The sequence below is a fragment of the Pseudophryne corroboree genome, chromosome 1, assembly GCF_028390025.1.
Source record: "Pseudophryne corroboree isolate aPseCor3 chromosome 1, aPseCor3.hap2, whole genome shotgun sequence".
NCBI classification, from domain to species: Eukaryota; Metazoa; Chordata; class Amphibia; order Anura; family Myobatrachidae; genus Pseudophryne; species Pseudophryne corroboree.
In genome coordinates, this window is record NC_086444.1 from 849,625,195 (window position 1) to 849,769,373 (window position 144,179).

A 144,179-nucleotide genomic window follows, 5' to 3' on the forward strand; every position below is an offset into this window, starting at 1 on the left:
GCGATGACGTCATCGCGCACCGCACAGCAAAGGTCCTCTCCAGGAAGGGAAATTAGACGCGTAGCATCTGATTTCCCTTCACAGCGGGCAGCCCACGAAGGGAAACTAGACGCGTAGCGTCTAGTTTCCCTTCACAACGAACAGCGGGCCGCGGCAGCAGGGGGCACCACAGCAGCAGCGGATCTTGCCATGGTGCGGCGCCCTCCGGGCAAAAGTCCTGCTTGCCCGTGGCAAGATCCGCTACTGATGACATCACACGCAGCTGCTCCGAGGAAAAAGATGGCGGCAGTGCACCTGCATATGCAGCCATGCTGTGTATGCAGGGGACATCCCCCAAATTCCAGTTCAGCGATGTGACTGTATTTAGATTGCAATGCGGGGCGGCCCCCAGCATGCGAACGCAAGCTGATACTGAATCAGGTCCTTAGCCTCGTGCTTTAGGCTGGGTACACACTGGAGCGATGTGCACCAGGACCAAATGGCAGCTGACGTATCATTATCGCGGTACACATTAGAATGATGTAATGAAAGATGGAACTATTACTACTAAGTTTCTTATATAGTGCAGCAAAATCTGTAGCACTTTACAAATGGATACAACAGTGATAGAACAAAGCTGGTAATAAAAGACCATCAGAGCTTGCAATCCCTCATTCGGTCCTTCATTACCTTGCACTGAGCCACATGTGATATCGCCCTGTTGGCCGTGCAGCATGGGTGACTGGACGATATTGCATGTAACTGCGGGAGAGAACAGATTGAACGTACACACTGTACGATCCAGCAGGAAACGACATAGCAGGCCTAGCTTTAGAAGGAATAATGTATCCACAATTGTAAATTAAAATGGGTATTAGAAGTCACCTGCAGTGTTTTTATATGGTTTATGAAGTATCTACTGTCTTGCCTTCCTACTCTACAACCTCTCCTCCTGATCTTGTACCCTCACAAATCAGAGCTCTGTGTCTTGTGCTCATTCCAACCTTAACTAAAGTCTATAATCTCTCCACTGGTATTTCCATCATTATTCAGATATGCAGTGATTACTCCTATTGTGAGAAAAAATGCAGTTCTTACCCTACCTCTCTCAAATTACTGACCCATCCCATGTCCCTCCAAGCTGCTTGAGAGACTCGCCTACAGTACATTTGCCTCACACACTCTCTTGACTCGCACAGATTAATTGGACCCACTTCAGTAAGGCTTTCATTCCCAACACTCCACAGAGACAGCACTGACTAAGGTGGTGAATGATTTGCTCACTGCAAAGTCTAAAGGTCATTTCTCATTGTTTATTCTCCTGGATCTATTTGCTGCATTTGACACTGCTGAGCACTCTCTGCTCAAACAATCAATATAATCACTAGGTCGGGATGTAGTTATGTGACCGTCAGTCAGGAGACTGCCGGTCACATTGCCGACTGCTACATTCCGCCCCCCCTCTATATTCCGACAGTTGGCATGCTGACTAGCAGGGACTTTTCCCACTTGTGGGTGTCCACGACACTGATAGAATGGGAATAGAACTGAGCCCGCAGCGCAGCGAGCCAGAAAGGGGATTTTTGTGCTCGCCACCCCCTATTCTGCTGCCGGGATCCTGCAGTCTGTATGCTGACTGCCAGGATCCAAGCGGCGGTAACGCATACCCAACCCCCTAGGTCTTTGTGTTGCAGACTTATCCTGGTTCTCCTCCTGACAAATTGCTTGCGTTCCTTTATCTGTATCCACCGCCTCTTCACTTCCAGTTCGAGTATCGCAAGGCTGAGTTCTGCTTTTCTAGATCTATACCAAGGTCCCTTGGCAAACTAATCAACTCTTCCAGTTTTCAGTATATGAGGATGAACTCAAATAGATAGATATGCTCAAGCTCCTCACACCTGTGACTATATGCAGGTGTTGCTGGACTGACGCAATTAGCGTGTCCATACACGAGCATGTGTAAAGAGTTGCACCCGCGATCCATATGAAATGCATTATGTGATTGCAGGTGTGACTATTTGCACCTGGGCGTGTGTAGTCGCTGCGATGCATGTGCACATGAGAATTCATTCCGGCAATGACGACAACAGGCACATCTGTACCAATCCTGTCCAGAATACAATCCTTGTTGGCACGTTAGTGAATGTCTTTCTGCCATTTTGGCTTGCTTGTCATCTCCATCTAAATCTCAATCTTTCAAACACAGAGTTAATATTTTAACCGGCCAATAGTAGTTACTGACCTGATACAGCTATTTCTGTTGGTAAAACAACATCCCATAAGCTGGGTACACACCTATACAATAGTGTCGCCCCTGTTTTCCGGGAGTGGCAAGGCCAACGTCTACGTTTGAAGACACAGATTTCTTGGCCTCGCAAGGCCCCCTGTTTGTCAGACACACTAGTAGCACCTGCAATCCAATTCAAGCAGGCTCTGGAGTGTGTTTATTTAGCTGGCTATATACCTTAAAGGGCTGCACATTAGACTCGAAAACAATGCAATGTAATCAGCGACGGGACCCGGGGGGAGTGGGGGCCATGCTGCCGAATGGCGATGTTGCCCCGTGGACCTGCATGCAGGCCCGACGGAGGATGTGCTGATGACGCGCGGGAGCGCGCATTGTCAGTGACATACTGTAGCGCACACATACTGGACAATATCGTGAACGATGTGTCCATATCGGGCACGTAGTACACATTATTGTGTAGTGTGTACGCACCTTAAGATTTTCTATCCAACCAACCAATTTGCTGGTTGGAGCAGAAATCTGGTAATGGATGAAGGCAAATCAACAATTTGTTCCCTAACACTGGAAAACAAACAAAAATTGTCTGTCAGATGGGTTAAATCTGTTAGGTTTAACCAATTTGTCTCAATGAACGTATCTGTCCATTTACTGGTGTTTGGAAGCAAACGGTCGTTTGTCATCTGCTTTTATCTATTACCAGATTTTTGTTCCCAACAGCAAATTGGTTGGTTGGAGAGAAAATCCTAAGGTGTGCTATATTCTTTTAAACTGCTGTGTGTTTGTGCCGCTGCTCTGTCGCTTAGTGTAGATAGCCAGCTTGCTGCAGCGTTTGACCAATATTGGTGAAAACAATATTGTGACCTGTGAGGTGGTCAAAATGAACTGGAATTAATGTTACTGATGTTAATACTACTATAGGAACTAAAACAGGTCCAAGTTACATGATTTTAGCTGTTTTTATAAATTTTTAAAGAAATCCAGATCCAAACACTTGAGGATCTAAGCACTTCTGTAAGTTATATAGCGCATGCATATTCCCCAATGCTTTACTGAGAATATTTGACCATTCACATCGGTGTGAGCCCCGTTTTCTTGGCGCGCTAAAGCCAGTGGCTACATCCTCAGAGACCGCTTCACTGGTTTCAGCAGCATGAATTTCCTGGCCATCCTGAGTAACCTGAGGTTACTCAGATGAACGATGTTCACACAAATGATCTGAAGCTGTATCTTCAGACGCACAATGGATCATAGAAACCAGCATTGGGAGACTACTATACAGACACCATCTGCTGACTTTACATATCTTAGCACAGCAGCTATGTTGATGTGCTATCTGCCTCCAAATCAGGCCAGTTGTTCCTAAAGTTTAGTCACCATGGCAATCCATCTAAGGTGAAATAAAAATAATTTTATTAATATAGTGCTCTTTGTCCGACAGGACTCAAGGCGCTTTACAGACATAAAAAACAATGCACATAATACAGAAGATTTAAGTAATACAGCTATAGACAAGCCAAACAGAAATAAAAAGAAAACCTCCAGCACAGTAAGCATAATGCAGGATTGGTGCAGGCATTTTGGGTAACAACTTCCAAGGGTTGTGTATTCCACCCTCACAGGTACCAGATGAGGCAGCCATCTTGGGCGCACTGCACAGGATTAGCCTGGGTGGAATAGTCTAACAAAATGGGGAGATTGTAACGTCTTAACGCTCAGAGTAGGTTCCAACAAAACCACCAGGTCCATGTATTTTTCATCCCATCTACATTTTGGGTGCACTACGAAGGTTACATTGTGGGAGATAAGCCATACAAGGGCCCAATGCGTAAATGGGAAAACTGACACTTGTGTAGTAGTATGATATACCCTGTATGGAAAGATACACATGAACATCCAGTCTGAGGAGGTACCATCTGAGACCACCATCTGCGGTGCACTATGTAGGTCACACTGGCAGGGTGTGCAAACAGTGAAGGCACACATTACAGGAATAGCACACAGTGAGGTGGAAGAGAGAAGAAAAAAAAGAAACACGTTAAGAAGACATTTGTAGATAACCAACGGAAGGGGTAAAAATAGGATAACATTATTTTGATAAAACTATGAACGTCCTGGTCTCATGGGAGCAGAACGGGTGGGTGTGAGAATGTGGGGAGAACACTCAAGTCTGATAGAAATGTCCCTGCTGAGCCTGGTTCTGGTGCTCTCCCCCCATAGCTCCCTACTTATGTTGAGGATTAGGCCTGGGTGCAGACCTGATGTTCTCAGCCGGAGGGGTGGTAAGCCTGGTCCTGGAGTTCTCATTGGCATACATGAATGTGTAGGTTTCATTTAATGCACCGCTCCACTAACTGAAGCTAAATAAACTCTGTGTATAGCAGAGCCTGTTATCTTGTCACACAAAAAAGAGAAAATGCAGGTGCACACTCTAAACTAGGGGTGGGCAACAGGCGGCCCGCGGGCCGGATGTGGCCCGCGGACCGATCCTGCCTGGCCCGCTGTGCCCCACCAGAGTGCAATGACAAGCGGCCCGACAGGCCGCTTGTCATTGCACTGCTCTCAGACGCGGCGCCGCTGAGGAAATCCCGGTCACGTCACAGAGTCAGCTGACCGGGATTTCCTCTGTTAGCTGGGCGGCACGGGGAGCGGGCGCTGCAGTGACCAGGAGCGGCGGCCTGTGAAGAGGAGATTAAGCGGTGGCCAGTGAGGAGAAGCGGCGGGCAGCGAGCCGGAGCAGGAGAGGTCACATCAGTGGTGACTCCGGCCAGCAGCAGCGCGGATCTTCGGACAGCGGGGATCGTTTGCCACGGTGACAAACAGGTAAACCCCCTGTCCAGCCAACCCCTGGATCAGTGCTTAAGCTGCCATATAGGTTTAGGGGTGGGGAGGGAGGGGGATTAAAAACTGCAATATGGGTTTAGGGGAGGGGAGGAAAGGGGGGTAGGGACTGTCTGCCTTAATGTGTAAAAAGGGGATGCTGTCTGCCGTAATGTGTAAAAAAGGGGGACGATGTCTGCCGTAATGTGTAAAAAGAGCACACTGTCTGCCGTAATGTGTAAAAAGGGGACGCTGTCTGCCGTAATGTGTAAAAAGAGGGACGCTGTCTGCCGTAATGTGTAAAAAAGGGCACGCTGTCTGCCGTAATGTGTAAAAAGAGGGACGCTGTCTGCCGTAATGTGTAAAAAAGGGCACGCTGTCTGCCGTAATGTGTAAAAAGAGGGACGCTGTCTGCCGTAATGTGTAAAAAAGGGGGACGCTGTCTGCCGTAATGTGTAAAAAAGGGGGACGATGTCTGCCGTAATGTGTAAAAAGAGCACACTGTCTGCCGTAATGTGTAAAAAGGGGACGCTGTCTGCCGTAATGTGTAAAAAGAGGGACGCTGTCTGCCGTAATGTGTAAAAAAGGGCACGCTGTCTGCCGTAATGTGTAAAAAGAGGGACGCTGTCTGCCGTAATGTGTAAAAAGAGGGACGCTGTGTGCCGTAATGTGTAAAAAAAAGGGCACGCTGTCTGCCGTAATGTGTAAAAAGAGGGACGCTGTCTACCGTAATGTGTAAAAAGAGGGACGCTGTCTGCCGTATTGTGTAAAAAAGGGCACGCTGTCTGCCGTAATGTGTAAAAAGGGGACTCTTTTTGAGTATTTTGTGTGTGGCCCTCGAATATTCGCTGGAAGTGTTAAGCGGCCCCCCAGCTGAAATAATTGCCCACCCCTGCTCTAAACACTTGAAACCTTTTGTAATCAGAACAATCATAATAAACTCTGCAATTTAACATGGAGTAAAATTGAGGTTCTTAGAATAATTTATTGCCAAAAAATATGGGCCCACCTACCACGGTCAGGTGATCTCATCAGTTGAGTTGCTTGCATTCCTAAAGTTCAAGACCAGAACACAAAACTCCCCAGGCCAGCATATCCCAGCCGCAGTACAAGTCTTAAAAGGTGTTAAATTAATAAGAAGTAGCAGTTTATGTACTAAAAGTGTTACATAGGTGAGAGGTAGCAATTAAAGTGTTAAACTGCTTCCTAACTATGTGACACTTTTTAAGTGCTAAAAAGTATTACATTAAGTGTTACAATAAAACAGTGCTCTAACTAGACATTTTAGTGCTGTGTGCAAGAAACAGCATCGCCCCCCCCCCCCTTCATATTTAAAATAGGGCGCGCGTGAAAAATTTAGGGCCTTGGCTTCATGGGGAAGGGGCATGGCCACAAAATAATACTGGTTCATATTACGCTGCACAGTTGTCTCCGTTATTCATAATAACCTGCACAGAAATGCTGCTTACACATATTATACCAGGTAGAGCCCCTTTTACACATTATGCCAGGTAGAGTCCCATATCACACATTATGGCAGGCAGAGTCCTCTTTAACATATTACGGCAGGCAGAGCTCTCTTTTACACATTATGGCAGGCAGAGCTCTCTTTTACACATTACGGCAGACAGAGCTCCCTTTTACACATTATGGTAGGTAGAGTCCCCTTTTACACATTGCGGCAAGTAGAGCTCCCTTTTACACAGTACAGCATGCAGAGTCCTTTTTTACTCATTGTAGCAGGCAGAGCCCCCTTTTACACACTATGAAAGGTAGAGCCCCCTGCCAATACACTACATTAGGTGACAACAGCAGCTATATGTATACTTAAACTGTATATCATTGGTGGCAGAGGCGGAACTACCGCCAGTGCAACCAGTGCGTTGCACTGGGGCCCGCCACTGTCCAGGGGCCCAAAGCATGTAATGAGTCAAACTGACTCATTACATGCCGCTGCGGGCAACCGCCGCCCGCAGCACACAGGAGAGGAGCGCAGCCGCTGCCACGGGGGAGAAGGAGGAGTAGGGAGATGGAGAAGGGAGCCGCAGCAGCGCTGTGTTATTGGTTGAGACACTGCTGCTGCTGTCCCTCTGCTTCACCTTAGGCTGTCTTCTAACGCTGTGAAGCACATCCCAGCATTCACAGCGGCGTAGAACAGCCTACGGTGAAGGACTGGGACAGCAGCAGTGCCTCCACCAATAACACAGCGCTGCTGTGGCTCCCTCATCCACCTCCCTCCTCCTCCTCCTCTCCTGCCCTGGAATCGGGATCTCTGCCAGAAGCTGCACCGAGGAGCCTGAGCCAGCGGAGACTGACTGACTTTCTTTCTTTCTTTCTTTCAAGGGCACGCTGTCTACCTTAATGTGTAAAAAGGGCACGCTGTCTGCCTTAATGTGTAAAAAGGGCACGCTCTCTGCCTTAATGTGTAAAAAGGGCATGCTGTCTGCCTTAATGTGTAAAAAGGGCACACTGTCTGCCTTAATGTGTAAAAAGGGCACGCTGTCTGCCTTAATGTGTAAAAAGGGCACTCTGTCTGCTTAATATGTAAAAAGGGCACTCTGTCCGCCGTAAGGTGTAAAAGGGTCTCTACCTGTTGTAGTGGTGCTACTGTGCAGCGTAATTTGAATAATGGAGACTACTGTGCACCGTTATATGAATTGGTATTATTTTGTGGCCACACCCCTTCCACACGAAGCCATGCCACTATGTATTTTAGCATGCCCCTGTTTTGCATGCAGGAGTGGGGCTCCGATGCCGTTTCTTGCACACAGTGCTAATATGTGTAGTTACGGCAATGTTGCTAGGCATCCATTTCTCTGGCCCTGAGCAGGTCCCCCTCACCAGATCCTCTCCAGGGGTGAGGGGGTGGACTTGGATGGGATATGGGGGGCCCAAAACATTTTGGCGCACCTGGGCCCACCGCTCACCAGTTCCACCACTGATCGGTAGCATATCATTTCTGTGTGATTGCAGAAAGGGAGGGGGGTGATCAAAGGGAGGGGGATCATTATGGGGATACTGAAAGTGCTGCTGTTCTGGGAAGGGGAGGAATGATCGTGGGTGGTGCATGTGTGCATATAGAGACAGTCACTTGCACTGCTAAAGTCTGTTTTGTCTTCCTCTGTCCTGACTACTCCCGAGTACCACACTCACACTTCTCCACTCCAATCCATGCCTTACATCGGTCACCGCCATTGGCCGGAGATCTGTCTGAGAGGCAGAACTTTGGGTTGCATGATGGGAGCCGGGCACCATGCTAGTGACATGTGGGCACCTGGCAATTAAAAGTCCTGGCAGCTTCAGCGGCAGGATTATTTATGGGCAGGAGGAGGCTGACTTGGTGACGGGCAGGAGGGCGGTTTTGATACATTATAAATAACATTTAATAATTATTATTATTATCATTTATTTATATGGCGCCACAAGGGTTCCGCAGCGCCCAATTACAGAGTACATATGCACATAATCAAAACAGTGACTTACAGTTGAAATCAATTTTGGACAAGTACAGGGTAACTAAGCATAACTACACCAGTAAATGACAGAGATAAGTTCCAGGTGGCCCAAAAACTGTGATTTGGGCAGTTGAGAATTATTAAAGTAAGAAAAGGGTGAGCACATGAGGGAAGAGGGCCCTACTCGTGGGAGCTTACATTCTACATGCCTACGTCAGACAGCGCACGATGCGCCCTCAGCTGAAGTGCGCTGTGTGCAAGGCACACTTTTCGCACACATGTAGTTACGGCCCTGCAATTTAAGCTGCCCCTAAGCAGTCCAGGAGGGACCACATCCCAAAACCCTTTCCTAATACTGACATTTCATTCAATTTATCCAAGACTTACCCTTCATAATGCCAATTTCAATATATTTAATGTCATTATCAAAAAGTATATTTTTTGCCCAGAAATTATGCTAAGAACCTCAATGTTACCCAATGTTAAATTGCAGTTTATTATAATTGTTCTGATTATCAAAGTTCTTAGTGTTAAGAGTGTACAGTCCAGCCCACATCTCCCATATTATATATTATGTACGTGTGTGAACACTTGAAGGTGGAAACTCCTTTAGCTTGGACTAGCACCCCTCCCACCTGCCCTTGGGTGTTTTTAATTAGTATAGGGTCCTTGTATTTCCAGACTATATATTGGAATAGTCATGATATAAATGTCCTGTATTAATGTATATACTATGTCAATATTAAGAATGGGTTTCGAGCCCCCTGTGATGTTTTGGCCGGGCTGCTTCAAGGCATCATAATTGTAACACTTAATCTAACACTTTTTAGCACCTCAATAACTAACTCCCCTATGTAACACTTTTAGCACTGAGCTGCTACTTCTTATTAATGTAATACCTTTTAACACTTAAACTGCTTGCTAGTGTGATTCCTTGGTGCGGCTTGGTTGTGCTGGCCCGGTGGGCCCCATGCTGTAGATTTAAACCTTAGGTATGTTAGGGACTCACCTGATGAGGTCACCTGGCCATGGTAGGTGGCCCCTATATTTTTTTTGCCAAAAATGATGCTAAGAACCTCTATTTTACTCCATTTTAAATTGCAAAGTTTATTTATGATTGTTGTGTGGCACTACAAGTCTCATCATATTAGCTCCTCTTATTATGTTTAGATTTAGGGTGTGCAGTCCAGCACTCCCATTATTATCTTGTTAGCACTAAATGTATGAAGAAAGACCTAAATAGGCTAATTAATAAATGCTCAATATTTATTTAGATTTATGGCGCTCGATTCAATTCAGTGCGAATTGAACAGCATCGGAAAGGAGCTCCCTGAGCTATTCAATTCAGTGCGCTGTTATGGTGAACCTTAAGCATGATGTTTAGTCGCAAGGTCCGGCATTCTCCATCTTAAGTGCAGGCATTGATGCTCTTTCTGGCACGCTAAGGGCAGAAAACAGCATTGCGCCATTCGTTTGTTGGATTTCCTCAACTCCGGCATAACATTGCACTGAATTGAATAGCTCCATGAGCTCCTTCCCGGCGCTGTTCAATTCGTGCTGAATTGAATCAAGCCCAATGACAATATCAAATTGATATATTACATTTTTATTTTATTTTGCTTAAATTTCATCCTAATGTGGTAAATACTGCTGCACTTCCTGTGACAACTGATCCAGGATCTTCATCGTGCCAAAATAGTTTCCAGATTTATTTGTGTCGTCTCCTCACTGGCAATAAGTAGTGACCAGTTACTAGGAGAGGGAGAAACATATGCAGCAAAACAAATAAAAGGCAGTTAAACCTAAACTAAATTAAATTTCTAATGAAATGTAGTAAGTGTGGAATTCCCGTTCTGTGTTGGCCCAAACATAAACAAAAAAACAACTTATCAGGGGCTTGATACATACTGCTTATAATATGCATCATATACACTTCTATATAGCAGAGAGAGACTGCAGGCGGTAGCAAAACTGTCATCTGAATCCCCTGGGTGTGATTTAGTGTCTAAGAAGCAGTGTCCATAGTTTCTTGGCCATGTAGTCATGGCACAGCATTTCGATAAATTAATTCCTACTGCTCTGCTAAACAAATCTGGTGCGGGAGTGCGGGGGACGGGGTCAGGAGGTGCTGTGGGTGGTGTGCGTGGGATGGAGGTAGGTATCTCCTATACATTACCCCAGATCTGTGACTCATTTGCTAACGCTGGGCGGAGTCACAACACTGGGCGGAGTCAAGTCACAGATGTGGCCTAATATATAGGAGAATACATAGGAAAATAGGAGAATGAATAGAACTGCCCCCCGCAATTGGACTCATGGTGGAAGTCAGCCTTGTGATTGGCCAGCCGTGCTGCTAGCTGTGCAGTGATTGGGTCCCCACTCTCTCAGGCGGACGCTGGCAGTCACTGCGCTGGCGGACATGTAATTGGTGCCCCAGGCCATGTAGAGCTGGGAGAGGATGTTACTCATTTCGCTCAGGATCACACAGAAGGACAGGAGCGGTGTGGTCTGCGTGGTACAGACCATCCTCGGCTCCCTTTATATAGCGGGGACTGGGTGAGGAGTCCGTGGACCGGGAGGGGCTCAGTGTCAGGGGACAGTGCACATGGGCACCTTACCGGACTCTCCATCTCCTCTCAGCGCAGTGACCGGCGACGTCCGCCTAAGAGAGCAGGGACCCAGCGGGAGACAATGATTGCGCTGCTAGCAGCACGGGCGGCCAATCACAGGGCCATCTTCCACCATGAGTCCAATGGCTGGCGGCGAGGGGGGCGGTGCTTGTACTGAGCCTTACCCTGCTGCAGCCGCTGCAGGGTAAGGCTCAGATTCAGAGTGAGGACAGCACAGAGGACACAAGCTCCAGTATTGCAGCTAATAAAAGATAAAAGCTGTTTATAACAAGTCCAAACGGTTCTGGAAATTAGCCAATAGAAAGCTGGAATTTTCTACACTGGTCCCTACTAATTATAGGATTTAAAAGTGGGATAAACTATATGGGATTGGTCCCATGTATTCTCTCATTAAGACATCGCTCTTACATATAAAAAACACCCCTTAGGAAGTCTGTTAGATGAAACGCGTTGAGTGAATTAACATTTGTGGGTTGGACGGGCTGTCATAGGAGCTCCTCCCCGGCTGGGGTAGACAGCAGTGCCATTGAGATCTTATCCCACGAATGTTAAATTTAATGTAAGAGTCATTCATTTAAAAATAAGAAGATTTTATCAACAATAAATATCATGGAAGTTTTAAAATAACGAGTGATGTTGTTATCTGGGTGAATCTGGTGAAAGGGTATTTTGCAGAAATATCCATCTTCTCGTGATCAAAGCTAAAATTGAAGGACTGTCCTAGAGAGAAAGAACAGCTAAAGAGACATAACTACACGATAAGAGCGCTCTCCATACAACCATTTACAATATATATATATATATATATATATAAAGAATGATCAAACGTTTGCGCTGTCCACTGTCATCATATATAGGTGCTTCTTACAGTCCGTGCCTTCCGGTATAGATTATGTAAAAAAGTTATGAACCAGATGAGGGGGCTGGATATAGTTCCTTCGCATGGGACACGGAGCAATGAAGAACGAAGGTGGGGTTTGAGAGTCAATGGAAAGTATTTATTATGTACAGGGCTGAGGTAGAGAACCGAGGCTGGAGCACGATGGTTAAAGACGTGGCTGGAGGCGAAGAACTGTTAACTGTGATTTGAAACACGAGACTGTAGATGATGAACTGTGGAACTGTGGATGGTGGTTGAAGACGTGGCTGGAGACAAGGACTGTGGACTGTGGTTTGGAAAACGAGGCTGAAGGTAATCTGTAGGCTATGGTCGGTGGTACAAAGGCGTGGCTGGTGAAAGAGATCTGTGGAGTGTGGCTTGAAAGACGAGGCAGAAGATCCGGGGCCGACTGTGCCCAAAGAGCACTGGCTCCCTGTCCTAAACCAGCCCCCTTTTATAGGGAGAGCTTCCCCTGGACTGGCTGGAAGAAGCAGGAAACAGGAACTATGTTTAAAACTTGGTCTTCAACATTGCGGCGCCCAGTAATGCAGACCTTTTTAAAAGCAACATTGCTCACTGCCCCTGGTCTCCTAGCAACGGCTCAGCAAGAGCGACCCGCTGTAGCAGGGTCCTGCCGCCATGAGCGGACCCCCTCACCGCCGCTACTGCTGCCCACGGATCCGGCGCAGCAGCCCACCTCCGCCGCTGCCCGCACAACGCCAAGGAAGCCAGCCCCGCGGCCCCAGCGTACCGGTAAGACTCCGGACACTGACAGTACTTTCCCCCCCTTTGTGGGTGGACTCCGGACACCTATGTGGTTTAGTTGGAAACTTGGCATGAAATGTCCGAAGAAGTCTTGGAGCATGGACATCCTCTGCATCTACCCAAGATCTATCCTCTGGCCCATACCCCTTCCAATCAACAAGGTACTAGATGCGACCATAACGTCTGCGAGAATCGAGGATCTTGTGAATCTCAAATTCGTCTCCATGTGCTGATTGGATCTTGGGTGATTTAGGCAGAGCGGCTCTGAACCGATTAAGTACCAATGGTTTTAAGAGAGAAATATGAAATGCATTAGGAATTCTTAACTGCGGAGGTAATTTCACTTTGTAAGCCACAGGATTCAACACTTTTTCGATTGGGAAAGGCCCAATAAATCTGGGAGCAAACTTCTTTGTAGGAACCTTTAATCTTAGGTTATGTGTGGAAACCCAAACCCGATCTCCTACCTTAAGGCTTGGTACAGCTTTTAATTTCAGATCTGCATAGGTCTTATATCTCTTGGATGTCTTGAGCAGTCTTATGAATTTGTTTCCAGGCTTCAGTAAATTATCGAAGTCTTGACTCTGCGGCAGGAACCTCAAGCGTAGGCAGAAGTTGGAAGTTGGGAACTCTTGGATGGTAACCATAATTAATGAAGAATGGAGAAGATTTTGTGGCAGAGTGATAAAGATTGTTATGGGCAAATTCTGCGAATGGGAGGAAGTCCAACCAGTCTTCCTGTGAGGAGGACATGAATAAACGCAGGAAAGTCTCCAGATCCTGGTTCACTCTCTCTGTTTGACCATCCGTTTGGGGATGATATCCTGAGGAGAATTTTAATTTCACGCCAAGAGCAGAACATAGGGATCTCCAAAACTTGGCCACAAATTGAGGACCTCTATCAGACTCTATTTCCTGTGGTAGACCATGGAGTCGAAAGATCTCTGCTATAAACAATTTTGCCAACTGGGATGCAGATGGAAGATTAGCCAGAGGAACAAAGTGTGCCATTTTAGAGAATCAGTCAACTATGACCCAAACGGTGTTCCGCCCACCAGACGTAGGTAAATCTGTAATAAAGTCCATAGAAATATGCGTCCACGGTCTTAGTGGTACCGGCAAAGGATGGAGTAACCCGGCTGGTGGACCTTTGGGACTTTTATGCTGGGGACATTTTGGACAGGCAGCTACAAATTCCTGAATGTCAGTCCTGAGATGAGGCCACCAGTAGGAGCGCTGAATGAATTTAAGTGTCTTATGACTGCCCGCATGGCCCATGAAGGAGGAGTAGTGAGCCCATGTAAGAAGTTTCTTGCGAAGATTTGGTGCAACGAAGATCTTCCCTGGAGGAGGAAGTGGAAAAGTATTAGTTGCAGAAAAAGAAGTGGATTCCAGGATAAATTGCTCTTTTGAACGGTCAGAGGGTTCATCTGAACTTAGGGAGCGAGATAATGCATCTGCCTTTTTGTTGAGGGAACCTGGTCGGTAACTGAGTTTAAAATGAAAACGGGTAAAGAAGAGTGCCCATCTTGCTTGGTGTGGGTTCAGACATCGGGCTGACTGTAGATACAGGAGGTTCTTGTGATCCGTGGTCACCGAAATTGGATGCTGAGCTCCCTCCAACAAATACCTCCACTCCTCAAAGGCCAACTTAATTGCCAGTAATTCCTGTTCCGGGAGAATCTTCGCGAGAAGAACGCACAAGGATGGACCTTCTTGTCCTCAAAAAGCTGGGATAATACTGCTCCTACTCCTACAGTAGAGGCATCAACGGCTGAGATCGGGTTGTCGAAGAACGGGAGCAGTCGTGAAGGCCTCCTTTAAAGATGAAAAAGCTTCCAAAGCCTCCGGAGACCACCTGGCAGGATCGGCTCCCTTACTAGTTAATGCGGTTATAGGAGCTATGACAGAAGAATAATTTTGAATGAATCTTTGGTAGAAGTTAGCAAACCCCAGGAAACGTTGAATTCCTTTAAGGGTAGCTGGAAGTGCCCAATCCTGAATCGCCTAGACTTTAGTGGGGTCCATCTGTAACCTCTGCCCTGAAAGAATGTAACCGAGGAATGGAATCGTGGGTACTTCAAAGGTGCACTTCTCTAACTTACAGAATAACTGATTCCTTCGTAAACGAGTTAACACTTCTTTGACTTGTTCCTGATGGGTCTTCAGATCCCTAATAAAAATGAGGATGTCATCCAGATACACTACCAAGCAGTCATAGAGGAGATCTCTGAAGATTTCGTTAACGAACGCTTGAAAGACGTCTGGGTCGTTACATAGGCCAAAAGGCATTACCAGGTATTCGTAATGGCCGTCGCGGGTATTAAATGCCATCTTCCATTCGTCCCCTGGGCGAATACGTATAAGATTGTAGGCCCCTCGTAAGTCCAACAGTAAATACAGTAGCTCCATTAACACGGTCAAACAGTTCTGGAATCAGAGGTAACGGATATCTGTTCTTAACTGTTATGTCATTGAGACCTCTATAGTCAATACAGGGCCGCAACCCCCCATCCTTTTTTTTGACAAAAAAAAACCCCCTGCTCCGGCCAGGGATGTAGAAGACCTGATGAACCCTTTCTCCAAGTTCTCCAGGATATACTCCGACATGGCCTGTGTCTCGGAAAGTGAGAGAGGGTAAATTTGACCTCAGGGAGGAGTCTTACCGGGTACTAGCTCAATGGGACAATCCCAAGTACGATGCTGAGGCAAGGTGTCCGCCCCATGCTTACTGAAAACATCTTGAAAAGCTTGGTACTCCACAGGAAGGCTGGAAGAACAGAGAGGTCTAACTGAAGGTAAACAGTTCTGAAAGCAGTCTTGCCCCCAAGAGAGAACATCCATAGTTTGCCAATCTATGTGGGGATTGTGTCTACGTAACCATGGAAACCCTAGGATTAGTTCATGAGAGGCTATAGGAATTGAGGGAAATACAGAAGACTCTTGTGTGGGTGCACTCTTTATTTATAGTTTTGTTAATATGAAGATATTAAAACATAACTTTTATTTTCTAACTATTCTAAGAAAAAATCCACATTTATATATTCCACCTCAATTAATTCTAAAAGTATATGTTACTACATATGAGTATAATTCAGCCCACCAGTATCTCTGGGGGATGCCATATCTATTGACGTGGCTGATTAATCCAGACAGGTTGGGGTATATGTATATCACAACCAATGTTAAAGTTTGTTAGAAAATTGGAAATGTTCTGGTTAGTCTATATTGGTAGACTTCAGGAGGGATGTAGACACTCTTGCTCTACATCCTGTTCCTATCCAACCAGCACAAGCTCTGCTTGTATTAATGGGACCTCATAGGGTCATTAAACCAAAATGTTGTGAGGAATATAGATCCTTATTAGTATTGAACCAATTCTGATCTATGACATATCAGGACAGACGGTACTTAGGAAAGATGATATAATTCAAAGAAAGAGATGATTGAAGAAAAAGTGGTGATCCTGCTGTTGGCTTAGAGTCGAGAAGGTCACGAATTACAACACCGGGTATTCTCTGGGGGTCACCCTCGCAGATACTGACCCAGCCCACCACCGTTTTGCTTCTAAGATCGGACGAGATCGGGCTCAGTCGGTGGGGTATGGTAGTAATTCCTTGTGCCTGCTATGGCCGACTCACCAATGAGAGTGCACCTAAATTGAGTGGGGGAAAGAAGTGAAAAATGGGGGGGGAGGAGACAGAAAAATGAGGCGGATCTGCTGTCTATGTTAGGCACAGGATAAACCTGTGGATCATGGATGAGAGTCCGCAGAATATAAAGAGAAAAGGGATGGAAGAAGAAGAATGGGGGGGGGGGGGGGGGGAGGAAAGGAGAGAAGAGGGAACTGAGTAGGGATGGTGACAGATATCCACTTGATATAAAACACAGAATGCTGTCAATGAGGTAAGAAATTAGGTATAGGCCAGATTGACTGGCAATGTTAGATATATTCTGTGGTCACTTGGATTGGAATGAGTATATAACTATCAGCTTGGTATCAACTTGTATACTTGTATATACATATCCTAAGAGAGAACAGAACTTTTACTATTCATAACTTGCAGCACGACTGAAAATTTAGTTAAGAAGGATAGCTGTGTGGTATTCTGTCTAAATCCCTCAATAGACCTGATTAGGTCTAGGTGTTTATACAAAGCTGCAGATATATTAAGGCATAATATAGAGATGTCAAGGTGATTACTAATCAGGATATTTTAGAGAGTACTCCTGTTGGCAGTATAGAATGTAAGTGGGTGAACAGACCCCTGCAGATACTAATTAATTAGGTACAATTACCATTCTTACTTCTCTCCTCTGTTTAGGAACCAGCATACAAATAACAGTGATAATATAACAATTTTCGTGCTGGGAAAAAAAAAAATGGGCAATTGGAGAGAGAAAGAGAGGGTGAGGAATATCTGACAAAGCAAAAGAGGGGATAATAAGAATCTCTTTCAAAATATCATTCAAGATATCACAATCATAGTCCAGATCCCTGGGCTGCCCTAAATAGGGTTATGACAAAAATATATATATACTGCATTGCTGTGTTGGTATAGAGAATCTCATAAAAGTAGATACAAAAGTGTACCGGTCCCTGCCCAGGTCCCTGGGTCAGTCAATAGGTAATAGGATGCAAGATATATTCCTCAGGTCCTTAATACATGTAGAAGTTTTTCATGCTGGAATGCTGAGATAGGTCAAGCTGGAACTGGAAATAGGTCCTGCTGGAGCTGGAAAACGCGTTTCACCCGTCCTGCGGGCTTGTTCACTTCCAATGCTACTGGTATGGTGTATAGATTGAGGTTTAAATACCTATGTAGGTAGTTATTGGCCAATAGCTGCATTGTACTTAATTAGCTTATAATAAACATCTGACCTCCGCTGTGTTCAGCGGAAGTGATGTGTTTGAACAGGTTGCTAGGCAACCTATATTATGTGTCTTAACATCAGGACAAAAAAACACATAAAGAAGGGGAGGGAATGTAAATGATCTCTTGGTTAAAGGCCTAGTTTGTACAGTGAATTGATATATGGAACATGTGGGAACGTGTCGGAATGCTGCCAGTGATCTCACACGTATGAGAAAATTGACATCGGTTGCCAGGCATTTTTACTCCTGTCACACAGATTTCCAAAAAGACCTTAGAGTCTTCGGTTTGGAAAGAGTCCAGTTGGGCATTAGAGGAGGGGATCTGACCAAAGAACTGTTAAAGAAAGAAACTGAGTGGATATTTAAACTGAATACTTATAAACCAATGGGCCTCAATGAGAGCATAAATTCTAGTGCTTTTCTCTAAGCATGATCCGACCTTAAATGGTCCGAACCTTTAGCTCAATGCCTATATTTGACACTCTATTCTTCATGTCATCTAACCGTTCTCCCCTCCCCTCTCACAGTATCAGATATGTGTACTCACCAGACCATACCCATTTACCTGTCATAAGTTATCCACATTAGTACCCATCTCTCCCCCTTCCCTACAAACCCCCCCCCATCCCCCCCCCCCCCCCCCTTCCCTCTCTGCAATACGTCCCATGCAGCATAATTACTCACCTCACCCAGGTTCCATTCACCACACACCGATTATGGACTCTTTAATGTCATGTCCTCTAGGTATATTCACTATGCCCACATCTAGTAAGTAATGGATATGGCACATAATTCCATACCTACCCATCAAATTGCTATCACCAAATTACACGTTCACCACCTTTCCCAGTCAATAACCCAATATTCCCCCTATCCTAATAATTATTCTTACACTCGCCTTCACATTCACGGTGGGTCACCACCTTATTCATCACCCCTCCCCCTTCCTTATAACAATATCACTTCCTAATCACATAGTACATACTTCATTTCACTCCCAATAGCATATCCTCATACTATGCCATCTAGACACAACATAAGATTTCGCACTCATACCCATATAGTTAGATTTTATTTTATTTTATATATATATATAATCAATTTTTTTAATTATCTTCACTCAACCCCCAGTCCTAATTTGGTCTTTTACCTTCATCCTTTTATTTTTATAAAAACTTTTAATTCTACACTCATTTTATTTATAATATTTAAGGTTAATTCATATCTATATCTTCATTATCTAATTATAATATTTCACTTTCACTGTGACTTTACTTCAATTTATATCAATTTTCTTCTTACAGCTACTGTTAATCAGCTTAGTTCTCATACTTACTATCACCTAGGTTCACTCTTCAATAACCAATACTTCAAGCCCTCCCCTTTCCCCCTGTTCTCTCTAAATTCCTACCCATGATGGGTTAATTAAAAAACAGGTTACTGTACCATCTCACTGATTAGACATGGTCCAATCAGTAGAAATTTCTAGAGGCGGGACTCAGTAAGCACCTAACCTTAAAAGCAAAATAAGAGCCCCGTCCAAAATAAACCTGGATCTACTTCAGTTTGTCCCAACAAATAACTCCCCAGCAGGCAGCTATATCAGTCGGTCTGTGGGAGCTCTAATGCAGTTCCACCCGCTGGCCGGGGCACGCTCGGTTGCCGGGCGACGGGACGCTCTAATCCCGACGTCCATTTCGATCTCCGAAGAGAGGTGACGTCACCAATGACAACTGAGGGCGGCTCGTATCCTGGCAACGCGACGCTGGGGCCGACCGCCGGTTGTGACATACCACATCGGGGCTCCGATCACATTAGTGTCTCAAAGGAGCAAGAGGTTTCTCTGCTGCCCCAATATATCAATTCACTGTACAAACGAGGCCTTTAACCAAGAGATCATTTACATTCCCTCCCCTTCTTTATGTGTTTTTTTGTCCTGATGTTAAGACACATAATATAGGTTGCCTAGCAACCTGTTCAAACACATCACTTCCGCTGAACACAGCGGAGGTCAGATGTTTATTATAAGCTAATTAAGTACAATGCAGCTATTGGCCAATAACTACCTACATAGGTATTTAAACCTCAGTCTATAACACCATACCAGTAGCATTGGAAGTGAACAAGCCCGCAGGACGGGTGAAACGCGTTTTCAAGCTCCAGCAGGACCTATTTCCAGTTCCAGCTTGACCCTATCTCAGCATTCCAGCATGAAAAACTTCTACATGTATTAAGGACCTGAGGAATATATCTTGCATCCTATTACCTATTGACTGACCCAGGGACCTGGGCAGGGACCGGTACACTTTTGTATCTACTTTTATGAGATTCTCTATACCAACACAGCAATGCAGTATATATATATTTTTGTCATAACCCTATTTAGGGCAGCCCAGGGATCTGGACTATGATTGTGATATCTTGAATGATATTTTGAAAGAGATTCTTATTATCCCCTCATTTGCTTTGTCAGATATCCCTCACCCTCTCTCCAATTGCCCCATTTTTTTTTTTTTTTTTCAAGCACGAAAATTGTTATATTATCACTGTTATTTGTATGCTGGTTCCTAAACAGAGGAGAGAAGTAAGAATGGTAATTGTACCTAATTAATTAGTATCTGCAGGGGTCTGTTCACCCACTTACGTTCTATACTGCCAACAGGAGTACTCTCTAAAATATCCTGATTAGTAATCACCTTGACATCTCTATATTATGCTTAATATATCTGCAGCTTTGTATAAACACCTAGACCTAATCAGGTCTATTGAGGGATTTAGACAGAATACCACACTGCTATCCTTCTTAACTAAATTTTCAGTCGTGCCTGCAAGTTATGAATAGTAAAAGTTCTGTTCTCTCTTAGGATATGTATATACAAGTATGATATCAGGTACCTAGAGGGTCTGCACACTAACCTGTTCCCTCTATGTGGCAAATACATAGTTTTCTAAATTGAGTGATCGCGGAATATATCCATCAGTTCCAGTTAATTTGGGCCTATGCCTAATTATACATAATTCTGGTTTTGATACCAAGCTGATAGTTATATACTCATTCCAATCCAAGTGACCACAGAATCTATATAACATTGCCAGTCAATCTGGCCTAGTACCTAATTTCTTACCTCATTGACAGCATTCTGTGTTTTATATCAAGTGGATATCTGTCACCCATCCCTACTCAGTTCCCTCTTCTCTCCTTTCCCTCCCCCCCCCCCCCCATTCTTCTTCTTCCATCCCTTTTCTCTTTAATATTCTGCGGACTCTCATCCATGATCCACAGGTTTATCCTGTGCCTAACATAGACAGCAGATCCGCCTCATTTTTCTGTCTCCCCCCCCCCCCCCCATTTTTCACTTCTTTCCCCCCACTCAATTTAGGTGCACTCTCATTGGTGAGTCGGCCATAGCAGGCACAAGGAATTACTACCATACCCCACCGACTGAGCCCGATCTCGTCCGATCTTAGAAGCAAAACGGTGGTGGGCTGGGTCAGTATCTGCGAGGGTGACCCCCAGAGAATACCCGGTGTTGTAATTCGTGACCTTCTCGACTCTAAGCCAACAGCAGGATCACCACTTTTTCTTCAATCATCTCTTTCTCTGATTATATCATCTTTCCTAAGTACCGTCTGTCCTGATATGTCATAGATCAGAATTGGTTCAATACTAATAAGGATCTATATTCCTCACAACATTTGGTTTAATGACCCTATGAGGTCCCATTAATACAAGCAGAGCTTGTGCTGGTTGATAGGAACAGGATGTAGAGCAAGAGTGTCTACATCCCTCCTGAAGTCTACCAATATAGACTAACCAGAACATTTCCAATTTTCTAACAAACTTTAACATTGGTTGTGATATACATATACCCCAACCTGTCTGGATTAATCAGCCACGTCAATAGATATGGCATCCCCCAGAGATACTGGTGGGCTGAATTATACTCATATGTAGTAACATATACTTTTAGAATTAATTGAGGTGGAATATATAAATGTGGATTTTTTCTTAGAATAGTTAGAAAATAAAAGTTATGTTTTAATATCTTCATATTAACAAAACTATAAATAAAGAGTGCACCCACACAAGAGTCTTCTGTATTTCCCTCTCTTCCTAGTTTGTTTTTGACTCTGGGTGCACCACCAGACCCTATAATCACAACACGAATTACACGTGCATATTTATACGTTATTCTGGTACTATATTATCTTTAGTATAAACTATCTTTTGGAACCTTTAGAAAACTGTTGCGGAATCACATCTACTTTGTGAGAGGCTTTAGGAATTACAAGGAAAGAGATTTTTTCCGAATGGAGAACTCCGACCTTCATCTTGAGAGGAATAGTACGAGAGGATATAATACCCTCAGGGATATAACTTCCATCCACTGCGGTAACAGAAATGTTACGATCCAAAGGAACCGTTTGTATTCCAGAACGTTTGACCAGAGCTGACGTAATGAAGCTTTCGGCGGCTCCGGAGCCGAGTAGTGCAGGGATGAGAAGAGAAGAAGGGAGCTCCAATTGGGTTAACAGGACAGACTTTCTTGGTGTGTAATTCTGAGAATTCTCCTAGCTTGACCTCTCCAGCACAAACTAGTAACGGGCGTTTCACGGACGTAGAGTGCAAGTTTTAACAAAGTGATCAGATGCACCACAATACAGGCAGAGGTTCCCTTGTCGCCGTCTCTGACGTTCTTCATTGGAGAGGCGGGAGCGATTAATCTTAATGGGTTCTTCCGCAGTTGGTGCTGATGGTGTTGGAAGAACAACTCTAGGCTTAGGGCGATCTGACCGCAACCTCTCCATACAGCGTTCTCTGTACCTCAGGTCTAACTTACTGCATAAAGAAATGAGTTTATCCAACTTATCAGGTACGTCCTGAGTTGCGAGGTCATCTTTGATCTTTTCGGAGAGACCGCTCCAGAAAGCTGCAATGAGAGCCTCCTCGTTCCAGTTCAGTTCTGAGGAAAGGGTGCGAAACTGGATCACGTACTGACTGACCGTACGCGTGCCCTGACGCAGGCGCAGGATCTCCAATGAGGCGGCAGAAGTCCTGCCCGGTTCGTAGAAGATTCTTCGAAAGGTGGCCACGAATTCTGGATAGTTAGATAAGATGGGATCCATCCTCTCCCACAAAGGTGAAGCCCATTCCAACGCTTGCCCGGTAAGTTAAGAAATTATATAGGCTACTTTGGTTCGTGCTGATGGGAAGTTGTCCGACTGTAGTTCGAACTGGATTTCACACTGGTTAAGAAACCCGCGGCATTGTTTTGGATTCCTATCGAATTTACTGGGAGGTCGCAAATGCAACCATGGAAGTGGTACTGGGGGTTCACTACGGCTGGCCGGCGGTCGGGCTCCCGGCGACCAGCATCCCGGCGCCGGGAGCCCGACCGCCGGCTTACCGACAGCTTGGCGAGCGCAAATGAGCCCCTTGCGGGCTCGCTGCGCTCGCCACGCTACGGGCACGGAGGCGCGCTACGCGTGCCACACTATTTTATTCTCCCTCTATGGGGGTCGTGGACCCCCACGAGGGAAAATAATTGTCGGTATTCCGGCTGTCGGGCTCCCGGCGCCGGTATACTGAGCGCCGGGAGCCCGACCGCCGGCAAACAGAAGACCACCCGGTACTGGTACAGGAGGAAGCGGGACCGGAGGTGCTAATGTGGGAGTAGCTGTAGATACTTGAGGGGCCGTCATGACAACACAGAGAGAATCGAGACGTTCGGACATACTCTGCATGAACTGCACGATTTGAGATTGTGTGGCCTCCTGCTTACTTAAGCGAGACCAGATATCTGCAGTTGAATCCCCTCCTTAGGCCTGATCACCCGTCTAATCCATTGGGCCAGTGCTTACTGTCACGTCTAGCAAAGTTTGGGGATCCGGCAGCTGAGATTTGACCGAGGAGGTAGCAGGCTGTGAATGAACCAGATGAGAGGGCTGGATATAGTTCCTTCGCATGGGACACGGAGCAATGAAGAACGTAGGTGGGGTTTGAGAGTCAATGGAAAGTATTTATTATGTACAGGGCTGAGGTAGAGAACCGAGGCTGGAGCACGATGGTTAAAGACGTGGCTGGAGGCGAAGAACTGTGGACTGTGATTTGAAACACGAGATTTTAGATAATAAACTGTGGAACTGTGGATGGTGGTTGAAGACGTGGCTGGAGACAAGGACTGTGGACTGTGGTTTGGAAAACGAGGCTGAAGGTAATCTGCAGGCTATGGTCGGTGGTACAAAGGCGTGGGTGGTGAAAGAGATCTGTGGAGTGTGGCTTGAAAGTCAAGGCAGAAGATCCGGGGCCGACTGTGCCCAGAGTGTCTTACTGGACCGGGTTTTCCAGGAGCGCTTCCACAGGCAGTAGCAGGCTAGAAACAGCAGGGCTGCAGCAGCAACAGAGAACCGACCAAGCAGGATCAGGAGGAACCAGAATACAGCAGGAATCCTGGGAGCACAGGCTAAAGCACCTACAACAGGGTTGTAACTCGAAGCACTGGCTCCCTGTCCTAAACCAGCCCCCTTTTATAGGGAGAGCTTCTCCTGGATTGGCTGGAAGAAACAGGAAACGGGAACTATGCCTAAAACTTGGTTTCCAACATGGCGGCGCCCATTAATGCAGACCTATTTGCAAAGCCACATTGCTCACTGCCCCTGGTCTCCTAGCAACGGCTCAGCAAGAGCGACCCGCTGTAGCGCGTCCCGCCGCCACGAGCGGACCCCCTCACCGCCGCTACTGCTGCCGGCGGATCCGGCGCAGCAACCCAACTCCGCCGCTGCCCGCACAACGCCAAGGAAGCCAGCCCCGCGGCCCCAGCGTACCGGTAAGACTCCGGACGCTGACAATAGGTACTTTAACAGTCATAAAGTGAATGGCTCCATTAATACCATTTGTATTCAACAGATGGCAAACATATAAAATGCCTTTGGAATCAACATGCGAACCAGATAGCCCTGGTTAATGGAGGTGGCAGTAATTTGATGCAAAAGTGTTTGAACGGTCCAGCATAGGACCGGGGTCGACCATCGATGGACTGGTATTTACAAAAAATGCTGATTCTACACATGTTGATTCTAAAGGCATTTTTATATGCTTGCCATATGATGAATACAAATGGGATTAATGGAGCCATTCTCGTTATGACTTATAAAGTGCCTATGTGGGTGGTAAAGCTAATAAAACATTTTTTTGTATAATAATTATTTGAGTGCCTTCAACTAACATATGTGTGTGTGTGTATATGTATATATATATATATATATATATATATATATATATATATATATATATATATATATATATATATATATATATATATATATATATATATATATATCTATATCTCTATATCTCTAATATATACATGGGAATGGATGGCCCGACACTCCAATAAAGGAGCAAATGCTACTGGTGCCTCAGTAATTAGTACAACAGGAAGAAAACAGCGGTACAAAAAATAATTACATTGCACTATTTGAACAAGACCAACGGACTGCTGCTGTTTTATTCCTGTTTATATATAAATATATACACATACATACAAACAGAAAATTCAGCACTCACCATAGCAAGCTCACTTATCCTCACAACATCAATAAATAAATGATGGGGATTTAGTTAGTGAATTGGCCAATGCACGGAAGCCTGCAAACCGAAATATGTATACGTACAGTATATACAGGTTGAGTATCCCATATCCATATATTCCGAAATACGGAATATTCCGAAATACGGACTTTTTTGAGTGAGAGTGAGATAGTGAAATCTTTGTTTTTGATGGCTCAGTGTACACAAACTTTGTTTAATACACAAAGTTATTAATAATATTGTATTAAATGACCTTCAGGCTGTGTATACAAGGTGTATATGAAACATAAATGAATTGTGTGTATGTACACACACTTTGTTTAATGCACAAAGTTATAAAAAATATTGGCAAAAATTACCTTCAGGCTATGTGTATAAGGTGTATATGAAACATAAATGCATTCTGTGCTTAGATTTAGGTCCCATCCCCATGAAATCTCATTATGGTATCTAATTATTCCAAAATACAGAAAAATCCGTTATCCAAAATACCTCTGGTCCCAAGCATTTTGGATAAGGGATACTCAACCTGTATGTATGTGTATGTATATATATATATATATATATATATATATATATATATATATATATATATATATATATATATATATATATATATATATATATATATATATAAAACCCAGTACATAATACAGCCAGCCTTTACGTTTTGTGAACTTTGTGCTGGCTTCCTTCCCTCTCCCTCTCCTCCCTCTTCTCCCCTCTCCCTATTTATTCCGTGACCTCCCTCCTGTGTCCCTTCCCACCCACCCCCCTATTTATCCTCCGTTACATATTTACATCCCCATAAATTCTATTTCCTCACCCTCGCTCTTCCTTATTTGTCTGGTCGTGTAGTTAAGTAAGTAAGGGAAATAATGTAGACAGAAATATGGAAGATAGTTCGATATCTTGACGGCTATACATCAACTAAGAATCGAAGAATTAGTCTACTCAATATATTTTTGCTAACTATGGTCATTAGAAATTTGTTAAAACTAATCCCTATAAATGTTTTTGAAATATAAAAGTGGTTATATATGACTATATATGAGATGGGTTCCAAGATATAGTCTGAATAATTTAAGTGAGCTGCTGTGGTTTTGCCGATTAGATAAGATACGGCATAATATTAATAACGCTAGTTGACACATATGGTCGTGTGTTTATATATCGTGTCTTTAGTGAAACAATTGATGTACTATACTTGCTGTTATTAGCTCTATATGTTAGAGAACGCTGTGTAAAAACGGATGTGTATATATTTGTATTTCTTAAGTGTATATTTAATAAATAATCTTTATGGATTAAAATATAAGTAGTAAAAATCACATAATAAATTGCATGTGGAAAGGTGGATCCTGGAGGGATTCAAACCCAGGACTTCACGTGCTGTATACACCTTGCAAACCCTCTAAGCTATCGACGCCGCACTGGATTGTAGAGGGGTTTTCATATACATAGTACTATGTTATAGTCTCCTGGTCAGTCTTTAGCAATTTTTATTTATTTTTAAATACTCTTAAAAATTAAATATTACGGTTATAAGTGACAAGTTATTATCTGTATACCACCAAAGAATCTATCAGTAACTGTTACAATCTATTGTGAATTATTATAAATAGACATTTGTTTGCCTGTTTTAACATTCAAGCTCATGTATTATACAAGCCATGTGAACAGAGCTTGACAACTGAGTGCAATTAAACTAATCAGCTGAATGATTGGCTGGATCTGCTTTAAAATTGAGCTAACAACACAACCACGTTATTCCTCTGACGAAACCGCTTGCCCTACTGGCGGAGAAACGTGTAAGGAGGGCACTTTGTTTGGATCCAACTGCCCATAGTCCATTCATCTCTTTTTGTGACTGCACGGCGGGCCGGTTTTGACTGAGGATACTGCTGAAGCGGTGCCTGGCTAAGGAGGTCCGCTCCCCTTACAACAGAAGCTGAAGCCGTGCAAGCCGCGACAGCCGTGAGTAACCAGTCTCCCATACTGCGGCTGAAATAATTAGGGGTCGTAGCATATCGCTGTGTCTTCAGACAAACCACAGCGCTCTCCCCCGTGTTTGGATACAAGTAATAAGTGGTACCACAGAGACTGCATAAACTGTTACAAAGGGATAGGGGGCAGATGTATTAACCTGGAGAAGGCATAAGGAAGTGATAAACCAGTGATATGTGCAAGGTGATAAAGACACCAGCCAATCCGCTCCAATATGTAAATTAACAGTTAGGATCTGATTGGCTGCTGCCTTTATCACCTTGCACATATCACTGGTTTATCACTTCCTTATGCCTTCTCCAGGTTAATACATCTGCCCCTGTGTGTCCAATGGAGAACTGAGACACAAATTCGTTACAAACAGTCAGCTGGACTGATACACTTAAAATCTTATTAGACGGCTTTTTACTGAGAAAAGGACATAGGCTTGAATTAAATTGCACACTTTTAAAGTATTTTTAAATCGCTTCATGAATGTATTGAAATAAAACTGTTATTAAGTAATTGGACAATATCTTTTTGTTTTAGCACACCTTTATATCCTTTTTTTGTATTTCTGCACAGATAATATACAGTACTACTGTATAGGACTCGGAGAGCTGGCTGCCTCCACATGTTGTGCTCCTTCTTCCTGCAGCCTGCACACCCAGCCAATGACTGAGCCGCAGGCTGCTGCTCCTCAGATTATTGGATAGCTGAGCTATCGCCCAGCTGTTCTTCCCTTTACACAGTCCCTGCGTGCGGCCGCAGTGGATAGCAATTGCTTAGCTGCCCAGCGTGGCCCCGGCTCCCGGGAGCCAGAACCGGGAGCGCAGCGCATTACTGCTGATCGGACCAGAAATCTGATCTATGGTACTGGCGGCGGTGGGGGGCCCTTTTAAAAAAGGGGGCCTGGGGTACATCCGGTTCTGCTCCCCTGCAGTGCACATGGTTTTGCTAACAAATTTGCTACTGTGATCAGTTCTGAATTAGGCCCTCTGACAATTATACTGTAGGTTTGTTTTATTGTGTACTGTGGGACAAATAAATAATGACAAAATATGTATCAAGAAAGTTGCAGACTGTTTATTGATGTAACAAGTCACAGGGATAGTAAAGGAAAATGTATAATGAAAAAGTAAGTTTCTAGCACCATCTAGTGGGTAATGTGGAACTGACAACCTTCCTTATTAATAGCCAAACGGGCATATTTATAAATAGTTTGGTTACTAAAAATAAAATAATGTGACACCCTTTCAACTTTATTTTACCATCACCTAAATGTACTAATGGGCAACTGGAGGAAAATTCGCTAAATACTCCTCCAAGCCGTAAATTTGCATCTTATTTTTTACATTTGCCATACTCGTTTTGGGAAATGTGACCTGCGCAAATTTATGGGGGAAAAAAACTGTTAGATACCAAAGAAAGCCCTGTGATAACGTTATTTTCAGACAGTGCGACTAGGGCTTTCCTCTATATTCCCTATACCTGCCCAACCTTCCCTGCCTGCTAGCAGTGAAGACTGAGCTCCTAGTCCCTGTGATCAGCCATGTGTGTCTGATAGACCACAGGCTGATCACTGTGTAAAAAAACCAAACACCTACCTGCAACAAGGGACCAGTGATCGGTGATCTCCAGTCATCTGTTTCTGTTCCTCTGATCAGCAAAGTGAGCCAAGATTCTGCAAAGTGCTGGTATCTCTGCTCAGGGCCGGATTAACAATGGGGCTAATGGTGCTGCAGCTCCAGGCCCACCCTCCAAAATAGGGCCACGGTATCTGCAAATGTCTATGCTGCTGTAGTGTAAACAGGATTTTTTTTTCCTGCAACTGCAGCGCCCCCTAGGGCCCGCCCCCTCCGGCAGCAACAACACCAGCCTCCTCTCGTCTCCCCCCCCCCCCCCCCCCCCCCCCCCCCCAACGGCAGCGCCGGTCAGAGTCACATGCGGGGGACCTGATAGACAAAGTTTTTTTCATGTTCACGGCCCTGGATTGTAGCTCCGCCCCCTCGCGGCATTAGGCCACGCCCCCTCACAGCATTATGCCCGCAATTTGCTTGCCTGTGGGTGGTGGCATCCAGCTGCTGGCAGGTCCCCAATGGCAGGAACGGAGAAGGAGACATAACTGAAGGAGCTTCATCAGCAGACTTCCCAGCAATAGCCCTGGTGCCAGGACAGGAGCTCTATTCAGCAGTAGTGCAAACGAATTGTAGCTCTGTACTTTCATCCTCATTTACTGCAAGCACAGTGGGCAAGTCAGAACTCTAGTGACCAGGGCCGGATTGGTCATTAGTTCTACCAAGCAGAGGCCCAGTGGGCTGATTGGGGGTGTGGTCCCGCCTATCATCTGTGGCCCCGCCCTCCCACGCATCACTAAATTAATGTACTTTGCCTTGTGCGCTGCGGCCACCGGTCACTAACAGTAGAAGAGGTCCCGTCCTCACACCACCCGGCTGTCAGGAAGAGAAGGAGATCTGCGCGCCAAACTCCGTTGACGTTATTGCGCAGACCTCAGAGGAAGAGACAGTGCGGCCGCGGTGGATCCAGCAGGAGAGGTGAGTATGAGTCTTCTCTAATCTCTCTGACCTCTGCCTGCAAACAAAGTGCTCTTGTGATAGAACAGTTCTATCGGCACCCCCACCCGCGGTGTAATGTGAGTAACAGACGCCGCTGGGTGGTGTAATGTGAATAATGGACGCCTCTGTGCGTTGTAATGTGACGCCGGTGTACGCTGTAATATGAATAATGTGACACCGCTGTACTCTGTAATGTGACGCCGCTGTCCAGTGTAATGTGAGTAACAGACGCTGCTGTGTGTTGTAATGTGAATGACAGTTGCCGCTGTGCGGTGTAATGTGAATAACGCAAGTCGCTGTGCGCTGTAATGTGAGTAACGGAAGTCGCTGTGCGCTGTAATGTGAGTAACGGAAGTCGCTGTGCGCTGTAATGTGAATAACGGAAGTCGCTGTGCGCTGTAATGTGAATAACGGAAGTCGCTGTGCGCTGTAATGTGAGTAACGGAAGTCGCTGTGCGGTGTAATGTGAATAACGTAAGTCGCTGTGTGCTGTAATGTGAGTAACGGAAGTCGCTGTGCTGGGTGATGTGAGTAACGGAAGTCGCTGTGCGCTGTAATGTGAATAACGGAAGTCACTGTGCGCTGTAATGTGAATAACGGAAGTCGCTGTGCGGTGTAATGTGAATAACGGAAGTCGCTGTGCGCTGTAATGTGAGTAACGGAAGTCGCTGTGCGGTGTAATGTGAGTAACGGAAGTCGCTGTGCGCTGTAATGTGAGTAACGGAAGTCGCTGTGCGGTGTAATGTGAGTAACGGAAGTCGCTGTGCGCTGTAATGTGAATAATGGAAGTCGCTGTGCGCTGTAATGTGAGTAACGGAAGTCGCTGTGCGGTGTAATGTGAATAACGGAAGTCGCTGTGCTCTGTAATGTGAGTAACGGAAGTCGCTGTGCTGGGTGATGTGAGTAACGGAAGTCGCTGTGCGCTGTAATGTGAGTAACGGAAGTCGCTGTGCGGTGTAATGTGAGTAACGGAAGTCGCTGTGCGCTGTAATGTGAGTAACGGAAGTCGCTGTGCGGTGTAATGTGAGTAACGGAAGTCGCTGTGCGGTGTAATGTGAATAACGGAAGTCGCTGTAATGTGAGTAACGGAAGTCGCTGTGCTGGGTGATGTGAGTAACGGAAGTCGCTGTGCGCTGTAATGTGAATAACGGAAGTCACAACCTATCTTTGGGCAGTTTCGCCCATTCCTCTTTGCAGCACCTCTCAAGCTCCATCAGGTTGGATGGGAAGCATCGGTGCACAGCCATTTTCAGATCTCTCCAGAGATGTTCAATCGGATTCAAGTCTGGGCTATGGCTGAGCCACTCAAGGACATTCACAGAGTTGTCCTGAAGCCACTCCTTTGATATCTTGGCTGTGTGCTTAGGGTCGTTGTCCTGCTGAAAGATGAACCGTCGCCCCAGTCTGAGGACAAGAGCTCTCTGGAGCATGTTTTCATCAAGGATGTCTCTGTACATTGCTGCATTCATCTTTCCCTCTATCCTGACTAGTCTCCCAGTTCCTGCTGCTGAAAAACATCCCCACAGCATGATGCTGCCACCACCATGCTTCACTGTAGTAATGGTATTGGCAGGGCCGGCTCCAGGCCTACTAGCACCCTGAGAGAGGGAAATTTAAAAGTGCCCCCCCCCCATGCGCGCGCCGAAGGCGCGCGCATTCCTGGAAAAGTGGGCGTGGCCTCCTGAAAACGTGGGCGTGGTCTCGCCCCCCAGCAGTGCCAGCTACACATGACATGCCCTCCAGCAGTGCCAGCTACACGTGACATGACTCCCAGCAGTGCCAGCTACACATGATAGTGTTCACTTTTTAGGGCAGGTTGCTGATCACAGGGAGGGCACATTTTTAAGTTAGGTGGGCAAAATGATGTACATATTGTAATGCTTGTTGTTCCCATTTCCACACGCTAAAGCATGGACAGTGCGCGCCGAAGGCGCGCAGCAAAAATTTAGGGGAGTTACTTCGTGGGGAGTAGTGCAGCTAATACACATTGCACCAGGTAGAACCTCCTATAAGAGCACGTTAGACACATTGCAACAGGTAGAGCACTGAGACACACTGCCCAGCCACAGACGCCTAGCGGGAACACTACATGATATGCCCCCCAGCAGTGCCAGCTACACGTGACATGCCCCCCAGCAGTGCCAGCTACATAAATGGCCACACAGTTCCAGATGGATAAATGCCCCCACAGCGCAGATATGCCCCCACAGTGCCAGATACATTAATGCCCTCACAGTGCAAGATATGCCCCCACAGTGCAAGAAATGCCCCCACAGTGCCAGATACATAAATGCCCCCACAGTGCCAGATACATAAATGCCCCCACAGTGCCAGATATATAAATGCCCCCACAGTGCCAGATATATAAATGCCCCCACGGTGCCAGATATATAAATGCCCCCACGGTGCCTGATACATAAATGCCCCCACGGTGCCTGATACATAAATGCCCCCACGGTGCCTGATACATAAATGCCCCCACGGTGCCTGATACATAAATGCCCCCACGGTGCCTGATACATAAATGCCCCCACGGTGCCTGATACATAAATGCCCCCACGGTGCCTGATACATAAATGCCCCCACGGTGCCTGATACATAAATGCCCCCACGGTGCCTGATACATAAATGCCCCCACGGTGCCTGATACATAAATGCCCCCACAGTGCCTGATACATAAATGCCCCCACAGTGCCTGATACATAAATGCCCCCACAGTGCCTGATACATAAATGCCCCCACAGTGCCAGATACATAAATGCCCCCACAGTGCCAGATACATAAATGCCCCCACAGTGCCTGATACATAAATGCCCCCACAGTGCCTGATACATAAATGCCCCCACAGTGCCAGATACATAAATGCCCCCACAGTGCCAGATACATAAATGCCCCCACGGTGCCAGATATGTCCCCACGGTGCCAGATATGCCCCCCACGGTGCCAGATATGCCCCCCACGGTGCCAGATATGCCCCCCACGGTGCCAGAAATGCCCCCCACGGTGCCAGAAATGCCCCCCACGGTGCCAGAAATGCCCCCCACGGTGCCAGATATGCCCCCACGGAGCCAGATATGCCCCCACAGAGCCAGATATGCCCCCACAGAAGAAATGCCCCCACAGTGCCAGATAAATGCCCCCACAGTGCCAGATAAATGCCCCCACAGTGCAAGATAAATGCCCCCACAGTGCCAGAAATTCCCCCAGTGTGCCAGAAATGCCCCCCACAGTGCCAGAAATGCCCCCCACAGAGCCAGAAATGCCCCCAGTGTGTCAGAAATGCCCCCACAGTGCCAGATAAATGCCCCCACAGTGCGGATCTCCCCCCCTCCTCAAATACCTGCGGCGCTGGGGAGGAGTACTGCTGTCCGCCTGTCCGAGTGCGGGAGTGCTGGCGGCCGGGCGGCCGGGCGGGTGAGAGTGAGCCTGGGTCCGGGTGCGGGCGGGCGGCCACTTGTGTGCGCTATGCGCGTTGCGCGGCGCCGGCGTCTGACGTCAGACACCGGCGCCGCGCAGCGCGCATAGCGCACACACGGGCGGGACGGGCCAATGCTGCACACACAGGGCCGGCTCCAGCATCGAATATGGCGGCGCCAGCGCGCGGCGCCCATTAAGGGTGGCGCCCTGCGCGGCCGCTCTATTCGAACATGCCTAGAGCCGGCCCTGGGTATTGGCCTGGTGATGAGCGGTGCCTAGTTTCCTCCAAGCATGACGCCTGGTATTCACACCAAAGAGTTCAATCTTTGTCTCCTCAGCCCAGAGAATTTTGTTTCTCTTGGTCTGAGCCCTTCAGGAGCATTTTGGCAAACTCCAGGTGGGCTGCCGTGTGCTTTTAACTAAGGAGTGGCTTCTGTCTGGCCACTCTACCATACAGGCCTGATTGGTGGATTGCTGCAGAGATGGTTGTCCTTCTGGAAGGTTCTCCTCTCTCCACAGAGGAATGCTGTGGTCACTTCCCTGACTAGGGCCCTTCTCCCCCAATCGCTCAGTTAGACCGCCGGCCAATTCTAGGAAGAGTCTTGGTGGTTCCAAACCTCTTCAAGTTACGGATGATGGAGGCCACTGTGCTCATTGGGACCTTCAAAGCAGCAGATATTTTTCTGTACCCTTCCCCAGATATGTGCTTCAGACAATCCTATCTCGGAGGTCTACAGACAATTCCTTTGACTTCATGCTTGGTTGTGCTCAGACATGCACTGTCAAGTGTGGGACCTTATATAGACAGGTGTGTGCCTTCAGGGCCGTCTTAACGGCAGTGTAGGCCCCTGGGCACAGCAATGCATTGGGCCCCCTACCCATCCTCCAGCGGTAGGGGTGGGGGGTGCTATCAGCAGCAGCTTTGATGTCCCGTGGGTGGTAGGGGGTGTTCTATCTTCCGCTCAGCATGTAGGACCTGGAGCAGTAATTTCTGCTAATTGCTCCTTTACTGCACAGATGGGGCGGGAGGGAGAACACTAAACTGTAGAAGAGGGCATTGGGCTGAATGAAGGGGCCCCAGTACATGACTTCCGGGGTGGTAGGGGGTGTTTAATACGCAGGGGAGGGGTGGATAGTGGAGTGGGCTTAATATTCTGCATTTTCTGGTGGGAAGGCAGCTTGCTTGACTGCAGATATCTCAAGTTCCTGAAAATATATTTCTCAGTTTTGAATGGGATAAAAAAAACTAGCGAGTCCCACCTTTCAGAAGGTTCTAGGGACTTGGGGATCAGAGGTCAGGAGCCAGATCAATCCTCCAATGAATATATAAAACTGTATACCAGGCGCGTGGAGCTGGAGCAGGGACCAGCTTCTGGAAGGCTGATATCTCTGGTTCTGGGCACAGTAGAGACAAGCTGCCAGTGTCCAGCAAAAGGGGAGAGTCCCAGCTTTTGGATTATACCCTCAGAAAAACTCTAAGTCAGACAGAACCTGAGATATCTGGCTGGGAAGAGCAATTAACAGGCTTGGATGGGGACCACTGCTTTCACGTTGGATATCTCCGGTTCCCCAGGGCCGATTTTCAAAAATCTGGTACCCCTGGAAGGAGGGGACCCTCAGCTATCAGCCTAGGGCCTTTATACTCCTGGGGCCCTTGGGCAAGAGCCCATTGAGCCCATACGAAAAGACGGCCCTGTGTGCCTTTCCAAATCATGTCCAATCAACTGAATTTACCACAGGTGGACTCCAATTAAGCTGTAGGATCATTGGAAACAGGATGCACCTGAGCTCAATTTTGAGGCAAAGGCTGTGAATACTTATGTACATGTGATTTAATCGTTTTTTATTTTTAATAAATTTGCAAAAATCTCTGAAAAAAACTTTTTTCACATTATCATTATGGGGTATTGTGTGTAGAATTTTTAGGGAAAAAATTTATTTATTCCAGTTTGGAATAAGGCTTTAACATAAGAAAATGTGGAAAAAGTGAAGCGCTTTGAATACTTTCCAGATGCACTGTATACCTGTGGATGTATCTATTGACATTCAGGTGTGTGTATATGTGATATCAGACCCTGTGTTGGTGTAGTGCCATAACTGTATCTTCCAGACGACGAGTAGATTCGACAGCTCTAAAGCCTTCCCCGATACGGAAGTCTGTGGCAGAAGGATGAACACCCCAAGAGAGCCCCACAGATAGACAGCAGACAAAAGCATGGTGACAATGATTTATTGTTGCAAGTTTTCGCGGGTCACCACTACTGAGATTGGGCTACTAAGAACCAAATATAATGTGTGACAACACTATCTGTAAATTAACTTGTAACCGCAAGCATAAATCTGTAACGTTTCAATTAAGATGCATGAATAACTTTGGTAATCAACTACATTAGCCACAAATAATGCTGTAGTACCACTTAACATTTACTCAAACCAAGGTGCAGTATCTAAATGAGCTTGCCTAAACCATGTAATCACTAGCGTGTCCACAAGATGGCGCTAGATTGGATATGTTCAGTTTATGCTGATGACAAAATATTCCAGCTATATCAATGTCCTACAGGGGATGCTGTAGAGTGAGTTTGCACTGTGCACAGTATTTGTAATCCAGTGGGTGGTGCTGTGGAGCAGCTACTTGTAATGTATAGCACAAGTTTCCAATAGAGGGCGCTGTGGAGCATACACAGTCACTATATACAGTAGCAGAGCACTTTACTTATAATGGTGCATTGGTACAGCAATATTAGGTAAGGGGAAATCCACAGGGAAGTGGCGTACAGGGTCCCAATAGCTGGTTGCAGCTGCACTAATCAGTCTGATTCTCCCTGATAGTCTTTGAACAGGTTCAGTAATGCTAGGGGTTAAAACTAGTTCTCCCCACAGGACTGGTGTGCTGCCGGGCATAAAGTAAGACAATCTGGCACTGCCCCAACCAACTCTCTGGGGTCCCGCTGCCCTTGTGCCCAGCATCCAGTGAAACAATGCTGACTGTCCTAAGTGCAACTGGCTGGGCAGTTTTCCTAAGTGAGCTCTGCCTTCGCTTAGTACTGACCGGGTATAAACTTGTGGTATTAGAGGGGAGGATGGTACCTGCATCAGTTGCCGACTCCTGCCGGTCACCTCTTCTGATGACACCTGCCACGGCTTCTCTGGTGGGCCGGCCACCCCTGTCCCTGGAAGCAGTGGCCTCCATCTCCACTGCGCTTGCACCAGCAGCGTCTCTCCCCTCCGGGCACATACGGGACTTCCGTCCTCCTCTCTGTGCCCAGTCTCTCTTAGTGCAGCATGCCTCCGGACTTCTGCACATGACTCCTCACACACACACCGGGTCCCGCTTCTTGCCACTCTGCTCTCCTTCCTGCTTCTCCCCACACTCTACTACGGCCAATCAGAACGCTCCCAGCTTCCCGCTCTGCCAGGGAAACCTATGGACTGCCCTGGGTCCTAATGCACCACAGCTCTTCTCCCTCTTTTGGCCGTTGCTAGGCAGCCAGGTAAGGGACTTAACCCTTATAGTGCCTCTTTTAATCAGTCATTCATGCAGTGCTGGCTGCCATTTTAGGGATGTAGTGGTATGCAGCAGGGGTACCCCAAACGTAGGTATCACATGTTCCCCTTGTGGAATTATGCGTGTCCTCATGCATTTTCTTGTAAAGTGACTCAGCAGTCCTGAATAACAGTCTTTTGATGACAACTTTCAACAATTAAAGGTAATCAAATTAGACATGAACATATCTACATTTGGCACATTATACATTCTACTCTCGGTAGAGCAAGGGCAGAACGCCATTAGTGCTGCGTTCTGACCTCCTGACACCAATTACATTAGATTCGTTTTCAGAAGCAGAGACATCTGAAGAAAAGTATTGTCTGTCACCGGTGAGTTCGTCTTCCAATGACTCTGGAGCTGTGCTCTGGGCAATGGGGCAGGGGATGGCACTTCCCATAAACATCAACAACTTAATGGGGTCATCAAGTGGTATACCTCCCTTGGGCTCCCATCGCTCCGCCACAGGACCCCCATCCCTCTGCGGTACAGGTTCTTCAACGATGTACATGGGAGTTACTTTATATCACAGCGTGCGATCTGCAAAGAGCATGTTTGCACCTTTGTCGCATCTCATGGATCTTTGTATAGCCTGCTGTATCCTGAAGGTGAATTCTTCTCCTGTTATGGTTGTGTACTTGATATCCATTACAGGCTTCACTTCAGTGGAACGGGTCTCTGCCTTCTCAGCTGCCTTTTGGGTCTCTGCCATGGTCTTAGGTTCCGGCGGTGGCATAGCTGGTTCTGGGCTTTTGGATTCCAAGGGCTCCACTATCTTTGTCACAGCCATGTGGACCACTGCTTCAGTGTCCCTTTTCTGGTCAGTCGCACCGGCATCTGTTTGCTTGAGATTTGCTGCACTGTAATCCGCATCTTGCCTTCTTGGGATGTACTCCCGCTTTGGTTGAGGAAAAAGCTGAGGCTTAAGCACATTTTGAAGGCACTGCTGCACTGTCTCACTCTGACCCTTCACAACTGGTCTCTCGCTTGTTTCCAGCAGTTCCCTTTGCTTTGGGATTTCAGGTTCTGGTGGTCGGGGCATCTGGTCAGGTTGAGGATTGGTGTTAGGCCTAGCAGTCTCACTATTACCGTCTCTTGGTTCCTCTCTGCTTCCGCTGTGCTGGTAGTCCTGCTGGTAGTAGAGTGAAGGCTTTCCATACCGCAGACAGCGCCAATACCGGTTACGCTCTCTGGCCTGTCTGTTGCCTTGCACTGGAACGCCATTAGTGCCTGTGACCTTGATGGTCTTACCGCCCCTTTTTCCATTGGTCAATTCAAATTCGACCCATTCCCCACTTCCTAGGCTTCGGAAGTACTTTTTCTGATGGGTTTTCTGAATGCCTGTATAGTGAACATATATGGCTCTCTTAGTGTCTGTTCTCTTTATGAAGTCGTAACCACACATTGCACTTAACCATAATACTTGGCCTGTCATCTTTCTTGCTCTGGCTCTTTGATCATACCCACCAGATGGTACACCCATCACTCTGACTTGACTTTGCAACACCAGTCTTGGCTCTGCCTCTCTGGGTCATTCTTCCCATGGTAGATCTAATCTCTCCACTCTTTCAGATGTCTGTTGACAGGGGCGGATCCAGAAGAAAATGATAGGGGGGGGCACCATGGAAGGGGCAAGTACATTTGCGTGCGGCTTCGGGGCATGTGAAGTGGCGCTTCTTATACAATGCCCACAGTTGTAGCGCTCATTATGCAATGTCCACTGTACTGGTAGTGCCCCTTATACAGACCCCATAGTAGTGGTGCCCCTTATGCAATGCCCGTATTGACCCCAGTAGTAATGTTGCCTGTAGTAATGCCCCCAGTCATTTAGCGCCCTAGTAGTTATGCCCCCAGTGGTAATGCCCCTGCAGTTATGACCCCAATAGTTTACCCCCCTCTTTAGTTTAACCTCCCAGTGGTAATGCCCACAGTAGTTTGCCTGCTTGTAGTTTAGCCACCAGTAGTAATGCCCCCCTGTAGTTTGCCCCATTGTAGTGTAAATACCAAATTGTTTCCTTACAAATATTTAAAATGCCCACTCTAATATATATTGTAGACGCCTGCACATCTTATTACCATCTGCCATGAATGTGCGCTATACATCGCAAAACACTGCATCCCATAAAAGAAAACAATACACCCACACATTATCTGAGTTCCAAAGCTCATTGATGTATATATTTGTTATTAAAAGTATATGTATTCAATATATCACAATGTACAGTATACATATAGTTACATGATTACAATTTATACAGTAAGCAGTTAATACATACAGTTACAGGCCAGCGATACAATTACCATATCTTTCTCATATAAATTCGTCCCTCCATATCACTCTCTCTCTCTCTCTCTCTCTCTCTCTCTCTCTCTCTCTCTCTCTCTCTCTCTCTCTCTCTCTCTCTCTCTCTCTCTCTCTCTCTCTCTGTAAAATCATGCAGGAACTGGTCTAGAAGCACCTTCATCATCGTCTGGGACAAAACAGCAACTGGCAACTGTGTGTCTCTGTAATGTGTTATCTAGTTTGGGGGAGGGAACTTTCTCATTCATGATGAGTCACTAGTCTGTTCGTATGCTAAACAGGTTCAGCTTTGAAGACATCAAAAGGGGCTGGCCTGAGCTTCCTATCCACCACCTGTTTCTGTAAATGTCTATTGTCCTAATAAAAATGACTTTAGCTTTCATACATTTAATCATAACTATTTGTTGCAATGTCCTACAACTTAATAACAAGTATCAAATGAATGTACACATTAATCTGCTTGCTTTAATACCAAATATGACAGGTGTATCTTGCTTCGTTCCAATAATACACATACATGACATTCCTCCACGATATAATTTTAAATCATTATGATGTCTGGCGCTTGATATTATTATAATTATGTACTGTATGAAATAAGTGTCGAATCCATCTCTGTGGCATGTCCGTGTAAATGCATGTATTACCATATATTGCTGTGCTCGCTGCGTGTTATTTGCAAGTATAGCGACTTATATGTGTGGAGTCTGTATGTTCTTTCTATGTAATTTTTTTTGACTTCGACAGTCCACCCTTGGGCAGTAAACAATAACTGCCATCAATTATTAACATAAGAAAAAAAAATATTTCAGACAATCGGTGACCTAGACACAAGTATGTATTCATTTCGCAAATCAGACACTTGACTATATTTGGGGAAGACAGGGAGGAGGACAAGACATCCTCTAAATGCACTCGGCGGTCACGGGACCACTGGTTGGGTGCGGGACAACATTCAACCTATAGAGTATGCTGGGACAGTGCTTTGGCCTATAATGTCTGATTTGCGACGAACATTTCACACATACATGTACCTATGTCTTTGTACACTGATGTTTGGATTCGATTGAGGTTCTGCTGGGTAGATGAAGAAGACACAAACAAATCGTGAAAGTGACATACAATTTTCATGATCTACATATTCCTATCATTTTCTGAACATTGTTTCCATTTCTGGAATGTATGCTAGGTCTGTTTAATAATTGAACAAGGGTTATAAGTAGTGTCCTTCCTAAATAACATAAACCTTCGGAGTTTGGGGAGAGACACTCATAAACCTTTCTTCCACATATATTAATGAGCTCTTTATCTGCAATGTGTGAATAGCCATTGTCTGATTGTTCCTGATTACCTCCGAACTCCATAACTACTAGACCTTTGATTTTTCTCTGGCTTTAACAAACTGATCGGCAAATCCTGGGATCCTATAAGGAAATCACTCCTTCCTCCAGAACCAGTTCCAGTCCCACACTCAAAACCTCATAAAAAAAACCTCGCAAAAATAGAATGTCCTGAAAAAAAATGTTTGTCAGCGGGAAAGAGAGAAAGGAGAAATAGAACTAAACAACTCTTGTTCATAACAAATCAATTACAATGACTGGTCTTTCTGCAATCCTTTAGTATGCTCAGGTAGTGTTCAACAATGCCACCTCTCAGTCTTCATGGAACAGAGTCTCTGGTGATACTTTGCGATCTCACTCCATTTACGAGTTCCTTCCAGACTACCGACTTTCCTGCAATGGGAATCGTGGACCTAAGTCTCTCTCTCTCTCGGGTACTTTCACTGGGATAGTGCTGTCAACAAAACTTGGTAGGGTCCTTCCCACCTGTCTATTAGGCAACCTGAGCGTAAGAACAATCACACAGTCTCTTGGTTCACAATCAAGACAGTTAGTATTTGGCATACCAGCAATCAACAGTTTCAAGTTCTTTTGTCAAGTTCTCAAATGCTGGCTCATCTCGATAAAGTACTGTACTGTCACCTCATTGGTGTATTTCTGATCATTGTGCGGATCAATCATGACATGAGGTTGTCTTCCAAAAACAACAAAAAAGACACAAATACCAAAACAAAAACAAATTTCGAAGAGGGTGATTCGTTAAGTGAAGATCTGGGAGTGGTTCCGATGCTACATAATACTAGTGGCAGTATTTATGATCACAATAGTACAATTTCAAGCTTTGCTCCTACTTCTAGGGGTACCATTATCTACACACAAATTTCTGCGCAATTTTTCTTTGCGGTAAACACAGCAGCATCCGTGGCGGCAGGAAATGCCTCTACCCAGTTTGAGAAAACATCAGTGCACACCAATACATAACAATAATTCCTAAAGGGTGTTAACTGTACGAAGTCGATTTGTATTTCCTGAAAAGATCCGTCTGCAGGAGGGATATGGGATGGCTCTGTTGGTATTGGCTTACCAATATTTTTCCTCAAGCTAGTAAGACAGGTCATTGTTCTCATACCTGCGTGAGAATATAATCCTGGCGCACACCAGTAGGCTCTCATCAGCCTGCACATACCCTCTTTGCCTAGATGAGTCAGACCGTGTGCCACCTCAGCTAGACTTGGAAGGTATGCTCTGGGTGCTACTGGCTTACCGTGTCCACCTGTCCACAGTCCTGAGGACTCCTGGCCATACCCCTTTGTCCTCCAGACTTCCTTTTCCTGTAGGGAACACACATTTTTCATTTTAATTTACTATCGTGTGTTATCAGTTGTGTGAAGTAAACCATCTCTGGATGAGAGAAGAGAGAGGAAAAAAATAGTAAATAAAGAAAAAGAAAATGTCAGGTTTGGCATTCACCAACAGGCTGTCACACCATCATGCATATCGGTGTCTGTACACAGTCTCCCTTCCCCAGTATTCTCATTCGTCACCCTTTGTGCATGACCAGGCACACTGCATTACTACTGGTGTTATCGTGCTGTTGATATATTCTGGGTTTGGGCAGAACTCTGAAGGACCTAGGCATGTGGAGTTTGAACTGTACTTGGGTCCATGTATTGTACCACCCTGTGTGAACGCAAAAGATGAAGAGGAAACTGTAGAGAAACAGAATAGAGGTTGGTGACAGATGAGTTTGTAGAGGTGGAGAAGATTTTATAAAAATTTGACAACTGGATTGGGCACTACGGGGAAGTGATTCTCTACTTGGTCTACTCCCCTTAAAAAAAATTCTATGTGTCATATCTCTACTGGGACTATCCCAGCCATCAATCCAGTGTCCTGTCCATCCTAAGTTCATAGGGAACCCGGTATCTGTGAGATAATTTTCTCTACCTGTGATGGACATGCATCTAGAACAGTAGAATGTGACATTAGCCTTTGAGGGGTGTCTAGTATATCTTGTACTTCTTGAGCATGGTTCTCAGGTATATCCAAGAAGACACCCTCAGGAGTACAATATTTGACACACTGCATTTTACACTAAGTCTCTGCCGAGTAGATTAGTCGGAGCCGATGCAGCCAGCAGAAAAGAATGTTTGGTTTGCAAGGGCCCTATCGTAATCTCTGCAGGTCTACTCAAAGGGTATTGTTGCACCGTTCCTGTTACTCCCATTGCCTGAATCTGTGTTTTCTATATGGCTCGTGATTCCTTACTATATGTCCCTTGATCCCGTCTATGTGTTTAATAATGTGGCTTGTTTTCTCTGCCTAGGGGTCTATATTGACTATGCGTTGTACTACTCCTACCGTCTCTGGCAAAATGCCCTTAATTTCTACAAATGTAACATATTATCGGTCGTGATGTACCCCCAGGGGTCTGGGGTTTTGTCTGATGGGGCTTTCCTGTCAGAGCCTGTAAACTTATTGTCATCAGCTTCTCCTCCTGTTGTTTTCTGCGCCTAGCAATATTCTTGTGGTGTTCAATTGTGCAATCTCTAAGACAAGCTACTATGGCCCCTCTCCAATTAGGCAAAGATGTTTGTACCCTGTCCCTTACTGTCTTATTGAGTCCGTCCATTAGCCTCCCATTTGCCGAATTAGTGTTTACCAGTGATCTTATCCAGATGGAGAGTTTTCTATTACTGCAAAAGACAAAAAAAAAAAAAAGTTTAACAAGCTTCTAGGTCATGCAAAGTATTCATTCAATCCTTCTCATCCCGTATTAAGGGTCTGTACATGGTCCAACAAACATTTCCAAGCTCATCTCGACTAGGGGCATTACTAGGAATGAATACTTCTTATATGGTAACTGAAAGAAATACCCGGGGGTTACCTTGTCTCTGTCCGCTTTCCTACTGGCAAATACTAATGTGCGGACAGGTTTTTCTCCATTTCTGACGTTACGTTCTTGATTTTTGTTTTATTTTTGGGTTTTACTATATATGTACACGAATGATACCATACTTACCAGTTCCACTGGTCTCAGCCACTTCCACCGCAGGCTACTGCTCTTCTTTTAACGGTTGGATACTCCTCTGGTGCATGAGAAATGGCTGAAAACAATCAGGTCACCTTCTCCTCCTCCTAAATAAACTTCAACATTCATTAGTACATATATAGGTTACAGTTATATTTTTCATATTTTTATTATTTTCTATAGTTTGTATGCTGGCCGTAACTGCTTCCACATCTACATATGGCGGTGTACTTGCATTCTCTTTTTTCTTCCTACTTGTTTATTGTTGCTACAAGTTCAAACAGTTCTTATATTTCCATTCTTGTCTTGTATGACTTTGGTTAGACATACCACCTGCAATACCTTAGGATCAAACTCACCAACCCATCTTGCTGCCACAGGCTTAAACAATTTGTATATCTAACCCTTTGTTTTCTGGATTTTATCAGACATATTTTAATACCTACATTCTGCAGTACCTCTGGTTCAAAGCTACCCACCCTAGGGAATGATACCCTACCGTTGTAAGTCATACGTAACCATTCATTGCAAAAAGCCTCCGTGTGTGAACCATATTTTTCACACATAATAAACTTTGCTGACCCTCTCGGCCGCAATTCTGACCTTCTCGGTCCCACTTCTTCAGCCTGAACCCTAACTACCAAACGGCCACTGCTTGTGCAATTGGATCCCATCGCGGACTTTTTGCCAATAAACGCAATCCCCAATGCACACCGCAAATAGGCCGGGAAAGACACCTAGCGCTTTCACTCGCTCCTTCTCCGCTGAGTACCACGACTCACTCCAATAGTGAACACCGCGTACCCAGTGAGGCCCTATTGGTTTCTATTTACTGGAAGTGTTAGGAGTGACTTACCTTTTCCAGCAAATATCCACCACTGGAGATTTTCCTGAGAGAGACCAGCGAAAACTCCCTATTCACTTTTTATACACAAATCACGCTTGCGTATGCTGTACACAGCACTAATGATACCGCGATTTTACGCAAAAGCTCGTAAAGGGGTATCAAGATGCGCTATATATCGCACCCACAAACGCGCGGTCCAATCGCACAGCGTATAGGTACTTGTTACCTATCTGCAGTACGACCACGGGTCGATGTACAAACTGCGACCCTCAGCCGGAGCGTAACAAAAAAAACCTTTTTACTTCAATACTACACAATGCACAATTCCCTATTGCGCTCCTCTGCAAATCTCCTCACGATTTGCGTATTTCAACCTATATTAACGTGAGTCAGCCGCCTCACGCCACCAAGCCTCCACTTACTTGATGTGCCACGGGACCCGATTTCCGGGGTACAAATCCACTCACTCCGCTTTTGCTCACTCAGATATACTTTGTTTTTCTGTACAGAAAATGTTTACTCGTTCTGATTGGCAGCTTTACCCCCAGAGGCAATACAGTTTATAAACTAAATGTTAGCGTAACCTGCTTTTGAAATCGGATAGTTATGTGCTATTGTATTAAATGTCTACTATCCCACCTTAATTGAACAAATATCGTGTGGTTTTATTATGCGCACACAACCCTACGCATGCTTGCGTAATTACGCAACCGTGCGTACCTCTATGCCACGTGTGCGGCCTTGCGCCTCATGCACGTTTTTGGTATGCTGTCCTCACGTTCCGTACCACGTATACCAATGTGCGTACGCAATAAAACAAATCACACAACTCTATAAATGTGAGCAATAGCAACTATAATCGCTTTCTTAACACAACACTCAGTTTTTTTCTGTATAAACCTTAACAACCAAGCCAGAACTGCGTTTGTGTCTTTACACTTCCTTAAATACATTTATTTCAAATTTACCTATATAGCAACAAATGTATCCGATTTCACACAGATCTGTAATGACTGCAATAATCTATAATTTAAATGATATGATTCAGATTGGATAGCTATCTTGCAGAACATACACTGATATAAATATACACATAATTACAATAATATTATATATATATATATATATATATATCTCATTCACTGGCCTTCTACGTGACACCTTACCTCTTATTTGTATATCAAAGCTATGTGCTTTTCACTGCTAAAAAAAAAAGCAGTTACACAGGTTAATTTGCATTTCAATGGCTATCCTCCCTAGTAAGCAGATTCTACAAGTCTTGGAAGGTAAAAAAAACAAAACCAAAACTCTTTCTTTCCTTTTTCTATCTGTGTGCAACCCCCCACTTGATGTAAAGTAATTACGCACAGACAAGAAGGAATGAAAAAAAAACTTATCTCACCATTTACTCTCACTAGGCCCAATTGAAACTATTTGTAATTGACTATGGTATGGGTTAAATAAATGCATTGGTAACTCATAAATGGTGCTTGATGTGACAAAGGAAACTGATTGTTCTGAGTAGACTGAAAATCAGCTATTTAGAAAATGACCTTCCTAAAATGGCCACTGCTCCTCCCCCTTCCACATCCATGAGGTTTACACAAGATGGTGGACAGGCCATGTGGTTAGTCCAAAATGGAGGACAGACCATGCGGCTTCCTTTGTCACAAAGAAATCACACATTATACAAGCACCAGAAGTTATTTTAGGCCTGAGTTTTAAAAAAAAAACTATATCACGGCTATGCAGCAACTTTTAAATGTACTTTTAAATCTACTTAACAGATAAACAATCCAATCTGAATCAAACACAATATGACTTATTTGAACTTTGTTTTGCAACAATAAAAATACGCTTTAGCATCTTAAATATTATGAGAAACACATTGTCCCTTGAATTTTCATATCATTGGCTTACTGATAACACAACAGAACACACGGACATTTTTTCAGCGTCACAATGCGTCCACCACAAGCTGATCGACCACAGCGTCGCATTTGTAATGTACAGTGCATCATTAAGACCATGATATCGCGGACGAGCCCTCATCTGTAAATACCAAACTGTTTCCTTACAAATATTTAAAATGCCCCCTCTAATGTATATTGTAGACGCCTGCACATCTTATTACCATCTGCCATGAATGTGCGCTATACATCGCAAAACACTGCATCCCATAAGAGAAAACAATACACCCACACATTATCTGAGTTCCAAAGCTCATTGATGTATATATTTGTTATTAAAAGTATATGTATTCAATATATCACATTGTACAGTATACATATAGGGGGTGATTCCGAGTTGTTCGCTCGCAAGCTGCTTTTAGCAGCATTGCACACGCTAAGCCACCGCCTACTGGGAGTGAATCTTAGCTTCTCAAAATTGCGAACGAAAGATTCGCAATATTGCGAAAAGACTTCTCTGTGCAGTTTCTGAGTAGCTCGAGACTTACTCTGCCAGTGCGATCAGTTCAGTGCTTGTCGTTCCTGTTTTGACGTCACAAACACACCCAGCGTTCGCCCAGACACTCCTCCGTTTCTCCAGCCACTCCCGCGTTTTTCCCAGAAACTGTAGCGTTTTTTCACACACTCCCATAAAACGGCCAGTTTCCGCCCAGAAACACCCACTTCCTGTCAATCACATTATGATCACCAGAACGAAGAAAAAACCTCGTAATGCCGTGAGTAAAATACCAAACTTCATAGCAAATTTACTTGGCGCAGTCGCTGTTGGAACATTGCGCATGCGCAATAAGCGGAAAGTCGCTGCGATGCGAAGAAAATTACCGAGCGAACAACTCGGAATGACCACAATAGTTACATGATTACAATTTATACAGTAAGCAGTTAATACATACAGTTACAGGCCAGCAATACAATTACCATATCTTTCTCATATAAATTCGTCCCTCCATATCACTCTCTCTCTGTAAAATCATGCAGGAACTGGTCTAGAAGCACCTCCATCATCGTCTGGGACAAAACAGCAACTGGCAACTGTGTGTCTCTGTAATGTGTTATCTAGTTTGGGGGAGGGAACTTTCTCATTCATGATGAGTCACTAGTCTGTTCGTATGCTAAACAGGTTCAGCCTTGAAGACATCAAAAGGGGTTGGCCTGAGCTTCCTGTCCACCACCTGTTTCTGTAAATATCTATTGTCCTAATAAAAATGACTTTAGCTTTCATACATTTAATCATAACTATTTGTTGCAATGTCCTACAACTTAATAACAAGTATCAAATTAATCTACACATTAATCTGCTTGCTTTAATACCAAATATGACAGGTGTATCTTGCTTCATTCCAATAATACACATACATGACATTACTCCACTATATAATTTTAAATCGTTATGATGTCTGGCGCTTGATATTATTATAATTATGTACTGTATGAAATAAGTGTCGAATCCATCTCTGTGGCATGTCCGTGTAAATGCGTGTGTTAACATATATTGCTGTGCTCGCTGTGCGTATTTGTAAGTATAGCGACCTATATGTGTGGAGTCTGTATGTTCTTTCTATGTAATATTTTTTTGGACTTCGACAGTAGTTTAGCCCCTTTAGTTATGCCCCCTTTGTAGTTTAGCCCCCAGTAGTAATGCCTCCAGTAGTTTAGCCCCTGTAGTTATCCCCCAGTAGTTTGGGGCCCCTGTAGTTTAGCCCCAAGTAGTAATGCCCCTGTAGTTATGCCGCCAGTAGAAATGCCCCTGTAGTTACACTGCCAGTAGTAATGCCCTCCTGTAGTTTGCCCCAGTAGTTAGCCCCTTTGTAGTTGGCCCCCAGTAATAATGTCCCCCAGTAGTTTGCCCCCAGTAGATGCCCCCCAGTAATAATGTCCCCCAGTAGTTTGCCCCCAGTAGATGCCCCCCAGTAATAATGTCCTCCAGTAGTTTGCCCCCAGTAGTAATGCCCCTTAGGAGTTTGCCCCCAATAAATGACCACCCAGTAGTAATGCCCCCCCAGTAATAATGCCCCCAGTTGTAATACACCCAGTAGATGCCACCAGTAATAATGTCCTCCAGTAGTTTGCCCCCAGTAGATGCCCCCCAGTAAAAATATCCCCCAGTAGCTGCCCCAATAGATGACCCCCCAGTAGTAATGCCCTCATAGATGGCCCCCAGTAATAATGCCCCCAGTTGTAATGCCCCCCAGTAGTAATGCCCCTTGTTGATACCCCCCAGTAGTAATGTCCCCCCATAGTTTGCCCCCAGTAGATGCCCCCGCTGCACTAAGGAAGAAAAAAAATTAAATCATACTTACCGAGCCCCATTCCCGCTTCCAGACCACTGCAGTCCTCCTCTCTTGGTGTCCTCCTCAGCACTATGAGAGAGACGTCATGACCCATAGCGCACGCCGCACAGTGACAGCGCCGGAAGCCGGAGCTCAGTACTGAGCTCCGGCTTTCTGTGAGGAGAGATGGGCGCCCGCTGGTAGCACAATCTCAGCGGGTGCCCATCATCTCCCTGTGCGGCTCCGGGGACGGGGATCGGAGGCCACAATTGACAGGGGGGCACAGGCCCGAGTGCCCCCCCGGATCCGCCACTGTCTGTTGATATACAGCACCTTCTGGAGCATGGAATTGATCGGTGGGGCGTCCCGACTTCCGTAGGATGTCCCATTGTCGTCTGCTTCTTCCACCCGAGTCGCTGCTCCATCTTCCGCATTTTTCCTCGGTCTGTTCAAGACGTATATCTTGTATCTACGTCATCATCTCTGTAATGGCACTGGTGAGAGCCCCGATCGGATCATGACTGGTTTGAACCTGCTGGGTGACAATGATTTTAGACTTTCTGGGTTCGGGCATCAAACATAGTTGCGTCTCCTCACACTCTTCATCCTCGGTCTGCTCAGAGGTTGCCCCATATTCCGTGTCTGTGTTCTGGTTCAGCCCCAGTATGTCCATCGTGGTCTCTTTAAATTCGGGAAAGGTGCAGTCAGGTTTCTGTCGTCTCCACATCCTCAGCTGGGCCCTTATTGCTTCGCTTCGGGCCCCTTCAATAAACAGGTCAGTCAATGTTTCATCAATGTGTTCTACTTCTCGCAGAGTACTAGCTTGAATTGCCTGCATCGCTTCTTGTAGCCCCAAGGCAAAATCCTGCAAGGATTCCTGTGGTTGCTGTTTCTGGGCATATATTCATCCCTTCAATTCCACGATGGACTGGGAGTTAAACATGCTGGCCAGTTTCTTCAGGATCCCTTCGGCCAATTTTTGGTCTGTATCCGACCATGATCAGGCCTCCTGTAACGCAGAGCCCTTTAGCTGGCCGATGACGATCTCTGCCCGTTGCTCCTCACTCAGCGGGTATAACCAGAACATTGAGTATAGCTTTTCCTTGAATTCCCTGAAGGAGCTGGTCCCCTGTGCGTGGGTATCACCCGAGTATGTCGGAAGCCAGTGGGCCCCAAAGTAATAGAGTATGGTGATTGGTGCAGTTGGCATTACCGCCACTGGGGGTGCTGGGTTGGGTGCCTCAGGCGCTCTTCTGCAGCTCAGGGTAGAGTCCGCGGGCTGCAGTTGTCCTCCCACGTCTGATGTGTCTTGCAGTTGTGACATCTCCCCGTTCACAAGGGTATCTGAAATCCTGTTCGTAGACGCCAAGTGAAATCAGACCCTGTGTTGGTGTAGTGCCGTACCTGTATCTCCCAGACGACGAGTAGATTCAACAGCTCTAAAGCCTTCCCCAATACAGAAGCCTGTGGCAGAAGGATGAACACCCCAAGAGATCCTCACAGATAGATAGTAGACAAAAGCACTGTGACAACGATTTATTGTTGCAGGTTTTCACGGGTCACCACTATTAATGAGACTGGGTTATTAAGAACCAAATATAATGTGTACACTATCTGCTATTTTAGGGCTGCAATGGTACCCCAAACGTTTGTATCACATATACGTCCACTGCTTGGCCTGGATCACAGTTATGTCCACGTCCCATCTCCATCGCATCTGAATTTGCGCATGCAGATACACAACAGGTCAGTGAAGAATCTGGGAGTTTTGTGTAACTTTCCGGAACAGCGGGAGACTTTGCTGTTAACTGGGATTCTCCCGCAGGATGTGGGAGGGGAGGCAATGATGGTTTATTTCTAAAGTAGATCTTGTACTCTACCCTGTCACATACATTAGAATGAGCTAGCTGCAAATGTATGGGCTCTCAGTAAAGGGAGCTGCTGCAGTGCATGTGAGTGTGTGGGCAGAGCAGGAAGTTCAGAAGCCAATAGTGAATTTTCGCACAGCGTACACATGCAATCACACACTTGCATGGGGCAAATTTTCACTCCCCTTGGGCGGCGTCTATGATCGCCATCAGTGGACCGACGCGGGTAGGGTCGGCGCTGGACGTCCCCACCCATGCCCTTGGACCGCAAGAGGCAATGTGAGGAACCCCATCAGTGGACGATCGCTGACAGGGTCGGCGCTGGACGTCCCCACCCATGCCAGTGGACAGAGAGAGGAAAGTTGAGGAGGCCCAGCAGTAGATCGATACGGACAGTTTCGGCGCTGGACATCCCCATAGTCGGCGCTGGATGTCCCCACCCTTGCCCTTGGACCACGAGAGGCAAGCTGAGGAGCCCCAACAGTGGAACAACGCGGACAGAGTCGGCGCTGGACGTCCCCACCCGTGCCCTTGGACCGCGAGAGGCAAGCTGAGAAGTCCCAGTGGAACAACGCGGACAGGGTCGGCGCTAGACGTCCCCACCCGTGCCCTTGGACTGCGAGAGGCAACACGAGAGGCCCCATCAGTGGAAGATCACTGACAGGGTCGGCGCTGGACATCCCAACCCATGCCCGTGGATGGCGTGAGGCAAGCTGAGGAGGCCCAGCAGTGGATCGACACGGACAGAGTCGGCACTGGACGTCTCCATAGTCTGTGCTGGACGTCCCCACCCATGCCCTTGGACCGCGAGAGGCAATCTGAGGAGACCCATCAGTGGAACAATGTGGACAGGGTCGGCGCTGGATGTCCCCACCCATGCCCTTGGACCACGAGAGGCAAGCTTAGGAGGCCCAGCAGTGGATCGGCACAGACAGAGTTGGAGCTGGACGTCCCCACAGCCGGCGCTGGACGTCCCCACCCATGCCTTTGGACTGTGAATGGCAAGCTGAGGAGCCCCATCAGTAAAACAACGTGGACAGGGTTGGCGCAGGACATCCCCACCTGTGCCCTTGGACTGCGAGAGGCAAGCTGAGGAGCCCCATCAGTGGACGATCGCTAACAGGGTCGGCGCTGGACGTCCTCACCCATGTCCGTGGACGGCGAGAGGCAAGTTGAGGAGGCTCAGCAGTGGATCAACACGGACAGTTTCGGCGCTGGACATCCCCATAGTCGGCGCTGGACGTCCCACCCATGCCCTTGGACCACGAGAGGCAATCTGAGGAGCCCCATCAGTGGGACAACGCGAACAGAGTCGGCGCTGGACGTCCCCACCCGTGTCCTTGAACCGCAAAAGGAAAGCTGAGGAGTCCAGTCAGTGGAACGACACTGACAGAGTCAGTGCTAGACGTCCTCACCAGTGTCCTTGGACCGCGAGAGGCAAGCTGAAGAGCACCATAAGTGGACCGACGCGGCGACAGAGTCAGTGCTAGACGCCCCCACCCATGCCCTTGGACTGCGAGAGGCAAGCTGAGGAGCCCCATCAGTGAACCGACGCGAAGGCAGGGTCGGTGCTGGACGTCCCCACCCGTGCCCTTGGACCGCGAGAGGCAATGTGAGGAGCCCCATCAGTGGATGATTGCTGACAGGTTCAGCACTGGACGTCCCCACCCATGCCTGTGGACAGAGAGAGGAAAGTTGAGGAGGCCCAGCAGTAGATTGACACGGACAGAGTCAGCGCTGGACATCCTCATAGTTGGCGCTGGACGTCCTCACCTGTGCCCTTGGACCACGAGAGGCAAGCTGAGGCCCAGCAGTGGATCGACACAGACAGAGTCGGAGCTTGACATCCCCATAGCCGGCGCTGGACGTCCCCACCCGTGCCCTTGGACCAGGAAAGGCAAGCTGAGGAGCCCCATCAGTGGAACAACGCGGAAAGGGTAGGTGCTGGACGTCCCCACCCGTGCCCTTGGACCGCGAGAGGCAAGCTGAGGAGCTCCATCAGTGGACCGACGTGGAGACAGGGACGGTGCTGGACGTCCCCACCCATGCTCTTGGACTGCGAGAGGCAAGCTGAGGAGCCCCATCAGTGGACCGACGCGGAGACAGGGACGGTGCTGGACGTCCCCACCCATGCTCTTGGACTGCAAGAGGCAAGCTGAGGAGCCCCATCAGTGGAACAACGTGGACAGGGTCAGCGCTGGACGTCCCTACCCGTGCCCTTGTACCGTGAAAGGCAAGCTGAGGAGCCCCATCAGTGAAACGACGCCGACAGGGTTGGTGCTAGACGTACCCACCCGTGCCCTTGGACTGCGAGAGGCAAATTAAGGAGCCCTATCAGTGGACCGACGCGGAGGCAGGGTCGGCGCTGGATGTCCCCACCCGTGCCCTTGGACCGCGAGAGGCAATGTGAGGAGCCCCATTTGTGGACGATCACTGACAGGGTCGGCGCTGGACATCCCCAGCCATGCCTGTGGACGGAGAGAGGAAACTTGAGGATGCCCAGCAGTAGATCGACACGGACAGCGTCGGCGCTGGACATCCCCATAGCGCGCGCTGGACGTCCCCACCCATGCCCTTGGACCAGGAGAGGGAAGCTGAGGAGCCCCATTAGTGGAACAACGCGGAAAGGGTCAGTGCTGGACGTCCCCACCCATGCTCTTGGATGGTGAGAGGCAAGCTGAGGAGGCCCAGCAGTGGATCGACACGGATAGAGTCTGCGCTGAACGTCCACACCCGTGCACTTGGACAGCAAGAGGCAACCTGAGTAGCCCCATCAGTGAAACGATGCAGAAAGGGTCGGCACTGGACGTCCACACCCATGCCATTGGACCATGAGAGGCAAGCTGAGGAGCCCCAGCAGTGGACTGATGCGGACAAAGTCGGTGCTGGATGTCTCCACACGTGCCCTTGGACAGTGAGAAACAAGCTGAGGAGCCCTAGCAGAGGCCCGACACAGCTAGGTTGCGGCACTAGTTGCCTCCACCCGTGCCCTTGGGGCTCCTCAGCTTGCCTCTCGCGGACCATCAGTGGAACAACGTAGACCGGGTCGGCGCTGGATGTCCCCACTCGTGCCCTTGGACCATGAGAGGCAAGCTGAGGAGGCCCAGCAGTGGATCGGCACTAAGTCAGCATTAACTTTTTGGATGTTAAAATTACGTTGGCCGAAGGTAAATTTAAGACCTCGGTCTATAGTAAACCTACTGATGTTAACAGACTTTTAATGTCTTCGAGCCACCATCCCTAGTCGTTGAGGAATGGACTGCCATATTCTCAATTTTTGCGAGTTCATCGCATTTGTAGCGACTTGAATGATGAAAAAAATTCAGATGGACCTTATGACCAAGAGATTCTTGGAAAGAGGCTACAAGAGCAAATTGCTTCAGTTAGCTAGGGCTAAAGCCATGTTACAGCCCAAAATTCCGGCACCTAAGGCTAGTGACACTGACAGCTTATCTAAAGTAGTAGCATGTGTAACTAATTTTACTACCACCAGTCATCTCCTTACTAAAACAGCTAAGAGGATCTGGCCGGTCATCCAATCGGATGCTGACCTTAATAGTTTGAAATCAAGCAGGTTTATGCCTTGTTATAGGAGAGGGAATAACATTAGGGACATGATAGTACACAATGACATTTCTCAATTATCTATGACTGACACAGGCACTTTTTTGTCCAGAAAACCTGGCAATTACAAGTGCACAGGGTGCACTACCTGTCTATATCTTGAGACAGGAGACTATGTGGTTCATCCCCACACGGTGAAAATAGTTAAAATTAAATAGGTTTTGACCTGCACTAGCAAGTTCGTTGTGTACTGTATTAGGTGTCCATGTGGCCTATTTTATATAGGTAAGACTAGCTGTCAATTAAAGAGCGTATGTCACAGCACAGAAGTGCTATTAAACAAATCTTGGAAGGCAAAAATATTGACCAGCCGGTGGCTAAGCATTTTAAATTACACCAACATGGATTAGCCACTTTACGCTACAAAATGTTAGAGCAGGTACCCTTCTCTAAACGGGGTGGTGACAGGCATAGGATACTATTGCAAAAAGAAGCCAGGTGGATACACCGGTTAAATACGGTATCGCCTAATGGCTTAAATGAAACCTTATCGTTAACATGTTTTCTATAAGAGAGATAGTTTTACACTGCATCCATGTTATGTTATGACGTTTTATTTCCACTATAGATTATAGAGAGTATCTTTGTGTGGATATAGGATAATGTGTAGTTTTGTATTTGTGTTTTTTGTACAGTGATAAAGGCATTCCGGTCCCAGAGTTCCTTTTGTTTATATGGCTTTTAAGTTGTCATGGTGATGGGTTAGTCACGATAGCCGGAAGTGTGCCGTCGTCAGGACAACAGTGTCCGTTGATGATGACGCAACCGGATGTAGGTCCCGGCGTGGACACCGAAGACGCGACACTGGTGGTGTTTCTTAGAGTGTATAAAGGTAAGAGTTTGGGGAGCAGTATAGATTAGACCAAAGCTGAGGATGCCACTAAAGCCATGTACTTGCCCACACGAACAAACCAATACACACCATGCTTTTCACAAACATGCTTCGCATCCATAATTAAAATAAGTAATAAAACAAACTAGTTAACTCTGGTTAGTTTGCAAAGCAACTACACTTTAGGATACATGCATAAACAAACCAGAATTCTGTATTTACCCAGACCTAAGGCCTAATTCACTATGGATCGCTATTGAGACTAAAATAACGATTTTCACAAATTTGCTCTTGCTAAAAATCGCATGTGAAGAGCCGCCCAGAAAGGGTAAAAGACGCCTACCGATGCATTCTCACATCTGCACAGACATTAGCAGATTCGCAATGTATACACAAAACATTAGCACCATCGACAGTTGCAGCTGTCCCCAGCATACTCAAATCAATGACAATGCAGTCGCACCGGGCGCCATGTTTTTGAACAGAGCATTTGCAGATGACGTTAGATACACGCCCCGAAAAACGTCCATGATATGCCTGCGTTTTCCCAACCACTCCCCACAAAAACGCTATGTTACCAACCACGAACGATCACTTCCTGTCAATCAATATATGTTTTCTTTACAATTAGGCTGCATACAAAGTGCAATCGCATTTTACCCTTTGCACACGTGCAATGCATTTTCAGCGCATGCGCAGTCTGCCGACGATCGCTCACTGCATGCAGTTTCACATTTGAAAATGGTAGTGAATCAGACCCCTAGTGGGACCACTGCAGTATGCGTTGTACCACTGCTTACGATTCCACCAAAGCCACAAAGGGGGTAATTCAGACCTGATCGCTCGCTAACGTTTTTTGCAGGGCTGCGGTCAGAACTGCGCATGCGTATGCACAGCAATGTGCCGGCACATCGCATGGGTACAAAGCGGATCGCCGCTCAGCGATGGGTTTATGCGAAGAATCCATTCACACGGGCGATCGCAAGAAGATTGACAGAAAGAAGCCGTTTGTGGGTGTCAACTGACCGTTTTCTGGGAGTGGTTGGAAAAATGCAGGCGTGTCCAAGCGTTTGCAGGGTGAGTGTCTGACGTACAGGCTGAAGTGATCACAGCTGCTGAGTAAGTCCTGGGCTACTCAGAAACTACACAAGATCTTTTTGTACCGCTCGGCTGAACATGCGATCGCACACTTGAACAGCTAAAATACACTCCCTGGTGGGTGGCGACTATGCGAACACAGGACTGCAAAAAACAGCTAGCGAGCGATCAGGTCTGAATTACTCCGACAGAGCAAAGAATGTTCCAGAAGCAGAGCTACTGTACAGTATATTCCTCTATTTTGATTAAAATTAACATATTAGGTTTAAATATTAAACATTTGCTTGTGGTTCTCATACAATGATTGTTACAGTGTCATGAAAAATTTACTTAAAATTAAGAAAAAAATAATAATGGAATATTCAGATGAAAACAACCATGAAGTTAGCGTTCTATAATACTGCCTGAGCCGCTCTCAGTAAAAGCCAGCCGCAACGCTTTAAGATGTGTTACAGCTCATCTTGGTAGTACAAGTGCGACTGCCACCAATTTATACAGGCGCTGCCTTACCTGTAATACTGTACCTAGGCCCTGCACAAATTCTTCTCACAGCTAACAACTTCACATCAAGCTGGGATAACACATACAGGTGTCAGCAGTGGGTGTCCAAGGCAAAAATAAGACCAATTTAGATTATTTGATGGGGCTGCACAATGCTATCGATCTTCAACCGATATCAGCTATACCTGTAATTGTCCAGTATAGTCTTTAAATGTCAGTATCAAATATGGTCCTCACACCCCCCCATCACCCCCCAATCCTGCTTTCAGGATTTCTGAGTCACCTTTACATGATTTAAAGAAATCTTGAAATCATGAGCTGTTAGCACAGACAACAACTTATTTAGACCTCAGATCTCAGGCATCTGAGCATCAGTTACTGGGGGAGCTAAGAGAGTCAGGGAGATATTGTGGGAGCCCCCACCACCACCCCCTTCTCTCGTTCACTGGGGAGATCAGGCAGCAGGAAGAGGATGATCTTACCATGGCCACGTTCCTGCAGTACCGTAGTCCTCCTCTCCAGCCCCTGCCCGTGGGAAAGAATGCTGGTGAGTGGTGAATAGCACCAGTCAGGGGAGGTAGTTATAGACTGCATCACAGAGGGAAGGGGCGGGCCTTGAGCCCCCGTCATTGCACGCATGTCAGAACTGCCTCTCCTGACATTGTTTTCAATTCAGAAATACTGTCTGGTGTGCAGCTCCGCCCCCTAGCTTTAAGCAGTTTCTGGTTAAGCTATTATTGCCTCTCCTCTCTCCCTTTGTACGAGCAGTGAGCACAGCAACTCCATATTGCAATGGAAACAGCAGATGTTAATGGTGCCCATACACTTGTGCGATATCCCGCAACGCAAAATTGCGGGGCATCGCACCTGAACTGCCAAAGTGATTACCATGCGTTCATGCGATAGATCGCATGGTAATCACGTGATGGGCACATCACCGCCGAGTGGGAGCGGCCTCCGTCCGCTCCCGGCGGGTGCCCATCGCACATCGCAGTGCGATATATAGCATGTGTTTTTAAAAACACATGCGATCGTACTGCGATTCGATAAATATTAAGTGCAGCACATACTATCTTGAGACGCGAGATTCAACCGGCGTGCCCGCGCATCGCGTCGAAAGGTACCCAAAATGTGCATACAATCCTTCGATTTCTATCAAAGATGCGGTCGAAATCGAAGGTTAGCACCGATTATCTCACAGGTGTATGGGCACCATTACACTGATCTGTGTTATAACAGAGATCAGTGGAAAATCAGCTATTTGCATAGGTGTATGACAGGTGAAGCTCTGCCTCCCTTGCCTCCCCTGACTGCACGTCCCTGGCACTAGCCCTATGGCAGGAGCAGTTTGTCCATATGACACTTCAATAAGTGTGGGCCCAATTTGCCACATTTTAGCCTGGGATGCAAAAATACAGCACCAGTTCTTGGCCAGCAGCCCCTCCTTAAAAAGTGTTTTTTAGTATATAACACGGAGTGATTATCAAAGGGCGAAAAGCCCCTATGCTAGAGAAAACTGATGTTTTTGCTTGCTAAAGGGCTTCTTTCATTTGTCCTATCACAGTGATATGGAATTAATTATGGGGACTTTTTTTTAATAAGTAGGTTGCTTAAATGATACAGAAACTGTAGTTTCTAGATGGTTTTAGGTGTATATTGATTTAGGGAGTAAGTCCCTAAATGCAGACAGGACCTGCTGCTGGGGGAAGGAGGGTTAGGGTGGTCCACTATTAATGCAGTTGATGAAGAGCATAGAGTAATGGAAATACTCAGTGCCGGTTCTAGCGGCGGGAGAGGCGTGCAACTGCACGGGGCGCCTGCAGCTGAACTTTTCCCTGGTTCCTACTGCTCCCCCTCCTCCCTGACAGAGTACTCCACTCGAGGGGGCGGAGTTTCACGGAATGATGCATTTGCGTCGTGACGTCACAATGCAATGCGTCATTTCTCGAAACTCCGCCCCCTAGTGGAGTAATATGACAGGAAGGAGAGGGGAGCAGGGGAGCGAGCGGGCACCAGGAGGCTGACACCCCTGGCAACCAGCATTACCCACCCCTAGCAAACAGCATTACCCCTGGCAACCAGCATGACACCCGTCCCAGAGCATGAAACCCCTGGCAACGAGCAAGGGTCACAGAGCATGAAACCCCTGGCAATAAGCAAGACACCCAGCCCACGAAACCCCTGGCAATGAACGAGCATGATACCCTGCTCATGAAACTCCTGGCAATGAGCATGACACCCAGCGCGAGTCCCTTGGCAACGAGCATGTAATTTAAAAGTTATTAGACGCTTTACTGTAGGGCATAATGTATCACGTGCATTGCGGTAAGTGGCATAATATGGTGCAGGGGGCATAATATGGTGGAATTTATTTTTTTCCCCGTGGTGGCCGAGGTCTGTTGGTGCAGGGTCAAAAACTCAAAAACTGGGGTATAAGTTAGTCTTTGTGAGGCCATGCCCATTTTAGCTAGGTCACGCCCTCTCACTGGGAGCAGCATGCAGATATTTTTTTTTTTTAATCTATGGGGCGCATTTTTTTATGTCAATGTGTGTGTGGGGGGGGGGGGCACACATTTTTAAATCTCGCATTGGGAGACAAATTGTCTAGAAACAGCCCTGGAAATACTGTATGTTGAAGAATGCTGCATGTTATCTGCCATATTGGGGGTCATTCCGACTTGTTCACACGCAGCAGTTCTTCGCTGTAGTGCGAACGGGTCGGGACACACGTCATTGCTGGGCAGCAACGCCGCCAGCGCAGAAAGTGATCGCAGCGCCGATCGCATGAAGACTGGCAGGCGGGAGGTGTTCCGGGGCGGCAACTGACCGTTTTCAAGGCGTGGTGAGGCGAACGCAGGCGGATCCAGGCGTTTGGAGGGCAGATGTCTGACGTCAATCCCGGGACCTTCGTCGCTGGATCCGTCGCGCAGGGTAAGTAACTTTTTAGCATAGCAGGGCTGCACAAGTGATCACTGCCCTGCTATGCTAAAATACACTCCTAATAGGCGTCGTCAAGTTGATTGCACAAGCAGCAAAAAGTTGCTACGTGCGATCAACTCGGAATGGGGGCCATAGTTCCTGCATTGAGGGTGGAGCAGGAACAAGTATATTATAGCGCCTGTATGAAGAAAGTCTTCACTGCATGGAAGAAACAGTAAAGATTTCAACAAATGTAGCCGCATAGGAAGCCCGCAGCCGCATCAAGTGCTTCTAACTCACCGGATGCCGACCTGAATGTGTTCTGTATGAGCCCGCTCCTGACAGCGCAGGGCACTCTCTGCTGTTTCACACAGCGGGAGCCTTGCTAGAACCAGTCATTGGATTTGATGCCCCCCTTGCTCTCACCAATGAAGTTACTTTATGTTCCACCACGTGGAGGAAGAAGATAGGAACACAGCCCCTTCTGTCATAACAGCAATCATCATCCGACTCCTCTCAGAAAACAAAGGGGAGGCACGTTGGTATATTCAGGCTTCTGTGGCCCATGTAGCAGCCATACACCGGCCCAAAACACTCCAATAAGGATCAGCCTGGGGGACATGTTTCCCCCTGCCCCCAGAGTCCAGCCCACTTTTGCTCACACCCTATTACATTCCCCCCAAAGTGTTATACTCCTGCAAGATACACTGCCAGGGTTTGGTACTGCAAGAGAGTATCTCGGGAGAATCTGACCAAGAAACTGGTACACCCAACTTGTACTCCCCACCCCGAGGTACCACTAAAAAGTAATAGATGTTGGCATATGTAGTTTGATGTAGTGATTACAGTTGAATTGCTATATACCAAAATCTGAAAGTTACAATAATTGCTTTCTTTTTAATAAATGTGTGTTAGGTTATCTATAAGTAAAGGCAAAATTAACATCAGATAGAAATTTGAATTGACTGAATTTGTGAATTTGATTAATACTTGAATTTAATACTTTAGTTTCTCTACTCAACCACTTTTGAATAGAAGACAAGAGATTTTCCTCATATCTAAGATATTTATAGGTCATTTAAGGGTCACATTCAAGATAGTACATTTAACAGTGAATTTTTCACCAAACGATCAGTCTAGCAAATACTGTATCATGGGGAAAGGGTGTATTGAGCTTTTCAATTCAAATTTTCACATTCCTCCCATTCTTTTCAATATCCCGAAAGGGCATTTTATTATCTTATATGTATATTTTCAATTAAATTGAATAAAGAATATTTTATTCTAATTAACATTATTACTGTTTGAATATTTAATAACATACAGTATGTGTTTGTTTTACTATTACAGTAAATACCAGGGGTAGCCAAACTCCATCCTCTAGGACCCCTAACAGTTCATGTTTTCCAGAACAACTGCAGATCTTTTAAAATGTATCAGTTAGTATTGACCTGTGCACCGTTAGGAGATTTAGAAAACATGAACTGTTAGTGGTCCTTGAGCTCTGAGTTTGGCCACCCTTTCTGGACATTGACACTTAACACAATGCAACCTACAGTATAACTGAAATATTAGCACAGGGGCATAGACTTTCCAAAGAAGGGGTAAACTTTTATTTCAATCGAAATGAGGGGCAGAGAAATCATACCCTTAACTACCCAGTCAAAACAGAATCGGGGATTAGAATAACTATTAAAGAGGCAATGTTGTCCCAGATAACAACACTCTTAGATGCCGACCTCTGGGATGGAGCTGAGGGAACTGACCTAAGAGGGTGCTGGGATGCTGATCTCTCCGGTAGTGCTAGGGGCACTGACCTCAGATGGTGCTCAGGGAATTGATCTAAGATGGTGCTGAGGTGCTGATCTCTCAGATGGTGCAGAGGGTGCTGACCTCTAAGATGGTGCTGAGGGTGCTGACCTCTCAGATGGTGCTGAGGGTGCTGACCTCTCAGATGTTGCTGGGACCCTCTGGCCTGACAGATTGTGCTTAGGCCGGCTGGCCTGGTAGATGGTGCTGGGGGCCTTCTGGCCTGCCTGATGGCTTCAGGGTCCGTCTAGCCTGTCTGATGGTGATGGGGGCCCACTGGCCCATCAGATGGCACTGGGAGCCAGCTGTCTGTCAGATGCCGCTGCTGTCTGATGCCACTTCTGGCCCCCAGACCTGTCTGATGGTTCTAGGGGGGCCCTCTGGCCTCTCTGATGGTGCTGGGGGGGGGGCTCTGGCCTGTCTGATGGTGATGGGGGGCCCTCTGGCCTGTCAGATGTTGTTGGGGGGGTCCTCTGGCCTGTCAGATGGTGCAGGGGGCTCTCAGGCCTGTCAGATGGTACAGGGGGTTCTCTGGCCTGTCAGATAGTGCAGGGGCCCTGCTGGCTTGTCTGATGGTGCTGGGGGCCTTCTGTCCTTTCAGATGGCGCTAGGGGCCCTCTGGCCTGTCAGATGGCGCTGAGAGCTCTCTGGCCTGTCAGAGGGCACTGGGAGTCAGAGGGCACTGGGAGCCCTCTGGCCTGTCAGATGGTGCTGGGGTCCCTCTGGCCTGTCAGATGGCACTGCTTTTGGCCTGTCTGATGGTGCTGGGGGCCTTCTGGCCTGTCAATTGGTGCTGGGGTCCCTCTAATATTTATGATGGTGCTGAGGGCCCACTAGCCTGTCTGTTCGCACTGGGAGCTAACTGGCCTTTCTGATGGCGCTAGGGGCCTTTTGACCTGTCTGATGGCTCTGGGTGCCTTCTGGATTGTCTGATGGCACTGTGGTCTTCTGGTCTGTCTGATGTTGCTGGAGGCCCGCTGGCCTGTCTGATGGTGCTCAGCCGAATTGAGATTAGTAGACTCCCCAGGGAATCAAGAAAATCACATCTATTCCACAGAATGTCCATGACATTTAGGGATAGTCAGCAAGTATGCATTGGATAAGTACTTGGCTGGTTGCTAAGTACTTGGTTAAATGAGGAAGTAGTCCTGGAGAGACTAAGTAAAGTTAAGATAAATAAATAAATCTCCTGGGCCGAATAGACTTCACCCCAGGGTTCTTATGGAACTTAATTCAGAGCTATCGAGGCCCTTATACTTGACTTTCAATGAGTCAATTACATCAGGAATGATACCGATGGACTGGCGTATAGCAGAGGTGGTCCCAATATTTAAAAAGGGAATTAAAACTAATCCCAATAACTATAGACCAGTAAGTTTGACATTTATGGTAGGGAAAATACTGGAAGGTATAATAAGGGATGGCATTGAGGGGGCGTGGCTTGACTGGAGAAGAGAGCAGACGTGTATCTGCTGGCCTCCTCTTTCCAGTGCACTATTTATCAATATCTTGCAGGCTTCCCCTCTATATATCCTCCCCAGGGGCTCCCCTTCCCTCCCTGCAAGCTTCCTAAGCCCTGCAGTGACAGCCGCAGAGCCGGGGAGCAGTTTTTACTGCTCTCGCCGGTTGCGGCCTATACATCCCCGGAAGCCGGGGACTCGCGTACTCCCGGCGCCCGCGATTCGAGCTCCACGGCGGAGACGCGGCGCCGGGAAGCGGCGCGGACCCCACACAGGAGCGCCGGACCATCTGGGAGTCTTCCCCTGACCCCCTGGGTTGATACCCCCTGGGGCAGCAGGCCGGGGAGACGCCTGGAGGCAGGAGAGAGCAGTGGGTCCGAGGCCCAGGGAGAAGCGGCGGCCATCTTTGATGCACCTAAAGAAGATTACCTGAGGTAGCTGTGTGCCTGTGTATCTGTGGGGGTCCCTGGTCTAGGGCTACACCAGGATTGGTGGCCCTCTGGCACTGTTCTCCCCCTGCTCCTACTCTGGGGCCCCTGTTGAGGAATTTGTGCTTGCACCTGTGAGGGGAGAAATAGCCTTTTACTAGGCACTAATACTTAATATTGCAACTGCACCATCTAGTGGCCTCTGGGTGTAACAGCACACTTTTCTCAAACAGTGTGCTGGATATAAAATACATATTGCTCTGCAGAATTTATAGGACCGCAGATATCCCGTCACCCGCCGGGACGATCGGCCGCGATGTCCTTATGGTTGAATAGCCAAGATATTATGAAGTGATCGCTCTGAGATACCTCTGCCTACACCCGAATGTTCCTATGACATGATATGACAACTTGACTTTTGCGTGGACCCCTCCTCGATTGATACCCCAGAAGCCGCGTGCCTCCCGTTCTTCTACTTCTGTCACTCAGCGCTGCCATGCCTCCAAAGAAAAATAAGGCCGCTAAAACTCTCTCCCAGGTGGCGTTCTTTAAACCTTCTCCTCAGGCCGCTAAAGCAAAGGATGCACGGGGTGGTATCTCTAAACCTGCTGCCCTGGTGCCCTCGCCATCTAGAGACACGTCTGCCCCTACCACAGCACCCCCCCGCTCCATCAATGATGGTGACTCGCTTACGGTGGGGGCTATGAAACATCTCCTGACACAATTTAAGGATAAAGTCGCCGCAGAATTCAGAGCGACTATGAAGGAATGTCAGAGATCTATCGACGAGATAGGTGGCCGCACCGATCACCTAGAAACGAAAATGGGTGAGGTGGTGTCGTCGCACAACGACCTGATCTCTTCTCATGATCTGCTACAAAATGAGGTCACGGCACTCAGGGACAAACTCTCGGATATTGAGGACAGAGCGAGACGTAACAACATAAAGCTACGTGGTGTCCCGGATGCCGTCGCTAATAGCGCCTTAAAAGATTTTGCAGTGGACCTCTTCAGCAAACTCCTTCCCTCGTTCCGTTCAGCGGACTTTCTACTTGACCGTATCCATAGGCTCCCTAAAGCCAGGAACGCTCCAGACGGGGTCCCCCGGGATGTCCTTATGAGGTTACACTACTTCCACGTGAAGGAGGCGATCCTGAAAGCTGCTAGACCCTCGAATACTGCATCGGAGGCTTTGGGCTCACTTCAGATATTTGGAGACCTGTCCCCCGCAACTTTAGCGAAACGGCGCTCTCTTTACCCCATCACATCAGTGCTACGTAAAGAGAACATTCTATACAGATGGGGATATACCACTAAGTTGCTTATCTTCCGAGAAGGTTCTACTGTCGTCATAACGAATGTCGAGGAGGGGAAAAAGATCCTAGCATCATGGAACTCTGCAAGCTCTTCTACACACACCTCTCCCGAGCGGGGCCTTCAGCGGGACTGGGCCTCTTCGGCTGCAGAACTTTGAGAATGGTTTGATTTACTACACTTGCATTGACTTCATGTCTTCTGATTGGTTTGTAGTGTCATATTTCCTACGTTGCACCAGTACCTTGGCAACTGTTTGATGAGGGTGCCTATGCGATAGCTGTGTGTTATTAGCATGTTTTTCAGTGATGCCTTCTCTCTGTTGATTTACTGTTAGTTGCCTGTCTCTGCTGCCACGTCTGCCGCCCGCATTTCTCTGTCGGCCGGGAACTATACCCGAGTCTCCTTTAATTCCGGTGGCGGTCGGGGGGACCAGAGATGGAGTGCCGAGGAACTACAATTTGTTTAATCTTGGTTCGGGTGCGGGCAGATTAACCACTACCCCCCACAGTTTAACTCTGAGTCGCCATGGTTAGGCGTCCACATGTGCCCCCGAGAGGGGTTATTGTTCTGTTTCTTCTTTCTGTTATCCTTCATCTTTTGTGTCCTTTCTCTCCCTTTTCCTCTTTATTTGTCCGGAAACGTTACATACACTTTTTACTTGCCAGTTGGTTGTCGACAGTTATGCAATCCCCGACAGTTATACAAAATGGTTAACATTGTTTCTATAAATGCAAAGGGTCTTAATTCCCCACACATTAGAAATATTGAAGGGCGAAGAAAGGCATCCGTTAGATTAGCACTTAATTATTTCCATAAACTTAAAGCTCAAATCATAGCCGTCCAGGAGACTCACTTTATTAAATCAGCCCCTCCTAGGTTTACTAATGGGAGATTTCCCCACTGCTACCTAGCCAACCGGCCAGCAAAGAAGGCGGGGGTGGCAATTTTGATATCTCAGCACTGCACGTTTTCCCTCACTTCGCAATACTGCGACCCTGAGGGGAGAATTCTAATTTTGGTTGGCACTCTTGAAAATAAAGAGGTGACATTAGTTTCTTGCTACGCTCCCAACAACAAGCAACTAGCATTTTGCAGGAAACTTTGCGCTAAGGTGCAACAATTGGCTAAGGGCGCTTTACTCCTAATGGGGGACTTTAACTTGACCCTGGACCCTCTAGTTGATAACTCTAGTAAGCGGCCCTCGCTCTCCAGTCAGCTCCATAGGAATGCAAAGGGCTTTAGCCAGCTACTGGCGGAATATAATCTCTTAGACCTCTGGCGCGTTAAACATCCAATGGACAGAGATTACACGTTTTTCTCCCCGGTGCACGACTCCTATTCTAGAATAGATCTAGCATTAGCAGACAAGTGGACTCTACAGTCCATCCATAAAATCTCCATCCTCCCCATGTCCTGGTCGGATCACTCCCCACTATACATCGAATGGGACATAAATAGTAGAAAGGTTTCCCCGGCCCCCTGGCGCTTGGGTAAACTCAGTCTTCTTCAGCCAGAGACCACGCAGGCGATCCAAACCACTTTGGATCATTATCTCTCTGAGAACTCTCCTCGGGAGACATCTATTTTCACATTCTGGTGCGCCCTCAAAGCAGTAACACGAGGGACGGCGATTCAAACTGCGGCTAAGCTTAAAAGGGCATATCGTAAGAAATTAGAACAAGCTGAGCTCACGGTCGCTTCCCTGGAGAGTTCTCACAAGGCACATCCGCACGATAAAGCCCTCCTTAAGTCATTGAAAGAAGCAAGGGAGGCGGTAAATGTTTTCTATCTAGCGGAGGTCCAACGCAACCTACATAGACTGAACCAAAAATTTTATGTTTATGGCAACAGAGCTGGTAGATTACTGGCGAGGAAGCTGAGGGGTAAGAGGGCGAAAGAAAAAATCCATATTGTCCACTCAGATAGGGGTAAGAGAGTCTACGATCCTGACGAAATTGCAAATGTTTTTGCATCCTATTACTCTAAATTATACAACCTAGGGGGGGATCCTTCTACTTTTCAACCTACAGACACAGATATTCAGAATTTTCTGAGTAACTTTCCTCTCCCCTCGCTGTCGTCGGAGTCATGTAGCTCACTCAGTGCGCCTTGGACTTTAGCCGAAGTTGAAAAGGCTATTGACTCCCTTCCAGCAGATAGGGCCCCGGGACCTGATGGTTACCCCTCCGGTTTCTATAAATCCTTTAAGGAGAACTTGGCCCTGGTGCTCTTGACAGTGTTTAATGAAGCCTCAGAGGCTGGCCACTTCCCCAAAGAGATGCTGGAAGCTCAAATCATCACCATTCCCAAACCGGGAAAAAGCCCTACCTCAGTCCAAAATTTTAGACCAATTGCTTTATTAAATACGGATCTAAAAATCTATGCCAAATTAATTGCTAACCGTATCAGTCCCCTTCTCCCTTCCCTTATCAACCCTGATCAAGTGGGCTTCGTATTAAACCGTCAGGCCCCGGATAATACGCGTAGGGTGATTAATGTTATTGAGCACTCTGCCTGTAGAGGAGAACCCCTCCTAGTTTTGTCTCTGGACGCCGAAAAGGCGTTCGATAGATTGAACTGGGATTTTATGAGATTAACTCTGGACAAATTTGGCTTTTCTGGAAGGATCTTAGACTCTATCCTGGCTCTCTACTCCACACCCAGTGCGCGGGTCTTTGTTAACGGATGCCTTTCTTCGCCCTTCAATATTTCTAATGGCACGCGACAGGGCTGTCCGCTATCTCCTCTTATTTTTGCATTGGCGATAGAACCGTTGGCTGCCTGCATTAGATCCCGGGACTCGATTAGAGGCCCGGTTATAGGGGGCATTTCCCACAAAATTAGCTTGTTTGCGGACGATATTCTGCTATGTCTTTCTGAACCCGAGGCTTCCTTGCCAGTTCTTCATGACGTCCTACAAACTTACTCGAATGTTTCCTTTGATAAATTAAATACAAATAAGACTGAAGCCCTCCCACTCAATATAACCCCGACTGTGGTCTCTAGGTTGAAGGACTCGTACAAATATGCCTGGAAGTCCTACTCTTTGAGATATCTAGGAATTAATTTAACCAGAGAAGATAATTTGATCGAGTGTAATTATGCCCCGTTATTAAAAGCATTTGCGGAGCTGACTGGGGAGTGGATGCTACAGGAGGTGTCTTGGTTGGACAGGATTGCTGCTGCCAAGATGGTCCTGTTGCCGAAATTAATGTACCTGTTTCGCGCCATACCAAGGCCCCTTCCCAGACTCTTCTATAATAAATTTAATCAGGTCCTGATCAGATATGTGTGGGGAGACTCTAGACCAAAAATTGCAAAAAAAACTCTCATTCTGCCCAAACTGTCTGGTGGGGTAGCTTTCCCAGATATAGAAAAATACCATGCTGCATGTCTGATGAGTCCGTCTAGAGACTGGTTCGACACCTCGAGCCCGAAACCTTGGGTTATCCTGGAAGCTTCATGCTTAGACGCTGTTTCTCTCCCTGATCTGTTTTGGTTACCACTGTCTGCTGCTCGGAGTAGGGCCGGATCCTGCAAGTCTATTAAAACGACCCTAGATTCATGGCATAAACTAGTGCTCTCTTCGGAAGAGATTAATTTACCTGCTCCCTGCCTGTCGTTATCTGCTCTTATGTCATCGATTCCTAATATCTCCCTAGAGGAGTGGATTCGAAAGGGGCTCTTTACTGTGGGTGATTTATTTGTAGGCGACGGCTTGATGTCCTTCTCTCAACTGCAAGAGAGATTTGGGATTCGGACTCAAGATTTCTTCAAATACCTGCAGGTGAGAAGTTGGTTACACTCATTTACTCCCCCACATCTACACAAATCTTCTCTTCCGGCTTATATAATAAGCCGATTGAAATCGTCCTCGCATAAATATGGGATTACGTGGTGGTACCAATTTCAATTAACTAATGGCCCACAGACAAAATTAAAAGCTCAGTCTTTATGGGAAAGAGATTTGAACAGGTCCTTTGTTGATGCAGAGTGGGACAGTATATTTAAATCTTGTTTTAAAGTCTCCAAATGTGTTAACCACTCTGAAATGTTCTACAAGCTTATACAGAGGGCCTACTTTACCCCTGCAAAACAACACAGGATCTGGCCTTCACAATCTAAATCATGTTGGAGGAAATGCGGCTCTACGGGGGATATCTTTCATATCTTCTGGGCATGCCCAAAGGTACAGCCTCTTTGGAGAGAGGTTTTACATATGGCTAGTACAGTGTTAGGGTTCAACATCCCCATTGACCCAGCTTTAGCGCTATTCCATTTATGCGTTGATCGCCTCGCCGTAGGTGATCGTTACGTCTTGGGACATATCTTGATAGCCACTAAAGCTGCTATAGCACAATTGTGGAAGTCTGAGAATATTCCTACCTTAGAGTTTATTAAAAATAAAATTCATAAACATTTCATTTTCGAAACAGCGGAGGCTAAATACTCTTCCTCGGCTAACTCTATTCACCTGAAATGGTTAGGATGGTCCGACTATAGGAGTAGAGAGGGTAGGCTAACTGTTTATAGCTCTCCAATTGATGTGTCTGTGCTTTACCCATCCTAGATTGACCTCTACAAGAATGTTGTGCTATCAGGTATTCTCTAAGTATAATGCACTTTAATCCTTATTGTTCTTTTTTTTTTCTCTCTTCTTCCATCTCTTTTCTCAATGCTTTCTCCTCCACACGTACTTGTAAGCTTAATGTAGCCAATTGTATATTCATCCAACTGTGCACTGTTTAGACTCTGTATATGGTAACCATTCTGGACTTCCCCTGCGTTTCCCCTACCCCTATTTCTTTTTTCTGTTCCCCATTTCTGTGTGTAAACCCTTCAATAAAAATTTAATGTTTAAAAATAAAATAAAAAATAAGGGATAGCATTCTGGAGTACTTGGATTTCTCCAAGGTTATTAATGGGAATCAGCATGTCAAACAAACCTATTTAGCTTCTACGAGGAAGTGAGCGATAATATTGATCAGGGTAAAGCAGTAGATGTGGTCTTTTTAGACATAAGAGACTTATTTTCATATTAAGTAAGCTTGGGGTAGGAAACGCTATTTGTACTTGGGTGAGTAATTGACTGTATAACAGGGAACAGCGAGTGGTGGTTAATTGGATGTTCTCTGAATGGGCCTCAAAGCTTAGTGGAATACCTCAGGGTTCTGTACTCGGGCCACTATTGTTTAACATATTCATTAATGACCTAGGAGTGGGCCTGGAAAGCACATTGTCAATTTTTGCTGACGATACTAAACTGTGTAGAGTAATTAATTCAGACAAGGATGTTGAGTCTCTACGTAATGACTTAACTAGACTAGAGGTCTGGGCAGACAAATGGAAAATGAGGTTCAATATAGATAATTCCAAAGTGTACAACTTTACATATTAGAACAATCAGGCAGCCTATAAATGAAATGGGGAAAACGGTAGTTGAAAAAGATTTGGGAGTGCTCATCCATAATAGACTTAGTAGCAGTACGCAATGTCAAAATGCAGCAACAAAAGCAAATAAGGTGTTAGCATGCATTAAATGGGGAATGGAGACAAGGGATCAGAGTGTAATCCTGCCTCTGTTTAAATCATTGGTACGGCCACACCTAGAATATTGTGTACAGTTCTAGGCACCTCACTATAAAAAAGATATCTTGGAACTCAAGAGGTTTCAGAAGCAAGCCACCAAACTGGTTAAGGGGTTAGAGGCACTGAATTATGAGGAAAGACTTACAAGGCTAGATATGTTTACACTGGAAAAGAGGCAGCTGAGAGGGGACATTATTAACATTAATAAATACATAAAGGGACAATACAAGGATTTACTCGAAGATCTATTTAGGAAAAAAAACGCTACACAGGACACATGGACACCCCCTGAGGTTAGAAGAGAAAACATTTCATACACAACGGAGGAAAGGGTTCTTCACAGTAAGAGCAGTCAGGATTTGGAATTCACTAATAGAAAAGCTAGTAATGGTGGACAAAGTCAATAAGTTTAAAAATGGATTAGATAAATTCCTAACTGAAAGAAATATCAAAGGATACAGTATTTAAATGATGTAAAATTTTATTTAAAAACAAAATAAAAAAATACATTTTATAGTACAGGTTGAACTCGATGGACATTTTGTCTTTTTTCAGCCTCATCGACTATGTAACTATGGATACAGGTAAGCTAATGCTTGTGTGTAAGACACAATAAAGCTGTTGTCCTACTTAAGGGAAAATAAATTTAATGGGACAATAGTACAATCTAATGGTGGGTTACCCTGTACAATCATACATCAGTACATTTTATTTTTGTTATTTCTATTTACTGTACCAAAGTTCCAAGTGATAATAAATAAATACATAAATAATAATTAAATAAATACATAAAAATGTCAACGTCTAAAAATGTTTAAATAATTTCACATGCAGGAAATTCTGACAATTATACTGTAGGTTTGTTTTATTTTGTACTGTGGGACAAATAAATAATGACAAAAAATATGTATAAAGAAAGTTGCAGACTGTTTATTGATGTAACAAGTCACAGGGATAGTAAAGGAAAAATTTAAAATGAAACAGTAAGTTTCTAGCACCATCTAGTGGGTAATGTGGAACTGACAACCTTCCTTGTTAATAGCCAAACGGGCATATTTATCAATATTTTGTTTAGTAAAATAATGTGAAAAGGGGTGTTTTTTATTTTACCATCACCTAAATGTACTAATAGGCAACTGGAGGAAAATTCGCTAAATACTCCTCCAAGCCGCAAATTTGCATCTTATTTTTAAAAAGCAGATCACATTTGCCATACTCGTATTGGGAAATGCGATCTGCGTGAATTTACGGAAAAAATATTGTTAGAAAATACCAGAGACAGCCCTGTGATAATAACGTTATTTTCAGACAGTGCTAAGAGGGCTTTCCTCTGGCTTTCCAGGCTGATCTTTGAATCCCTGTGATCAGCCATGTGTGTCTGATAGATGCACCAAGCGACCAGTGATCAGTGATTGGTGAGCTCCAGTTGTAATGCCCAGATAGATTTAACAGGAATGTACCTTTTCTCCACAGGTCCCTCTCCAATTCCAAAGACGGGCTAATAGCTGAGGTCCGAACAGCAGGAACAAGAATACTTCTCCGATATGGCCTTTTTCCGTATTTACCAGATATACCAGCAAAGTCCAAGGAATGCGACACTGATGACCATTAAATATATTTTATTATACTGGAAAAGACGGTTGCAGACCTCGTTCTTATCATACAGTGTTCAATTTGCACATATAAGATCAACCTTAACCTTTAACAATTATACTCTTCCTATTATACCTATAGGATGCAAATCTAGAAGTAAGTTATGGTTAGTACCTTACACAAATTATAGGTTAATACACTCCTCCCTTCACTAATCAGCAATACTGGTGTATAATAAACAATTTACTATGGCTCATTCGAGTAACCTTCCGAATGGTTTCTAACCTTTTCTTATATTAAATATTCGCCCCAATATGCTGTTTCCCTAAGTTCAACCTCACCCCCAGTTCAGCTGTTAACTTTAATGGTGGTGCACGTTGGGTACCATACTCTGCAGATTTTCCGGTAGGGTTAAGGAACATGCGTTGTGGCGGTGGAATCTCAGAGGACTTATCCCCTCTATTCTGCGAGTCCTATGGTGACTCTATTCTCACTGACAGGGATATTAATTTGAGTACGAATAAGTATATAACCGCTGACTGCCCTCCAGTAGACTATTCTGATGAGGATTTTGACACAGTCACTCAGGGGAATATGATGCAGGACTCACTTCGGCTTGCACTATCTCTACGCTGGTTTCCTCTCTAAGTAGCTGGACGAACGTGATCTGGGCGATAACGTACTCTTTTGCGCGTCTGTATAAATATATGGGAGCTCTCACACTGATGCAGGTGGCAAGCTAGCAGCGTCGTGTCTCACCCTTGACTGACAAGTTCGTGCAGTGTTAAGGTTATCTCCTTACAATGGCTTGCCTAACTCCCTCAGGCTGTATGTTCTCTATTCTTGTTAACCGGACTGCATAACATAGGGTCCTGTCAGTGTGGTGTGGTGAATGACAAGATTTTTACAATACCTCTCCTGCCGTTATCCAGCTCCTGTCAGTCCAGTTTCTCCAACCTCCGGTATCCGGAATAAGAGCTGATGCTGCGGGGATACTGTGGTGTCTCTGTCATCAGCTCCACTCTCTGCTGATCCTCAGAGTTGCACCCTGTCACCCTCGACTTAGCCACACTCCGGACAACAGGGAGGGTCTTCACCTCAGCGTCCGCTGGTTCCGCCCCCGTCTCCGCCTCTGCTAATTACTCCGCTTCTCCCCTTTGGGATGCTTGCACTCTCGACGGGGAAAGAGGCGCTGCTGTCGTCTCCCGGAGCTCGGTAAGGTTTTTCTCCTGCGCCACTCTGTCCGCGCTCACTCTCCTCAACCGCCGGCACAGCTCACCTCTTTTATCTCCTCGTCCGTCAGTGCCCGGATCCTTCCCGCCCGGGCCACGAGAGTTCTCTGCCGCACGAGAAAAGCAGTTTAGTGCTGGCGCGTGAGAGAGTTTCCTCGATCGGCCCACGCGCCAACCCAGTTCACACTGTCACCAATGTATAATATATGGGCGCTTGGGGCAATTCTTAAGTCACACTGCCATCAATGTACCCTATATAAGGATATTTGGGCAATTTAATACTGGGGCATCACACAGTCATCTGTTCCTGTTCCTCTGATCAGCAAAGTGAGCCAAGATTCTGCAATGTGCTGGTATTTCTGCTCACTTTACTGATTCAGATTCAGTGGCATACCTCCCAACTTCTGTCCCTTGGGAATCGGGACACGCCGCAGCTGAAAAGGGTGCGGAGCTTCGGGTAGATAGGTGGAGTCTCGTGGTAAGGGGGCATGGCCTATTACCGCAACACCCATTTTTCGTCATTTTCGGGGCGTGTCCAGCTATCCATGAGCTGCTGGACAGCCCCCGGCTCCCCTCCTTGTGCTGATAGATGCCATGCGCACGGCATCTATTCAGTGTGATCACCGGCTGCTTTGCAAAGCAGAGCAGTGGTGATCACTACCTCTCCAAACCCCCCCCCCCCCCCCCGCCCGCAGGACACTGCGACCTGCGGGAGGGACAGCAGAACAGTGTCCAATTAGCGGGACAGTTGGGAAGTATGCAGTGGTCACAGAAGCAGCACAGAACGGGTGACCAGAGCCCACCTCTTAGCAGCGGAAGGGGGGTAGCCTAGCCAGCTGCATATACATGGTTATATTGTCTGGGTATTTTTCATCAAAAATACCCTGAGCAGTTGGGCGAGAGGACTCACAGTGTCAGAGTTGTCCCTTCATGCGTCGCCTTGCAGATTTGGCCAAATTTATCACTTCCCATCTGCATCTGAGAATCGAATTGTGATAAATATGCCCAAAAGCATTGTCATGCTTGAGTAGTACCTTTCAGAACCGCATGTGAATTAAATGATACCAAGAGAGAATTGTAGTTTCTACCTACAATTGCTCTAAAATATTTTCTTCATATCCATGACCAGGAAGTTTCGCTAGAGTTTCGTTACAATCCCTTACTAATGACAACCAGATGCCTCTGCACCACAAATCTTGCCTTAATGCTCATAAAATTAATCCACCTCTCGTTCTTTAATAATAATAGTCATAATAATAACAACTTATTTTTGATACAGCAGTACAAGCGAGTGTCTAGGGTCTGGTGAGGTCCTAGGGGGCCTGGCTACCAAAGGGGGTGTGTGACAGAACATAGAGGAGGTGTGACAAGTGGCATGGTCAGAAAACAAAGGGGGGGGGGTGTCACACAGTGGATGGGACAAAACACGGGGGGTGTCACACATTGGCTGGGACAGAACACAGAGGAGGGGGTGACACAGTGGCTGGGAGAAATTAGGGGGAGATGGGGGTGACACGGTGACTGGGAGAGAACACTTCATCAAGCATATGGAAACCCCTCTTTAAAAATCCTGCGCTTGCCCCTGACAGGGGGACTGGCTGAGAGAGACAGTGGAGGAAGGGGACAAGGAAAGGGGAGGAGAGTGAAAGGGGGATGCAGCAAGGGGACAGCAGGGTCCAGGGAGTAAAGTGCATCTATGATGATGACGTCATGAGAATTGGTGCATCTCTTACTTGAGTCCTGCAGCCTGTTTAGGAGCAAGCAGTGAAACACTATCAGATGAGGGATGCAGCAGACCCTATCGGAATTGCCCAGCCGAGCTGCTGTGCAGTTAATTTTTTATTGCTATAGAGTCCAAGGTTAGTTATATTGTATTTTTTTTTTACCACATTATGGGCCTGATTCAGAGGTGGATGCAAGCGTGGATATGTTATGTCTGTGCATGCATCTCAGTTACACAGCATATTTGTCCCGATGATTGCCACTGGGGATACAGTGCGGATCTGAACACAGAAGTGGAATTTCAGTGGATATCTTTTTCTGCAGTTGCATTGGCAACTTTGACCATATTCCTGGGACGGACATATGGCTGGTCTAATGTCTGATGGTGTGACCAATGTGTGTCCGATGGTGCGACTTTTTACCAGTGGATTAGAGACGCAGCTGATGGACGTCACTGTGGCATTAGCATAAATTTGCAGATGCGCTGCATAAAAAGACACAGTTGCAGCTGCATTTATCCACCTTTGAATCAGGCCCTATGGGGTTGATAGAGGTGGACGGAAGCATGCATCCTGATGGTCACTGCAGAGGGACATAGGATCCATGCAGTGGCGGAACTTGTGAGTGGTGGGCCCAGGTGCAAAACTATACTTTATACCCTTCTCCATCCCACTCCAAGTTCACAATATGCCACAAGACAGTGGGTGAGGTAAAGGGTGACGGGGATGAGGCAGAGGATGATGGGAATGAGGCAGAGGACGACAGGTAGATGGATAGTTGGTGAAAGTATTAGGGACCCCCAGTGATGGAGAAGCCTTGTCGATCGGCCTGGGGGCTTAACCCTATATCTGCAGGTATACGCAACTAAGATCTCCGTATTATCTGACTATTATGTAGTAATATTTTTCACTCGGTGTGCATTAGGGAACACAGTTTTTTCCTACACAGAATTACCCCTCCCTTTTAGCACCTGAGTGACATTACAATCTGATTGAGCAGCTTTCCATTTTGTGTATTGTAGTTGGTGAAAGGGAGAGGCAATGGGTGACAGGAAAGGGTGAGAGGGATAAGCAGTGGGTGCCAGGGTGAGGCATTGAAAGATGGAGAGAGTGACAGGGATAGGGTGACTGGGAGAAGGTGAAGAGGAGAAGCAGAGGGTATGAGAGGTCTCTGTAGGAAGGATTAAAGGGAGTAAACTGGGTTGAAAGGGCTCACTGGGACATGAAGGGAAAGTGTCAGTGGGGGAGATAGGCAGAAAAAAAAAACAAGCGGCTTTAACATGAGAGCTGAGGAAAGACAATGCTACTGTAGTGTAAGAGGGTGTAGTATGGCTGCCAGGTGGTCAGGAGACCGCCGGTCAGCATACCGATGTCGGGATCCCGGCGGGGAGGGGCGAGTGCGGCAAGCCCCTTGCGGGCTCGGCGACGAAGTGCGGTCACCACGGGTTCTATTCCCACTCTATGGGTGTCGTGGACACCCACAAGTGGAAATAGTCCCTGTTGGTCGGCATGCCGACCATCGGGATAGTGAGGGGGCGGGATTTTGGTAGAGGTCATGTGACCATCAGTCTCCCAACTGCCGGTCACATGAATACCACCCCTGTAAGAGTTTACTAAAGGAATAAAAGAAGAATTATGTTTGGGAAGAGGAGAGATAGTGAGAGGGAGGGAGAGAGAGACGGGGGAATAGAGATAGAGGGGTGAAGAGGAAGGAAGAGGTGCAGTGGAACAGAGAGAGAGAGAGAGAAACAGGAGATGGAGGGAGAGAGAGGAGAGGATACGGAGAGAGGGAGACAGAGAGAGATACAGAGCGAGACAGAAGGGGGGCGGAGAGAGAGGAGCAAAGACGGAGAGAGAGACTGAGAGGGGGAGATGGGGAGAGAGAGTGAAGATGGAGAGAAGGGGCGAGAGAGGTGAAGAGGAAGGAAGAGAGGTGCAGGGGAACAAAGAGAGAGACATAGGGAGAGACCGGGGGTCGGAGATGGAGATAGAGAGGGATGGAGATAGAGAGAGGGAAGGGAAGACCAGTGCCAGATTAAGGTCCATGGGGCCTGGAACTGAAATTTTTGAAGGGCCTACTGTATCACGTCACATATAAATATGGCCTGGATGTTCGGCACTCACAAATACACATGTCAGCTCGCCGGGTGCCCTCCACAGCGCTGCGGCAATGTAGATAAACACGAATACGCGGCACTCAAAGTACTTTTGATGACGGTTAATTAAAACCGAAACGTTAAGACTACACAAGATGGAGTGATCTCTGTTCTTGTTTATGCAAAAGTCTGTGAGTACTGCCTATTCCTGTTTATCTATCTATCTATCTATCTATCTATATACAAACACTCGGCTCCGGCACTCCAGATATGTTTAGCCTGCTAAGGTGCCTTCCCTGTGGGACAATCCCACGTAGATATGCAAACAGGATAAAAGGCGGCACTCAAAGACTTGCACAAGTATTGAAAAAAGCATCCGTGCAGGGATGCTGTTTTAATAAGTGTTACTTTTTGGGGACGTATCCCCTTCCTCAGACAGTGATACAGTGCATCAATACAGATATAAATACATGAATAAATTAGTGCCCATGTACGTCACTTCCTGACCTGCTGGGATGCAGAGACCGGAAGTGTGGGACGGGGGAGGTCTGGAACACCGTGATGCACGCAGCTGGGAGTCAGGGAAGGGAGGTAAGTGGCACTAATTTATTCATGTATTTATATCTGTATTGATGCACTGTATCACTGTCTGAGGAAGGGGATACGTCCCCAAAACGTAACGCTTATTAAAACAGCATCCCTGCACGGATGCTTTTTTCACTACTTGTGCAAGTCTTTGAGTGCCGCCTTTTATCCTGTTTGCATATATATATATATATATATATATATATATATATATATATATATATATATATGTGTGTGTATATACATATATATATTACAGATGAGCGGGTTCGGATTTACTCCGTTCTTAATGCCAGAATTATCGCAAGTTCTTTTTGTCTGGATTTTTCTTATTGGCTTACCAAAACACGTGACGTTTGTGAACCAATAAGGAGATTCTGGTAAATCCGAGTAAATCCTTGTAAAACCGAACCCGCTCATCTCTAATATATATATATATATATATATATATATATATATATATATATATATATATATATATATATATATATATATATATATATATATATATATATATATATATATATATATAATATAGATCTACACAGATGGGTCACTGCTCATCCTACCCATGAGCGGGTCACTAGTGTGAATTTGCCACAATTGCGAATATTCATGGCAACCTGCAGCACGTTCATGGGAGCTTGGACATATTTGCGGGCACAATATTTGCAGAAAACCAGTTGCTGTTGCTGCGAATATTGTTTAAGATGAGCAGAAACACATCTGTGAGTGTTTCCGCCACTCAACCCTAATGCAGACCCTTGTCTAATTACACCCCCAACCCTAATTTATAACATCTAATGACTGTCACTCTTTATGTAGAGCCATAACTAATGACCCCCGCCCCTCCTCTAATGTAGACCACTGTCTAATCACCTCCAACCTAATACAAACATCTATCTAATGACCTTAACCTCTTCTACAGACTATACTCTAATGACCTCCACCCCAGTGCAAACCTCAATCTAATGCTCTTCACCTCTAATGCAGACCTCTGAATTGGGATTGGGGTAATTAGACATGGGTCTATGTGCCAATAATGACTCTCCAGCACTGCAGCTCAGCACTCAGGCACCAGTAACTGGCTATACCAGATACCAGTGACCCGCTATTCAGACAGTCTCATAACCCCCTAGCTGGCACATATCCTAAGATGCAGTCGGTCTGCTGAGCTGGGGAAGAGTATCTGCAGTCGGGGAGAGAGCAAACAGCATGCGGGGTGAGCGAGGTCCTGCAGCTACTATGTGTGCGGTTCAGGAGGAGGGGAGGAGCACTGTAGTGTAACACGGAGATAGAGGTAGCGTATATGATTCCCACGGACCCCATGCTTCAAGGGGGCAGAGCTGGGAATGTATGTGGGTGTGGAGAGAAGGCTGGGCGCACCACTAGCGTAACATGCATCGGCAGTGGGCGCCTGGCATTAGGGATTATGATTGTTGGGGTGCACGGCAGGATACACCACCAGGGTGCACACCAGCTGCAGCACCCTCCTTACAGCCCTGCCTGTGACTACTTCCTTGGTGCCAGCAATGTGTGGGTAGTGCATGGCCACAGGCTGCCTGTCAAAACTGTATTGGTCCGGGGGGACGGGGGGGATGGCACTCTGAACCCATGCTCAGCCCGCCACTGCCTCTGACACAGTGCAACTGATTAACTTCGCCCCCCTGGTCAGTGCAGAAGGAGAGTCAGACCAGGGGGAGTGGCCTCTAGTGTAAATGGACGGAGCCTCAGACAGTTTTTGGTAGCTTGTGACAGGAAAAAAAACATTTTTTTCCTGTCCATACTCTCAATCTCCAGGGGAGCCTGTGGGCCTATTATCATGGGAGGTCCTAGAGCTGCAGCTCCACCTGCCCCATCGTTAATCCGGCCCGAGAAGACAGATAGAAAGGGGCAGAGATGGAGAGAGAGGCAGACAGAGAGGGGGAGACAGGGAGAGAGGGGAGATGGAGAGGGGTGACGGAGAGAGAGGGATAGAAGAGGAATTATATTAGGGAGCAGGAGAGCGTGAGGGAGAGATGGAGGGAGAGAGAGGGGGGTGAAGAGGACAGAAGAGAGGTGCAGGGGAACAGAGAGAGTGAGACAGAGACAGATTGGGGGCCGAGACAGAGAGAGGTGTTTGGAGATGGAGAGAGGGGGAGACAGAGAGAGGGGGGCAAAGATGGAGGGAGAGAGACAGAGGGAAGAGATGAAGAGAAGGGAGGAGACGGAGAGAGAGAGGGGGGGTGGAGAAAGACAGGGAAGAGGGAAGTTGGAGAGGGGGTGGAGAGAGAGAGAGAGAGAGAGAGGGGTAGGTGGAGAAAGACAGTTAGAGGGGGCTGAGGGAGAGAGAGTGCGCAAGAGAGGGTAGAGGGAGATAGAAGGGGGCAAGAGGGAAAGGGTGCCGAGAGGAGATGGGGAGAGAGAGAGAGGCTGAGCAGCACTTGAACTTATAGAACTCTTAGATTGTGTCTCTTCTACCTGGCCTCTGTGGCGTGGACAATTAGGTGCTGCTGCACTTGGAGATGGCCAGGCCCTTTGCTTTCCTCCCATTGATGGACTTTTGGTGCCTGGGATGTCGGGGGACGGGGAGAACGAAGTATAAGTGGAGAAGTGGAGAAGCTGAGAGAGGGCCCCTCCTCCCCCCTCCAGTCGGTAGCTCCTTCCCCCTCCAGTCGGTAGATCCTCCCCCCTCCAGCAGTGCAGTCCCACACAGGCAGCAGCATCACGGAGTATAGGGGGAGGAGCTGAGAGAGGGGGCCCCACCTTCTCGTTCCATTCGGCAGCTCCTCCCCCCTCTAATCAGGCAGTCCCACACAGGCAAGCAGCTGTATTACAGAGTATGGGGGAGGAGCTGAGAGCAGCCTCTCCTTCCCCTCTGGTCAGCCAGTCCCACACAGGAAGCATTAATGACTCCTCCTCACCCTCCAGGCCGGGACCCGAACGCTGCAGTGGCCGCGTTACCGCAGACTCTGGTGCACTAGCAGCGGGCAGTGCAGCGCTGGCAGCGGCATAACATGAGTCAGTGTGACTAATTTTATGCCGGTGCTGTGGGCCCCTTTACTATGGCGGGCCCCAGTGCAATGCACTGGCTGCACTGCTGCTAGTTCCGCCCCTGGATCCATGAGATTTCCTGTGTGGTGACTGGGGAGTGGCTATCAGTGGTGGGCATGTTGGAGTATCGTGTGTCAAGGAAGGGTAGCAATGTTGCATCAAGCAACCATAGGAGTGATCTAATATATCCAATGGTGCGGCCGATGACCAATCAATCGTTTTTATCTTAGTAAGATGCCCATTGGTCATGGCGTTAGCATAAATACTCAGTAGTGGCTGAGGCATTTTCTGCTACCGCAACCACCACTGAATCACTACCAGAGCCGGACTAAGGCTGTGGGGGGCCCGGGGCACATCTGATAGTAGGGCCCCTAATTAAGAGGCAGGCAGATGAATTATAAGAAAAAAATAATAATTTATATATATATATATATATATATATATATATATATATATAGAACAAACAGGAACAGCCCGGCACTCCACTCCAAGATATTATAACTGCTGCGGTGCCCTCCCGGTCAGGAACACAGGGTCCCGAATAAACAGATTTGGTGGTGTAGGCGGCACTCAATACAGGCTTCACAGCTTCAGTAAACAAGACTTTATTGGGCCAACATGTTTCGGGGACCAAACCCCGTCCTCAGGGCCAGACAAGGCTCACTAAACAAACATATACATTTATATACACTGAACAAGACAAACATTAGTGCAGATCATACTCACCTGCTCCACGGCGCTGCCGCCCGCCAGTCCGTCCGGCCACGCTAACACGTCGCCCACCGTTGACGTCACGGCGCGCCGTGTTGCAGGAGAGCAGTCATGGCAACCAAACGAAGCCTCCGCTCGGTCACCTGAAAGTGCAGCGTGAACTAAAGTGACAATCTACATACAAAACAACAATAAAAACAACGAATACATACTGATGATAGGGGATCTATAGCGGCCATGGCTTAAGTGAATAATTTAACCACAAATAATGAATCAACTCTGTAATGTTAATGGGGAGGTACATGGACTAATGGGGGGAGTGACTGATGGATACTAGAATAAATGATGGTAATTTAGAGGAAACACTGTAATCCTAGGTTCTCATTGAGACCCCCAGGTGACAGTGTTCCCAATTTATAAATCCATCTGGATTCCTTTTGCAGTAATGTCCTGTCCCTATTGCCACCCCTAAGCTTACGAGGAGCATGATCTATAAGGATGGCCCTAATACTGGCTACTCCATGGCCCATTAACATACAATGCTGTGCAAAAGGTTGTTCACTTTCTTTTTTGTCAAATGCCTTTTTGATGGCACTCCTATGAAGCGCCATTCTCTCACGGAACTGCCTAATGGTCTTGCCCACATATGCAAGACCACATGGGCACGTGAGAAGGTACACCACATGAGTGGTGGTACAGGTTAACCAATGTTTAATGGGAATTTTATGGCCTGTAGAGGGATGGTTAAAAAAGGTGCCTACTATCAATGTATTGCATGTGGCACATCCCAAACATCGGTAACAACCATTTTTGGCTCGTAGGAAATGGGATTCCCTATTGATGGCCATGTCAGAGATATCCAGTTTCACAATATGATCTCCAATGTTCCTCCCTCTAGTGTGGCTTGGCAGCAATGCTGCATTGGCTAAGGAGGACATGGCTCCATCTGTTTGTATTATAGGCCACATCTGCTTGGCTTTTTTCACTATCTGTTTACTCTTAGTGGTATATTTGTTAACCCAAGGGAATACTTCCCTCTTGGGTTGTTGGCAACCATGACTAGATGCCAAAGCTTGTTGGCGGCTCATATCCAAGACACGTCTTTTGGACGCCTCAAGATCCCCCGTGACGTCAACGGTGGGCGACGTGTTAGCGTGGCCGGATGGACTGGCGGGCGGCAGCGCCGTGGAGCAGGTGAGTATGATCTGCACTAATGTTTGTCTTGTTCAGTGTATATAAATGTATATGTTTGTTTAGTGAGCCTTGTCTGGCCCTGAGGACGGGGTTTGGTCCCCGAAACATGTTGGCCCAATAAAGTATTGTTTACTGAAGCTGTGAAGCCTGTATTGAGTGCCGCCTACACCACCAAATCTATATTTATATATATATATATATATATATACATACATACATACACACACACACACACACACACACACACACACACACACACACACACACACACACACACACACATACAAAAATAGGGAAGGCACTCAAAGGATTTTGTAAGTAGAAAAATGGTATATTCAATAATTATATAGTATCCATCAACGTTTCAGTGTGTGATTAGGTGTCACTATGTACTGTATTTGTAATATTTGTTTGTCATCCTGAAGACGGTATATCACACCGAAACGTTGATGGATAATATGTTATTATTGAATATAATATACTTCTACTTACAAAATCCTTTGAGTGCCGTCCCAATTTTTGGATATGTGTGGGCTTGTGAGAGGGAGAAGCGGCAGACTGACCAGATGAGGAGAAGACGGGGTGCCCACATCTGCAGCTGATACCTTCTTCGGGGATTTTTTGAACATCAATCAGTTCCTTTATGTGCACCTTTTAACTCCACAATCTGGTAGGTAGCCACCCTCATAGTTTATTTGCGGATGTAACAACTATGGAATATCATTTATATCCTTGCATGGATATTTGCTGCAGTGGACTTTTAATTAATTAAACTATTGTTTTTAAATTGTATCTATTTACCATTGTCCATTGTTCCTTTTGTTGCTAATACCTATACAGCATTCATGAACTTAACTTGAGGTTTCTTTGTTATTCAGTCGCACTGTCCTTTATTAAATTTCAAGATGCTGACATACCCGGGATTCAAACCCATAGCCTGTGGCATTGCAGTCAGAAAACCTATTCACTGAGCTATCTGCCCTTGCATAGAAAGGTAGATAGTTCCATAACACCTCAGCAGTGGAACAGGCTGATAGCATCCATGCCACGCCGCATTGAGGCAGTAATTCATGAAAAACTGGCCTAAACCAAGTACTGAGTACATATGCATGATTGTACTTTTCAGAGGGCCGACATTTCTGTATTTGAAATCCTTTTATTGATTTTATGTAATATTCTAATTTTTGGAGATTTTGGATTTGGGGGTTTTCTTAAGCTGTAAAACACAGTCATCAAAATTACAACAAATAAAGGCTTGAAATATCTCACTTTGCATGTAATGAGTCTATATAATATTAGTTTCACCTTTTAAATTGAATTACTCAAATAAATGAACTTTTGCACAATATTCTAATTTTCTGAGTTTCACCTGTATATTGAAACGTGTTATTTTGTCCAAATCCATTTTCTTACAGCGGTCTATAAATGTGTGTGTAATATATATATATATATATATATATATATATATATATAAAATAAATAAAATGGATAAGATTTAAGCGATCAATGATGGCATCAAGTGTTAGGGACTGTGTGTTACTTAAAAAATGGGATTTATTACAGAACAAAAACTATTTAAAATTGTACACAAAAGTTGCAAGATAAAAATAAAAACAAAATGGCACAGCAGATAAAAAGAATAATATAGCAGCAATACATCTATGTGTTCTAGCGGGAACACTATTCAGGAGACACATGAAGTCAGACCAGACGAAATGCGTTGGGTTAATCCTGATACCACTATTTGAATCCTCAGTTAAGCTATTTTACTTACTGATTTGCGTCCTTGACCTATAACGTACTGTGACTTTTATTTTTTATGTTTTTTTATTATTTTTTATGCATTTCATATGTTTATACAAAATTTTTTTCATATAAGGTTTGCAGTCCCCCATTTTTTGTGCTCCTTTTTTATGTTTTTTTATGTTTTATACTTAAAATAACTTTTTATGTGTCTCCTGAATAGTGTTCCCGCTAGAACACATAGATGTATTGCTGCTATATTATTCTTTTTATCTGCTGTGCCGTTTTGTTCTTATTTTTATCTTGCAACTTTTGTGTACAATTTCAAATAGTTTTTGTTCTGTAATAAATCCCATTTTTTAAGTAACACACAGTCCCTAACAATTGATGCCATCATTGGTCGCTTAAATCTTATCCATTTTATTTATCTTATTCTTTATCCTACACATGTCCTAGTGTGGGTCGTATTTAAGACCTAGCAGACGCCCTTTACATATAAGGGAGTGGAACATAGAGACTGTATATCTCTCTCTTTCTTTCTTTTTTGCTGACATACTGTGAAAAATACTCTACTCTATTTTTGGCGCTGTTAGTTCACCCCGTATACACACACATATATATATATATATATATCCTGCAGAACCATTCGGTTTTTATGTGAAGGGAAAAATCCCCTGTTTTTATGTAATAAATATAAAATTTCTGGATCACTGTTTCTATTTTTCATGGTTGTGGATGACAGTGCAATTTTAGCGCACCCAGATCCCCCCCCCCTTTTTTCCATACCTTATATTGGACCTCATCTAACAGGAGGTTCCCTCTGGTGTGCAGCTCGTTCTATATACACACAGCGCTAAGGGTTACCCCCCCTTTTGTCTTGATATTTATTTCTGTTAGATACCCTTTGGCTGCAGTGTGATGCCAGCACGCTTAGATAGAACCAAGAGGTCTCAGAATGTTAGGAATATCTTTGATGAGGATGAACTGTTAGTTCAGTTTGAGGAGGATGAGGATGAGTACTTTGGTTTTTTGAATTCTCTTGAAAAGCTAGCTTCTAAAGAAATGAGAAGTTGGTATGACTTAATAACACTAGAGAAATATTTAGAGGTAGGCCGTATTCCCCGAGGGCTCAGGATTTCTAAGCCACCCACATTTGGAGCGGATAATTTGCCGTTCATTAAAAAATGGAATTCAACTTTGGATGAATGTTCTGCCCAATTAATGAGCCTTATTATTAATGAAAGAAAATTAGAAATGGCGAAACTCCAAGAGGAAATCGCTAAAATTTAATCTACCTTGATTAAATTTGAAGACAGAGAGGAATATCAGAGAGATATGAAAGATCTTCAGTCTAAGATGGATAATCTTGAGAGAGATATTATCTCCAGGAAGCAAAAAAAGTTTCTAAGGGATAAGAAAGATTACGCTTTAGGACAAGTGCGCAACCCTATTATTAATAACGTTTATCCAGATAATACCAATCATTTTGGAAATGTCCCTCAGAGAGTAGGACAACAACAGACTAGAGGGTACCCCAGACGTCAATCGTACCGCCATTCATATCGTGAGCAGCATCAAAGAGAACAATCACCTTATTCAAGGAGATTGTTTGAACGGCAGCAATACCCCAAATGGGAATACCAACAATCCCGAAGAAACCGACAGAGGGATGATGGCCGCGGTAGGCAATTCCGGACTAGAATTCCATCTTATTATGATCGGCAAGAAGAAAATTATCACAATTCTGGAAGATTCGAAGTATTTCGTTCACCTACTCCGGATTCTAGAAGGCCAGGATATTTTTTAGACGTGAGACCAAGGAACAAACCTCCCACCTTACAACGAAATTGGATAGAAGAACTTCATACAAGACTGGATTCCCCTCAAGGTCTCAAAAGAGGCTTAGGTGGAAACGAGGAGCAAGAGGCAGAAGAAAGGTCCCCAAAGAAAAGGAGAGCCTTCCAATCACAGGAGAACAAACAAGCATCATCAACAACTCTAAAAAGGAATTATCGCTAGCTGAGGTCACTGTTCTGGATAAGGGCCTTAAGTTTGCCCCTGATTGTCATGTGGACAAATTTGGGCTCTTTATAGATCTTAATAAGTATATTCGAAATCTTACGGTTCAAAGACACTTTATTAAGAATCCTGTGGCGGCTGTCTCTGCACCAGACAGACCCATTGTGGCCCTTCCATCTCGGTTCAATCCAGTTGAATCTAGAGGCAGCCATCTTGATATTTTTTACAATCTTGTAAAAGATGATTTTAGGAAAATTAAACCTCTTAATAATAAATATTCAGGTAACTTGAGTTCCCAAGAAAGATCGGCCTTAAAATCATTGAAGAAAGAAGATAACATCATAATCAAACAGGCCGATAAGGGGGGTTCCGTTGTATTAATGGACAGGCAGTCATATTTGGATGAATCAGATAGGATCTTATTAGATGAGAGTACCTATGTGACACTTAAAGAAAACCCCACCAAAGACTTCAGTGAACAGTTGAATATCCTTTTGAATAGAGGGCTTAAAGAGGGTCATATACGTATTGAAGAATACAACTACCTTATGGTTAAGTTTCCCTCCACCCCTATATTTTACCATCTGCCGAAGGTTCACAAAAATAAAGACTACCCACCAGGAAGGCCTATCATCGCTGGCATGGATTCCTTAACAGCCAATCTCTCTCACTTTATTGATCTTAAACTACAGCCGTATGTGGCGCGGAACAGATCACACCTTAAAGATTCTACTTCTATTCTTCAAAAAATCAAAGATATAGCCTGGTCAGAAAATTACACCTGGCTCACTATAGATGTGCAGGCCTTATATTCCTCTATACCTCATTTAAAAGGAATTGAGGCCATTCAAACTGCGCTAGAAAATGGGACACCCTTGGATCCAAGGGAAGTCACCTTCCTTTTGGATTGTATTAAGTTTATATTACAGCACAATTTTTTTGAATATAATGGTATTTTTTACCTTCAAACCCAGGGAACTGCCATGGGTACTAAATTCGCTCCTGCATACGCAAATTTGTACATGAACAACTGGGAAGAGAAATATATATACGGGTCGGTTTTTGAACAGAACTTGGTACTTTACCAGCGTTATATTGATGACATCATCATAATTTGGCAAGGATCTTCTTCAGGCATTAACGATTTTATGACCTATATCAATACACATGATTACAACCTTCTGTTTACTCATAAGATGGATAAAACGGTTATAGAATATCTGGACCTTGAATTTAAAGGCTCTCCAGGCAACATCATCGAGACAAAAACCTACTTTAAATCAGTCGATGCTAACAGCTTTATTCCGCACACGAGTTGCCATCATCCTTCTTGGAAGAGGGGTGTCCCTTTTTCACAATTTATCCGTGTGAGAAGGAATTGTAGCAATATAGAAGATTATTGGGATCAATCACAGATACTCTTTGATCGATTTATACAAAGAGGTTATGAAAGATCACTATTAGAGAAGGCCAGATTGAAAGCTTCTGAGAAAATTAGAGATGACCTTTTACTGTCCAGACCCAGAGCCAAGGGAGGATTGAACGCGAGACCGTTCATTACCCAATATAACAAGGAAAATCATTTCATACGGAAAATATTAGATCGTCATTGGGGTATCCTTCTTAAGGATCCCGTACTAGGACCACATTTACCGATTAGACCAACCATGGTTTTCCGTAAGTCTGCTAATTTAAAAAGTTTATTAGCCCCAAGCATGTTACCACAGAGATCCTCTAAACAGGAGGTTAGTAATCTGTGGCTGCCTAAAAAAACTGGTTGCAGACCATGCAATCATTGCATTTGTTGCAAATATATGGACCGATCTACATTTAGTTTTAAATTAGAATCTGGTAGAACCTATACTATGAATGATTCAGTTAACTGTAATTCCGAATATGTGGTCTACAGAGTCTCTTGCGGTTGTGGCCTTTTCTATATTGGCAAAACTAAGAGACAGCTTAAGCAATGCATACAAGAACATATGCGCAACATAAAAAATAAAGTTAAGATCCATAGTGTTCCTCGTCACTTTGCTGCCAAACATAATTCTGAGCTCCATACTTCTACTTTTGCATTCACTGTATTAGAGCATATTAAAACCCAGATTAGAGGTGGTAGTAGAGACTTACTTCTCGCTAAACGAGAGAGTTTTTGGATCTTTACCCTTGACACCTTAGCCCCACAGGGTCTAAATGAAGGGATTGATGTAGTTTCCTTTGTTTAGTATTATATGCTTGCTTCCCCCTCTTTTTGCTTTTTAGTCCTTATCAACCATATGTTGATAAACAGGTAGCCTACTTTAATCCCACGTTAAAACAGGGTTTTTCTATATATGAATTGAGAGAATTTAGTTGACTGCTGATACATCTTTGTAGTATCTTAAACCCCTTAAACATTAGTTTTAGTTTGTCATCCATCACCACAATTTATGTTGCCATGCTGTCATTGTATTTTTTATGTTTTTCTATTTTTAGTTTATTGTTAAACGACCATATTGGGATTTTTGTAACCCCGTCATCGTTATTGTAAATATGGAGACAAATTGGTTGTAAAGTTAGCAGTGTTATTTACTAGCTCTGAGCTACATTATAAATATGTATACAACATATAGTTTTATGTTTAACTTGACTCCACACTTACAGTATTTATTGCTATTGTGGATTCGTCCTGAATATTATTTAATTATTCACTTATATTATTTTTGATTAATGGTATTAATGGGTCATTATGCCCTCCTAATTAGGCACATATTCATTCATTTTTCATAAGCGTATTTAATTATCAGGTCATTAGGCCTTCTTAATTAGGCACATATTTATTTCCCATAAGCGTATCTAATTGTTAAGCACTTATTATTTTCAATTTTTAAGTAGTTTCACCTGTCACTTTTTTTATTTATTAATACAGGTGGATCGTATGTCTGTATATGCGGTTTAGAGCCGCAGAGTCCCTAGCGCGTTAGTCCGGTGGAGCACACGGGATTTTCGTTTTGCGTTCCACCTTTTTGATTCGTTGTATATTTTTTAATTTTAATTTTGGCCACATTGTATAGGGTGGAACGGTGTCTCCTGATGGTGTAGCGCATATGCATGCGTTCCACCGCAGTAACACTTCTTGACGGACACTTCCTGACGGTGGAGCGCATAATGGCCGTGCGTTCCACCGCCGTAATTATAATAAGTTTATCTTTCCCCAGACCATCACCCATCTAGCTACGGCGGAACGGTCGGCGTCATTGCGTCCCATCGGGATGTGGTCTACCCCCCGTAGAGGAGCGCATGTTATTCTGTATGTTGTATATACTTAAGGTTACATTTTTCAGCGCTGGTGGAACACACTTCCGGAGAAAAAAAGGGTGATGAACTCTGGCGCAAGGGAAGTCTGCCCAATCAAACCCCTAAACCTGCCCAAACAACAGGTAAAAATTAATACAAAAGGGAGAAAAAAGGGGTATGATCAAAGGCGCCTGAAGTGGTGGGAAGGGAAGAAATGGAAAGGGATAAAAGGTACACGAGGTAATTAATTGGATTATAACATATGCAAAACAAATACAAAATAAATAAAATTAATTTCAACAATACTTGGTGTATTCTTCAAACGGGTCTCAATCAGAACGTCCGTCTATGGTAAGAAGCCTCAATGGATATATAAAATAGAAAAAATAACAAAGAAAAACCAATGTGTAGTAGGTTTAAAAAAGTCTATAAAGCAATGGTGTCCGGAAGATGGAGCCCTGGTGATTGGGGAACTTGATAGCAGAAAGGACAGGGTCTCACCACCAATTCTTTCAAGAGTAGGGACGTACCAAGACTCACAGTGAAGAAGATGGGAGAAAGCACATAAAGGTATCTTTATCTTTTTCTGATCGATATAAGGTACAGCGTACCTCACTCACATGTATAGCAGAAGATTTCCTCATATAATGGTATCTTTCAAAAATGGATCCAACGAAATTGATTTCAATAAAATGTTTCTTTTTAATGATTGACAAAAGTCAATTTGAAGTAAAATAAAAACAAATACAGAAGCCAATGTGAAAACCTTATTAGGTGTATACACCTTGAAAAAGACCTTAGGGTTGAAACGGCGTTGGTGCATGCTGAGAGTGGATTTCTTTTATTGACCTAAGCCTGATCACCTCTGTAAGGTACACGGGGGTTTATTTACAGGAGGGAATTCCGGATTACCCTCTTGTTTTTTTTTTTGGAGTTTATCAACATTCTCTCCCCACACCCCCGTTGTTACCATACAAATAAGGTTTTCACATTGGCTTCTGTATTTGTTTTTATTTTACTTCAAATTGACTTTTGTCATTCATTAAAAAGAAACATTTTATTGAAATCAATTTCGTTGGATCCATTTTTGAAAGATACCATTATATGAGGAAATCTTCTGCTATACATGTGAGTGAGGTACGCTGTACCTTATATCGATCAGAAAAAGATAAAGATACCTTTATGTGCTTTCTCCCATCTTCTTCACTGTGAGTCTTGGTACGTCCCTACTCTTGAAAGAATTGGTGGTGAGACCCTGTCCTTTCTGCTATCAAGTTCCCCAATCACCAGGGCTCCATCTTCCGGACACCATTGCTTTATAGACTTTTTTAAACCTACTACACATTGGTTTTTCTTTGTTATTTTTTCTATTTTATATATCCATTGAGGCTTCTTACCATAGACGGACGTTCTGATTGAGACCCGTTTGAAGAATACACCAAGTATTGTTGAAATTAATTTTATTTATTTTGTATTTGTTTTGCATATGTTATAATCCAATTAATTACCTCGTGTACCTTTTATCCCTTTCCATTTCTTCCCTTCCCACCACTTCAGGCGCCTTTGATCATACCCCTTTTTTCTCCCTTTTGGAACACCCTTCCGGTTTCTGTATTTCCGGTTGTTGGAACGCGGAAATATGCGTTCCACCTATATTAATTAAGCTTTATCTTTTGTTATTTTTGTTTATTCTATTTATTGAATAAACTATTAGGTTTTTGACACATACACTATTGTCTCCATTTAATAATTTGATCCCTACTTTAATCATGTATCAAGTTTTCTTTCATTTTGTCAATTAGACTCCATTACCTACCCCAGGAAGTGATGTAGTTTCAATTTTGGTATAAATATCCTGCTGGTGGTGCTCTCTTCCAGTTACACTCTGGACTTTGAGAGAACCACTACATGCTCATCTAGTAAGTACCACTGTCACTGTCTTGCCTCCATATATTGATACGGGGATGGTTTTGTTTATTTAATGTATATTTATTGTGATTGTCCCTATATTGTATTAGTGGGCTAAATATATTTTTTACCTACCATTATAGGTTTCATTCACTGTGAAGAAATATTAAATTGAGGTTGAGCGTTAGTCTTCTTCACATAGAGCCAGAGTATATTTATCTTGATTATATGGCTGGTAGGTATTTGGACTTCTATTCCACTCGGAGTCTCTAGTCACCCCATGTCTAGTTTGATTGACTTTTGAAATACTGGTTCCTCTTTTTTATATTTTTAGGTAATTTTTCCATGTTCTGTTAAATATGGTCCGTTTTTAAATACGGAAACCTATTGACGGATTATCCGCCATTTACCAATTCTGGGTATGTAACATCTTTTTCCTCTCGCTTTTCTCCTCCGCCTCCTCCTCTTTCAATTTATAAGATCTCTCATTAATTTTTTTTTTTTGCTCTTTAGGTTTATACCTGTTTTATCATTTTTAATGCGATATACGTCCTTTCAGGATATTCTATAAACAAGTCTGGCACTTGGTATGTATAGGCTCACTAAATACGAACAATGATTAAGAGTCTCTAGATCTTATACCTAGTTATTTCTATCTAGATAAACACCCCTGAAGAAGTCCCTGATTGGGACGAAACGCGTTGGATTTCCACAAGTACTGTTTCCACCATCATACACAGTCTGTTTGATAATGTTTCATTAACATTGAATGTACACTGTTCATCGTGTATTGGTATGAATTGTATTGTCTGAAAATCCTGCAAGAACCATTCGGTTTTTATGTGAAGGGAAAAATCCCCTGTTTTTATGTAATAAACATTAAATTTCTGGATCACTGTTTCTATTTTTCATGGTTGTGGATGACAGTGCAATTTTAGCGCACCCAGATCCCCCCCTTTTTTTCCATACCTTATATTGGACCTCATCTAACAGGAGGTTCCCTCTGGTGTGCAGCTCGTTCTATATACACACAGCGCTAAGGGTTACCCCCCCTTTTGTCTTGAGATATATATATATATATATATATATATATATATATATATATATATATATATATATATATATATATATATATATATATATATATATATATATATTTATTGTAAGAATTGGTGAATACAAGCGCCCAAGAGTGTAATGAGTATATCAAGGGGAGAGAAGGTATAGGGAAAGGGATGATAAAAAATTGGCTTAGATCACTTATCTGGTAAAAGAGAAGCTTTGCTCAAGCAGCACTCTTTTGTGGCTTAATACATGTAAAATGAAAAAGAAGAGCAAACATAGTGTGTACTGTTTACAATTTCATATTATATCACTGCATAATTTCACGGGCCTAATTAGGGAACCAGCTTATTCCCAATTGGAATCAATAGGCAGCCTGAGCAGTATACATATTAAAAATACATACATTTAATACACATAATAACATAAAAAATACATAAAATTAGCTGAATAACATGCGTACAGAATAAAAAGATATATAAAGCTTATCTGTCCATAAATGGCTGGAAAGCATGCGTACAGAATTGAAATTTGTATGAAGCTTATCTGTCCATAAAAGGAAATGTCAGCAGGTAGTCCCAATATATATATATATATATATATATATATATATATATATATATATATATATATATATATATAGGGTCTTTATAGCATGTGCTTTCTCTGGGATCTTTCTTGTCGTGCACCTTAGGTCCCTATTGGAAAAGTGTGTGGGGGGTGGAGAATCTCTCTCTGGTACAGGGCACCAAAAAGTTTAGTTACAGCTCTGCGGTAAGGTGCTTACTGTGCTTGGATATGCCAACTCACCATCATATCTGTACCATTGATGCAGCAACTTCATGCCTCTCCAGTTGACACCAGTCAATAACTATATGAAAATTAAGACTAAAAATGGTAAACATGTATTTAAAAAAAAAAAAGAAGTGCATTATATGTACTTACATGAATACGTCTGCTGTCTTTTCATAAGGGAAAACTGCAGGATGCTGCAAGTTTTCTCAAGAGGAAAATGTTTTGCATGGTACAAGTTAGTCTGTGTGAGGATTTACGGCATTTCCAGAATTTAAGAAGCAAGGTCAGCAGTCTTTTGGGACCAGTTCTAGAGCTAGAGTCCTGAATTAGGGCACAGACTGAGGGCTAAGATTAAACATGATGTAGTTTCAGATTCCAAACTGGGGCTGAAGTGAGGGCATTTTTTTACCTTAACATTGTACTTTAACCACTTAACTGAAGATTTTTTTCCCCCAAAACAAAAACGCTCCGAAGTTGTGGGGGGCTTTTATTAGTGAAATAGGTGAAGAACATGAATTTAACCTTATCCAAAATGATTTTAGTTAAAAATATATATATATATTATTATTCTTTTTTTAAATAATTTTCCACAAACATCGGTAACATTGTGACGTTATTTCCCCCCCCCAAGACAGTCGCCAGGTACACTGGGGGGAGGGGGCAGGGGGTGGGGAAGGGTCAGGGGGGTGGCTTGGGATGGTTGTTTTACACTTTCCCAGCGGCTGCCATTGTCTGCAGCCGCTAGGTGGGGGTCCTGCTGCGCTCACCAATCAGAAATGATTGGCAGCACGGCAACACTGAGGGGAGGGTGCAGGGAGGCAGAGGTACCATCCGGTCCCTCTGCCAGCAGCAGCGGAGGGAAGTTTCTCTTCCCTACCGCTGCTAACACTGTTTATCTGAAGTGACCAGATCAGACTTGCTGATCTGGTCACTTGCTGGTATGGTTGCATCTGAAGCGACCAATGGTGCAAGTAGAAAAACCTTATAGGTACTGTGTGCACGCGCCGAAGGCACGCGTGCCAAAAAAATGGGTGTGGCCAAATGGCACATTGGGCGTGGCCAATGAAAATGGGGTGTGATACACATATGGGGGGGCAGATACACATGACCCCAATAGTGCCAGATACACGTTGCCCCACAGTGCCAGATATACATTGCCTCACAGTGCCAGATACACATTGCCCCCAGAGTGCCAGATATACACTGCCCCCCAGTTCCAGATACAGAAATGCCCCCACAGTGCCAGATATCCGCCAGTGCCAGATACAGAAATGCCCCCAGTGCCAGATACACATGTCCCCACAGTGCCAGATATGCCCCCAGTGCCAGATACACATGTCCCCGCAGTGCCAGATTTGCCCCCAGTGCCAGGTACACAAGACCTCACAGTGCCCCCCCTTTCCCTGCTGCTTACCGTGCTGCTGCTTTCCTGTGTGTGGGGGGAGGAGAGCGCAGCGTGCGCCTCTCCTGCCTCTCAGTCTCCGGCGGCGGTGCTGATGTCTACCTTCAATTAGGCGCCGATCCGTGAGCCAATCAAAGCTCGTGGTCCAGCAGCCAGTCAGGAGCCTTGGCTGCCGGTCCGAGAGATCTGGTTGGCTCACGGGCCGGCGCCGAATTGAAGGTAGACACTGAGGGGCAGGAGAGGCGCAAGCTGCGCTCTCCTCCCCTCACAGCAGCAGCGCAGTGAGCAGCAGTGGAGGGAAGGAGCGGTGGCCGGGAGGCATTCGAGCCGCATGCAGAGGTTGAAAGAGCCGCATGGGGTTCGAGAGCCGCGGGTTGGCCACTGCTGGTCTAGTTGGTGAGTGCAATTAGCGGCGTACCGGCGGCGGTGGGTACGGCGTACCCACGGCTAAATTCTTAAGGGTACGCCGTACCTGCCCACTCGCTGGATGCGACCATGCCAGGCAAGTAGTTAAAGAAATTTTCCTCACTGAAATTGTTGGAGAGGAGTGCGCTCCTGCACTGGCTCCTTCTCCTTCTCTGTGTTGTAATCCCGGCAAGATGACATCATGGTGCATGCATGACCCTGTCTAGTACTTGGCTCCTTAGAGGTCAATCAGTATTCCAGTGTTACTACCTCCCATTACCACTGATATAGCCACCGCTAGTGACCATCTATTTTCACTGTGTTACTGCTGTTACCAATAAACCTGCAAGTCATGACCCACTGCGTGGCCTATTGAAATCACCCAGTTTCTACACCAGCAGGTGATATCTAGGTGATGAGCCCAGTACCCCAGATGTGAAGAATACAGTGAAGTCCTGCATTTTATTCAAGTACAGAAAATGTACAGTGCAGCAGCTTGCATGACCTTCATTAAATTAATAGGATTTTAATACCTACCGGTAAATCCTTTTCTCTTAGTCCGTAGAGGATGCTAGGGATGCTTCAAGAACCATGGGGTATAGACGGGATCCGCAGGAGACATGGGCACACTATAAGACTTTGAATGGGTGTGAACTGGCTCCTCCCTCTATGCCCCTCCTCCAGACCCCAGTTATAGGAACTGTGCCCAGGGAGAAGGACAAGGAAAAGGATTTATTTAATTATTTTAAACTAAGGTGAGATACATACCAGCTCACACCTCCAACACGCCGTACAACATGGCATTCAACAAACAGCGCAGGCAACGGCATGACCAACAACAGTCACAGATTGACTGAACTCAATGCAACATGAGCGTAACTATAACCAAACTGCAGATACAGCCCGCACTGGGACGGGCACCCAGCATCCTCTACGGACTAAGAGAAAAGGATTTACCAATAGGTATTAAAATCCTATTTTCTCATACGTCCTAAAGGATGCTGGGGATGCTTCAAGAACCATGGGGTTTATACCAAAGCTCTAGAACGGGCGGGAGAGTGCGGATGACTCTGCAGCACCGATTGACCAAACAAGAGGTCCTACTCAGCCAGGGTATCAAACTTGTAAAACTTCGCAAAGGTGTTTGATCCCGACCAAGTAGCAGCTCGGCAAAGTTGTAACGCCGAGACTCCACGGGCAGCCGCCCAGGATGAACCCACCTTTCTGGTAGAATGGGCTTTCACCGATTTCGGTAACGGCAATCCTGCCGTAGAATGAGCCTGCTGAATCGTATTACAAATCCAGCGCGCAATAGTCTGCTTAGAAGCAGCAGCCCCAATCTTGCTGGGAGCCCACAGGACAAACAAAGCCTGTGTTTTCTTAATCTGAGCCGTTCTGGCGACATAGACCTTCAAAGCTCTGACCACATTGAGAGACTTTGAATCCGCCAAGGCATCAGTAGCCACTGGCACCACAATAGGCTGGTTCACGTGAAAAGATGAAACCACTTTCGGTAGAAATTGCTGACGAGTTCTCAACTCCGCTCTATCAGCATGGAAAATTAAATAGGGGCTTATGTGAGACAAAGCCGCCAACTCAGACACTCGCCTTGCGGACGCCAAGGCCAACAACATGACTACTTTCCAAGTAAGGAATTTTAACTCAACCTTGCGCAAAGGTTCAAACCAATGCGATTGCAGGAACTGCAACACCACATTAAGATCCCACGGTGCCACAGGAGGCACAAATGGAGGTTGGATGTGTAGCAAGTCTTTCATGAAGGTCTGAACTTCTGGAAGGAAGGCCAATTCTTTCTGAAAAAAGATCGACAAGGCCGAAATCTGTACTTTAATGGAGCCTAACTTTAGGCCCACATCCACACCTGCTTGTAGAAAATGGAGCAAACGCCCCAGGTGAAATTCTTCCGTAAGAGCCTTCTTGGATTCACACCAAGGCACATATTTTCTCCAAATACGGTGGTAATGCTTTGCCGTTACTTCTTTCCTAGCCTGAAGAAGTGTGGGAATGACTTCACTGGGAATACCCTTTCGAGCTAGGATTTGGCGTTCAACCTCCACGCCGTCAAACGCAGCCGCGGTAAGTCCTGATACACGCACGGCCCCTGTTGTAACAGGTCCTCCCGAAGAGGAAGAGGCCAGGGATCTTCTATGAGCAATTCCTGAAGGTCTGGATACCAGGCCCTTCTTGGCCAATCCGGAACAATGAGTATCACCTGAACCCTTGTTCTTCTTATAATTTTTATCACCTTTGGAATGAGTGGAAGTGGAGGGAACACATATACCGACGGAAATACCCACAATGTCACTAGGGCGTCCACCGCTATCGCTTGAGGGTCCCTTGACCTGGAACAATATCTCTGAACTTTTTTGTTGAGGCGGGATGCCATCATGTCTACTTGAGGAACTCCCCAACGACTTGTCACTTCTGCAAAGACCTCTTGATGAAGACCCCACTCTCCTGGATGAAGATCGTGTCTGCTGAGGAAGTCTGCTTCCCAGTTGTCCACTCCTGGAATGAAGACTGCTCACAGAGCGCTGGCACGTCTTTCCACCCAGCGAAGAATCTTCATGGCCTCGGCCATCGCCGCTCTGCTCCTTGTTCCACCCTGGTGGTTTATGTACGCCACTGCTGTCACGTTGTCTGACTGAATCAAGACAGGCAGACCTCGAAGAAGATGTTCTGCTTGCAGGATGCCGTTGTAAATGGCCCTTAATTCCAGAATGTTTATGTGTAGACAAGCTTCCTGGCTTGACCACTTTCCCTGAAAGTTTCTTCCCTGTGTGACTGCTCCCCAGCCTCGGAGGCTTGCCTCTGTGGTCACCAGGATCCAATCCTGAATCCCGAACCTGCGTCCCTCCAGAATGTGAGAACTGTGCAGCCACCACAGAAGGGAGATTCTGGTCCTGGGAGATAGAATTATTTTCCGGTGCATGTCCAGGTGAGTCCCGGACCACTGGTCCAACAGGTTCCACTGAAACACCCTGGCATGGAACCTGCCATACGGAATGGCCTCGTAGGCCACCATCCTCTTCCCCAGCAACCGAGTGCATTGAAGAACTGACACCTTTGCTGGTTTCAGAACCTGTTTTACCATGTTCTGTATTTCCAGAGCTTTTTCCACTGGAAGAAAAACTCTGTAATTCTGTATTCAGAATCATACCCAGGAACGACAGCCGTGTCGTCGGATCCAACTGTGATTTTGGCAAATTTAGGAGCCAACCATGTTTTTGCAGAATCGTCAGTGAAAAGGCAACATTTTTCAGCAACTGCTCCTTGGATCTCGCCTTTTTGAGGAGATCGTCCAAGTACGGGATAATTGTGATTCCCTGCTTGCGCAGGAGAACCATCATTTCCGCCATCACTTTGGTGAAAATCCTCGGAGCCGTGGACAGACCAAACAGCAACGTCTGAAATTGGTAATGACAATCCTGAACAGCAAACCTCAGGTAAGCCTGATGTGGAGGATATATGGGGACATGCAAGTAGGCATCCTTTATGTTGACCGACATCATAAAATCCCCCTCCTCCAGAGTGGAGATCACTGCTCGGAAAGATCCCATCTTGAATTTGAATTTTTTTAGAAAGAAATTGAGGGATTTTAGGTTCAGAATCAGTCTGACAGAGCCATCCGGCTTCGGGACCACGAACAGGCTCGAATAAAAACCTTCCCCCTGGCTGTCATGGAAGGTGGCTGTGCATCTCCTCTGCTCCTGCAGGCATAGCACTTTTACTGGCTTTTCACCCCCCTTATCTGCTCCCTAAGTACTCCAGAAACCCCTCTGTGGCCTCTCCTGCCTAGCTGTTGGTGTTTGGGGGACCCGCGGAGTCGGGGAGCGCTTCTAAGCGCTCCTGCAGATTGCGGCCTTTCCCCCAGACGGAAGCCGGGACCTGGAGTTTTGTGACGGCCCGGACCGTCCTTCCGGAGGTGAACTCCTGCCGTGCGTCGGCTGCTGGCGGACCCTGCTTCCCTGCCCGGATCCCTCCTATCCTACCTGGGGAGCAGTGAGCCGGACCTGTCTGCGGGGGTGAGTACGCTCCACGTACGGAGCTCCGTCTGCGGCCGCCACGTCTGCTGCCCTCCGGAGCCGCCGGGCCGCCTACGTGTCTGCCGCCTCCTTCCTACCAAGCGGCCGGAGTCCCACGGCGCTGTGCGATCAGCCGCCCGGACTTCCCGGCCTCCTCTATAGCGGGCCGCTCGCCTCCCGCTCCCCTGCCCTGCAGGCTCCGGTGCTCCTCCTGTCCTCTGGCGTGCTGCTACGGGATCCCCCGGTGCTGCCTGTGACCCCTGCCTCAATAGTTATATTAACCCCTCTATTGAGGCTCACTCCCCTCCTTCCCGCATACACATACACCCCTTGCGTGCCAGGATACTATCACTGCCACGGGAGTCGGGCTCGCGGAGCCGGGGGGGGGGTCTCCTACCCCTCTGCAGGTTGCGGCCTATCTCCTCTCCTGAAGCCGGGGGCTCAATTTACCACTTTATCCAGCTGGAGCCAAGACAGACCCTATTACTGACCCTCAGCTGTAGTTCCTATAGAAAACTCCCCCTGGTGGCTACCTTAGGAAAATCCACCTGAGATGTGCATCTCTATTCAAATATGAGAAACCGATTGAATGCCTTTCTACCCCGCTGAGACGCCCCAGCGGTCTAGTGCCATAGATGCGTGCTACGCTAGACTGCCGTTGCCACTGATACCCTAATGAACTGCTGATGCCAACCCACAGGGAGCTACACCGCTGAAGGCATTCTTATGTGAGTTATGCAACCTTATTTCACCTTGTTACCTTGACCTTAAGGAATCTAAGCTTCTCGATGCAGATTGTGCGATGCCCAGGAACAAGAAATCTTCTCAAAAGACCGGCACATCAACTCCGCGGGGGAACATGTCACAGTCCGCTATGAGATCATTCTTACAATTCACCTCGCCCGCTTTAACAGAAAACCCTTCTGCTTCAAACTCCCCCCTCTCCCCGCCTGCCCCTCACCCATCCCCTCCAAGTGCAGACGTACCACATGCCTGCCCTCCAGGAGGTAGGGATCTACAAGATATCTTAGCCTATATGAAAAATCTACCCACTAAACAGGATCTGCAAGATACAGTGAGACGTGAACTGGCCACCATGAGACAAGACATTTCCCACATCTCTGACTGGGTGACGAGCTTAGAGGTCCACCAGGTCTCTTCCGACACATTCCTGAAGTCATTGACGAATGTCATTGAAGCTCAGTCGACAGAGATTCGCTCTCTCCAAACACGGTTAACAGATTTGGATAACAGAGGGAGGAGAAACAACATCCGTGTGCGGGGTTTGCCAGAAGACGTCCCTCAAACAGGCCTGGTTGACGCTCTTACGAAAATCTTCAATGAGATATTAGGTAACGACCCCAACGATACTATCACCTTCGATAGGGCCCATCGTGCTCTGAAACCAAGAGGTCTCTCCGCAGACAGACCACGTGATGTCATCTGCAGACTGCATTATTTTTCTCAGAAGGACGACATCATGCGCAAGGTACGCCACCTCGATGGAGTTGATTTCAACGGTTCAATGATTCATATCTATCAACACTTGTCCTGGCACACCCTCCAACAATGGAAAGCCCTCAAGCCCCTAACAGACGAGCTCCGTAAACGCCAATTGAAATACCGTTGGGGCTTTCCCTTTAATCTCCAAGTCTCCTCCTCGGGGAAAACCCACATCCTCAACTCCTACTCAGATCTCCCTGTGTTCTGTAAAGGTCTTGGCCTACCGAAACTTGACTTACGCGACTGGGACTTCCCTACTCCAGCGTTGCCATCTCTCCAACCCCCGAGTACAGGAATCCTCTGGCAGGTGGTGCGGAAGACCGGGAGGAAAAGCTCCAATGAATCCCCCTCTGACAATGACTCAAATGCTAGCTGATTGATAACCTGAGACCTTTTGTTTGTTCTTGTTCTCCTTAAATTATCTCTCTAGGTTACAGCGTGATACTATTTCTCACCACTGATGAGCCTTCATCCAATATTTTGCTGTTGCTGGGGCAATGCCCCTCCCATTATATATTGGGCCGTTGATTGTCGGCTCCTGTTTCCTGACTATGAGATTTCTTCCATCCTACCATTCGAAGCTTTCTTCATGTTAACAAGGTTTACAGTTTACAGTTTACAATTAGTTAAAACTAAGTATGTATAATGATTACTGCATTATTATTATTATTATTTTTTTTCCCATTTTTCAATATGCCTCTGGCGGTGGCTCCCTCACTCGCCCCTTACCCGCTCCTGGCTGTTATGCCTCTTTGGTTTCTGATCCTTAGATGGATCAGCTACCCCATTGCGGGTTTTTTGACTGTTATTGTTGTTTTTTCTAATTGCTCTTTTCCTCTCTCTTTCCCCTCCTGTTCCTTCCTCTTTCCTCTTGTTGACCACCCCGGGCCCACCGCCTTCTACTATGACTTATGTCTCCCATGACATCCCCTGGTAGAGTCAAACTAACATCTATCAACACGAAGGGCCTTAATGTACCGGAGAAAAGAGCCTCCCTTTTACGGTCTCTTTGGGCCGATAGAGTAGATGTTGCACTGGTCCAAGAGACGCATTTTAAAATCTCAGCTAATATCCCCTCCTTGACTAACTACCGTTTCCCTCAGGCCTTTTATAATAACAACCCAGACTCTAAATCAAAAGGTGTAGCAATATTATTCTCTAGGACCCTTCGGCTGTCAGACATATCAGTTCATAAAGCTGATCCCGGGTCGTCTCCTGATAGTGCGTTGTAAAATATGCATGTGCCCATACACATTTGTTGCACTTTATGCCCCAAATAGGGACCAGGTCCCATTTTTTCGCTCCGCCCTTTCCCAGATGGAACCTCTCCTTTCAGGCGTTGTTGTTTTGGGGGGTGACTTAAATTGGATAATGGACCCATCCTTAGACTCATCCTCTAATGCCCCCCGGACCTCCCAACGTCAATACCGACAGGTTAGAAGACTGTTCTATGATCTCCAGCTGGCCGACTCATGGAGGGTCCTTCACCCCTCCGATAGAGATTACTCCTTCTACTCAACCCCACACAAAGCTTACTCCCGTCTCGATTACCTATTCCTTAGTCACAGACATCTCCCTTTTTTTTTAATTAAACTTTTTTATTGATAGTATGCAAGTTTACAGATTGTCTTATTTATAACTGTAATAGATTCAAGTTCTCCAAAGAGAAAATATATCATAATATGATAGAGTATAGAAGGTAACTATCTAATTTTCCTTTTTAATCATGACCAAATACAAACATGTAGACAAGACAGAGACACTTGGGAAGAAAGAGGGGGGAGGGGGGGGGGAAAGATTAGAGATGTAGATATGCAGGAGATAGTAGGCATTAGATTACAATACAGTATTTTCAGCAAAGGCTTCATATATAAGGTGGATAAATCTGTTAATACATTCGTAAGATTTTTCTAAATTATTAGTCTAGCAGTCCATTGTAGGAGGAATGGTGATATCGGCTAGGGGTGGGGGTGTTTGCAATTCAATGAGTAGAGAGGAGTAGTGGCTGAGCTCTTTTCCATTGTATGGATCCAAGGAAATTTGAGATCACTTTTGTGTCTGCTTCTGCTAGGGATTTTGTGAAGAAGTTCCATCTGTTGTAAAAGGCGGAGGAGGATCCAGGGTCATTTAAAAGGACTGAGCGAATGTCAAAATGTAGGTGTTGGAGTAGTCTTGATTTCAGTTCATGTATTGACGGAGCAGACTTCTTGATCCAGTGGATTAGAATAAGCTTCTTAGCCAGGGTCAAAGCAATAATAATAAAGGGAATATATCTGGAAGGCGGGGTACCCAATGTCCAGTTGTCAAATTTAAATAATAAGCATGCATCTGGAGAAGGGGTTAGAGATAAACCAAGTATTGAATTTAAGTAGCATATTGTCTTAGCCCAAAATCTTCTTACTTTAGAGCAATCCCAAAAACAGTGTAAAAATTTAGCATTTGACTTCGAGCATTTAATACATTTCCCTGATTCATCAGCGATCATGTGTTTTCTCTGTGAGGGAGAGATATAAGCTCTATGTAAGCATCTAAAATGGGTTTCCTGTAGATATGCTGATTGTAAATGTTTAGCATATTTACTATAGTCTAGTAGTGTTGTTTCTTCTGAGCCTGCTATACTAGGAATATCGGATCTCCAGTTAGCTAGGAATTGTTGGGGGAGTGGTGAAGAATGTACTTTAGCTTTAAGTAGGGAGGGGTAGAGTTGATGAATCTTGTAGGTTTTTGAAGGCATCCCATTCAATATTTTAGAGATAATGTGAGGTTCATTGTAATGGGGGGAGGATATAGGTAATGCTTGTGTATAGTGTCTGACCTGAAGATAGAGATAAAATAGATTGTTAGGAATATCATACCTATCCTGTAGATCTTTGAATGTATAGATATAGCCTCCCGGATCAAAGACTCTGCTCACAAGTGCTATTCCCTTTTGTTTCCATGTTTGAAAGGAGGGATTATGTAAGGACGGTTGAAATTCCGGATTTCCCCATAAGGGAAGGTAGGGTGAGAATCTAAAGTCTTTCTTTAGCTTTTTGTGTAAGCTTATCCAATTTAAATAAGTATCCCTAAAAATCACATGATTATACAAGTGCTTTGGGATGGAGGCAGCTTTGGTATGTAGTAGCGCTGAGGGTGAGTAGGGTTCAAATATAGCATGATCTAAATTAATATCGGAATATGTGGATGATTCCCTTAACCAGTCGCAAGCATATCTAAAGAAAACTGCTACTGTGTAAGATTTAAAATCAGGGATCTTGAGCCCTCCCATCGCTTTGGGAAGGATCAATTTTGAAAGTGCAATTCTTGCTCTTTTTCCTTTCCATAAGAATTTGGATATTGAGGAATTGATAGCTAATATGTCTCCATTGTTTAAAGCGATAGGTAACATCTGTATAGCATAAAACAGTTTGGGGAAGATTATCGTCTTTACAGCAGCAGCTCTGCCCAGGAGGGAAAGGGGAAGTAAATTCCATGAAGCCATCAAAGCCATAACCTTGTCCACTAGGGGGGAAAAATTTGCCTTATAGAGTTTATCATTGGTCCCTGTAATATTGACACCCAGATATTTCAGGTGGGAGGTATTAATTTTAAAACCTTCGAAAGCTGGGGAGGAAAGCAAATCTAAAGAATAGGATCCTAGGGGGAGGATCTGTGATTTATCGATATTTATCTTATAGCCTGACACTTTGCCAAAGTCTCTGATGATTTGCATTGTCTTGGGAATAGATTGTAGGGGCTCAGAGACAAAAAGCAGCATGTCGTCTGCAAAAAGCGAGACTTTTAATTCGTAGGAGGAAATCTTTATGCCCTTGAAGTCAGAAGCATTTCGAAGCATAATGGCCAGTGGTTCTATAGCTATTGCGAACAAGAGAGGGGATAAGGGGCAGCCTTGCCTAGTGCCTCTGAATAGTTCAAAACGTTCCGAAATTTGTCCATTGCACATAATTTGTGAGGCCGGGTTAGTGTATAATGCCTTAATGAGGGAAATAAAATGGGGTGAGAATCCGAACCTATCCAAGGTATTGTATAGGTGAGGCCAGAGGACCAGGTCAAAGGCCTTTTCTGCATCAAGTGATATGATCACCCCTGAGGGGACCACATCACTTGAGTTTTGTAGGTGTTGGACTGCAGAGATGACCTTTCTGACATTTAAAACTGAGTGTCTCCCTGCAATGAACCCTGTTTGATCTGGGTGTACTATTTCAGGTAACACTTCTTTGAGTCTATTAGATATGACTTTTGCTAATATCTTATAGTCAGAGTTGAGTAGTGATATAGGTCTATAGGACCCTGGCAGAGATAAATCTCGACCAGGTTTTGGTAGTATTTTAATATACGCTGCATTGAAATATAGTGGGGGGGTGCCTGTCTGTATTATTTGGTTAAAGGTTGCCACTAAGGGATCAAGGATTTCAGTAATCATTAGTTTATAGAAGGATCCTCCATACCCATCAGGTCCTGGGGCTTTTGAGGGGTGGAGAGATTTGATAACCCTAATGACCTCATCCGAAGTCACCGGCCCTTCCAATATCTTTCTCATGTCATCCGTAATTGAAGGACATGACGGTTCATGTAAATTAGGTATAGAGGAATCTAGAGGATTGTCTCTATTGTCTTTATCATGGGTGTGGGGGCCATACAGATTTGAGTAAAATTCTTTCATAATTTGTGTAATCTGTTTATTAGTAGATGTCAGAGAACCATCTGGGCATTTCAGGTGATGAACTGCTGCTGACGTTCTATTACCATTCAAGATGTTAGTGAGCATTTTACCTGTTCTGTTACCGAATTTGTGGTATCTGTAATTAGTGCTATACAGATGCTTATTCCCTTGCTTATGTAGATATGCGTTGAAGTGTGCTTTAGCCATATTGTATGACTGTTTGTTATTTGAAGTTGGTTTCCTGCACTATTCAGTATAGGCTGAAGAAAGTGTTTTTTGTAATTCAACGTAAATCTTAGCAAAATTTTTATTCAAGTTTGCCACGTAAGAGATTAGTCCCTTAGGACTGCTTTTGCAGTTTGCCAGAACAAAGGGGGGTTGGAGGTAGCTTGCGACTGGTTATCTGTACAATAGTTTTTCCAGCTATCCAATAGCATAGATTTAAATTCAGGGGAGGCTAAGAGGTGAGAAGGAAAGCACCATCTGTCCCGTGAGGTATGTTCTTCCGATATGTGTAGGGTAAAGTTTTGTAATGCGTGGTCAGAAATGGATATTGGTTCAATATTAATTAAGGATATCCTTGAGAACAGAGTCTGTGATACCATCAGGTAATCAATTCGTGATAGTGTGTGGTGTGCTGCCGAGAGGCAGGTATATTCTTTAGTGGTGGGATTAGAAGCTCTCCATAAGTCAATCAGACTTAATTGTTCTGCAAATTGTGGAATTCCCATCTTGGGAAGAGAAAACCCTCTTTTAGGTGCTTTTGACCGGTCTAAATATTTATCTGATATTAAATTAAAGTCTCCACATACTATTAGAGGGAGATGTGCATTTGGTAGTAGTTCAGCTGTCAGTCTCATAAAAAATGATTTTTTATATTCTGTGGGGCCATAAACATTGCATAATATGTATGGTTTTGAATACAGGGAAATATGGGCAATGACAAATCTGCCCTCTGGATCTATTATTGTTTTGGTCACCTCAAGAGGTATTATACGTTTAGCCAATATTACTACTCCCCTCGCTTTAGAGGTGTATGGGGCACATGCCACCATCTTCCACCCTAGCATCTGAAGTTTTAACATTTCTGATTGTATTAAATGAGCCTCTTGTAGAAAAATTAGCTCTAATTTGAGTTTATTGCAGTATACCAGTACCTTCCTACGTTTCGCAGGGGAGTTAAAACCTCCTACATTTAGGGATCCTACCTTTAGTGTAGCCATAAGTCTTGTAGAAGTGTAAGCCCATCATAATTCAGGTACCGCCTGGTGAAATAATTGAGGTAAGGAAGAAGAAAGAAGGGGGGGGGGAGCAAAACACAAAGGGAAGGGGAGAGACAATAGACATTTGCACATGAGACCTCAATCTCAGGAATTAACATGCATCGCACGTCAAATCTAGCTATTAAACATTCAAATAACTTCTGGAACATTTGAAAAAACAAATACTTATACAATAGTGGGAATAATCCCATCCTAGATCCGTAGCATACTCCTTCCATGTATGGCATGCTATTTAAGAGTTCCCCCCTGTAAATCAGGAATAAGGGAAGTGATCGCTTGGATGGCCCGATCGGATCGCCTCACAGGTGGTGCTTGTATATTTGGGTGTAGGATAGGGATTTCTCCTTATAACTTTGGTTTTGCGTGTTTGGATATATATTATTCTTGTGTGAGACACTCATATGATCAGTTATGGTCAGAGATATCATGGTCCCTGGTGTTTCCGTTGTCCCGCAAGAAATCTGCTGCATCCTCAGGAGATAAAAAATCAAAATGCTTGTCTTTGTAGAAGATGCGCAGTTTGGCAGGATATATTAGCGCAAATTTCTGTTTGTCAGCAATAAGGCCCGAACATATGGGAGAAAAGGCTCTGCGGGCTTTCGTTAGTTCTACTGAGAAATCCTGGAAGAATCGTAGTGTTATACCTTCCCATTTCAAAACCGGCTGTTTCCTAGAGGCTGTCCAGATTGCTAGTTTGTGAGTATAGCTGAGGCATTTAAATATAGTAACTCTTGGTCGCGTGTCGTTAGGGCGCGGGGGAGGACCAATCCTGTGTACTCTTTCTATGATCATGTCTTGACATAGATTCTGTATCCCTAGCAGTTGTGGGAGAGTGGTTTTAACAAATTGTTCTAGGGATGGTCCCTTGAATGTTTCTGGGAGGCCGACCACTCTTATATTATTCCGCCTTGTACGGTTTTCGATTTCCTCCAGCCTGTTGTTAAGATTATAATTCTCCTTTTCTAGTTTTTTAACTGTGCCTTGCAGGTCAGCTAGATTATGAGCTACTGAGCCTATCATGTTCTCAGCTGCAGAGACCTTGACGTTTAACTGGTTAATTTGTGTGGTAATTTCACTTACCGCCTTGGTAAGCAGTGGGCCCACTGTGTTGGAGATTGCCTCCACTAGATCTTCGTATGACAGGGGTGCGTTATGATCTCGTTGTGGCTGATCAGAGTCTGTGCTCGTGTCTTCAGCAGCCACCTTCTTGGATGCCGGAGAGACTGCAATCGTCTCAGCGTCCGGCGCCATTACAGGATCCTGGCTCCGTTTCACCTGTCGCAGCGTCTGGCTCAGTGTCCGCGCCGGTTGTGAGGACGTGATGAATCTGTCCATCCTCACGATCTGGGTATGCGTGTCGTTTGCTGTTGGGGGTCTGGAGGCTGAAATAGCCTTGTAAAAAGTGCCGTTATAGCCACACACGGAGAGGAGCAGTGAGGACGCCCTGCTCACTCCATGCAGCCGGAACCGGAAGTGTCAGACATCTCCCTTTACTGATAGACTCCTCCATTGGCTTGATAACCTGGTCTGACCACGCCCCGGTGTCTATGACTCTTTCAACCCCCCAAGCTACCCCGGGTCAATGGACCTGGCGTCTTAATGAATCATTACTACAGGACCAATATTGCAGGGGAGAAATAGAGAAGGCCTTGGCTGAATTTTTCTCCATGAATGATACCGACGATGTCTCTAAGATTATCCTGTGGGAAGCGCATAAATGCACCATAAGGGGTAAACTTATACAGCTGGGTACATTTATGAAGAAACAGAGGTCAGCACTAATCACCAAACTATTGCAACGACTCCACCTTCTTGAGTCCTTGCACAAAATGTCTCTATCAGAGACTGACTACCTAGAATTACTTGACACGCGGGCTCAACTAAAGAAAACCCTTACTGATAGTATCTAGCTTTCAGTCCGTAAATGCAACTCCAAGTACTACCAGTGGGGTAATAAACCTGGTCCCCTCCTGGCCCAGGCACTTAAAGCCCAACGCTCCTCTTTGTTTATAAATGGCGTGAAGGACCCTGGGGGCGCTCTCCGTTTCAAAACCCCTGAAATAGCTGCATGCTTCAAACAGTATTATTCCCTTTTATATAACCTAGAGAACCGATCCGATGGCGCTACCCCCCTTTATGACTTTCTAAAGGCGAAGGCATATTTAGAAAAGGTGTCTTATCCCGTCCTATCTCCTTCAGATAGGGAAGCTTTGCAACTACCTTTTACCCAGCAAGAGCTGGAAAGCGCTATGTCCTCGACACCCTCTTGTAAGAGTCCAGGGCCGGATGGATTCACGCTTACTTACTATAAACAATTTAAAGGTCTCCTTTCCTATTATCTCCTCCAGGCCTTTAATTCTATCTCCGCAGATACCCATTTCTCAGGCCAGTCCTTAGAAGCCCACATTTCCGTTCTTCCTAAACCCGGTAAAGACCCCTCGGTGTGCCCAGCTATAGGCCAATATCTCTTCTAAATGTCGATGTCAAACTTTTTGCAAAACTGATGGCGAACAGACTGAATGTATTCCTGCCTTCTCTAATTCATAACGACCAGGTGGGCTTTGTCCCGAACCGCGAGGCTAAGGATAATACCACCAAGGTATTGAGCCTAATCCACATAGCATCCCAGGGTAGCTCCCCCACTGTGCTGCTATCCACTGATGCCGAAAAGGCCTTTGATAGAGTCAGTTGGGGTTTTATGAGGTCTGTACTGGGGCACATCGGACTGGGCCCCCTAGCACTTGGCAGGATTATGGGACTTTATAGATCGCCCACAGCCCGGGTTCGAGTTAATGGTTCCTTATCCGAACCCTTTTCCATAAGTAACGGGACACGACAGGGCTGCCCACTATCCCCCTTACTCTTTGTCCTTTGTATCGAAGCTCTCGCTAGAGCTATCAGGGCCAATGATTGCATTACTGGTCTGAGAGTCGGTGATACAGAGCACAAACTTTCCCAGTTTGCAGATGATTTATTAGCTACAATAACGCACCCGGTATCCTCCCTCCCTCATCTTATGGAGGAGCTGTCCAACTTCGGGTCACTTTCCAACTTTAAGATCAAAATGTCCAAATCCTGCGCCTTGAACATCTCCACCCCTCCCAACACAGTGGCTAAACTTAAACAATCCTTCCCCTTTACTTGGAATACCTCCCATCTGTCCTACTTGGGAATACAATTATCGAGTGATCTTTCCCGTTTGGTTTCATTGAATTTTATGCCCCTTCTCCGAACCCTCAGGGCTGATTACAGTAGATGGTACCTCAAACCACTTTCCTGGCTGGGGAGGGTGAATGTTGTGAAGATGAATACTCTCCCTAAGCTACTCTACATACTTCAGGCTCTTCCCATACGGATCCCAGACTCCTGGTTCAAGTCCATCCAACTCTTGATACAACAATTTATCTGGTCCCGGAAACGGCCTAGAATTAGCCGGTCCACTATGATTCGCTCCACTCGATGCGGTGGTTTCCAGCTACCTGATATCAGAGGCTATTATTGGGCAATCTTGCTTAATAGGGTCTTGGATTGGACGAGGAGTCGGGACACAAAGCAGTGGGTGGTTCTCGAGGGGCTTTATATGCAACAATTCCCAGAGATCTTCCCTTGGCTCCCTTCCCTCCCCAAGCCTCCCTCCCCTCACCCAACTATTACCGCGACCCTCTCCTTTTGGAAAAAAGCCCGCCGCTGGCCCTTCCTCTCTTCCGATTTCCGCCCGCTGACCTCTTTTCTAGCTAACCCTGACTTCCTACCCGGCTTAACACTCTCTCACTTTCGTGAATGGGCCCTTGAGGGGCTCTTCAGGGTAGGCCAGCTGGCGATCTCCTCAGGAGTTAGACAGTTTTCGGAAGCGCGATCTAAATGGGAAATTCCACAACACGATTTCTGGAAATATTTACAGCTTAGACATTTTCTGCATTCCAAACACAGATATCTTCTAGCCTCTAGGGAACTAACACAGTTTGAGAGATTGTGCATCTCTACGTGCAACCCCCAGCACACAGTTTCCACACTTTACAAACTATTACAGAGCCCCGGTGCTCAGACGCCCCCACCCTACCAGTTAGCGTGGGAGAAAGATCTCGGGATTCAACTATCAGACAAAGACTGGCGGATGATATTCCTCAAATCCCATAATAGTTCAGTTGGTATACAAGTTAGGGAAACCCAATATAAACTTTTAATGAGATGGTACAGACACCCCTCCCTCCTCCACTTCATGTATCCTGGAGTGACAGATAGGTGCTGGAGATGTCTTAATGCTACTGGTTTCCTACTGCACATTTGGTGGAATTGCCCCCTACTCCGGCCATACTGGGTTGATGTCATCTCCATTTCCCAAGACATACTTCATACCCCTGTCCCTACTGACCCGGCCTTTTGGCTGCTTTCCCACTCTTCTATATCACTGGCTCAGCATAAAACATAATTACTCCGCCACCTGTCTAATGCAGCACGGGCAGTTATTCCCACTCTATGGAGGTCTCCATCTCCACCCACAAGGAAAATATGGTTCACTAGAATCAATTATTACATGAATATGGAGAACATCCTCCTGGTTTCCAGAGATAAACTCCCAGAGTTCATGGCCACTTGGCTACCTTGGATAGAATATACGTCCTCCAAAGAATACAAAGACTACATTTGCGCCACTAAATGATTTAGTTCCGCAGTTGATCGATTAAAGAGATTGCATTACCCTCCCCCCTCAGTCCGAGGGCCCCCAGGCTTGGTCACACTATGTTTTTCTTCTATCCTTTCCTTCATTTCATACTTCGCTCTTTTCTATAGCTTTTCGATTGCGTTACTTATGTTACTATGATTACACTCTCTGTTTAGATAAATAGCGAGTAGGTATTGCGATGATTCCATAGGACACCCTACTAAGGTCTGCATTTGCACAGACCTCCAGTGTCTAGGGTGGTAAGCTATCCTACTCCTTATGGCTATACTGCAATTGACTTTAATTATGTGTCTTGAAGCTCTTTTGTCTAATGAGATGTAATCTTCATATTTTCCTAAATAAAAACAGATTATACAAAAAAAACCTTCCCCCTGTTGTGACAGGGGCACTGTGACAATTACTTGATTTTGACACAACTTTAGTATCGCAACGCTTACTACCTCCCTTTCTAGAAGAGAAGCTGGCAAGGCCGATTTGAAAAATCGGTGAGGGGGCACGTCTTGAAACTCTAACCTGTATCCTTGGGTTACTATTTCTATTATCCAAGGATCCAGGTCCGAGTGCACCCAGACCTGACTGAAGAGTCGGAGACGTACCCCCACTGGTGCGGACTCCCGCAGAGGAGCCCCAGCGTCATGCGGTGGATTTGGTAGAAGCCAGAGAGTTCTTCTGCTCTTGGGAACTTGCCACAGCCTGTGACCTTTTTCCCCTTCCTCTTCCCCTCGCAGCAAGGAAGGAGGACCCACGTACTTTTTAGAGTTTATTGGGCCGAAAGGACTGCACCTGATAGTGAGGCGATTTCTTCTGCTGTGCAGGAACATAAGGTAAAAATGAAGACTTACCTGCGGTAGCCGTAGATACCAGGTCAGTGAGGCCGTCACCAAACAAGACCCTACCGTTAAACGGTAGAGACTCCATCGCCTTCTTAGAGTCAGCGTCAGCATTCCATTGATGAATCTACAACGCTCTCCTCGCTGAGACTGCCATGGCATTGGCGCTTGATCCCAAAAGGCCAATATCCCTTACAGCTGCTTTTAAATATGCTGCAGCGTCCCTGATGTGACCTAGAGTCAAAAGCACACTATCCCTGTCCAGGGTATCTACCTCAGATGACAAGTTATCTTCCCACTTTTCAATAGCGCTACTCACCCATGCTGAAGCAACGGCAGGCCTGAGTAGCGACCCTGTAGTGACATAAATGGATTTTAGTGTATTTTCCTGCTTACGATCCGCAGGATCTTTTAGCGCTGCCGTGTCAGGAGACGGAAGCGCCACCTTTTTGGATAGACGCAATAAAGCTTTGTTTACCGTGGGGATTGACTCCCACCTTTCTCTGTCCCCAGAGGGGAACGGATATGCCACTGGAATTCTTTTGGGAACCTGTATCTTCTTGTCAGGATTTTCCCAAGCCTTTTCAAAAAGCGTGTTCAGTTCATGAGAGGGAGGAAACATTACCTCAGGCTTCTTTCCTTTAAACATACAGACCCTTTAATCAGGAACAGCAGGGTCCTCTGTTATAGGCAACACTTCTTTTATCGCCACAATTATATACTGAATACTCTTAGCCAGTTTTGGATTTAATCTGGCATCACTATAGTCGACACTGGAATCAGAGTCCGTGTCGGTATCTGTATCATCTATCTGGGTAAATGCACGTTTCTGTGACCCCGAAGGGGTCTGTGCTTGTGACAAAGCATCCTCCATGGACTTCCTCCATGTCTGGTTCTTAGACTCAGGTTTATCAAATCTCTTAGTCAACTGAGTCACATTTGCGTTTAAAACACTCAACATATTTACCCAATCATCCGTCGACGGTGCCGACACAGCCACTCTCACAGTATTGTCTGTCCCCACTCCAGCTTCTTCCTGGGAAGAGCACTCTGCCTCAGACATGTCGACACACACATGTACCGACACCCACAACCACACTGGGGCTATGGGAGACAGACCCACAACAAAGCCTGTAAGAGAGACACAGAGGGAGTTCTGCCAGCTCACAACCCAGTGCCTATCCCGGTACTGAAGCAAGTAAAAAGACTGCCCAGACCTGTTAGCGCTTTCTATATATGTATATATATATATATATATAAAATAGCACCAAATCACTCGTGCCCCCCCCCCCCCCCCCCCCATTTTGCACCCTGTTACTTGTACAGCAGTGTGGAGGTCAGGGCCAGCGTCTCTGCAGCTTCTGTTAAGAGAAAATGGTGCTGGTCAGAGCTGTGTGGGCTAAGCCCCACCCACTACATGGCGCGCTTCAGTCCTGTTTAAATTAATATTTATACTGGCGGGGGTCCCTTAACTAGTGCCTAGGCAGTGTTATCACTTATGCCAGTGCTGATTGAGGTGTTCATGCTGCCCAGGGCGCCCCCCCTGCGCCCGGCACCCTGCAGTGCCGTGTTATGTGTGGGAGCATTGCGCACAGCGCGCCCGCTGCGCGATACCTCAACCGCCGCCTTCTGCCATCACTGAAGTCTTCTGATCTTCTCATACTCACCCGGCTTCTGTCTTCTGGCTCTGTGAGGGGGGTGGCGGCGTGGCTACGGGAACAAGCAGCTAGGCGCACCAAGTGATCGAACCCTCTAGAGCTAATGGTGTCCAGTAGCCTAAGAAGCAGAGCCCTTGAACTCAGAGAAGAAGGTCTGCTTCTCTCCCCTCAGTCTCATGATGCAGGGAGCCTGTTGCAGCAGGTCTCCCTGAAAATAATAAACCTAATAAAAGTCTTTTTCTGAGAAACTCTGGAGAGCTCCTCAGTGTGCATCCAGTCTCACTGGGCACAGAATCTAACTGGGGTCTGGAGGAGGGGCATAGAGGGAGGAGCCAGTTCACACCCATTCAAAGTCTTATAGTGTGCCCATGTCTCCTGCGGATCCAGTCTATACCCCATGGTTCTTGAAGCATCCCCAGCATCCTCTAGGACGTATGAGAAAAGAGGTTCAGAGATTTACACAACTTAAGTTGTATTGTAGACAGTACATTAAACTCTCTTACAGGGGCACATCTAGAGAGGAGGAGGCCCGTGTGCAGGCTCCATCTGGGCCCCTCCTCTCTAGCCGGCAGTGCTGTAGCTCTGGGCACTAGGGGACCCTAGCCCTGTCCCAGAGTCTAGTGTACATGCGCAGGTCTCTGGGAAAATAGCACGGATGCCATTTTCTCAGTGATTTTTGGACTGCGCATGCGCCAAATACTGGGAAAATGGGTGCAACACCATTTTTCCAGTGATTTCTGCAGCACTATTGCTGCACCGCCGGACTCCAGAGGGTAAGTATTAAAAATAATAAGTGCAGGGTGTGCGGTATGGGCCCCTCTGGCCCCCGGCCTACAGTAAGTTGTTTACCTCAGTTATAAAAGAGGGTGGTACTAAAAATTTAGGATTAAAGAGTTGCAGGTGGTCTCTCTCTCCTCACAGTGCTCTGTGGTGGATATCAGGGCATGCTGACAAGTATAGTAGTCATTACTGTCCTTTGTTCTTCTTTTCCGGTGCAAGTGGGCCTCACTCTCTGGTGTAATGTCATAGCTTTCCACCTAGTGCGCAAGCACCCAAAGGTGAAAAAACTGTATCCTACAGTAGGTCAGAAGTGCCCGTGATGATCTTCCACTCTACCCTGGGAAAAACCACCTACTAGGATCCAAACGTTCCCAGGCATATGAAGAAGGGACTGTATTGATCCCTTGTTTTGTTTCCTTCCAGATAGCAAAATAATGCAAGAATACATTAAACATGCCAATGGATAGTACCTCCAAGGGATTCTGTCAACTGGATGTTTAAGATGACTATCTTGCAAAGCACTCCTACACATCCAACAACTGTTTGAGTCCAGGGCTTCTAGTACCTCATGTACTGTAGTGATGGTGGGGTCCACATTATAAAACCTCAGTGGTACAGTATTATTTAAACCAGAGTTCTCCTCATGTCTCATGCCATTACGGGGTGGTCATGAAGCCAGAGTTCCATATTCGTGCTAACCAAGGTCTTCAACTATAGTAGCCCCCTTTCTCTAAGAGCAGGTGGTGCTCACCTGCACTCTTTTGCTCCATGGGTATAATCACGTAGTGAAATTAGTGGTGGTTAAGTGGTTTAAAGTGCAAAGTCGCATTTTACATGCGTCTTCCTTGCAAAATGATCCTTAGTTTATTTGCAATTAGCAAAACATGGCCTTTTCACTAAAAAAGGTAAATTTTCCCAAATTCATCCCTTAGTAAATTGCCCCCCAGTAAGTCACATGATTATGAAACTGAGACAGAGCTGCAGGATGGTTACAATAGAAGCCTTTATGCAGTCTCCATTAACTCTTCAGGTGAAATCTTTCTTCTGGCCGCAACCGGATGGGGTAGGGATTTCTGAGAGTACTCAATGGAGCCATCCAGATCATGGAGCTCTAGGCAGCTTCCTTAAACTCCTGAATGGTAGTTCCGGGACTGCTGACAATGGACATGTATAGCAGTTACAATGCTCCTGACAGCTTAAATACAAGCTCTATAGCAGCAGCTACCATTCCTACCTAAATAATTTTAATCATAAATCATTTCAAGGGGGTTACGCATTTGCTCTCAACATAATGACAAATTTCTTTACACCTTTTCTGCGCTGCTTATTGACTATCGTAAGATTTAATGCATATTAGCCTTTTCATTTATTTTATAGATGCATTACAAATATAAGAAAAAGTTAATTCAACACATGTAAATGCTTCATATGTCCTCAATGGGAGAAATCTAAGGTACAGTAAGAACCCTGCTTTTGACAATTTGTATCTGAATGCACAAGTTCTCCAGCTGCAGAGTGCTTAGCATTTGGCATTGATTAGTGATGGAAAATTAATCATTTGCTGTTAAATCGGCATCTAGTGTAATGGAACTCAATACAGTACATATTTTTTATAATTAAATTCATACGTAGAAGCAGAGGACTACATCTTTACAATTCCCTATTCACTTACCTTTTGTAAGATATTTATTGTTACCACAAAGATCTAACTGACATAATAGCTCATGAATGTCTTTTTTTTCCAGTGATGCTGTATCCTCTCTGCTACAGTTAACAACCAGTCACTTTATCACGTTTATGAGTTTTTAGCTCCCGTGAGGCGACTGGTAGAAGTGTATACATTTATGGTACAATCTGTCACCAGTCTTTTTTATTTTATTATGTAGCACAGCCTGGATGTGTCCGAAAATAGCAATGATTTATAAGCTGGCAGTACAAATATGTGCAGAGAAGAACTGGTATTTTTGTGATTGGATGATCTCTGTGTCCTGACATTTTACGTACTCATATATCAGTCTAGTGGATGCAATTTACTGTCAGTGTCAGCAGTTGTAAATAGAGCGGATGTCTGAGAATGAACACATTACTGTAATGCAAATATACCCACAATGAATTTCATATATATATTTGTAGTCATTTATACCCCTTTAACACCGCCAATGCCGGATCCCACCCGGGAATTGGAAACGGGTCCAATCCCGGGTGGGATATGGCATTGGAGCCTAAACGCTGGTTTCCCGACCCAGCAATATGCCGGGCCGGTTGCCATAGAGGTGGGGGGCGGAGCCAGCACCGGGAACGGAGCCGGAGGTGCTGCTGGGAGATGAGCTCATCTCCGCACCGCCTCTCCCTATTGTAGTGAACGGGTGGCACCATGTCCCAAGCAACCTCACAAGGACATGCCCCTTCTGAATGTCCCGGAGGCCAGCATCAAAAAGTAGAACAGCATCCACTACATCACTGCTTATTTGTCAGACAACCATAACACACCAACTACTGAATAAAAGTGGTCATTTTAAATCCTGTGTCAAAAATCGTGAAATACTATGATTTTGTGTATTATTTTTTATTTAGGGGAGGGGGGTATGAAGTTTTGTATGTGCCATTATCATGTGGCCATACATTAAGCAATTGTATGACCCATAGTGGATGTTATTATTATTATTATGCTGTGCATGAGTTTAGGGAGTGGTACCCCCCGGGTCTGGTGGGGCTGGGCCACCTTGGGGTAGCACGCCATATTATTTATTTAGCACTTATGTAACACTCCTATTTTTTCACTAATATTACTCTTTTGAGTATTTTATTAACACCCTTATTTTTGTAGCACTTTCTAACCCATAGCTTCTGCTTCTTTCTTAACACAAATTAACACTTTAGTATTTCAATGGTGTGCTGCCCTAGGGTGGTCGGGCCTGAGCCGACTTTGTGGGGTCCAAGCCCTGGACTTATGCTTAGTTAGGGACCTCCAGCAATAGAGCAGCCGTGAAGTGGCCTGGAGGCTTATCATATCTTTTGCAAAACATATGTAACGAAGAGCTCTAAATTTTCTATTATTACATAGTGTATACAGTTCTTCTTACTAACAGCCAGCAGAGTGCGTGGGAAAAATCCCTTTTATATATATATTTGTAGTCATTTATACCCCTTTAACACAGCCAATGCCGGATCCCACCCGGGAATTGGAAACGGGTCCAATCCCGGGTGGGATATGGCATTGGAGCCTAAACGCTGGTTTCCCGACCCAGCAATATGCCGGGCCGGTTGCCATAGAGGCGGGGGGCGGAGCCAGCACCGGGAACGGAGCCGGAGGTGCTGCTGGGAGATGAGCTCATCTCCGCACCGCCTCTACCTATTGTAGTGAACGGGTGGCACCATGTCCCAAGCAACCTCACAAGGACATACCCCATCTGAATGTCCCGGAGGCCAGCATCAAAAAGTAGAACAGCATCCACTACATCACTGCTTATTTGTCAGACAACCATAACACACCAACTACTGAATAAAAGTGGTCATTTTAAATCCTGTGTCAAAAATCGTGAAATACTATGATTTTGTGTATTATTTTTTATTTAGGGGAGGGGGGTATGAAGTCTTCTTGCGCAGGAAAACTTTGGACACATCTAACCAGTGGCAGTATCATTCAGTTGTGAAATAGGAGGATGAACTGGGGCCCCTGGCTGTAGCATGCCATTGCTCTGCAGCCTGTAAGAATCTTAACTACATGGCCATGCCAGACATTTTGTGTCACCTGCCACACACTACAAAACAATAGTGTACTTTGACATTTAGCCTACAGTAGGTGCATGCTGTCCTGCTATTCCACCGATTCTCCCTCACTTTGCCATAAATCCATCTCTCCCTCCCCCCCCCACACACACTCAGGGGCAGATGGAGGATTTATAGAGATGGGTTTCCAAATGCTAGATTTTAGAGTGAGTGTGGCCAGTTCATGACGAGGGCATAATTTGCACTTAATAACATACATCATACAAAGTGCAGTGTAAGTAATGTTTTAAACATATAAATGACTAGCAACCACATACCCCCCAACTGTAATGATTTTCGCGGGACAATCCTGTTTTTTTGGGTCTATCCCGCTGTCCCACCCGCGGGCCGCAGTGTCCCACGGTGGGGGGGGGGCAGTTGGGAGGCACCTGTCAATCACTGCTCTGCCTAGCAGAGCAACATTGAATAGTCGCTGTGGACACAGAGGAGACGGAGCGCTGGACATGCCCCCTTAGTGACGAAAAACGGGGTCCGTGACCAGCGATTGTGGCACTGCCGCGAAGGCACGTCCCTTTTCAATAGACCACGCCCCTTTTTGCCATGGTCGCATAACTGAAGTGCCCCTCTTTAGTGAAATTAAATGTTGGGAGGTATGAATCACAGTAAGCTATTGGATGCAGCAGTAGGGCCAGCCTTATGAACTTAACTGTTTTCCCTGGATGTGGGCACCATTCCATAATCCAAGTCCCCTGCTCTGCTGTGCAAGTTCAGGAGTCTGCAGCTGCATTACGAGAACCTAGCACCAGCCCTGAACACATATGAACACATTGGTCTCTTTATACACCGGATAGTGGGCCTAATTCAGTAAGGATTGCAAATTCTGCTAATTAGCAGAATTTGCAATCCTTTGGATCGCATGCTGGGGGCCGCCGATCGCTGTGCAAGGCTGACATCATGCCTCCCCCCGGTCAACAAGCAGAAATTGCAAACGCCTCGCAATTTCTGCTTGTTAGCAGAAACTAAGGATGGCTCCTGCCGGCACAGCTCAGCTGCGTCCGCAGGATTCCCGTCGCCATGTTCTTGATTGCGGCGCCTGCGTGTGATGTCATGCAGCTGACATGCCCCCATTCGCGCCCCACTGCCCCCGCAATGCTCTGTCTCCTCCCTGGAAACGGAGAGTTGCCTCCCCCCCACCCCCGCGACCGCCTCTACCTGATTGACAGACAGAGGCAATCGCATATTCTGCGGCCCCTCCACAGAAAATGCGGGCGCATGCGCAGGACAGGCGCGGCACCCACATCTTTTTCTCAATATTTGCGATTTCCTGAATTAGGCCCAGTGTATGTAATGCAACATTAAAAACTAGTCATATGGATCAGACATATGTCTGGTTTCCTCAGCCCCACCCACACGCCGATTTACTCACTGTGCCTGACCAGAACTGCAGCGTTCTTTGCTCTCCTGGTCTGTCCCATATCTATCACAGCAGTATAAGCAGCCATTGTATATATCTGGCAATGTGGGTAACATTTTGCCAGATTATTTAGTACTCATACAAGTGTCCAGCACTCGTCTCTCTGAATTTTCATGTTGATGACTATAGTTTCCCTTTGACCATGCATCCTCTGTTTGATCTTGACTTAGATACTACTGTGCTACTGCTTAATGCTCTTTAGAAGCCATTACTCAATTTGGAGACCACCTCCTTGGTGTTCCCTATTATAAGAGTGCATGCAATGGGTGCAACACTATGGATGTGAGATAAAAATTGTGATGCTTTACTAGACATACAGTGCATCTGGAAAGTATTCACAGCGCTTCACTTTTTCCACATTTTGTTATAATACAGCCTTATTTCAAAATTAAATAAATTAATTTTTCCCTTAAAATTCTACACACAATACCCCATAATGACATGAAAAAAAGTTTTTGGGAGATTTTTGCTAATTGAAAAAAAAATATATATAAAAAACTAAGAAATCACATGTACATAAGTATTCACAGCCTTTGCCATGACGCTCAAAATTGAGCTCAGGTGCATCCTGTTTCCACTGATCATCCTTGAGATGTTTCTACAGCTTAATTGGAGTCCACCTGTGGTAAATTCAGTTGACTGGACATGATTTGGAAAGGCACACACCTGTCTATATAAGGTCCCACACTTGACAGTGCATGTCTGAGCACAAACCAAGCATGAAGTCAAAGGAATTGTATGTAGACCTCCAAGAGAGGATTGTCTCGAGGCACAAGTCTGGGAAAGGGTACAGAAAAATATCTGCTGCTTTGAAGGTCCCAATGAGCACAGTGGCCTCCATCAGCCGTAAACTGAAGAAGTTCGGAACAACCAGGACTCTTCCTAGAGCTTTCCGGCCATCTAAATTGAGCGGTCGGGGAAGAAGGGCCCTAGTCAGGGAGGTGACCAAGAACCCGATGGTCACTCTGTCAGAGCTACAGCATTCTTCTGTGGAGAGAGGAGAACCTTCCAGAAGGATAGCCATCTCTGCAGCAATACACCAATCAGGCCTGTATGGTAGAGTGGCCAGACGGAAGCCATTCCTTAGTAAAAAGCACATGGCAGCCCCCATGGAGTTTGACAAAATGCACCTGAAGGACTCTCAGACCATGAGAAACAAAATTCTCTGTTCTGATGAGACAAAGATTGAACTCTTTGGCGTGAAGGCCAGGCATCATGTTTGGAGGAAACCAAGCACCGCTCATCACCAGGCCAATACCATCCCTACAGTGAAGCATAGTGGTGGCAACATCATGCTGTAGGGATGTTTTTCAGCGGCAGGAACTGGGAGACTAGTCAGGATAGAGGGAAAGATGAATGCAGCAATGTACAGAGACATACTTGATGAAAACCTGCTCCAGAGCGCTAGTGACCTCTGACTGGGGCGACAGTTCATCTTTCAGCAGAACAACGACCCTAAGCACACAGCCAAGATATCAAAGGAGTGGCTTCAGGACAACTCTGTGAATGTCCTTGAGTGGCCCAGCCAGAGCCCAGACTTGAATGCGATTGAACATCTCTGGAGAGATCTGAAAATGGCTGTGCACCGACGCCGTCCATCCAACAAGATGGAGCTTGAGAGGTGCTGCAAAGAGGAATGGGGCAAAACTGCCCAAAGATAGATGTGCCAAGCTTGTGGCATCATATTCAAAAAGACTTGAGGCTGTAATTGCTGCCAAAGGTGCATCAACAAAGTATTGAGCAAAGGCTGTGAATACTTATGCATATGTGATTTCTTACTTTTTTATTTTTAATAAATGTGCAAAAATCTCAAAAAACTTTTTTCACGTTGTCATTATGGGGTATTGTGTTTAGAATTTTGAGGGAAAACATGAATTTATTCCAGTTTGGAATAAGGGCGTAACATAACAAAATGTGGAAAAAGTGAAGCGCTGTGAATACTTTCTGGATGCACTGTAGATAATATCTCAACTTGGCCACAAACTGTATGCGTGGTGCTTGTCATTTGCGTATCTATAGTGGGTGCAGGCAGAGCCGGCTTAAGGGGGGGTCTCTGGGGGTAAGTACCCCGGGCCCCCCTCTTTAAAAGGGCCCCCCTTCTCCTGCCACCCGCCGTTCCGATCTGTGCTGCGCTTCCAGCTCCACAGTCCCGATTGCACTGCCTGCTTGCCATAGCGCTGGTGACGCATATTATTACAGGGCAGCTGAGCGACGGCTCAGCTGCCCAAAGGCGTGTGAAGTAGGCAGCCTGCTCGGAAATTGGCGGGCGGGGGTGCACAGGCTGTAGGAAGGAGGAGCTGAGATCCAGCACTGGCACTGAGCAGAGGTCCAAGCGAGGTTGTGTTCGCAAAAAGTAAGGCTGGCTGTATGGCTGTTGTGTCATGTTGCTATCAATTAAATTCACATTTTATGCTCTGGTTCATATATATATATATATATATAGATAGATATAGATATATATATATAGATATATAGATATTTACTAGATTTATATATATATGTGTGTCTATAGAGAGAGAGAGATAGATATATAATTTACACATGTGTATATATATGTAAATACATATTGTATATACGTGTGTGAGCTTTATATATATATATATATATATATATATATATAACAGAAAGAAAAAAAACGCGCAGTGAGAAATAAAGTCTTTAACTTTAAATATAAGTCCGAAATGTATGTTGCCGCAATCCTCCTCAGGAGCTACCGTACTCCTCAAATCATGTAAAAAAGAAAAAGAATGGAGGGCGCAATCGTGAGTAATAATTCACAGGTACTTTACTGACAATTCTTAACTCACATACATTTCAATATAGGGTAACCGGTGCAATGAAGAAAACCAGTGTAGCATCCGGACTGCTAACACTGGTAGACGTCGCCGCTCCTCAGGTTCCACAGTCACTGTAACATCCAGCTCCACGGACTCCAAAACGCTGACCTCACACTCCGGTACTCCGGTTGATGGGTATCGCGTGTTATGTCCTGCTGGCCACTCCCAACGCGTTTCGTCACGGGACTTCGTCAGGGGGTGTGGTTGGCATTACCGTCTTTGCTTATTTATACCAAAGCCGCAATATTGCACAGGACTATATATAATCGTCTCATGTACAGGTTCGGCACTCAATAAATTCAAATGTTAATACCCCGGTGTCCAAGTCCAATACGGTAAAATTGCAGGCGCGTATCCCAAAATAGGGATGGCTCTCATAGGCCCACATTCCGAGTTGTTCGCTCGCTAGCTGCTTTTAGCAGCATTGCACACGCTAGGCCGCCGCCCTCTGGGAGTGTATCTTAGCTTAGTAGAATAGCGAACGAAAGATTAGCAGAATTGCTAGTAAATAATTCTTTGCAGTTTCTGAGTAGCTCCAGACCTACTCACAGATTGCGATCATCTCAGTCCGTTTAGTTCCTGGTTTGACGTCACAAACACGCCCTGCATTCGGCCAGCCACTCCCCCGTTTCTCCAGACACTCCCGCGTTTTTCCCTGACACGCCTGCATTTTTAGCACACTCCCGGAAAACGCTCAGTTATCTCCCAGAAACGCCCATTTCCTGTCAATCATTTACCGATCAGCAGTGCGACTGAAAAGCGTCGCACGAACACCAGCAAATCTACTAAGTTTTGTGTTAAATAACTTAGCGCATGCACATTTAGCAACAAATCGCAGCATAGCGAAAACCGTCAATGAGCGAACAACTCGGAATGACCACCATAGGCATTTGTAAGTAGAGAAATAGCATATTCAATAATCACATAGTATCCATCAATGTTTCGGTGTGTCATACACTGTCTTCAGGATTACAAACAAATATTACAAAAAAATGACACCTAATCACACACCGAAATGTTGATGGATACTATGTGATTACTGAATATACTATTTTTCTACCTACAAAATTCTTTGAGTGTCGTCCCTATTTTAATATATATATATATATATATATATATATATATATTCATCTGCGTGCCTCTTTATTAGGGGCCCCACTGTCAGAAATGCCCCGGGCCCCCCAAACCCTTGATCCGGCTCTGGGTGCAGGGTGTGCGGTGCAGGGTGCAGTGTGTGCGCTCCTCCTCTCTTGACGCCCCCCTGGTGCTTGTACTACTGCCTCAATGTTGTGGGTGCAGGGTGTGCGCTCCTCCTCTCTTGACGCCCCCCTGGTGCTTGTACTACTGCCTCAATGTTGTGGGTGCAGGGTGTGCGCTCCTCCTCTCTTGACGCCCCCCTGGTGCTTGTACTACTGCCTCAATGTTGTGGGTGCAGGGTGTGCGCTCCTCCTCTCTTGACGCCCCCTTGGTGCTTGTACTACTGCCTCAATGTTGTGGGTGCAGGGTGTGCGCTCCTCCTCTCTTGACGCCCCCCTGGTGCTTGTACTACTGCCTCAATGTTGTCTTCCGACTTGTGCAACCTTTTCTGACAATTACTCTGCATGTCCTTCTTTAAAGAATTCTGATTTATTGTGATGGTCTCTCAGCCCGTATTTGGGTAATCTTTCCTGTTATAATAATATCATTGAGCTAACAATTAATAGAAGGTATTCTCTGTAATATTTGATCAATGGCTCTTTTCCAGATTGCAATTTATACTGAAGTAATTGTGCATGTGTTGTCAATTATCTTCACTCTCCGGGCCTCATTTTATAACAAACCGTATTACTAGCAGCATATTTCAATTAGTATTGCAGAGATACTAACAAAAATGCCATTGGTATTTAACATGACCTAACCCTACAGCAAGGTCCAGCGATGTCCCCGTCTACCGCTGCCAGCTGAGTTATGAGTCAATCTCCACATGTGCATGCCCCTTTTATCTGACGCTTGGAAGGCTTTGCTGAAGCCAGAAAGGCTGCTGCTGGGTCCTGAATATACAGTATCGGCAGGCTATAATGATGCTGCACCATATACACCAGTACTGGCACATGTAAGCTCATCAGCATGGGTGTACTATGGTATGCCGGCGGCCAGGCTCCCGGCGACCAGCATATCGGCGCCGGGATCCCGACCGCCGGCATACCAACAGCACGACGAGCGCAAATGAGCCCCTTGCTATTTATTCTCCCTCCAGAGGGGTCGTGGACCCCCAAGAGGGAGAAAAAGTGTTGGTATGCCGGCTGTCGGGATTCCGGCGCCGGTATACTGTGTGCCGGGATTCCGACATCCAGCAAACTGAAGACCACTCCATCAGCACAGCTCCCGGCCAGTCTGGAGATTGAGAACACCAGTAGTCACCAGCAGCTGGCCGGAGGGGTCTTGGCATGGCCTGTGCGGGGTGTGGGAGAACCCCGCCCCTCCGCTGGCCCGCAGTATATATGAAGCAGCTGAGCCAGTTACCTGCCTCCTCCTCACTCGCATCATCTGCCGCCCTAGAACCGAGCCCACCTCCTCCCGGTTACCTCACTGGTCACCCCACACAGGGTCTCACCCCTTCCTGTCGGACGGATTCACCTTCTCCCCCGCCACGTGTCCCCGATGCCTCCACTCTGAGCGCTGCAGGACCGTCTGGTGGTTCCTGCATCCATTTCCTAGTCACTGTTGCTACTTATTGCCGAGTCCCGATGGCAAGTAACATAAGGTTGCAGCATTATCATATATGGAGGAATGGGGTGCAGAGTATGTGGTATATGGCGGGAGCAGTATATGGAGGAGATGGGTGCAGGGTGTATATAGGGGCAGTGTATGGTGGGGGGTGTAGAATATAGAAAAGGATGGGAGTGCAGTGTATATAGGGGCAGTATATGGTGGGGGGTGCAGTGTATAGAGGGGCAGTATATGGTGGGGGGTGCAGTGTACATAGGGGGACATTCCGAGTTGTTCGCTCGCAAGCTGCTTTTAGCAGCTTTGCACACGCTAAGCCGCCGCCTACTGGGAGTGAATCTTAGCTTCTTAAAATTGCGAACGAAAGATTCGCAATATTGCGATAAGACATCTCTGTGCAGTTTCTGAGTAACTCGAGACTTACTCGGCATCTGCGATCAGTTCAGTGCTTGTCGTTCCTGGTTTGACGTCACAAACACACCCAGCGTTCGGCCAGACACTCCTCCGTTTCTCCAGCCACTCCCGCGTTTTTCCCAGAAACGGTAGCGTTTTTTCTAGAGATGAGCGCCGGAAATTTTTCGGGTTTTGTGTTTTGGTTTTGGGTTCGGTTCCGCGGCCGTGTTTTGGGTTCGACCGCGTTTTGGCAAAACCTCACCGAATTTTTTTTGTCGGATTCGGGTGTGTTTTGGATTCGGGTGTTTTTTTCCAAAAAACCTAAAAAACAGCTTAAATCATAGAATTTGGCGGTCATTTTGATCCCAAAGTATTATTAACCTCAAAAACCATAATTTCCACTCATTTTCAGTCTATTCTGAATACCTCACACCTCACAATATTATTTTTAGTCCTAAAATTTGCACCGAGGTCGCTGTGTGAGTAAGATAAGCGACCCTAGTGGCCGACACAAACACCGGGCCCATCTAGGAGTGGCACTGCAGTGTCACGCAGGATGGCCCTTCCAAAAAACCCTCCCCAAACAGCACATGACGCAAAGAAAAAAAGAGGCGCAATGAGGTAGCTGTGTGAGTAAGATTAGCGACCCTAGTGGCCGACACAAACACCGGGCCCATCTAGGAGTGGCACTGCAGTGTCACGCAGGATGTCCCTTCCAAAAAACCCTCCCCAAACAGCACATGACGCAAAGAAAAAAAGAGGCGCAATGAGGTAGCTGACTGTGTGAGTAAGATAAGCGACCCTAGTGGCCGACACAAACACCGGGCCCATCTAGGAGTGTCACTGCAGTGTCACGCAGGATGTCCCTTCCAAAAAACCCTCCCCAAACAGCACATGACGCAAAGAAAAAAAGAGGCGCAATGAGGTAGCTGTGTGAGTAAGATAAGCGACCCTAGTGGCCGACACAAACACCGGGCCCATCTAGGAGTGGCACTGCAGTGTCACGCAGGATGTCTCTTCCAAAAAACCCTCCCCAAACAGCACATGACGCAAAGAAAAAGAAAAGAAAAAAGAGGTGCAAGATGGAATTGTCCTTGGGCCCTCCCACCCACCCTTATGTTGTTTAAACAGGACATGCACACTTTAACCAACCCATCATTTCAGTGACAGGGTCTGCCACACGACTGTGACTGATATGACGGGTTGGTTTGGACCCCCACCAAAAAAGAAGCAATTAATCTCTCCTTGCACAAACTGGCTCTACAGAGGCAAGATGTCCACCTCATCATCATCCTCCGATATATCACCGTGTACATCCCCCTCCTCACAGATTATCAATTCGTCCCCACTGGAATCCACCATCTCAGCTCCCTGTGTACTTTGTGGAGGCAATTGCTGCTGGTCAATGTCTCCACGGAGGAATTGATTATAATTCATTTTAATGAACATCATCTTCTCCACATTTTCTGGATGTAACCTCGTACGCCGATTGCTGACAAGGTGAGCGGCGGCACTAAACACTCTTTCGGAGTACACACTTGTGGGAGGGCAACTTAGGTAGAATAAAGCCAGTTTGTGCAAGGGCCTCCAAATTGCCTCTTTTTCCTGCCAGTATAAGTACGGACTGTGTGACGTGCCTACTTGGATGCGGTCACTCATATAATCCTCCACCATTCTTTCAATGGGGAGAGAATCATATGCAGTGACAGTAGACGACATGTCCGTAATCGTTGTCAGGTCCTTCAGTCCGGACCAGATGTCAGCATCAGCAGTCGCTCCAGACTGCCCTGCATCACCGCCAGCGGGTGGGCTCGGAATTCTGAGCCTTTTCCTCGCACTCCCAGTTGTGGGAGAATGTGAAGGAGGAGATGTTGTTGACAGGTCGCGTTCCGCTTGACTTGACAATTTACTCACCAGCAGGTGTTTGAACCCCAGCAGACTTGTGTCTGCCGGAAAGAGAGATCCAAGGTAGGCTTTAAATCTAGGATCGAGCACGGTGGCCAAAATGTAGTGCTCTGATTTCAACAGATTGACCACCCGTGAATCCTTGCTAAGCGAATTAAGGGCTCCATCCACAAGTCCCACATGCCTAGCGGAATCGCTCCGTGTTAGCTCCTCCTTCAATGTCTCCAGCTTCTTCTGCAAAAGCCTGATGAGGGGAATGACCTGACTCAGGCTGGCAGTGTCTGAACTGACTTCACGTGTGGCAAGTTCAAAGGGCATCAGAACCTTGCACAACGTTGAAATCATTCTCCACTGCGCTTGAGACAGGTGCATCCCACCTCCTATATCGTGCTCAATTGTATAGGCTTGAATGGCCTTTTGCTGCTCCTCCAACCTCTGAAGCATATACAGGGTTGAATTCCACCTCGTTACCACTTCTTGCTTCAGATGATGGCAGGGCAGGTTCAGTAGTTTTTGGTGGTGCTCCAGTTTTCTGTACGTGGTGCCTGTACGCCGAAAGTGTCCCGCAATTCTTCTGGCCACCGACAGCATCTCTTGCACGCCCCTGTCGTTTTTTAAAAAATTCTGCACCACCAAATTCAAGGTATGTGCAAAACATGGGACGTGCTGGAATTGGCCCAGATTTAATGCACACACAATATTGCTGGCGTTGTCCGATGCCACAAATCCACAGGAGAGTCCAATTGGGGTAAGCCATTCCGCGATGATCTTCCTCAGTTGCCGTAAGAGGTTTTCAGCTGTGTGCGTATTCTGGAAAGCGGTGATACAAAGCGTAGCCTGCCTAGGAAAGAGTTGGCGTTTGCGAGATGCTGCTACTGGTGCCGCCGCTGCTGTTCTTGCGGCGGGAGTCCATACATCTACCCAGTGGGCTGTCACAGTCATATAGTCCTGACCCTGCCCTGCTCCACTTGTCCACATGTCCGTGGTTAAGTGGACATTGGGTACAACTGCATTTTTTAGGACACTGGTGAGTCTTTTTCTGACGTCCGTGTACATTCTCGGTATCGCCTGCCTAGAGAAGTGGAACCTAGATGGTATTTGGTAACGGGGGCACACTACCTCAAGAAATTGTCTAGTTCCCTGTGAACTAACGGCGGATACCGGACGCACGTCTAACACCAACATAGTTGTCAAGGCCTCAGTTATCCGCTTTGCAACAGGATGACTGCTGTGATATTTCATCTTCCTCGCAAAGGACTGTTGGACAGTCAATTGCTTGGTGGAAGTAGTAAAAGTGTGCTTACGACTTCCCTTCTGGGATGACCATCGACTCCCAGCAGCAACAACAGCAGCGCCAGCAGCAGTAGGCGTTACACGCAAGGATGCATCGGAGGAATCCCAGGCAGGAGAGGACTCGTCAGAATTGCCAGTGACATTGCCTGCAGGACTATTGGCATTCCTGGGGAAGGAGGAAATTGACACTGAGGGAGTTGGTGGGGTGGTTTGCGTGAGCTTGGTTACAAGAGGAAGGGATTTACTGGTCAGTGGACTGCTTCCGCTGTCACCCAAAGTTTTTGAACTTGTCACTGACTTATTATGAATGCGCTGCAGGTGACGTATAAGGGAGGATGTTCCGAGGTGGTTAACGTCCTTACCCCTACTTATTACAGCTTGACAAAGGGAACACACGGCTTGACACCTGTTGTCCGCATTTCTGGTGAAATACTTCCACACCGAAGAGCTGATTTTTTTGGTATTTTCACCAGGCATGTCAACGGCCATATTCCTACCACGGACAACAGGTGTCTCCCCGGGTGCCTGACTTAAACAAACCACCTCACCATCAGAATCCTCCTGGTCAATTTCCTCCCCAGCGCCAGCAACACCCATATCCTCCTCATCCTGGTGTACTTCAACACTGACATCTTCAATCTGACTATCAGGAACTGGACTGCGGGTGCTCCTTCCATCACTTGCAGGGGGCGTGCAAATGGTGGAAGGCGCATGCTCTTCACGTCCAGTGTTGGGAAGGTCAGGCATCGCAACCGACACAATTGGAGTCGGACTCTCCTTGTGGATTTGGGATTTCGAAGAACGCACAGTTCTTTGCGGTGCTACTGCTTTTGCCAGCTTTAGTCTTTTCATTTTTCTAGCGAGAGGCTGAGTGCTTCCATCCTCATGTGAAGCTGAACCACTAGCCATGAACATAGGCCAGGGCCTCAGCCGTTCCTTGCCACTCCGTGTGGTAAATGGCATATTGGCAAGTTTACGCTTCTCCTCCGACAATTTTATTTTAGGTTTTGGAGTCCTTTTTTTACTGATATTTGGTGTTTTGGATTTGACATGCTCTGTACTATGACATTGGGCATCGGCCTTGGCAGACGACGTTGCTGGCATTTCATCGTCTCGGCCATGACTAGTGGCAGCAGCTTCAGCACGAGGTGGAAGTGGATCTTGATCTTTCCCTAATTTTGGAACCTCAACATTTTTGTTCTCCATATTTTAATAGGCACAACTAAAAGGCACCTCAGGTAAACAATGGAGATGGATGGATTGGATACTAGTATACAATTATGGACGGGCTGCCGAGTGCCGACACAGAGGTAGCCACAGCCGTGAACTACCGCACTGTACTGTGTCTGCTGCTAATATATAGACTGGTTGATAAAGAGATAGTATACTCGTAACTAGTATGTATGTATAAAGAAAGAAAAAAAAACCACGGTTAGGTGGTATATACAATTATGGACGGGCTGCCGAGTGCCGACACAGAGGTAGCCACAGCCGTGAACTACCGCACTGTACTGTGTCTGCTGCTAATATATAGACTGGTTGATAAAGAGATAGTATACTCGTAACTAGTATGTATGTATAAAGAAAGAAAAAAAACCACGGTTAGGTGGTATATACAATTATGGACGGGCTGCCGAGTGCCGACACAGAGGTAGCCACAGCCGTGAACTACCGCACTGTACTGTGTCTGCTGCTAATATATAGACTGGTTGATAAAGAGATAGTATACTCGTAACTAGTATGTATGTATAAAGAAAGAAAAAAACCCCACGGTTAGGTGGTATATACAATTATGGACGGGCTGCCGAGTGCCGACACAGAGGTAGCCACAACCGTGAACTACCGCACTGTACTGTGTCTGCTGCTAATATATAGACTGGTTGATAAAGAGATAGTATACTCGTAACTAGTATGTATGTATAAAGAAAGAAAAAAAACCACGGTTAGGTGGTATATACAATTATGGACGGGCTGCCGAGTGCCGACACAGAGGTAGCCACAGCCGTGAACTACCGCACTGTACTGTGTCTGCTGCTAATATATAGACTGGTTGATAAAGAGATAGTATACTCGTAACTAGTATGTATGTATAAAGAAAGAAAAAAAACCACGGTTAGGTGGTATATACAATTATGGACGGGCTGCCGAGTGCCGACACAGAGGTAGCCACAGCCGTGAACTACCGCACTGTACTGTGTCTGCTGCTAATATATAGACTGGTTGATAAAGAGATAGTATACTCGTAACTAGTATGTATGTATAAAGAAAGAAAAAAAAACCACGGTTAGGTGGTATATACAATTATGGACGGGCTGCCGAGTGCCGACACAGAGGTAGCCACAGCCGTGAACTACCGCACTGTACTGTGTCTGCTGCTAATATAGACTGGTTGATAAAGAGATAGTATACTCGTAACTAGTATGTATGTATAAAGAAAGAAAAAAAAACCACGGTTAGGTGGTATATACAATTATGGACGGGCTGCCGAGTGCCGACACAGAGGTAGCCACAGCCGTGAACTACCGCACTGTACTGTGTCTGCTGCTAATATAGACTGGTTGATAAAGAGATAGTATACTCGTAACTAGTATGACTATAAAGAAAGAAAAAAAAACCACGGTTAGGTGGTATATACAATTATGGACGGGCTGCCGAGTGCCGACACAGAGGTAGCCACAGCCGTGAACTACCGCACTGTACTGTGTCTGCTGCTAATATAGACTGGTTGATAAAGAGATAGTATACTCGTAACTAGTATGACTATAAAGAAAGAAAAAAAAACCACGGTTAGGTGGTATATACAATTATGGACGGGCTGCCGAGTGCCGACACAGAGGTAGCCACAGCCGTGAACTACCGCACTGTACTGTGTCTGCTGCTAATATAGACTGGTTGATAAAGAGATAGTATACTACTAATATTATATATACTGGTGGTCAGGTCACTGGTCACTAGTCACACTGGCAGTGGCACTCCTGCAGCAAAAGTGTGCACTGTTTAATTTTAATATAATATTATGTACTCCTGGCTCCTGCTATAACCTATAACTGGCACTGCAGTGCTCCCCAGTCTCCCCCACAATTATAAGCTGTGTGAGCTGAGCACAGTCAGATATATATATACATTGATGCAGCACACTGGGCTGAGCAGTGCACACAGATATGGTATGTGACTGAGTCACTGTGTGTATCGTTTTTTTCAGGCAGAGAACGGATATATTAAATAAAACAAACAACTGCACTGTCTGGTGGTCACTGTGGTCGTCAGTCACTAAACTCTGCACTCTCTTCTACAGTATCACAGCCTCAGGTCAATCTCCCTCTCTCTCTCTCAACCCTAATCTAAATGGAGAGGACGCCAGCCACGTCCTCTCCCTATCAATCTCAATGCACGTGTGAAAATGGCGGCGACGCGCGGCTCCTTATATAGAATCCGAGTCTCGCGAGAATCCGACAGCGTCATGATGACGTTCGGGCGCGCTCGGGTTAACCGAGCAAGGCGGGAGGATCCGAGTCTGCTCGGACCCGTGAAAAAAACATGAAGTTCGTGCGGGTTCGGATTCAGAGAAACCGAACCCGCTCATCTCTAGTTTTTTCACACATACCCATAAAACGGCCAGTTTCCGCCCAGAAACACCCACTTCCTGTCAATCACATTACGATCACCAGAACGAAGAAAAAACCTCGTAATGCCGTGAGTAAAATACCAATCTTCATAGCAAATTTACTTGGCGCAGTCGCAGTGCGGACATTGCGCATGCGCACTAAGCGGAAAATCGCTGCGATGCGAAGAAATTTACCGAGCGAACAACTCGGAATGACCCCCATAGGGTGCAGTGTGTTTGAGTCCATGTCCATATTTGACTGATATCGCTATTGAGATTTACATGTTTTATATACTATACATTTTTTCTGAGAGCCCTTGTACTGTATATGAACTGTGCAGTTCTAGGCTTTCAGCATTCCAGGCGCTGTTTGTTTAAAAGTCCTTCCATGCAACAGCTGTGATCCTTTCCAAGGACAATAAGCATGTTATGATGGACCACTATGCTCTGCAATCTCAAACATTATATGACCACTGAACATGGTTAAATGTAAATTTCTTGCCACTTAAAATAGTCTGCTTTAATAAATACGAATGCACAGTCCAGGGACTATAAAAAATTACATCCAATATATTAAGAATGGAATTGGACCGTGCACACTAGGCTGCTAATACTGAAAACAGTTCTAGGACTTTAATTTACAGTACCAGGGACAAAGCTGTACTTGAAACTGTCCACAAGGATTCTGTAACGCCATACATAGGCTAGATAGCATATACAGCCAAATGACATAACACAGAGCAATAGGATAGTAATAGACGGGTGTGGTATGCGTGACAATACCGACGCCCGGATCCTGGCAGCGGAATCCCGACGGGGGATGGCGAGTGCAGCAAACTCCTTGCGGGCTTGGTGGTGACCACCTATGGTTGTCGTGGACAGCCACGAGTGGGAATAGTCCCTGTTGGTCGGCATGGCGACCGTCGGGATTGTGAGAGGGCGGTATTAGGGGGAGGTTATGTGACCGTCGGTCTCCTGAGCGCCAGTCACATAACTACATTCCGTAATAGACAAGTGTACATCTATACAAATCATACCCTCCAACATGACCTGCCCCACTAGGTACAAAATACTCTGTTTCTGGACTTCCCTCTTAATTTATTATTGCCATCACCTGTGAAGAAACAGCTTTCTTATCATTTAACTAGTTTAACACAGGTGATGGAAATCATAAATTAAGAGGGAAGTCCATAAACAGAGCATTTTTTGCCTAGTGGGGCGGGTCATGTTGGAGGGTCTGTACAAATGTATGTAATTACTGTACATCCTGATGATTACTAGTGATGAGCGGGTTCGGTTCCTCGGAAACCGAACCCCCCCGAACTTCACCCATTTTACACGGGTCCGAGGCATACTCGGATTCTCCCGTATGGCTCGGTTAACCCGAGCGCGCCCGAACGTCATCATCCCGCTGTCGGATTCTCGCGAGATTTGGATTCTATATAAGGAGCCGCGCGTCGCCGCCATTTTCACTCGTGCATTGGAAATGTTAGGGAGAGGACGTGGCTGGCGTCCTCTCCGTTTATTAATGTTGCTGCAAATATTTGTGCTTATTGCTTAATTGTGGGGACTGGGGAGCAGCTGTATTATATAGGAGGAGTACAGTGCAGAGTTTTGCTGATCAGTGACCACCAGTTTTATCCATTCTCTGCCTGAAAAACGCTCCATATCTGTGCTCAGTGTGCTGCATATATCTGTGCTCACACTGCTTTATTGTAGGGACTGGGGACCAGCAGTATTATATAGGAGGAGTACAGTGCAGAGTTTTGCTGACCAGTGACCACCAGTATTATACGTTGTCTGCCTGAAAAACGCTTCATATCTGTGCTCAGTGTGCTGCATATATCTGTGCTCACACTGCTTTATTGTGGGGACTGGGGACCAGCAGTATTATATAGGAGGAGTACAGTGCAGAGTTTTGCCGACAGTGACCACCAGTATATATAGCAGTACGGTACGGAAGGCCACTGCTCTACCTACCTCTGTGTCGTCAAGTATACTATCCATCTAGATTCTATACCTGTGGTGCATTTTAGTTTTGCAGTTTGCTGACAGTGACCACCAGTATAAATAGCAGTACGGTACGAAAGGCCACTGCTCTACCTACCTCTGTGTCGTCAAGTATACCCTCCATCTAGATTCTATACCTGTGGTGCATTTTAGTTTTGCAGTTTGCTGACAGTGACCACCAGTATATATAGCAGTACGGTACGGAAGGCCACTGCTCTACCTACCTCTGTGTCGTCAAGTATACTATCCATCTAGATTCTATACCTGTGTTGCATTTTAGTTTTGCAGTTTGCTGACAGTGACCACCAGTATATATAGCAGTACAGTACGTGAGGCCACTGCTCTACCTACCTCTGTGTCGTCAAGTATACTATCCATCTAGATTCTATACCTGTGGTGCATTTTAGTTTTGCAGTTTGCTGACAGTGACCACCAGTATATATAGCAGTACGGTACGGAAGGCCACTGCTCTACCTACCTCTGTGTCGTCAAGTATACTATCCATCTAGATTCTATGCCTGTGGTGTATTTTAGTTTTACAGTTTGCTGACAGTGACCACCAGTATATATAGCAGTACGGTACGGAAGGCCACTGCTCTACCTACCTCTGTGTCGTCAAGTATACTATCCATCTAGATTCTATACCTGTGGTGCATTTTAGTTTTGCAGTTTGCTGACAGTGACCACCAGTATATATAGCAGTACGGTACGGAAGGCCACTGCTCTACCTACCTCTGTGTCGTCAAGTATACTATCCATCTAGATTCTATACCTGTGGTGCATTTTAGTTTTGCAGTTTGCTGACAGTGACCACCAGTATATATAGCATTACGGTACGGAAGGCCACTGCTCTACCTAACTCTGTGTCGTCAAGTATACTATCCATCTAGATTCTATACCTGTGGTGCATTTAAGTTTTGCAGTTTGCTGACAGTGACCACCAGTATATATAGCAGTACGGTACTGAAGGCCACTGCTGTACCTACTTCTGTGTCGTCAAGTATACTATCCATCTAGATTCTATACCTGTGGTGCATTTTAGTTTTGCAGTTTGCTGACAGTGACCACCAGTATATATAGCAGTACGGTACTGAAGGCCACTGCTGTACCTACCTCTGTGTCGTCAAGTATACTATCCATCTAGATTCTATACCTGTGGTGCATTTTAGTTTTGCAGTTTGCTGACAGTGACCACCAGTATATATAGCAGTACGGTACGGAAGGCCACTGCTCTACCTACCTCTGTGTCGTCAAGTATACTATCCATCTAGATTCTATACCTGTGGTGCATTTTAGTTTTGCAGTTTGCTGACAGTGACCACCAGTATATATAGCATTACGGTACTGAAGGCCACTGCTGTACCTACCTCTGTGTCGTCAAGTATACTATCCATCTAGATTGTATACCTGTGGTGCATTTTAGTTTTGCAGTTTGCTGACAGTGACCACCAGTATATATAGCAGTACGGTACGGAAGGCCACTGCTCTACCTACCTCTGTGTCGTCAAGTATACTATCCATCTAGATTCTATACCTGTGGTGCATTTTAGTTTTGCAGTTTGCTGACAGTGACCACCAGTATATATAGCAGTACGGTACGGAAGGCCACTGCTCTACCTACCTCTGTGTCGTCAAGTATACTATCCATCTAGATTCTATACCTGTGGTGCATTTTAGTTTTGCAGTTTGCTGACAGTGACCACCAGTATATATAGCAGTACGGTACTGAAGGCCACTGCTGTACCTACTTCTGTGTCGTCAAGTATACTATCCATCTAGATTCTATACCTGTGGTGCATTTTAGTTTTGCAGTTTGCTGACAGTGACCACCAGTATATATAGCAGTACGGTACTGAAGGCCACTGCTGTACCTACCTCTGTGTCGTCAAGTATACTATCCATCTAGATTCTATACCTGTGGTGCATTTTAGTTTTGCAGTTTGCTGACAGTGACCACCAGTATATATAGCAGTACGGTACGGAAGGCCACTGCTCTACCTACCTCTGTGTCGTCAAGTATACTATCCATCTAGATTCTATACCTGTGGTGCATTTTAGTTTTGCAGTTTGCTGACAGTGACCACCAGTATATGTAGCAGTACGGTACGGAAGGCCACTGCTCTACCTACCTCTGTGTCGTCAAGTATACTATCCATCTAGATTGTATACCTGTGGTGCATTTTAGTTTTGCAGTTTGCTGACAGTGACCACCAGTATATATAGCAGTACGGTACGGAAGGCCACTGCTCTACCTACCTCTGTGTCGTCAAGTATACTATCCATCTAGATTCTATACCTGTGGTGCATTTTAGTTTTGCAGTTTGCTGACAGTGACCACCAGTATATGTAGCAGTACGGTACGGATGGCCACTGCTCTACCTACCTCTGTGTCGTCAAGTATACTATCCATCCATACCTGTGGTGCATTTCAGTTGTGCGCAGTATATATAGTAGTAGGCCATTGCTATTGATACTGGCATATAATTCCACACATTAAAAAATGGAGAACAAAAATGTGGAGGTTAAAATAGGGATAGATCAAGATCCACTTCCACCTCGTGCTGAAGCTGCTGCCACTAGTCATGGCCGAGACGATGAAATGCCATCAACGTCGTCTGCCAAGGTCGATGCCCAATGTCATAGTAGAGAGCATGTAAAATCCAAAAAACAAAAGTTCAGTTGATTGACCCAAAAATCAAAATTAAAAGCGTCTGATGAGAAGCGTAAACTTGCCAATATGCCATTTACGACACGGAGTGACAAGGAACGGCTGAGGCCTTGGCCTATGTTCATGGCTAGTGGTTCAGATTCACATGAGGATGGAAGCACTCATCCTCTCGCTAGAAAACTGCAGTGCCACTCCTAGATGGGCCAGGTGTTTGTGTCGGCCACTTGGGTCGCTTAGCTTAGTCACACAGCTACCTCATTGCACCTCTTTTTTTCTTTGCATCGTGTGCTGTTTGGGGACTATTTTTTTAAATCTGCCATCCTGTCTGACACTGCAGTGCCACTCCTAGATGGGCCAGGTGTTTGTGTCGGCCACTTGTGTCGCTTAGCTTAGTCACACAGCGACCTTGGTGCGTCTCTTTTTTTCTTTGCATCATGTGCTTTTTGGGGACTATTTTTTTGAAGTGCCATCCTGTCTGACACTGCAGTGCCACTCCTAGATGGGCCAGGTGTTTGTGTCGGCCACTTGTGTCGCTTAGCTTAGTCACACAGCGACCTTGGTGCGCCTCTTTTTTTCTTTGCATCATGTGCTATTTGGGGACTATTTTTTTGAAGTGCCATCCTGTCTGACACTGCAGTGCCACTCCTAGATGGGCCAGGTGTTTGTGTCGGCCACTTGTGTCGCTTAGCTTAGTCACACAGCGACCTTGGTGCGCCTCTTTTTTTCTTTGCATCATGTGCTGTTTGGGGACAATTTTTTTGAAGTGCCATCCTGTCTGACACTGCAGTGCCACTCCTAGATGGGCCAGGTGTTTGTGTTGGCCACTTGTGTCGCTTAGCTTAGTCACACAGCAACCTTGGTGCGTCTTTTTTTCTTTGCATCATGTGCTGTTTGGGGACTTTTTTTTTTAAGTGCCATCCTGTCTGACACTGCAGTGCCACTCCTAGATGGGCCAGGTGTTTGTGTCGGCCACTTATGTCGCTTAGCTTAGTCACACAGCGACCTTGGTGCGCCTCTATTTTTCTTTGCATCATGTGCTGTTTGGGGACTATTTTTTTGAAGTGCCATCCTGCCTGACACTGCAGTGCCACTCCTAGATGGGCCAGGTGTTTGTGTCGGCTACTTGTGTCGCTTAGCTTAGCCATCCAGCGACCTCGGTGCAAATTTTAGGACTAAAAATAATATTGTGAGGTGTGAGGTGTTCAGAATAGACTGAAAATGAGTGTAAATTATGGTTATTGAGGTTAATAATACTATGGGATCAAAATGACCCCCAAATTCTATGATTTAAGCTGTTTTTGAGGGTTTTTTGTAAAAAAACACCCGAACCCAAAACACACCCGAATCCGACAAAAAATTTTCAGGGAGGTTTTGGCAAAACGCGTCCGAATCCAAAACACGGCCGCGGAACCGAATCCAAAACCAAAACACAAAACCCGAAAAAATTTCCGGTGCACATCTCTATCACAGTTACGGAGAAATCACAAAATGAGAGACTGACCTGATCACAAAATATTACACTCTAGATGTCAGGGTCCAGAGTCTTACCATCGGTCCTGGGTCCCGGGCTCTCCCTGTTCGGGTCATGGCTGTGCTGCAGCAGCAGGTGGCCAGTTCCCACTTGTGATGAGAAGTTGCAGTGTGTCTGGCAGAGTCGGCTGGTGAGCACTGGAACTCAGGAATCGGGGACTCAGCAGGGAAAGGAAGTGCTTCCTTGTGTGTCTGCAGTTATGGGAGCCGCCATGTTGGAGACCAATGCATGCAGTGTAACCAATAGCATTCTTCCCAACATGACCCTCTCCAGGAGGGACAAAATGCTTTGTTTCTGGACTTTTCTCTTAATTTATGATTGCTGGCACCTGTTTTGAACAGGTTAATGGATACGTAAGGTGTTTCAGCACAGGTGATTGCAATCATAAATTAGGAGGGAAGTCCAGGAGCAGAGCATTCTGTCCCTCCTGGAGAAGGTCATGTTGGGAGGATTGCAATAGCTGTGGTTTCTCAGCCAATCCCAGTCTGCTTCCCCTTTTAATAGGTGTTGGATTTGCATCAACACTGCCAGTGCTTTATGTTGCTCTTCCTAGAAGGTGCTTCAGCAGACGTACTTGTTGCTTGGTTCTCTGACTCCATGGAAATCTTCTGCTTCGCTCTTCAGTACGATTCTCCGCTATCCTCTGCTCTCTAGTTTTGAGTTCGGTACCAGCCCCACCTCCTGCGACTGCCAGCTCGCTAGGTGGAAGCTGTGGAATATTCAGAGTTGTTGGTGATTCCTTCAGTTCTCTACTCAGTTGTTCAGTATTCAGTTTCCGTGATCCAAGTCTTTCAGTCATGTTTTCCAAATATCCAAAGTACACGGTGCAAGTCGTTCAGTCACGTTTTCCAATTATTTAGAGTTCGCCGTCAAAGTTTTTCAGACAATTTTCCAAGTATCCAGAGTTTACAGTTCAAGTCTTCCAGTTGCATTTACCAAGTATCCAGAGTTCACACTCCAAGTCTTTCAGTTACATTTATCATGTATCCAGAGTTCACAGTCCAAGCCTATCAGCCACGTTTCCCAAGAATCCAATTTTTTCAGTCTGAGACTTTCATCCACAATTTCCAAGTATTCAATTCTCACAGTGTGAGTCTTCCATTCACGATTTCCAAGTATCCAGTTTTCTTAGTTAATATCTACAAGCAACCGTTACCAAGTTCTCAGTTTCCTCAGTTATTATTTACAAGCCACTGTTGACAAGTCCTCAGTCTCCACGATCATTATTGTCTCACCACATTTATCTAGCTCACAGTCTTCACAGTTAATGTCTGCCAATCACAGTTACTGAGGTTCCAGTCTTCGTATTCAGTTATATAGTGTCCAGTTGTCACAGATGGTGTATCTTCCTGTCCGGGGAGTACTTGAGAAGAAACCACATTTGACATCAACGCAATCTCTCTTCAGTGGTCTCTACCACTTCAGCTCAAGTCTATTCGTTGGATACCTTTTAAGTTTTTACAGCCTGACCTGACACTAGAAGGGTTATGGTGCATGAGTGTTAGAGCATTCTAGATATTGTAAGCTGCACTGGAGAAGTCATGGGGGCAGGGCTGTCATCTGAAATTGTGGGGCCCAGGACTGACCAAATAGATCTTGATTGGCTGCCAGTCCGCAAGCTGAGATTGGCTCGCAGCTGGCTCCAAATTCGAAATGCTGTCGCTGTCTTTCCATGCCTGGCTGCCGGTCCACGATCTGCTGCTGGGTGCCCAGTCTGTCAGGGCCTGGGACTCAAGTCCCGTCAGTCCCCCCCGATAGTGGTCTTGCCTGGGGCTGGCTGTGGGAGGAGATGTTCAAGGTGGAGGAGGGCGTCCGTCATCGGAAGGGCAGAAAGCTGGTGGGAAGTAGTGTGTGTGGGAATGAGAGCTGACGGGAAGTAGTGTGTGTGGGAATGCATGAAGGAGAAGAATGGTGGGTGGGGGGGGGGAGCTGCAGAGTTTGTGTGAAGGAGAGAAAACTAGTCAAGCAGCAGAGTTGAGGATAGATTAAAGGGAAGCCAGGTGGGATGGTGGGGAATAGATCTCAGCGATCTAGGCAAGAAATGATGAAAGCATGGACGAGACTTTTAATTACTTGCATGGTGAGAAAAAGTAGGAGAATGAGTGGAAGAATTGAGGATGAAATCTAAAAAGCATGTTATATGGGCATTAATCATTTCAAATATTAGTCATTCAACAGTGCAGAAACAGTGATGAGCAATAATATTAGTGATTTGGACATCTGTATGAAGAACTCTCTTCTGTTGTCAGCAGGGACAGACACTGGTGTATAAAAGTAACTGCATAGACCAGGTAAGGTCAACAGTAGCTACAGTAGCAAGTCCTTTTAACAGTTCTAAAGCTACTGTATACTACTGGACATACAGTATCATTGGATTATTGAGAATGCACACACACTGTTCGATATTGGGAGATTTGGCTGAGATTGTCGGACCTGCCCAACAGATTAGATAATCAGATGGTCATGTTTATATGGAAGAGATTTGTCCGAGTTATCGGAAAAATGCAAAAATGATTGTTCATACACCCTATACATAAACTTAGGCCAATTACCAGATTACTGACAGAGTTACCCAATACTTGTATAATGTGGACTTAGTTTAAGGGTCCTAGAGGGGTGTGTGGTCAAATCTGGGAGGTGTGGCCACACTCCATCTGAAAAGAATCATTGTAAAATGCACTGTACTGCAAAGCAGAAGCCCCGAGCCCCTGCTAGGCTACCTCAACATGTTATCCAACTGCCAGGGAAGAAGAAAGCAAGTCTGTTTAGTATTTCCAGAGGTCTGTCACACAGGTTATCTAGCAAATGGGTTCTTTTAGTAGAAATGGAATCTGAATAGTACCAACCATTTTAGCAAACAGAAGTTTCCTGAAGGGGCTGAGGAGATGGGTAAACATGAATAGGAGGCAAGCTCAGAACATCAGACATCCAGATGGTGTTGCGTTTTAGTGGTGCAACATCCAAGAGATGATGGCAGACAGGCAGCTGGTGATATGGGAGAGAACAGAAGGGGAGAGGTACATTTAGGTGTCATCGACATACCGGTGAAATTTGATATGGAAGGAGCTGATAAGCTAACCCAGAGAGGAGGTGTAGAAGGAAGAGAGAAGTTTAGAACCTTGGAGGATAATAACAGGAAGGAGAGAAAATGGTGTTTCACACAATGGGAGATATTTATCAAAGCTTGGAGAGAGATAAAGTGGAGACAGATAAAGTACCAATCAATCAGCTCCTAACTGTCATTTTATGGGCTGTGTTTGAAAAAATGTCAGGAGCATTATCTCTCTACTTTATCTCTATCTAAGCTTTAATTACTGTCCCTTAATGTCATCTATATATACAGTATAAAAGGTAAAGAAGGAGGTTGACTCACTGATTGACTCATCACAAAATCTCTTAAACCACAAGGCCTACAATCTTGAAACTTGGCAGGTAGCTTCTCCTTAGGTCCCAGGTGCTTGCTAAGAACCGGCTTTACAAATGTCACTGCCCATCCACTGTAATCGCCAAAAATGGATGTGTGTATGTATGTATGTATGTATGTATGTATGTATGTATGTATATGTATGTCCCAGCATAACTCCGGAATGCCTGGATCAATTTACACCAAACTTGGTACACATATGACTTACAATCTGGGAACAAACACTGTGGGGGGTGGGGGGGGGGGGGGTAACACACCCCTAGCACCCCTAGGGGTGTGGCAGCAGCACAGAGTATTTCTGCAGACAGCATAACTCTGGAATGCCTAGAGCAATTTACACCAAACTTTGTAGACATATAATTTACAATCTCGAAACAAACACTGTGGGGATAAGACACCCCTAGCACCCCTAGGGGTGGAACAGCAGCACAGAGTATATAAGAAGACAGCTTAACTCCGGAGTGCCCGGACCAATTTACACCACACTTGGTACACATATGACTTACAATCTGGGAACAAACACTGTGGGGGTGAGACACCCCTAGCACCCCTAGGGGTGTGGCTGCAGCACAGAGTTTTTCAGTAGACAGCATAACTCTGGAATGCCTGGTGCAATTTACGCCAAACTTGGTACACATTTGACTTACAATCTGGGAACAACCCCTGTGGGGGTAAGATACCCCTAGTGCCCCTAGGGGTTGTACAGCAGCACAGAGTAGGTCAGGAGACAGCATAACTCCGGAATGCCTGGACCAATTTACACTAAACTTGCTACACATATGTCTTACAATCGGGGAACAAACACTGTGAGGGTAAGATATTCCTAGCACCCCTAGGGGTGAGGGAGCAGCACAGAGTCTTTCAGCAGACAGCATAACTCTGGAATGCTTGGTGCAATTTACACAAGTGTGCAGATTGGAATGTGGGTATGCTTCTGTGTAAGGCCTAGAGAAATCAGTACATTGACACATAATGAAATGCATTGGAATACATCATTAATTCCCGGTTTATAAGTGATCCCTAGCTCAGTCCTAACTTAAATTAGTTTCACTTTTTACTTTGACCTTTTTGAATTTCTCCTGCGTATAGCTTCTGTAAAAGCCCACTATGTAACCACTGTATGAATAGACAGCTGGGTCTCTATGACATGAAATGGTACATACATGGCTTTGTTTACAGTTGGTAAATCAATCCAACTCCAGTCATACATTTCTGCTTTATTTTACTGTGCATATTCATAGCCAGGGCTAAAGCTGGGGCAAACCAGCATGGGCATTGCAAAAAAGGCCCTCCTTAGGGACTATCCTTAGCATGCTGATAACACTGGGGTTTACCCGCCTCCAAGTGGCCAGCTGCAGCACTACAAATCCCAGCATTTCCTGGGAGCCGTTATAAGCTGGATAGGTGTAATTACTAGTTAAAGGCTACCCTATGGAGCATACTGGGGCTTGTAAAACTAGGAATTACTTCTATTATTACATTATTAAATATTTGTCATCTTAGGGGTCTATTTACTAAGCCGTGAATGGAGATAAAGTGGACGGAGATAGGGAACCTATTATCCCTTTTACCTGGGACGCTCATGGATTACACAGGTTCTGGGGCTGGCTGACTTCAAGCCTATATTTCAGCTGTTTTAATCAGCCACAGAGCCTGTGTAATCCATGAGCATCCCAGGTAAAAGGGATAATATGGTCACTCTATCTCCATACAAGGCTTAGGAGCCTTAGTATCTTCTTTCTGTTATTGTTTTTACATGTTGTACAGTATGTGTATTGATTTACTATTACTTTATTAAGTTGAACTACTGGTTCCACAAGAACCATGCTTATAGTGCAGGCTGGCATATGTAGTAGTACTACAAGACAGTATTCCATCCTCAAGATAAGAAGAATACACTTTGAGTCTATCGTGATGCAACCGCATACTTACATAGCACGTGGCATGTATCTTTAGCCTGAATGGTACAGTATATGCATATTAAGGCTGCAAAGTTGGTCTTATGTCTAAAATGAGGCCCAGAGTGTGCTCACACATTACCAACACAAGCACCAGAACTGATATTTCTAAAGAGAAAACAAATGATACAGTAATGCTCCTGACTATAATTTTTCATTCAGCGCTTGCTGCTAGTACAATGGATTCCTCTCTCTCTCGAGGAGTAATTGTGTTCTGGAAAGAAAAATATGGGAAGGGACGTGGAGTTCCTCATTGGGATCAGTTTGATTGATTAAATGTTTCAGAGACTTTCAGTGTGTACCACCATTGCTTATCTACCTATCTGTCCACATCCTTTGTGCACCCTCTCCTCATCCCCCTACAAAAACATCCATTCTGCACCTGTACATCTGAAACTGATAAGACTTTCTTGCAGTGATTAAAACAGAAGTGAGCCCAGGTCAAAACTGTTC

The 144,179-nt window shown here is 45.6% G+C and overlaps 1 long non-coding RNA gene across 2 annotated transcripts; it reads left to right on the top strand.

Moving 5' to 3' along the window:
* The first annotated feature begins 19,417 nt into the window (after nt 1–19,417).
* LOC134955918 (uncharacterized) lies at nt 19,418–71,705 on the top strand. 2 transcript variants are annotated; one of them, XR_010185972.1, is made up of 3 exons: nt 19,418–20,243; nt 54,655–54,851; nt 71,446–71,705. It is a non-coding gene; the product is annotated as an uncharacterized LOC134955918 (long non-coding RNA). The 2 variants fall into 2 exon arrangements; XR_010185977.1 differs by having other exon boundaries at nt 19,418–19,950.
* Nucleotides 71,706–144,179: the final 72,474 nt, after the last annotated feature.